General features: G+C 37.3%; 12 protein-coding genes and 1 non-coding gene across 16 annotated transcripts; 5 read left to right on the forward strand and 8 right to left on the reverse strand.

The window, feature by feature from the left end:
• The first annotated feature begins 1,310 nt into the window (after nucleotides 1-1,310).
• LOC117788995 (uncharacterized oxidoreductase SSP0419) lies at nucleotides 1,311-22,634 on the forward strand. Of its 3 annotated transcripts, none has more exons than XM_034627971.1 (4): nucleotides 1,311-1,495; nucleotides 1,907-2,013; nucleotides 20,608-21,380; nucleotides 22,045-22,634. In XM_034627971.1, exons 3-4 carry the CDS (start codon nucleotides 20,618-20,620, stop codon nucleotides 22,251-22,253), a joined length of 972 nt encoding a protein of 323 aa, XP_034483862.1. In that variant the 5' UTR covers nucleotides 1,311-1,495; nucleotides 1,907-2,013; nucleotides 20,608-20,617; the 3' UTR covers nucleotides 22,254-22,634. The 3 variants fall into 3 exon arrangements, with proteins under 3 accessions (XP_034483862.1, XP_034483879.1, XP_034483870.1); XM_034627988.1 differs by having other exon boundaries at nucleotides 1,311-1,482; nucleotides 1,896-2,013; XM_034627979.1 differs by having other exon boundaries at nucleotides 1,311-1,482.
• On the reverse strand, nucleotides 22,518-25,996 carry LOC117788985 (molybdenum cofactor synthesis protein cinnamon). The gene is made up of 8 exons (XM_034627960.1): nucleotides 25,872-25,996; nucleotides 25,004-25,800; nucleotides 24,766-24,944; nucleotides 24,435-24,704; nucleotides 24,219-24,377; nucleotides 23,988-24,150; nucleotides 22,981-23,082; nucleotides 22,518-22,913 (listed from the first exon to the last, which is right to left on the reverse strand). The coding sequence occupies exons 1-8, from the start codon at nucleotides 25,900-25,902 to the stop codon at nucleotides 22,770-22,772; spliced, it is 1,845 nt and encodes a 614-aa protein (XP_034483851.1). The 5' UTR covers nucleotides 25,903-25,996; the 3' UTR covers nucleotides 22,518-22,769.
• Nucleotides 25,997-26,173: 177 nt separating this feature from the next.
• LOC117793851 (cytochrome c oxidase assembly factor 6 homolog) lies at nucleotides 26,174-26,843 on the reverse strand. The gene is made up of 2 exons (XM_034634277.1): nucleotides 26,768-26,843; nucleotides 26,174-26,693 (listed from the first exon to the last, which is right to left on the reverse strand). The coding sequence occupies exon 2, from the start codon at nucleotides 26,556-26,558 to the stop codon at nucleotides 26,280-26,282; it is 279 nt and encodes a 92-aa protein (XP_034490168.1). The 5' UTR covers nucleotides 26,559-26,693; nucleotides 26,768-26,843; the 3' UTR covers nucleotides 26,174-26,279.
• A 2,233-nt stretch (nucleotides 26,844-29,076) lies between these two features.
• Nucleotides 29,077-43,067, reverse strand: LOC117786215 (platelet binding protein GspB). Its single transcript, XM_034624327.1, has 11 exons — nucleotides 42,949-43,067; nucleotides 40,022-41,696; nucleotides 34,716-36,881; nucleotides 33,721-33,980; nucleotides 32,960-33,345; nucleotides 31,867-32,108; nucleotides 31,611-31,801; nucleotides 30,904-31,065; nucleotides 30,291-30,828; nucleotides 29,526-29,899; nucleotides 29,077-29,453 (listed from the first exon to the last, which is right to left on the reverse strand). The coding sequence occupies exons 2-11, from the start codon at nucleotides 41,426-41,428 to the stop codon at nucleotides 29,243-29,245; spliced, it is 5,937 nt and encodes a 1,978-aa protein (XP_034480218.1). The 5' UTR covers nucleotides 41,429-41,696; nucleotides 42,949-43,067; the 3' UTR covers nucleotides 29,077-29,242.
• Nucleotides 43,068-44,081: 1,014 nt separating this feature from the next.
• LOC117793559 (pre-mRNA-splicing factor 38B) lies at nucleotides 44,082-46,818 on the forward strand. The gene is made up of 6 exons (XM_034633909.1): nucleotides 44,082-44,223; nucleotides 44,379-44,540; nucleotides 44,605-44,729; nucleotides 44,837-44,972; nucleotides 45,479-45,585; nucleotides 45,698-46,818. Exons 1-6 carry the CDS (start codon nucleotides 44,214-44,216, stop codon nucleotides 46,466-46,468), a joined length of 1,311 nt encoding a protein of 436 aa, XP_034489800.1. The 5' UTR covers nucleotides 44,082-44,213; the 3' UTR covers nucleotides 46,469-46,818.
• Nucleotides 46,819-47,462: 644 nt separating this feature from the next.
• LOC117782042 (putative vitellogenin receptor) lies at nucleotides 47,463-55,960 on the reverse strand. Of its 2 annotated transcripts, XM_034618969.1 has the most exons (7): nucleotides 55,772-55,960; nucleotides 55,408-55,685; nucleotides 54,252-54,641; nucleotides 51,486-54,065; nucleotides 48,564-50,667; nucleotides 48,260-48,505; nucleotides 47,463-47,808 (listed from the first exon to the last, which is right to left on the reverse strand). In XM_034618969.1, exons 1-7 carry the CDS (start codon nucleotides 55,828-55,830, stop codon nucleotides 47,652-47,654), a joined length of 5,814 nt encoding a protein of 1,937 aa, XP_034474860.1. In that variant the 5' UTR covers nucleotides 55,831-55,960; the 3' UTR covers nucleotides 47,463-47,651. The 2 variants fall into 2 exon arrangements, with proteins under 2 accessions (XP_034474860.1, XP_034474850.1); XM_034618959.1 differs by having other exon boundaries at nucleotides 48,260-50,667.
• A 207-nt stretch (nucleotides 55,961-56,167) lies between these two features.
• LOC117793464 (moonshiner-like) lies at nucleotides 56,168-56,802 on the reverse strand. The gene is made up of 2 exons (XM_034633776.1): nucleotides 56,313-56,802; nucleotides 56,168-56,255 (listed from the first exon to the last, which is right to left on the reverse strand). The coding sequence occupies exons 1-2, from the start codon at nucleotides 56,759-56,761 to the stop codon at nucleotides 56,180-56,182; spliced, it is 525 nt and encodes a 174-aa protein (XP_034489667.1). The 5' UTR covers nucleotides 56,762-56,802; the 3' UTR covers nucleotides 56,168-56,179.
• A 992-nt stretch (nucleotides 56,803-57,794) lies between these two features.
• Nucleotides 57,795-58,834, forward strand: LOC117792171 (prisilkin-39). The gene is made up of 2 exons (XM_034632197.1): nucleotides 57,795-57,897; nucleotides 58,306-58,834. The coding sequence occupies exons 1-2, from the start codon at nucleotides 57,895-57,897 to the stop codon at nucleotides 58,669-58,671; spliced, it is 369 nt and encodes a 122-aa protein (XP_034488088.1). The 5' UTR covers nucleotides 57,795-57,894; the 3' UTR covers nucleotides 58,672-58,834.
• A 555-nt stretch (nucleotides 58,835-59,389) lies between these two features.
• Nucleotides 59,390-78,739, reverse strand: LOC117788679 (nascent polypeptide-associated complex subunit alpha, muscle-specific form). Its single transcript, XM_034627516.1, has 7 exons — nucleotides 78,697-78,739; nucleotides 77,758-78,513; nucleotides 74,823-75,908; nucleotides 70,264-70,713; nucleotides 68,713-70,176; nucleotides 65,387-66,358; nucleotides 59,390-60,614 (listed from the first exon to the last, which is right to left on the reverse strand). Exons 1-7 carry the CDS (start codon nucleotides 78,697-78,699, stop codon nucleotides 59,511-59,513), a joined length of 5,835 nt encoding a protein of 1,944 aa, XP_034483407.1. The 5' UTR covers nucleotides 78,700-78,739; the 3' UTR covers nucleotides 59,390-59,510.
• On the forward strand, nucleotides 63,786-64,515 carry LOC117790490. The gene has a single exon (XM_034629953.1). The coding sequence runs from the start codon at nucleotides 63,830-63,832 to the stop codon at nucleotides 64,193-64,195; it is 366 nt and encodes a 121-aa protein (XP_034485844.1). The 5' UTR covers nucleotides 63,786-63,829; the 3' UTR covers nucleotides 64,196-64,515.
• Nucleotides 78,740-80,821: 2,082 nt separating the features above from the next.
• Nucleotides 80,822-82,236, reverse strand: LOC117790481 (putative testis-expressed protein 13C). Its single transcript, XM_034629941.1, has 2 exons — nucleotides 82,219-82,236; nucleotides 80,822-82,154 (listed from the first exon to the last, which is right to left on the reverse strand). The coding sequence occupies exons 1-2, from the start codon at nucleotides 82,219-82,221 to the stop codon at nucleotides 80,931-80,933; spliced, it is 1,227 nt and encodes a 408-aa protein (XP_034485832.1). The 5' UTR covers nucleotides 82,222-82,236; the 3' UTR covers nucleotides 80,822-80,930.
• A 16,550-nt stretch (nucleotides 82,237-98,786) lies between these two features.
• LOC117783825 (MICOS complex subunit Mic10) lies at nucleotides 98,787-99,768 on the forward strand. Its single transcript, XM_034621376.1, has one exon. The coding sequence runs from the start codon at nucleotides 98,978-98,980 to the stop codon at nucleotides 99,197-99,199; it is 222 nt and encodes a 73-aa protein (XP_034477267.1). The 5' UTR covers nucleotides 98,787-98,977; the 3' UTR covers nucleotides 99,200-99,768.
• Nucleotides 99,769-131,020: 31,252 nt separating this feature from the next.
• On the reverse strand, nucleotides 131,021-131,102 carry Trnas-cga. Its single transcript has one exon. It is a non-coding gene; the product is annotated as a tRNA-Ser (tRNA).
• Between the last annotated feature and the right edge of the window lie 13,077 nt (nucleotides 131,103-144,179).

Below are 144,179 nucleotides of genomic sequence, written 5' to 3' on the forward strand. Positions count from 1 at the left end.
TTTGGTACTATTTTTAAAAAAAAATTCCTATTTTCTGTAAGTATATATTTTTTTCTTTTTACTTAAAAAAACAAAAACAAAACAAATAGACTGACTTGTGAAGTAGCTTGGTCATAAGTTGGACCATCTTGAAACTTAAAATAACTTTAATAAAACTCAACCGATTTTCAAGCGTAATGCTTTAACAAATAACATTGATCAATGATATTTGGCTTCTTAATTAATTTTGCATTATAATTTAATTAGTTTCGGTAAAAAAAAATGTTTCCCTCTAGATCTTCGATTTTGATGCAAGGAGTCCCCCCTTGGGAATTTCGAAAATTGAAAATTTTAAATCTCATGTTTACACTTTTAATCGATCATAATTAGTACTAAACAAACCCTTTAAAATTGATTGGGAGATGTTTGATGAGAAGTTGCTAGATTAAGGGCTTAAACAACTTTAAACACTGATAACTTTTTCAAAACTGTACCGATTTTTTAACGGAATATCATTGTGCTCATTGTTTGGTCTCTAAAATCATTCTGCACTCAAATTTAATTAATTTCGGAAAAAACGTTTGTTTTTTTTTTGGATCTAAGTTTGGATTTTAATGCTTAAATGATTTTAATGATTTCGAAACTATTAACTTTAACTTTAATACATACAGATATTTATATGTATTATGCTTTTCAGATTCTTTAACCTAATGCTACAGATACAACATAGGAATACAAAAAAAAAGAAAAAAAAAATTGACACAAAAACAACTAACAAGATGTTTCCTCATTAATTGCAAAGCGACCTCCAATTAAATCAGCATGTAAATCATTTGAATTTTTTTTTTTTTTTGCTACTCTTGTTTTTCCACATTTTCACACACTTGTAGTGAGTCGCATTCATTGAAAACATTTATAAAGTGCCAAAGCTGTGAGTCGTTGTCAGTTGCATATTTCAAATACACTTTGTAGTTACATTTGGCAAATGATTTCGTTATGGCCAAAAAACTGGCACAACGGGACGAACGGCAAAAAAAAGCAAATGTAAAACCAGTTAATAAAACTAAGAAATCCAAAAGGAAAACAACAACCACAACGAATATTGGCAAAAACACGAAACTAAAGCTGAGGAGGATCACATAGCGATGTGGATGGCGATCGTGTTGATTTGACATTTTGTCGCCTGCAGCAGATTGCCGAATGCCGCAGCGAAAGACGAAGCTCGCCTTCGTTGAAACTTAACGAAGCGGCTGCGCAGCAGCAGAGCTTGCGCCGCACAGTTGGCGTAGTTTGAGCTCAGTTTCTGTTTTCAGCTGCCTTTCAGACAGTCTTCGGTTCGAACTCAACGCGCCAAGTCGAAAAGTTTTAAGTCGCGGCAATTGCGTGACGCGAGCGAATAAATTCGAAGTCAAAAGCCGACGAAGCCGAAATTGCAGTCGCTGTCGCTGTCGCTGTCGTCGTCGTTCGCAGTCGAAACACGAATCGTCAAGTTGCGGTCAAACTGTGCGTGAAATTGGTAAACAGAAAAACAAAAACAAAACGAAGAAACAAAAACAGAAACCGAAACCGAAACCGAACCAAACTTGTACGGTTACATTCCACATACCGAAGCTACTCAAGACCATTTAAATGTGATTTGTTGTTATTTTTATTCCTTTTTTTTTTTTAAATAACACTTTGTTTTTGTTTTCGTACGCGTCGTAGCGTGTTTTAAAAAGCAAACAAAAATTTGCCAGCATTTATTTGTTTTTTTTTTTTAATTTTTTTTTTTTTGCATTTATCAACGATTTATTTATTAATTTTTTATGGTTGCCTCTTCTGTTTCGCCCTCCACGTCTTGAGCTGAAGATGCGGCTATAAAAACTCGCTCAGTGTTTGAATTATTGTTGTATTTTGATTTTGTTTACATTATAAAGTTTTTTTTTAGAGATTTTAGCAAGAGACAGCAAGTTAGCGAAAGAGAGAAAGAGAGAGACACATTATAAACAAGGAGTTTAACTTGATCTTCTTTTGCCGCACGCGTTTCTATCAAGGGTAAGTCCACACACACATACACACACTCTCATGTTAGATATATAAATTATTTTAATTGACTGAAAAACGGAACAGTAAGCCGTCCCCAGTTCGCCTCGTACCCCCTCTTAACCCTGCACCTTGTCAAGTCAATGTCAATGAAGTTTTAACTTTCAAAGCAACTCAATGGAACAATCGGCATTCAATCAAATCGATAGCCGTCTGCCTGCCCAGCGATGCATAACCTATCGATAAGTTCGATAACAATGGCTGTCCTCTGGATTAACCTTTGTTGCATTTCGAAATGCGTCTCGTATCAGCTTCGATTCGATGAGATAACCAAACCAACAACATGTCACATAAGCATTTCCACAGCGGGGGGCTTCCACTTCGTATTCACCCTCCCTCTACTCACCCCCTCCACCTGATTCACCTGCTTACGCATACATTTTGAAAAGAATGGAGGGGAAAGATGAGGTCGGACCCAACAAAAAAAATCGTGTGTCTCGCTCGTGCCAAAACGCTGGAATTATCATCAATCTTAAGTTAAATAAACAGCAGCAACAATACCTGTATGCAAATGAATGTGGTATAAAAACATTGTATTGGACAGTTCTTGTTTTAAATACTTGGACAACAAGCAAAAGCTATGCAAATTCTGAACTGATGCCCAGAGATACCCTCTATTAATACAGATTACAGACTCAGTTATAATGCACAGTTTACAGTAGCACAATGAATAGATAAAAAATATTTTTAAATTTTGGTAATTTAACTTATATTTTTTTATATTTAAAGTAAATCTAGTACTTGACCCCTATTTTTAACTTTAAAAATTATAATTAAATCTTATTACTTTTTATTAAAAATTAAAATATAAGTGTTATTTCGTAACTTTTAAATTAATATTTTGAAATAATTGCTAATTGTTGCTACGGTCCCTGATTTACATACATTAAAATAAAATTGTTAAATAATAAAAACTATATAATACATTAACTTGTTTTTAATTTACCTACTTTATTGATCATACACTTAGAAAAATATGTCATTCTAAAACTATGTAAGTTCGTACTTGAATTTATACCGTTTTGCTCTTAAAATTTTAAGATTGCTTTATTTTAAAATTCTGTTTCGACTTTCAAAAACTTGAATTCATCCGAAAACTTATTAAAAATTTGTTTGCTTTAGTCTCAATATACAATTACCAAACTTACAATTTCTATGGTAAAATTGTACTAAAACCTGGTAATTTTAAAAGATTCAATTCCATTTATTACGTATTGTGTGTTGTAAATTTGTTGACCTGTTTCTTTGTCTCAAAAAAGCAAGCAAAATATTATTCACATTTGAATGAAAATACACATTTTCAAAATTAAAACATTTGAATAACAAACAAAGAGTGAAATTCGCATGTGAAATAATTGACTTCGACTGCTAAAAACTTCCCGCTTTGATTGAGTTGTCTGTCAAAACAGCTATGCCCTATAATTCAATCGACTGCAGGGTATAGACAAACAAATGAGTTTCTCGAAAGGTCAGCAAGAAATCAAAGCACTTGACCAACATTTTGTGAGCTCCTGCTAAATGAATAGACAGACTAAAGAGTCTTTCTTGAGCTGTCAGCGGGAACACTCGATCATGATTAGATGCTTTACCTGGAAATGTAAATGGAAATAGAGTTGATCTTATGCTGAACTTTGATCTCTATTACGACTGTTTCACAGCCACAGTTGAGCATTGTTCAAAGCATTTCTCAAAATGGTCAGCTTCACATTTGGAGACTAAACAGCTCAAAAAAATTCCAAGCACGCATAAGACACAAATAAAATATAAGAAAAAAAGAAAACATAAATTAAATAAAGCAAAAGAAAAAAGTAAACAAACAGTTGAGGTCATTGCTCAAACAAACAAATAGACAACGTGAAGATACAGCTTGTCTTGACTCCAAGTATCTTTATCTCAAAGATTGTGTCTGTATCTCTGTCTTTGTGTTTGTATCTGCATAAAATCTACATGCGTGTCTCAACTTCATTCTGGCGAATTGACAGCTTTATTTAATTTTCTGTTTAGTTGTTTTACTACTGCGTGTCTCTGTAGTTTTAGTGCTGACTTGGGCAAGTGGAATAGAGGGCAGGGGCTTGACCCACAGCCGTGACCACCCAGTGGGTTGGCCCCACCCAGACAGCAGCCATTATTAGCAGTGCAAACAGCGTAGACATCAAATATGCTGGCTTTTAAGTGTTGTAAAACTGCTTATTGATTCTTAGCCAGTGATTGTCAGTATCGAAAGTTAAAAAAAACTATATTAAATTAAACAATGCAAGTTAGTACATCTAATATTTTCTTGAATGCAGACTGCCTATCAAATAATATTTAATTTAGTTTCTACAAATTTCCGTCTTTTTTCGCAATTCATAAAAAACGATTTACAATCGCATTTTAAAAGCTAGAAGCTTGATTTTTTGCCCAATTGCATTTTATTATTTTAGCTTGTTAATTTGCAAAGTTTTCTAAGATCCGACAATAAACACTGCACTTAACACTGATAAACACTAAACGAATTGTATCAAGATATAGTTGCAACTGTGTGTTAGTTTAGTACAGACATACAAAGTAAGATCAAGTCATGCATGCTCAACTAATGCATTCTAAGTGAATATTGTTGTTGTTTTTGTTTTTACAGTAGTTTCGGGACAGTAAGTACTCCTAAGTATTCGACAATTCGTCGAGGTGAAAGCGAAGCTTTAATTATAACTTTGGTCTGCTTGGCTGGCTCACATGATGTTGCTGTTGTTGCTGTTGCATTTGTTGTTGTTGCTGGAGCGGATCTAGCTATTAGCCATATTGCAATTCATCCTATTCCCATGCACTTGCCACATGCTGCAGCCTGACTGCCCCAGCTAGTTGCAGTACGCTCCAAAAGCCAACTAACTAACTAAAAAAGTTCAAACGCAGCAAATACAAAAATAAAAAATAAAACTAAAGAGGGGGGAAAAAAGTGAAATTTCAAATCGAACAACGTCTTCGACTGTGTCCATAATTGGCAGCAACAACAACAACGCCATGTAGGACGCCTGGGTGGATGCCCCCAAGCAGCTCCCCATTTCTCAGTCCCCCTCTCCCCCTTGCACACCACTCCGTTCCACCTCAGTTTCAGTTTCAGCTTCAGTCGTAGCGCCCGGAATTGAAATTGAATTCGCATAGATATCTATTTATAGACAGCTTGCAATCCATAAACGAAATCATTTTTGTTTTCTATCAAATTGAAATGGAAATTCAAATTGCCAGCAACAAAAAATTAATAATAAGCAACAATTAATTAATCAATAAATGAATTTAAAAAAAAAGAAAAAGAAAAACAATAGTAAAATAAAGACAGAAAACAAGTGATTATAATTCTTGAGGCGTACGCGCAGCCTACGACTTTGGCAGTTAATAACAACATTAAAAATTGCAACAAAAACAAATACAACAATTAAAGCAAAAACAATAGGCAAAGCTAAGCAACTAATTTTGATTGTTAATAAATATTTGCAATGCTTTTGAAAGTGTTTATTTTATGATATTAATTTTTTTCTTTTTTTTTTTAATTTAAAATTTTAATTTTTTTGACGCGTTTGCAATTTGCGTGTGTGCGTGGGCTGAAGGGAGGGGTATAGGCGATTGTGTGACTAAATTGATGACTCCCAGTTATAACTGCCTCAACACTCAGCATTGAAACTTAACGCACTCCCATTAAAAATTAATTTAAAAAAACCAATTCAATGTAAAATTTTAAAAGTCATAAATCTTTGAATTTTTCAGAGATCAAACATGTTTAATATTATAGTCAGGCGTTATTTAAATATGTTTTGTGAAATTCTAATTTTTTGTTCAAATATTTCTTTCTTAAATCAATGCACTAAAAAGTTGGCAAGTATATTGAATTGTATTGCGGTTATCAATGAAGAAAAAGAGAGGAATGAGGGTGATTCACGTTAGTGGAACGTGACTGTCGTGACATTCTAAGAAATGGCTGCACATCCGTAGCAATCATATCGCACCCACTTAACTACGTACCAGATATTCGTAATACCCATCAAAGGGAGTTCTCAAACTCCCCACCTGCTGCAAATGCAACTTGGCCGCTCGTTTGAACTCATTGTTAAATGCAATTGACGATTTAGAAATACAAAATGCAAAAAAATGTATAAAAAAAAAAAAAATAGAAAAAACTCAGTTAAAACAATAGCACAGTCTAGCTAGAAGAGAAGCAAAAGAAATAGAAGGTAAATAAAATACAAAAAAAGAAGAAAAAAATAACTTGAAAGTAGCACAAAGCAATTTTAAAGCTGAATGGAGCGTTAAGTTTTTCAACTGCAATTGCAATGGCTTTTCAAGAAACAACAAAACAAATAAACAAAAGAATAACAAAAAATGAAAAATGAGAATGAAAATGTACGTTAACAACAGCTAAATGCAAACTGCAATTAAAATTGGTACACACTTCCAATTGGCGATTCTACATACAGACGGAAAATGACTGAAAGCGCAATTTCGAATCTATCAACTTTAAGGAGTGCTTCTTTTAACTTAAGAAAACTGTAAAAAACATACAAATGTATTTTAACATTGTGGCTAACCAAACTGTAATATCTTAATTATGAATTTTAAAAACTTCAGCACGATTGCATAATAAACGCAGAAGTTGTTCAAAAGCTCACTGAAGCCACTTGTTTTAGTATCTATGTCTACCCTAGAATTATATATCTACAGAGTATCATCTAGCCGAACTGTTTTCTGTTATTCTTTTTGTTTTAAATGGGAACTACAGCAGTAATCATGCAATTATCAGAATCCGACAATTAAGAATTGGGTTTCCGCTCCGCAAAAACATGTCTGTGCGTGTTTCTGCATGTGTATACGTGTCTGTATGCGTATTTGTGTGTGTATAGAGTCTATAGAAAAGACCACACTTAAACAGAAAGCATGTCTAGTCGATAGTTTGCATAATTGATCAAATATTATATCGTAAAAGAGATCATAAAAAGCAGCGCCGAACGAGGGCTGTTCATTAACATGAGAAAGCGCTGGAGGCGCACAAAATGCGGTAATATCTGGTAATAGGCGATTAAGCGTCCAGTCAAAACGATCAAATTCAGCCACAACAGTTAAAATAACAACAACAGCAACAACAACAACAATAATAGTAGTAATAATAATAATATTGACAACAGTCAAGTTGAACAATAAAACGGCTCTAAATCATACACTATACATGTGTACACTGTACAGCCAAAAGCCGGTATCATCGCTAGAGAGCAACTCGAATGGGATAAAAAGAAAAACAACTTAATTTCAAGTGTTGAAAAAGGCGACAACAAACAGCAAAGAAATGCGGTGCGAGGAGCGTGTGAAAATGTGATTTAGTACGAGTACTCGTGGTATTGGTATTCCAGCCGCATGAGGGTAAACCTTCATACTAACTAAATATTACCTCATCAAATTCCATATATGCGATAATGATAATGCGATTCGCTGTGACGTATGCGAGACATGCGATTTGTGAGAAATAACCAAGAGAGCTTGTGAAGTTATAGCATAGTTTAAGCTGATTAAATACGAAATGCACATGCCAATCATACATATATATGTATATTTGTATGTATAGTATACATCATGCATCAACCCATTCAAAACTATACTCAATAGCTTTATTAACCACTTAATTTCTTTCAGTCTTATGAATTCTTAAGATTCTTTAAATGCTTTCTTCTCTTTGCGTAAATCAACATTATACTGTCTGTTTTTGTTAGCATTTATTGTTTTTGCCATTTTACATCGTTTTGTTCGGCTGAATTTAATTTTATTGTTCTTCATGGTCACATTCTTCTGTTAAATATTTCCGCTGTAAATGTAGATTTCTTTTCGAAAATTTTTCTATAACCCACATACATAGTTTGCTCAAATGGTTTTGTGTTCATTTTAATACATATTCTCAAATTTCTAACTTATTTAGTACAAATTTCTTTATAACCCAACTTTATTTGGGCCTACTGTACTTATTGGTTAGATCTTAGACAGTAAGAATTTGCAATTGGAATAAACATTAAAAAAATAATAAACCTGAAATTTGCAATACATATAGTAACCTTACACTTTTAACATTTAGGTGGTTTTTTTTTTAGAAACTTTTCACAAATACTGTACTTAAACATCAACTTTTCTAACCTTTTACTTACATAAAGTCAAATTTTCTCTCAATTTATTTAATGCTTTGTCAGTAAAGTATTTATTAGTAACGTTTTACAGCTACTTTTTTCCATTAATTATTTTTTTATTAAAATACTGACATTTCTTTCGTTTAGTGACTTTATTTAGCACAAACTGCACTAAATAACCGCAAATTTTTAAGAATCAGCTCTATAGTTAAGTAGTTGCTTGGCCATTTTAATAACTAGCTGCTGTAAAAGAGTCACTTAGCTCAAAGCCCATTTAGACGTCATTCTAAATAGATCTTGAGATAGGCGAGTCTACAAATAAATCCGATTCTTAAGTAGCGCTCTCACTCACACTGACATCTGACATCTGTCTACTGTCATGTGCCGAGTGTCATCTCAAAGCTGTAATTTGTCATCCGCTGGGCGATGTTGGAATCGTGTTGTCATCGTCAACGCCCGCGCTTAGCTCACCTCGTCGACGATGATCTAATCTCAAGACCCCGATTGTTGACAAAGGAAAGCGTTGAAAATGCTCACATTTATTATTGTTTATATCACTTTTATTCACAGCAGTTGAACTTGAAAATGCGACAGACAAGGGACAAGGACAGCATTAGGGTTGTCTTTGACTTCGTTAAAAGAGACAGAAGGGGGTGAGGGGGATAGTCTTGGGAGGCGGGCCTAATACAATCAGTGTTTAGTTCCCCCCACCATCATCATTATGATCAGCAGCTACAAAGAAGACAATGCGAAGACAGCGAAGACAACTAAACGCTTTAAAGAGTTCAGCGAACTTCAGTGAAAATTGCCAAGTGTTTATTTGTTGTTATTGTTGCTCACAATGTTGTTATTTTCGTTGTGGTTGTTGTTGTGGTTGCTTTTGTACAGTCAACTGAGGAGAGTAGCGTCGTCATCATGCACATTATTAATATTCGTACCTTAAAATGCGCTATGAAGTGTAAAAATATTTCAGCTGTATCCAAAGTTGCTAAAAATTTATATATATATGTATAATACTATAAAATACTATCATATCTTGTTTCAAAAACCCTAAATCCAACCTTATTCTATAACTTCAACTCAGTCGACGCCTGTTTAAAACTTAACTCATTTCTATTATACTCAGCTTAACTTTATGTATTATTATCTTATAAATTACCATAATTTGGTTTTAGAATTTTACTACTTTACTTAATTTAATTTAATTTAAACACTTCGCCTAGATTTCAAAGCAACAATGTCAGCGATTTCATAGTGTTTCTTTTATAAAAAGTTTTTAAAGTTTAGCTGTCATTTAAAGATTATTTTAAATTAAACGAAGAATAGTATACTCTTAATAATAATTTTCAAGTATACAAATTATTCGCATTTTAGTTGAAGAATCAAGTTTCAAATTGTGTATTTTGCTTAAACTGAAAGATCGTTCACATTGCAATTGCAGAGATCATTGAGTTGAGCTGGTCACGTTTGTTAATGATCGTCAGGGACGAGTGTAGGGAACGTACTCGAACAAGTAGGTGAACCCTGAAACGACGCGAAGCGACGTCTCGACGTGACGCCTGAAGCGTCAACGGAATGCATTTCAAGTTAAAAGAGAAAAAAACAAAAGCCGAAAACTTAACGTCAAGCCAAAAATAAAAACCAAAGCCAAAGCATTATAACTATATTGAATTTCATAACAACAACCTGCGCCTACACTAAAAAAAATAGAGGGCGAGCCGCAGAGAGAGAGACAGAGAGAGAGCACAGATACTGAAAGATATCTGCATATTTTCACCTTTTGTTTGGTCTGGAAACATCTTTAGATACGCGTATTTAGGTCACACACATAGGTGGGCCAGGGATGACTGACGCCAAAAGCTGAGGAGTGGTAAAAGGGAGGAAAGTGGACAGCAGGGAAGTGGAGACTGTCAGCTAAATTAGCGCTCTCACAAGTCACAAGTCTCCACTTGTGTCGATGCGTGTCTAAAATGTGTTAAACCGAAAGAAATCGCCAAGCGAATGAGCCAAAAACACAAACCACACATAAAATACCAAAAAAAAAAAAAAGTCTATATATAAAAGTAAAGAAAAAACAACAACAACAACAACAAATTGCTGAGTTATGCGAGTGTCCATATACGAAAGATACTTGTACTACTTAAAGACATGCTCGGCATATGTAAATTCGTTGAATGCAAAACTGGCTTCGACCTATTGGCACCTGTTGCCATATCTTAACTAAATAGTATTATTTGCATACCCTGTAATTGTTATGGGTGTGCAATAAAAGAGCATTATTACTGTGTATGTAAGAAAGATATAACTTTTGTTTTATCGAGTCGAGAGCAAATAATACTTTAAATAAATAAATCAATTTAAATTTAAAAAAAAATATATAAGAATTAAATATTATATTTTTGGTTACTTTTCCTTTCAGCTGCAGTGCTCGACTTAAGCATATAATTTATATTCTTAAGATAAGCTTAAAATTTTATAATGATCGGATTAGAAGTTTTACATTCTTAACTTTGCTTAAAAGTTTATCGAGAAATAAAAATTCTAAAAAATTAAATAAACACATTGGCGAATATATTTGTTCTAAAATCAGTTTTTTTTTTATTAATTTACAAGTATTGATAAACATAATATTCTTGAATAAATGTGAATATAAATATATAGTATATATAGAACTATAGAAGAGATTTTTACAGGGTATCGTAGACTCGAGATCTGAATGTTTGCTGCATTCCTGCCTGTAATTATTACAATTGTTGTTGTTGCTGCATGAGGTGCAAATTAATTGGGCTACTCGAGTTTCATATTTCATTTCGTTTCGTTTCGCTTGCCACGATCATAATAAGTTTTTTATTTCTCTTTTTATTTTTTGCTTTTATTTCAATCTCTTCTTTGCATCGATTCTTTAATTATGGCAATTAGCCAATTTCGTGCGCGGCAAAACGCCAAAACCAAAACGAAGTCAAGACAATACAATACTATCCAATTGCAATGCGATCCAAAAAAAAAAAGAATAATAATAATAATAATAATAATAATAGCATTTGCAATTGCGGTTTGTCTATGGCGAGTGTTGAGTTTTTCACTTTCCACATTTGTTTTGCACACTTAATAAACAATTTTCGCTATTTACACCATACCATCCATTTTTTAATGGAATTCCAGTGCTGTAAAACCAATTACAATTGCAATTTATGTTGCAAAGTAAACGAAATATATCGGAAGATATAATCAGTTTTTTTTTTTTTATTTTGGTACAGTTTCTACTCGTATTATACAACTCGAAGATAGCCCAATACGCTCTATGTATACATAGGTCGATTATAACTCTGTAATTCATACCAGAAATTGCATTAATTTTATATAGACGCATAATTTTGATAGTCTATTGCAATTTTCAGGAAATGTTTATAGACTACAAGTGGTATATAATAATCAAAATATTTCAAATTTTTTTTTACTTTTTTTGGGGATTTACTTTATTGGACAATTTTATGAGTTCATGATGATATAGAAGCAAGCTTGTGAGTAATAAGTTAGTATAATATATGAAATTATTAATATTAAAATTAAAGACGGGAAAAATGTTGATTACAATGAAATAATAATAATAAAACTTAAAATGAAAATGATGATGGTATTAGAAATAATAATGAAAATAACAAAAGTAATAGGACATTAAAAAATAATTATCAGGAAAATAACAATGCTAACGAAAACAAATATAATTATTATAAAAACAAATATTGATGTCAAAATTTATTGTAATAAATTACATATAAAATTTAAAGTTGATGAATTAAAAGGTAGAAAGACAAGCTCTCTTCCCGTTTCTCACTTTCGAGTTAGAAAAAGCAAAGGAAATTGAAGCGAAGGCTTTAGTTAAATTATTTTATTTTCAAGAATAATTAAGCGATTTAAATTTTAACAAACTGGCAGATTTATGTCATTTACAAGTGTCTCTTTTTCTCACTCTCTCTTGGTCACACTCTGCTGCTGATTTAAGGGGTGGGGGGGAGGAGTTGTGAGCTTGTAACTTGGTATCTCTAATCATTAAAACAAACGTTTATTTTTGAAGTTTTGTTTAATTTTTGTTTCTTTTGCGTCGTGTCAAAATTGTGTATTACTCACATATCTGCCAAAGTCGTGTTGTATATGTATTTGTTGTTGTTGTTGTTTGTTTGTTTTATGGTTTCATGGCAGCCATGTTGTGCAGGGTGTGTTAGCAACATACACACACACTCACGCACACATACATACATCGCACATACCTATAAAATATGTTAATTGCGACATTTGCCGATTTGTTGCGGCGATTTCAGCAGCAATTGTTGTTGCTGTTATTTCTGTTGTTGTTGTTTTTGTTGTTGTTGTTAGCGTTCAACCCAAATATGTCAGCCTTGTCTCACAGCATACACAACTGGCATCCATAATCATATCCACATCCATATTTATCCCAATGGCAAAAGATGCTTATTATTAATCATATGTACAAGTATTATAATCAAAATATTGCGTATACGCAGTGGGTTGCAATTCATCATCTCTTGTTGTTGCTGTCGTTTGTTTTTGTTGTTGTTGCCTTGTCAGACAGCCCGTTTAATTAACATTATTGCTTTTCATTATTATTTCATTGATGATAGATTAAAGTCTCATTATGCGGACAGCTTGAAGTCTTCAAGAAAGTTGATGTTCAAGTGCTTTCCAAGTGATTGCCAAATGAATGATTTGTCAGTCAAGTGAAGCAAGCAAAACAGCAACTATAATATACCCTGTATTTTTGGTATACATATAAATAAATTTAAAATTTTTGAAGTGTAAGTTCTGCTTAAGTTTTGGGTAAGTTGATAAAGTCAAGTTTTTTTTTTCTTCCTTAAAATATACATACTCTGTAATTTGAGTAGATACTTAGTATATTTAATGCAGCTCAATTTTTGCAACAGAGTTGATATTAGTTGAAGTAAAATTTAGGTTAGCTTAGAAATAAGAAGAAAAAAACATTACTTAATTGATATTTTTGTATATCTTTGCTTTTGACAAAATCCAAAAGATATGTGATTGATGTCTGCCATATATGATCCATAATATACATTCTGACACACATACACACGCACACATACATTGGCAGCTGCGCATTGGCCCGCAGATACATTTGTATCTTTTTAATGAGCCGCACTTTGTGTGTCTCGGCATGTGCAGAAAATTAGTTGGCTTGAAATGACTAAAAGGTACATACACTTGAACTCAGCTGGCATAGCTAAAGAGTCAAGTCTCTTTGTATCTGTGTAACTCTAATTGTACATATATCTCTATCTGTATCTGTGCCTCTAACTTAAGTTGTATCTTTAGTTCTATGCAAAAGTTGCTAATTTGTGGCTGACTTTGACTTGATGACTATGTCAAATATGCGATATATATGTGGTTGTATTTGTGCTAGACATGAATGGATCTGTATCTGCAAATGTATCTTTATCTGTCTTTTTGTTTTGTATACCTCTCGTTTCCCTTGCCGCAGGCATTAACAGCTTCCAAATTTTTCTCTCTTCCCTCTCTCTTTAACTTTTCTACCTGCTATTCCATTTCCTTTCCCCTGACCAGACAATGGCTTATCTTAACTTTATTTAGCTGTACTCAAAAACATTTCAATTAGCGTTGATTTTTTTTTTAAGTTGGCCCGCTTTGAGATTATCATTAAAGGAAATAAACAGTACAACAATTGTTTGTGTTATGTGAATGGATTCACATATGTACATATTTATGAATATGTATGAATACGAAAACTCGAATACTTGGCAAGCAAACAAACTCTGGGAAACAAACAATGAACCATCATTTACTCAACAGGTAGATGACCAAACATAACCTCAAAGTTATAATAGAGCGGGATTATTATTTAAAGAGTCTAGCTGAATCCAACAATTTATTTCATAAATGGACTTTCAGAAGGAATTTGATATGGAAATTATAGGATTACTAAACATCTTAAACTTAATTTAACTAAAATTAGTGAAGCTTTAAGCTCAGCTAGAGGTGTAGTTAAGCTACTTAACAGTGAAAACAATCAAAATCACATCACCACATTATTTAAAAAATAACGTAAAATGAACTTTTTTAAAATGCTAAAAAATCATTAGAGCTTAAAGTCTATTTAGGTTTACAATGGATCTGATTATATGCAAATTAAATTTTGAACAGCCCAGAAAGTGTTCAAAAATATGACTTATAAGAATGATATACGATCGTTAAGTACATTTTACATATTGTCTTAAAATAGAAGAGCTTTAAGCACAGTTAGGATTTATTTGGTAATTGGATTGTAGCTCATTAAAATTGTTACAGAAAATGTTAAGACATACTGAAAACCCTTTTATTTAAGTATCAACTCGAATTTAATTTAAGCTGTAAGCTCTTTAGAACGTGTCGAGCAGAGCTTAAAGCTTATACTAAAACTTATCTCATTGTGATGAGAAGCAATGTCACGTATTGCATTAAATATCTTTAACTATATCAGCATCTGTATCTTTGGCTCTGGCTGTACATGTATCTGCATCCTTAACTCTAGATGTATCTGTATCTTTAAGTCTGTCATGGCGCTTAGCTTGTCTGCAAAGTTGTCCATCATTTGTTGGCATTCCATTCACCGATGAGATTTGCAATCAGCGACAAGCAAATTAAATAAGATTGAGATAGAGATTGTGATTGAGATTGGGATTGAGATTGCTCATTACTGACACAGTCACCGCTTGCAACTGGCAACTTGTCACATGTCACAAGTTCAATGCATTGTTAATTGTCAATTTTCAATTATCAATTATCAATGGCAACGGCAATTCAATTAACTTGGTCAACTTGAAAGTCAACTGAGTCGTTGCTGTGCCTTCAAACTATTGAAGAGCTAAACAAGACATGACACGACACGTAACGACACGATTCAACACGACACGACATGCATAAGCCTGCGCATTTTACCGATTTTCTTGTTAGAACCGCATTAGAACCGCTTTCAACTCTTGCCGTTGACATAACCAACAACTGACAACAAACATGCAACAGCGTTGATGCAACACGACGCATACTATGTGTCTGTCGGTTATGCAATGCACCGCATTATGCTAATGGCCAATCTGCAACTTAAAGCTGCCTATTCCAATTGACATTCCAATTGGCATCGACGATTCCAATTGGTTCAATTGAACGAGTCCAGTTGCCACAGAACTGGGTCAACATTGCAGTTGCAACTGCCACATAACTGGTTGCACTTAACGACGCCACTTGTGGCAGCCGCTAAGCGATTGCCACTTAAATACATGATATTACCAAACTTAAAAAATAAGAACAAGTTAGAAAATAATTCGATTCGCTTAAATTTGGTTAATTGCTTAAAAAGTTTGAGCTTAAGCAGCCAAGAGCTTTGCTACTGTATGAATTTATATATTTATCTATCCATCAATCTACCCAACTATATTTCCTTTTATTTATTTTTATCATCTAAAAATTTTATCGATATATCTATCTATTTAATCTTCTAAATATATACACTAACATATGAATTCATTTCTATCAATCTATAATTTTTATTTTCATCTAGCTATCTATAACTCTAACTATCCATCCTTGTATGGCATTTGTATATTGATTTATGTATCTATGTTATCAGACCATGTATCCATCTGTTAGGCTCTTCTTTTATTATCTATTTATGTTTCAGTCTTTCTATTTATTTATCTACCCATCTATTAAAAAATCTAACGCTGACTATATCTATTTAATATTTACATATCAATTGTTTTCTCTATAATTGTATCTCTCTATTTATATATTAATCGATATATTGTCCATCTAACTATATGCTCATCTCTTAATCTATCTTTCTGTCTATCTATTTGCAACTTTATTTATCTTAATATATATCTCTATATTACACTATATTTCAATCAAGCTATTTATGTATCTATCTAAGTATCCATATATTTCTTTAGCTATCTACCAAATCTTCAATGCAGTCTTTCCATCTATCTATTCAACTGTTTATCTATCAATCCTTTGACGATCTCATAGATTGGAAATCACATCGATCTATTTATATTTATTTTCTGTAACTTAAATTTTATATGAAAGTAGTTTCAAGAGTTTTTTATATGAATTTTATACATGTAGCTCTATCATATAAAACCATACTAATAAATTTTTTTTTTTTTTGAAAATATATCTTTTGGAGCTGAGATATCTTTTAGGAAACAATGTTAGTTTGCTTTATTTTAGTATTTTTAAGAGGGTGACAGCAGAAACCGTCTTAAATCTAATTATTTAATGACAAGCGACTGAGCTTGTAACTCGAGAGGCTTTACAAGAGTATATTGATGTTTGGAGATACATATAAAAATGTATCTAATGTTTATTTTCACTTCAATTATGAGTGCAGTGTTATGTGTGCAACAACGACAGCTTAAGTTACAAAAAATTCGATGCGATGCGACGTGAGCATTACTTTAACCAAGTAAATTACTATATAATTTATTATATTTTTAGTTAGTCTTAGTTTAAGTCTTGCTTTTTGTCTCGCATTTGATTCGTTTAATTATTGCGTTTTTTTTTCACTTCAAAATTTTACAATTTACGAGGCAGTTAGTAACGTCAGACTGTCTGTGTGTCTATCCGTCTGTTTGGTCATAGTTGGCGTCACCCCCCATACCAAAACTTCCCTCCCCCCGCTCTCTCTCCCTCTCTCTCTTTCGCTTTTGCTGCAGAAATCGAAAGAGACTTCACTTTTCAAGCGGATTGCAGACCGTATACGAGTATACGACTTGCCTCTGACTTTGGCTCTCTGCACGTGGCCAACAGTGCGTGTCCAGCCCCAAGTTTCGTGCATTTGGCAATAAATTATGTCTACGTGCTTCACAAGTTTTCACTGCACGCGCCAAAAAGACGAAGACAAAGACGAAGACGAAGACGATGACGACGATGACGTTCAAAGTAAAAGTTGTTGTAACCCCAAACCAAAATTTTAAGTCCGTAAACCCAACCCAAAAACCATCCTGTGCTGAAGATTCATTTTATAGTGGCCTGTATCTGTCTGCCTATCTTTACATCATGCCCCACGTTGCAGTTGCATGTGCATGGATGGCACTCACCTATCTTTTTCTCCTTCTTCTTCTTCTTTTTCTTCTTGCCACTGTTTCGACCATATTCCGGTGGCATTTTCATTGAGTTGCACAGCGGGTGCAACGCATGACGACGTTTCTTCTGTTGTTGACATACGGAAATGGGAAATGCTTTTGCCATATTTGTTGTGACCGCCCACACTGCCACACCCCCTCCCCCTGCCCCAGCTCATATAATATCAGCGTTACATCCGCCTTTGGCACCGTTACGCAATTAAACGACGATAATATATATATTGTTCCACGAAGCGTTGCATTTACGCACTTTCTTCTGCAGAATAAGTATTTTAAATTGCTTTCAAGTCTCTGTAATCAACTTCGTAAGTCTTTAAACTCTTTAGAATTTTCATAAGATTTTTGCAATGATTTAACAACTTGAATTTATTTGTATTACAAATTTAATTGAAATACGCCCTTCAATTAATAACCAGTTATGTTTACATATAAGAAATTTTACGATTTATTAGCTGATTCCAGGGACAGTAGATAATGATTATTTTGTTTTTTTTTTTCCAAATGAAAAAATCATTCACTTCTAGTAACTGTAAATAATCGTGAAATATATATATATATATATGGGTAATTTATGCAATTTCACTATGATCTTTAAATTTAGATAATCAATATATTTTATATAAAAAATAAAACTCAAGAAATAATCATTATTTTTGAGCGATAAACATAAAGCTCATAGCATAATGATTATTTCATGAGTTTTATTTTTTTTAAACAAAAATAAAACTCAAGTTGTTTGGTCAAACTAACACCGTGAGTTTTACTTTTAATTTGAAAAAAATAAATCTCAAGAAATTATCATAATGCTATGAGTTTTATTTGTTTGCTCAAAAATAATGATTATTCCTGAGTTTTAGTTGCAGCTTTTGAGTATATTTCAGAAAGATATACATATTCTAAAATAAAAAACCTATAATTATTGTTATTAAACCTAACAAGATATTTAATAAATTTAATTCTTTTAGAAATATTAACATAATACAATCTTAACTTTGACTGCCTGAAATTATATTTTTTCTGCCAAAAATAAACGCATTACGTTAATGTAGATACTTTTTTTTATAAGTATTGCCTTAAACTACATTTTTCATCGCATATTAATTTAACAAACGAGATACTTTTGGCAACTTTATTGCTTAATAAGACTATGATTTAAAATTAAAAATATTTTATTATTGTGCATAAATTCAATATTTAAATTAAGCAACTTTTGTGACCTTGATAAAGGTTTTTCCATTCAATATTTAAACCAAATTCAAGAGTGTAAATCATATTTCGCCTACAAATGGTATTTTGGGTCACAAATAAGTGGCATATGGATGTAAAGCTGTCTTTTCATCCTAAAACTAGCTTCTTTTCTATAACAATAAAATTAAATATTAATATTACACAATATTGCCTATTTTATATAGGTTAAAAAATACTTTGTACAATGCAAATAAAGTGCCCGAAATAAGTAAATGGGACAAACATTTGGCACCCTGTATTAACCGTAAGATGCAATTCTTGGGTTTCTCTCTTCCCACTATATTTCGATTATAGTGTGCTTATGCGGTAGGCAAAAAATTTCGAAAAAGTACCGCAAGACTTTTCCGTTATGTTTATTTATAGATGACAATGTTGAGTTTTCGAAAGAAATAAGTAAATGGGACAGATTAGTTTGTTTTAATTTGCGACTGGTTAACCACGTGGAGTTTGAACTTTTCATATTGAATTCTGTTGAAAATATTAAAATAAACAAAAATAAGTAAGTTTTAAGTAAATTCATTACTTATAACAGCTCCTAATGGCTTTTTTTGTTAAGAAATGTAAAGTTTTGGTCGTTTAACGGATATCGAGCGTGGAAGAATCTTGGAACTGCGTGATTCGGGGATGTCAATACGCAAAACTGCAGACAAGGTTGGCAGAAATAAGAATACGGTGGAAAAATTAATAAAGAACCCTGAAAATCATGGGAAACAACTCCGTTCTGGGCGCCCACCCTTGGTTGACAACCGGGACAAAAGGCGAATAAAAAATCTAGCGGTCAAGGAAAATATCAGCGCATCCCAAATACGGAGCAATTTGTCTCTACCGATATCTACGATACGTGTACAACAAATTTTAAAGTGTTCCGAGAATGTTTCGTATGAAAAAAAACTGTTAAAACCGGAACTACTGCCAAGGCACAAAGCTGCTCGATTGCAGTTTGCAAACAAATATAAATTTTGGGATACTGAATGGGAAAATATAATTTTTAGCGACGAGAAAAAGTTTAATTTAGACGGCCCTGATGGCTACTGCTATTATTACCGCGATTTACGGTGCCCAAAAAAAGTTCACGTGTCCAGAAATTTCCACGGAGGATCACTTATGATATGGGCTGCGTTCGGCTTCAATGGAAAGACACCCATGTGCTTTATAACGCATAAAATGACTGCACAAAATTATGTGGAGCTCTTGGAGTGTGTTAGTGCAATTTGGAGAGGATAAATTTGGTGATACCTGGATTTTTCAGCAGGATAATGCACCCATCCATACCGCAAGGCTCACTAAGGCTTTTTTTAAGGAGTCCCAAATTCCTGTTTTAGAGTGGCCAGCACGCAGCCCGGACCTAAATCCGATTGAAAATCTTTGGGGTATCTTGTCTCAACGGGTTTATGCCAACGGGAAGCAATTTTCAACTCTAAAAGAGTTAAAAGAAGCCATTATGCGAGAATGGGAGAAATTGGACATACAAATGCTCCAAAACTTGGTCAATTCAATGCCAGGACGGATAGTGAAGGTGTTAAACAACAAAGGGTGTTCTATTTAAGATATTGGTATAGTTTAAAAATTTTTGTTTTTGTTTTTTTTAAGTTTTGACATACAAATAATGAATTTGTCCCAGTTACTTATTTCGCTTCAGAATATTTTGTCTTAATTTTTTTCTTAATTTTCCCAATTTTTTTTTTATTTAAATATGTTAAAATCTATTCATAATATTATTAAGTTTATATAATAATTTGTTTTTTGAAAATATATTAAAAGGTTAAGTTGTTATTCCTTACAACGTAGTGTCCCATTTACTTCTTTCGCGCACTTTAGTACAAAATGAATATATATTGTTTGTATTTATTTATTAATTAAAATCTTAATTCGAATTTTAAAAAATGTAATTAAAAAAAGTATTCATATTGATATCTATAGAATATAAAAAGCTGTATTCAAAAGTGAAAATCCAACAGGTTATAATTGACTTTTTTTTCTGTTTGTTGCAGAGATGCCATAATGGAGCCAATGACCATGTTGGTGTTGGCCTTCCAGCTGCTGGCGCTCTTCTCGATCGCCGGTGCGCTGTTGATCTATCTGATATGCAAGGTGCGGGAGGAGAGTCAGGCGTGCAATGCGGAGCAGCAGCCGAGCCGTGTGGTGTTGGTCACCAGTGCGGATACAGCGCTGGGATTGCAACTGTGCACGTATCTGGCGAATAAGGGATGTCGGGTGTTTGCCGGAATGAAGGAGGCGAGAGATTCGTTGCCGGCGAAATTGCTTTGTGGCTGGATGAAGATACGGGAATATAGCGAGGAGCCGATTAGTGGCACCATCATTCCAATGCGACTAGATGTCACACGCGAAGATGTGTTGCGTGAGGCAACCATCGCCATGGGCGCCCATCTGAATGCCAATGAACGTGGCATTGCCGCCGTCATCAACACGAGCGGAAGTGTCTATCGCGGTCGTGTCGAGTCACAGGATGTCCAACAATGGGAGCACATGCTCAAGACCAACATTCTGGGTACACTGCGTGTGGCAAAAGCATTTGTCGGTTTCCTTCGTCCCACACGCGGTCGTCTTCTTTATCTGGGCGGCAGCACAGCAGGTGCAAGTATGGGAGGCGATGGTTTGGTCGCCTTCAATGCATCCCGTGTGGCCGTCGAGAAGTGTGCCGAGGAGTTGCGCAAGGAGCTGCAACCCTATGGTGTCAACATTGTGGCACTTGACACATGTGGCATGACCGTCGAGTCGCTTTACAAGGCGCCAGTTGCTCAGAGTAAGTGTCCAGTGTCAAAGTCCATGGTACCTCAAGCGAATTTCCCATATTTTTCCAAAACACAAACATAATAACAAAAAAAAAAAAAAATTCCAAAAAAAGGGTGAATAATTTTAAACTAGAACACACACTCCATTTTTTTAATTTAGAAAAATCTAATACTTCTATTTTTCCTAGTTCTGTTTGATTTTGCAGATTTTGCTAACCAAGTAATACAAACATTTAAAAAAAAACAATTTCAAGAAACCTACACAAGCTAAAACTGAGAAATGTGAACAAAAAAAAACATTTAGAGCTCAAAAATATCGAAATCTATTAATTCATAAATATTAAGAAGAGTCGCTTTGATTTTTCTAACCCTTGTTTTTACTATTTTTCAAAGAATTTGTATATTTTACATATTACATTTTTCCTTATTTGCCATTCCTAATTACAATTTTTTTTTACTTAAGCCCATTTTTTATTGTTGAAATCTCAAATAACTGACAGACAAAAAATATATATAAATAAATGTCAAGATTACAATTAACTCTCAGTTTATACTGAAAGTTGAAAATTCAACCCATTGGATAATGTGTAAATATGCTTATAGAGAATCACTGCCCATTATTGTGTTTAACGAAACTAATCAAAGTATCTTTTTTTTTCAATTCCCGTTTTGTAGCCATCTCACAGTGTCCCGGTGCTCCCACCCAGTATACGGCGGATGTGCTTAGTGCCAGTGCCCTGCAGGTGATCGAGCGGGCGCTCTGGGATTATACGCCGCAGCAGCGCTACACGTTGCTCTCCCACAACAAGTATCAATTCACGTTGCCATGCCGCTCCTCGTTGCGCCTCCATCGACCCAGCGAGGCTGCCACGCAGTCCGTCTAAAGTGGAAGCCGGAACTGGAGCTGGCAAACAATTGATTGAAGCTACTATTTGCGTGTCTTTTACAATAATTTCTGTACATATGTAACTCAAGCACAATCTACGTCTCTTTCTCTATCTTAACTGTATTTGTAACCGTATCCGAGTCTGGATCTATGTATTCGTATCTGTATCTTTAACTCTTCGATCTACTTACATTTTTTTATCAACATTTTTTTTGCTGATTATTATGATTATGATTACGTTTTTTTTATAAAGACAAGTTTACATTATGCTGCATTTTATTTGTAGACCTGTTGTAGACGCTGCCTGGTTCGGGATTTGGCGGCAACCATTGCGTATACATAATGTTACGATTTATACACAATAAATAATATACAAACATATCAAAAATATATATATATATATAACTGTATGTATATGTATATATACAAAATATAAAGACTGTTTTCTTTGCCATTTTATTCTTGTGATAATTTTTGTGATGCATTTAGGTTGAGACTCGCTGTGCTTCTTCAACTATTCGTACTTTGAAATAAAATCGAAGCGCAACACGGAGGCACTCAAGATGTCACCTGTTCGCACAAAGTGCTTCTCTGCCGAGCGTCCCGGCAAATGGATGAGCACATCGGCACCCACAATACTCTGCAGTCGACTGCTGATCTGTAAATGGTAACAAGACTTATTGAAACTGATATCAATGGGAGTATGAATCATTTGTCTGCATTACCTGGTCTCCATTGACGCTGGCATAGAGCTGGCCTTTAATGCTGGTCACGGAAGCGCGCACATATTCGGGACGTGCATCCAAATCGATGGTATCATTGAGCAGCTATTAGAATAGAAATAGAAAAGATAAATTAGAATAAATAGCCGTAGATATCAATGGGCAAATCTCAATCCACTACAAAGTTTATTTACTTATTTCTCTGTTTCCACACATTTTTTTCATTAGAAAAAAATATATAAATTTGATTCCTTTAAGAAAATAACAACGAAAACGTTAACTGAAACTATCCGTATAATTTTTAGTACCACAACCGAAACTCTAACCGAAATGAATTTTTTCGAAGAGCCGAAACCGAAACGTTTTTATTAAAATGTCTGTAAGTCCGAACCATTTAAAGCTTCCAAGACTTTATTATTATTAAGAATCCAAATTAAAATAATAAATTTAAATTTTTTGGTTCACTCAAGGAATGTTCGATTGTAAATACTACCTAAAATTTGATCAAGTCAGCAGTTGCTCAAGAATAACAACAAGCTTCTTCGCTGCCATAAACAAAATTTTTAAGTTTTTTACCAACATTTATCTAGCAACATAGTTTAGCTAATCTTAAGTATTAGTCAAACAATAATTGCAGCTGTATTTGTTCAGGTTCGTATGTGATAGCACACAAGTAAAAAAAGAAGCAAGTTGCAACATCAACAAGTTGAAGAAAGCCTTTAAGGCGGCGCTCTTATCGCTACTTGTGAAAGAAACTAGAAGAGATAAGGCAAAAGTCGTCATAGAATTGGCCGGTAAATTTGTTTGTAGGCTATTTACTGACGGACCTATGAATAGGAATGAGAATGGGAATTGAAATGGGAATGGAAATGGAAACTGATTGATCAAATCAAGCAAATGAATCTCAATTGTCTGTCACATTGCGAGTGTGTTGGCTAATCTACTCTCGCAAGGTCTTCAAATGTCGAGATAAGAGAGTAGAGTATTTCACAATTTATTTCGATTCTTACCGTCACATTGACCACGGGCAAGGAGCACTTGGCTCGCTCCCATCCCGCTGCCCAACGAATGGCGGGCAACGCAAACAGATGGAAGGTGACAAAAGCCGACACGGGATTACCGGGCAGTCCAAAGAAATACTTGTTCTCCCTGCTGGCAAAGGTCATTGGTTTGCTGTCAATTAAATTCAAATAACATGATACAACATTGTTATGTGATAGATATGATAGATATTATGTTACCCTGGTTTCATATTGACGCGTCCGAAATGTAACTGAAAATTGAGGGATTGCAGGACAGGCTTAATGTAATCCTTGTCGCCCATTGAGACGCCACCGCTGCAGATCACAAAGTCGACAGCCTCAAAGAGAGCAGACAACGTGTGTTCAATGCTGTCCAAACTAAGAAGCAGATTATATTTATGTTAGGGAATCAATTGAGCAATGCGATTGACTCACTCGTCACCCAGGACATGCTGTTGCATGCAATCGAAGCCAAAGTAGAGCAACAGCTCCTCCAGCATGGTTGTATTCGAGTCATAGATTTTACCAGCTGCTGTTGGCTGATTGGGAGCCAGCAGCTCGCTGCCAGTTGAGATTATGGCCACTTTGGGCTTGCGCAGTGGCATTTGGCAGCCAACGGAGGCCAGCAAGGATTTGGTGACAACCGGTGAGGCATCGAAGGCGGGAAACACTTTGTCGCCCTTCTGCAGATCATATCCAATGGATCTGGCAAGTGAATGAATATTTAGTATGTCGTTATATATAACTGATCAGTTGGTTAGCTCACCGCACATCTTGACCAGCCTTGGGTTCGACCAAAATGTCAACCAGGCTTTCCTCGCCATATTTGTCGCGCTGCAGCAACTTGGTGTCCTCCACTTGGACCACACAGTCGGCATGCTCGGGCAGCGGTGCTCCCGTATTGATCTTGAAGCACTCATCCTCCTGCAGCGGATGTGGATTGACCTTTGAGTGGATAGCAACTGATGAGCAAGAGGGAATAGAAAATAGAAAATAGACATTACCTTGTCGCCGGCTGCTATGCAGTCAAGCACACGCTTGGTGCCCGAAAACCCAGTGGACTTCATGGCATAACCATCCTTAATGGATGCCCGAAACGGGGGTATATTCACTGGCGATAGCAGTGATTCCAGTTGCTGACAGATGCTGTTGTTCCGCTGCACCACGCTCATGATGGTGCTGAGCGCCTGATCCACTGGTAGCATGGGAAATGGCGAATTGCGGTCCACATCGTTGCCAGCGCCTGTTTTGTGTGGACAGACATGATCCCGATGGAGTCGTTGCTGTGTCGTAGTTGTCGTACTTGTTGTGATTGCGCCCTGCACCTCGGCATGTGTGCGCTGCACGAGCTGAACATCCTCACTAATCAGATGGACGGCATGTGGCAACAGTTCCCGCACCGCCTCGAAGCATTCGCCGACAGCCTTCTCGCTGCCTGGGAAATTCATGAGCAACGTGTTGCCGGCAATGCCACAAATGCCGCGAGACAATGCCGCGAATTTGGTCTTTTGGAGCGAGGCCAGGGCAATGGCCAGGGTCAGTTGAGTGCAGTCCTTGTCGATCAGCGGCTTGGTTGCTTCCGGCGTGACGTCACGCGGCGCAAAGCCGGTGCCGCCGGTGGTTATGATGATCCTCACATCCGTTCGATCGATCCACTTGCGCAGTTCCCGCTGTATGAGATCCCGCTCATCGGGCAGCACACTGGCAATCACTTGGGCATTGTCAAAGGAGTCGCGTATCAGCGTCACCAGACGCGGACCGCTGCGATCCTTCGCCGGCTCCTGGTAACAGGTGTCACTAACTATGAAAGACAGGCAGCAGCCAATCGTTAAAATAAACTTAAACTTTCTGCCAGTTTGAATTGTCGCTTACTTGTCAATACGCCAAACGTAATTGCATCCATGGCGGCATTTATATAAGCTCTGTTGATTCCAGCACTTGCTACTACCAATTAAATTGTTTAATAAAGCGTTTAGCACTCAAACAAAAAGTTTTCGATTGCTTTGACCGTTTGAGGGTAACGCGTTTTGAGCATTTTTAGCACATTTCATAAGTTCGATTTCTTGCATGTGTACACACTGTCATTGTCATTTGAAAATTTCAATTACCATTAAGCAATTTGTAATAAAACGAAATATATATATAAATTGTTAACTTGCTAAAGATTAGAGTAGTTATAATGTAAATATATATTTTATTTACACTACACTACAACAATACAAAAAAAAATATATATAGCGTAACAATTAACCGAACGTCTCTTTTGCACTTCCAGGCCATTCATTTGCTTGGATTTCCAGCCTTGGTGCGTTCCTCCAGCGGATCATAGCCGGATGCCATTTTCTCCTTGAATTGTTCATAGGTGCGCTTGCGATCAAAGTGCTTTACCCACTGGCCAGGGCAGGATTGTTCGAATGTCTTTCGCAGTGTCTGGCAGGCGCTCGGCACCTTCTCGCCGCTTGTGGAGCTGTGCTTGGGTGCATTGTCATCCAGACACTTCCAGTAGTCATCACGCTTGGACCAGCACTTAGCGCGTTCCGATTTGTCGGGAAAACTCATTCTGGCAGTTTTTTTTTGGTTTGTTTTGATGTTTGATTCGGTGTCGATTTTGCTTAGCCCGCTTTCGTCTCTTCTGATTGCATTAATGCTGCATTCCTCGCTCACCAATCGACTCTGTCACGGCAGTTGCGGTATCTGCATTGTAAGATATTTATTTTACATAGATATTAACACAACATTTAATATAAAATAAATTTACCAGAACCAACCTCAAAATTACAAAACATACAATTGCCGAAACTGTGTGCCCAGCTGTTTACCAATGTTGTTCCAACAGCTGTGTGAAAAAATTAAAAAATTTAAGCAGCATTGGTAGCAGTGTTGCACTGTAAATTATGGGCGCCATTTAATTAAACGGTTACACTTAAAAGTAAAGTTTAAAATTACATTTCTCTATAATAAAACACTTGAGCTTCACGTTGTATTAAAATTTATTTGATTTAATATCTCTGTGACCTATAATTTACATTATAAGGTTTAAATTTCAACTAATCCGTATTGTGAACTAGTCAAACAATAAAAATCTAAGTATTTTAAAATGTACTTGTTTATTATATTAAAAAATTAAAAAAAAAGAAAAATAGAACAAAACAAATTGTTGACGGATAACAATAAAAAATATGAGGGTGACTACTTAATTTCTAGATATCGTGAGTCGAAACCGTTATACTACATTCATATTTAAGTAAATATCGTTTATACAGTACATAAATTACGTATAGAAATGCTGCTCTCGGCCAAGTGCAAATGGGAGCGCAATAACTGCCCCTTTACATACATATACAAATGGCCTCGAGCTCTAGACATAGTACATACATATGAATACATTTAATGTGAACTCTAGGAACACTGCAAATCTCAATGCGGTGATTTTCGTGCCAGACATATTCAAATTACATCGTTAGATCCGTATACACATATCTTTTATGAATATTGGTATAATTATATTTCAATAACAGCTTAATGTGTGTGTTTGTATTGGGGTGTGTTTGTGTGTTTATTTCAGCATTGGTTACTTATCATTAACATATATTTATATATATTCATATTTTACATATAAACATTTACACAAATACATACATATTAAGTTAGAGAGGCCCCGCCGCGTTACAGCGTTTAGCTGTAAATAGACCTATATACATCTAGGATAATACATATATAACTATTATATTTCTTACTATATCAATGATGTAATTCGTTAGACGCAAGGATATGGTTGGAACTCAAAGATTAAGTAAGATGATGCTGCTTTAAGTGGTCACATCTCAAAATGCATTGCAGTCAATGTATTAAATTATGTTGTATTTCCTGTAGTACCTTGTCCTTGTCCTTGCCCCACCCCACCACCCCTTTCAGCAGGAGTGCACAAAGTGGGGCGAGGGTTCTTTGAAAGCTTTTGAGGCACTTGTGGCTTTCGAGCGCAAAGCAAAAATGCAGACGTTGCAGTTGCTTTGCTCTTTAAACTACAAAACAAATTAATAAAAAAAAAAGTATAAAGAACCGGAAAATTAAAATCAAAAACAATTCTCAATGGGCGACAACGGACACTTCTCCACATATGCTCTCAAAACCAGTTACTTTTTTCTATGTATGAAGTATGTGTGTGTATCTGTGTGTGAGATAGTATCTATAAATGGCTAAAATACATGTTATATTAATGACTATCAGTACTTTGCCCAGCACACACATTCATTTGATGTATAAATCTATATAATTTGCATTTAATTTGTTCTAAACAATTGTGGCTAGACATGCCAAAGACACATGCATATACACATACACATACAATTTCATTTAAAAAGGATACGTTAAATTAAAAAAAAAAAAACAAATTAAAATTTATTGTAAATTCACGTTATGAGTGCGATTGTTGTTTGTTTTTGCTGGCTCTGTGTCGCTACTTGTTGCATTTGTTAAAGCTCCTTTAACAATTCCAAATGACATACTTATGTATGTATTGTTGTATAATAATATGTTATCATATAATAATTATGTATTGTCTGCTATGACTAGATACAAAATCGTCCCACCCTTCTTTACTCTCTCTCTCTCTCTCTCTCTTTTCTCGGCATTCCATTGAACAAACATTTATGTGTATGCAGCTTAAGCTTAACAACACATACAAAAAAGTTTGACATTTATGTATATATATTTATATATATTGTTTTATATATAAAATTTTAAAACATTTTCCTTTTTTGTATTGCACAATGCGACATGCAGCGTTTGTTTTAGTTTTTCGGTTTTTTTTTTTTGTTGCTTTGTAATAATATTTATAAGTATATAAAAAGTTATTAAAGAAAACATAATTAATTAGCTCATAAAAACAAATGCATAATAAAAAATGAATATAAACATATACATCTACGTATGTATGTAGAAACAAATAACTAAATAAAATATGTAAAAACCCTCAAATGTTTTAGCAGTCGGATGCCAACAACAAAAGTATTGCTTAACAAGTTGTTTGTTGTTGTGGCATTACATGTTGTTGTTGGCTCTGATTTTTTGTTTTTTAAATTTGTTTATAGTTAATATGGCGCTCTTATTTGTTTGTTTTTTGTTTAATTTTGTATGTGATGCTTGGCAACTTGGCCTGGCCAAGAGAGTCAATGTCGATTTGCTGTCTCTTTTACTCCTCTCCATCTCTTTCTCCTCTGCTGTCTCACGCTCTCTCTCTTTCCCTATGACATTGGCGTTATGCATAGCTCGTTCCGCGCTGCGGAAGTTGCTGCTGCCTCGATAGTTGGCGCCTCCTCATCGCCGCCTGTCACCGTTGGCGATGTGTTTGAGCTGGTTGCATGCAACGAGTACTTGCAACCAGTTGTTAGACAACGACAGCCGCCACCGGTGGCACGTTGCTCGGCGCGCCAGAATTTTTCACCATAATCGTAGCTGGAAAATGCAATAAATGATATCAAGAATATTAGTAGTGTAAGTCTTTAGGAATTGTAGATTTGAACTTACCAGATTTCTTCACCAGCATCGATGTCGCGACAGGCGAAGAATGCAATTTTGGGAAACCGATAATCCTGATGCTCGTAAAAGACGCGCACGGGAAGAATGTTGGCCTCACACGAATGATTAAAGAAACGACTGACATTTCCATAATAATTGGCATCGATACAATGCCCATTATCCAGATCAAAGTAGTAGCTATCGTCGGTGCGTCGATCTGCCTCCGGTGCGGTAAGAATCTCACCCGTATAGCTAGCCACATAGGTGCCCTTGGGCACGTTGGCCAATGCACGGACGCCCCATCCCTTGGCGGGCTCCTCGCACTCCACAATCTGCAGTGGAGTCCTTGTGCCGTTCTGTACCACCCGATTCTTGCAGGACAACTGAGGAAAGAAGAATGATTATCATTATTTGTTTCGTAAATATTAAATAGAAAATCAAATTTAAATGAATAAATAATGTCAATTTTAAATAATATTAAACATTTACAATTTTATGGTACTCAAGGGTATTCAAATGTACAGATTGGGAAAATCCAATATAAACTAAAATTTAATATATCATAAATTTGAATTTAAATTGAAATTGTCAATGTAAATGATTTTATAAGAAAATAAAATTGTTTCATTATAATATAATCAATTTTTGTAAGAATCTTAGATAAGAATATGATTCAAATATTGTTTATTAATTTATGATTTGGTTGTTAAAGTCTCAAACATATTGTAAACAGCTAAAATTCCTAACCGGTTTACTGTCTTGATTTAAACTGACCTGATTGCAGCCGCAAACATCGTTGCATTCGAATATCACCGCCGGATCGTCGTAGTTGAAGTCACAATTGAGTCGACTTTCGGCCGTGTACCAGTTCTGGGAGGAGGCGCCATTGCATTGGCAGAGATCACTGCTGCAGCTGTCAAGGCACGAACAGATGCGCATCTGTGAGACACGTCGATCGATTTGCACCGGATTCTGTAGTATAATGCAATTGGTAATGTATTTGAAGTCCGGCCACATTAATGCATCCGCTTCATCCTCATGCTCCGACATGGTCAGCTCATTGCGCACCGCTTGAATGGGACGCAATTCCCGTCCATTCGACGCATCCGCACAAACGACACGTGTCCGCAATCCCAATGGACGAAAGCTGCGCATTTGCATATTGAATCCAACAGTGCGTCCGCATTCCGACTCCTCGTTGGGTATGCAATCGAAGGGCAACTGCTCCGCCTTATTCTTGATCATCAAATCGGCGCCATTCGCAATCAAAGCGATGCACATCCGTGTCACCGAGTGACGACAAGCAATGTGACTGCAAAAAGAGTATCAAGATTAAATATTGTGGATCTAGCTCGGAACAGTATTATGTTTGAAGACATCTACTTACAGCGGCGTGTCGCCTTCCACATTCTGCACGTTGCAATCAGCGCCAGCTTGCAACAGCACCGTTATGGTCTCCAACCCATCGTTGTGCAACGTCGACCAATGCAACACCGTGTTGTTGTCGTTGTCACAGATGTTCGCATCTGCACCGTGATTGATCAACAAGCTAAAAAAAAAATATAAATATATAGAGTAATCAAGTATTTAACTATGTTATCTTTTATAAGTTGTAGTTAACACCACCATATAACCTCACATAATCTGCAAATGTACGTGCTTACAGTTCAGTTACAGCTATTAAACTTAACAAAAATCTGCAAATGTTATGAAATATAATAACGGTTTTATTTACCACTAATATAAAATATTAAAAAAAAAGCTTTGTAATTTACACAGCTGTTAATAGCTCTGTAGCTAATTAACAATATATGTATAAAACCTTTCTGGTTGATAACATTAAAGAAGCAGCTGTTAAAATACATATTAACAGCTCTTTCTTTTGGCATAGCTACTTAACATAATATATATCTTTCATATAGAACATTAACAGTTAGCATATTGTTGACAAAGTGAAGCTTTAAAATTTATAAAAGTAGTATAATCAAATGACAGATTATAAATTCTGTCAACAGCTGCATAAACAACGCTATCTGTTGGTAACAGCATGCTTAAACTTGGTTACAATTGGGAAATGCATCGAATAAGCCGCACCTGACAATATCCGTGTGTCCCAGCTCAGCTGCCCAGACCATAGCTGTCCACCCTCCCTCGTCCTGGGCGTCAATGAAGCTCAGAAAGTTGGAAATGTTGCGAGAGGCGCGATAACTGTCCACAATGAGTTGGGCCGCATCCAAGTTGCCCAGCTTAGCTGCAATATGTAGACTGGTCATGCCATCGGGACCCTGTAAAGAAGTAAATCAAATAAGTTGAGAATGGAGAAGAATAAGAGATGGAATAGAAGACTTACTTTGATGGCAACATCGGCACCACATTGCAGGAACAGATTGAGCATATCGCATTTATCATTCGTTACGGCGCACATTAATGCAGTGCGCAATTCACTGTCCACGATATTGACAAAGTCCTCCGAGCTGGCGCCCTTGCAGAGCAACAAATAGGCCATCTGTAGGGTGCCCGAGTGGGCAACCAGATGCAGGCAGGTACCATTAAGGAATTCACGCATTCTCGTCAGCACATTGTAGTCGGCAGCTGTGCCATCAAGAGACAGAGAAAGGACAGAAAAAGTGACTGAATTAGAGGGAGATATCAATGTAGACAGCGAGAGTTGATTGTTGAGTTTTGGAGCGATGAAACGGATGCGATTTTTTTCAAAATCAAATCTGTAAGTCTTACAGCGTAAAGCAATTCAAGGGATGCAAACTAAATCATCAGCGAACCTGAGAAAGCCAAACCAAACCAATTTTTTAAAGGTTTCACTTTATAATTAGGAAGATTGTTGTATCATTTTACGATCCGTTCATTGAGTTCACATCAAAGTTATATGATTTAGCTAAAATTAACTTTTCCATACCTTTGAAAATTACTACGATGATTTTTTAGTTTTATATTAACTTAACTGTGTTTAAACTGAACGAATACACGCACAAAATATATCTTTAATAATGGTACCGCTTTCACTACAAAATTGTTAAAATTTGGAAATTTATGTGTCTTATTTTAATTTTTTTTATTTTTTTTTTAAATTTTTAGAATATTCGTTTGAACACGACATGTTTAAGTGCTCCAAAGAAAAATCAGGACTGTATTTTAGTAGTTGAGTTAAATTTTATCCAAAAGATATTTTAAAATTCTGCATTTATTTCTTCAAAAAAGCCTCTTAACTAAGAAATTCTATGTTAAATTCGCTCAAGGATTAACTAAACAATATTGATTCAGATCGTCTTCTTGATCAAGAATGTTATAAATACTTTATAAGGTCTGTCCAGCCTCGTTTAATGTGTCCACGCTAGTGACGATAACATATACCACAAGTTTTCGTCATTACATAAGTACTCCTATTATTAAAATCACACCAATCAGTGATCACCCTTAACACTCACCTAGAATCTCGGCAACTCGTTCCAGATCATCGTTCTGGACGGCGTAGTACATGTCGCGAGTGTTGAATTCGGTGGTGACACGTCCGCTGGATGAGACCATGCGACCACGTTGCACCACATTCATGACGGACTCGGGAATCAATTGCTCAAAGTTGATGATGTTGAGGGCAAGTCCCGAGCTGGTTGTTGTTGTTGTGGAGACTTTGCCGTTGCTGCCACGTGTGCCATTCGATTTGCCAGCTGCGGTTGCAGCAGCAGCCGCCTTGCCCCGCGTCCCACCACTTGCTCCTTTGGCGGTTGAGCTGGTGCTGCCTGGTGGTTTATTGCTGCCTGAGGCAGTTCCAAATTGCGTCAGATGGGATGAGGTTGTCAGCTTGGCAGGTTTGCTGTGAAAATGGATTAGGAAATGAATTCAGTGTTTGCAAAGAAATTGTCAATTGGTTGTTTACATAAAAAAAAAAAAAAAAAAGCTCTTGAAGAGATAACCTGCTCGTAGTCCTTAGATCAAACACATGTGCTCACAAAAATATAATAATAAGATAAAAAACGAATAAACGTAAGAAAACTAAATTCACAAAACTTATTATACAGATTTTTGTTAATTTAATTGGCAAACTAATTTAAGAATATTTTAACTTGAGAATCTGGTGTGCTCTATTTTATGTAATTTAAAGAAAAGAAAAATATTAATAATTAAATGAAATATGTTACATACAAGCACAAGATAATAACACCCAAATTAAAAAAAAAAAAATGCTTACATCTTTGTCTTCTGAGCGGGCAGAAAGACCGGCAACGTTTGGCACTTCATGGTGACGGTTGAGGTGCGCTCCGGCGTGTCCAAGCCACAGTGCGGACACTTGAGGACGAGCAGGGGGCTGGCATAGTTGTTGTTTATGTTGTTGCTGCTGCCGGACGAATGTTGTTGTTGTTGTTGTGCATCGTAGGGACTGTTCAAAATGAAGCGTTGTGCGCAATCCGGATGAAAAAAATGCTGTTGCTTGCACAGCACAAACTTGCCCTGAAACAAATCGATTGATTGATTGAACGATTTATCTTTATGATTGATGATTCATCGAAAATCAAATTATTATATCGAAATAATTTAACGCTATATATCTTAAAATACAAATATTAAAGTGACATGATTTTTTCAGTTGTATCTATGAATAAAGTCTTAGCTTTTGATCGAATAAAAAATAAATACAATATTGAAATTTCAAATCTAAGTTAACAAAAAAAAAAAAATGAACTCTTGTTTTCTATTATTATAAAACAATACAAAAAATTAACTTTTAGTTTAATATTTTGTATTAAAAACAAAATGAAAAAAATAAAATTGAATTATAATTTATAATAAAATTGAAATTTAATTATTAAAAATTCAAAATGTTTTAATAAGTAAATTATATTGGAGACTACTTATTTTGCTGTGATTTTAAAAGAGAATTTAATGAGTAAATAATAATGGAAAATACGATTTTTACTATGATTTTAAAATAAAATTGAATTTCAAAAAATTCATTTTTATTTTTAATGTTTAAATAAAATAAAAAATAATACATATGATTTTAAAATATATATAAATATTTTTTTAATTTGTTTACATTTCTTTCTAAAGCAATACAAATTAAATGAAATCCATTTAACAAACAATATGCATGTCATTGATTTTCTCATTTATACATATAATTTGATCGAATTTGATTATTTTTCAACTCAAAACTGTTATTTGCGATTTGTGGATGTGACTTACTTGGGTGCAGAAGATGCCACAGCCGGCACAGCAGTTGTGGGATTGCAAGCGTTTCTTGTGCTCATCGCAGAGGATCATGTATCCGACCCTTTGGCTGGGACGCAATAGATTGTGAACGCCGGCGGAGAGTTCATTGCAGCAGCCAATCTTCTGCTCATCGATGTTGTCGATGGCACAGCAGTAGGAGGCATCTGGTGCATTTGGCGCATAGTACGGTGAACTCTTCTGGCACAGACAGATGAACTTAACGGCAACGGCGGCGGCGGCGGCAGCAGCTGAAGTGCTGGCAATGGCATCGCTAGCATCATGGGCAGCAGAGAGAATGGCGCTGTTCAAGGCCTGCAACTGGGCGTGATCCAATGTGGTAGTTGCGGATCCACTTGCTCCTGCTCCTGTTGCTCCCGCTCCACTTGCATTGTTGCGAACCCCAATGCGACGGCTGAGCTTGCCACTGGGAGTTGGTGTAGGAGCTGGAATCGGAGGAGGCAGTGCAACAGCAGCTGCGTTTGTTGTTGTCCTGCCTGTTGTTGTTACTGTTGCTGTTGTTGTTGCTGCTGCTGTTGCTGTATCCTTTGTGGCATTGCGCAGACGCAGCGTCACACTGGGTTTGCCAACCTGGACACGTGTCGTGGGCACAAACTCCTCGTTGTCCGTGTTGGAGCTATCGTTGTCGCTTGCCTCCTCGCTGTTGTTGCGCCTCAATCCCAAATGTTTGAGATGCTTCTCCTTCTGTTTGGCCAACTTGCGTTGTTGCTTCTTGTTCAATTTACGCTCCTCCGGCGACCGGTTCGCATTCAATTTGGCCGCCTTAATGTCACTGATGAACTGCTCGAGATCGGGACATGGTGGCAGCAGACTCTTCGCCAACAATGCAGCACCCGAATTGTCAATGTCACGCTGTGATTTTGAGAATAGACGCTTCTTAATTGCACTCGTTCCCGCCGGATGATCCCCTGCCCCCGCTCCCGCACCCGCGCCCGCTCCACTTGTTCCGCCATCGGATTTGTCGCTCTTTTGACGCGATGTTGAGGAATTTGAACCTGCAGCGCTGCCAAACTGCAGCGGCGTCTCAAAGTGTACGGTATCCGCCCCCTCCCCGCCGGCAGCCTCCCAGTGCGAGATGCGTTCGATGAACTTGGTCTCGAATTCGCTGCGCAATGCATCGTTCTCCAGGATCTTTGGCGTGGGCTTAATCCGGCGCTTCGAGCGCTTTGGCAACTGCACATCGTTGCTGGATGTTGTTGATGTGGTTGTCACTGACATGGATGCGGCACGTTTGTTGCCATTCGATAATGATGATGATGATGCCCCAACTCCGCTGTTGTTGCTGCCACTTGTTGTTGATATTGCTGTTGCTGTTGTTGTTGTCGTTGTGGCACCTAAAGCTGGCGAAGCGGCTCTTGTGACAGCCGGAATCTTTGCCTTGCGTCCACGTTTCTTTGGCGGCGTCTTCTCGTCCAGCACACCCGCAACTCCTGACACACCGGACGCACCAGAGATGCCTGGCAGCGTGTCCATAGTCGGCGTCAGCTCTTGACTCGCCATTGGTTCCGTCTTGACCTCCTCGCTGCTCCAGGAGGCATGTGTGGCATGATCGTGACGATTCCCTAGACGCACACTGCGTCGCATTGGCGCTGCGGCAGCGGCGGCAGAGGATGTTGAAGCATCTTCCTCCTGCTCCGTCTTGACCACCACCGAAGACATCTCTGTCAACTGCTGCTGCTGCTGCTGATGTTGTTGTTGTTGGTCCTCCTCGGGCAGCTTACGCTTGCGTCCAACTTTACGCTCCACAGTTGTCTCCTCAACAGCTGGCAACTCTGACGACGCTTGTGCCAAGTCTGTGGCCTCCACTTCGGGTTTAATCTTTTTGGCACGTCCACGTCCACGTTTTGGCGCTGGCGGCACATTTAATGCTGCCGCTGATGTTGTTGTTGTTGTTGTTGCTGTAGATGTTGTTGCTGTAGATGTTGCTGTTGTTAATGTTGTTGCTGCTGCCATTTGTTCCTCGTTAGCTGCAGGTGACTTCTCCACCTCCTCCTTTTTAACATTGTTGGACAAGGCTTCGTTGCATTCCTCCCTCTGTTGTGGCGCCTCCTCCAGCTGCTGCTCATCTGTGGGACGCGGAGTGCGACGCAAGCGACGCGTGCTGCCAGCAGCAATTTGTTCCTGTCAAAGGGAAAGACATAATAGAAGTATATTAAACATGTGACTAGTGACTTAAATTATAACAATGTATAATCATACTTAAAGCGCTAAAAATAATTAATAAAAACCTTAAGATGGGCGCTACCCTAAGATATTCTATAATTGCACAGTTAGTCAAATAATTGTGTTTTAAAATTAGAAATTCACACATTTTCCTTTGCGAAAATAATTCAACTCTTTTTATTTATATATATTAATAGGAACATTTCGGTTTAAATTATTTTTAACAATGAAAAACCAATTAAAAAATATACACACTTTGTTATGCAAATAAATTAACCTCTTCCGTTATTATTATTGTAAGAACATAACCATTTTTATCAACAAATGTGTTTAAAAACAAATTTGTAAATTCTTTTTCCAAAATAAAAAAAAATTCACACATTTTATAATGCACGAAAAAAAAACAACTATTTCTTAATATATTATTATTTTTTCTTATATTATTGTAGTTGTTCAAGGTTTTTAGAAAAAAAAATTCGGTTCAATTGCATTTTTTACTGTGTCAAAATAATTACTTGTCTAACTGAAAACACATTCAAACACTTTCACACATAAGCAAACAAACTCAATATATTTTTTTAAATCTCTTTGACGTTTATTATACGATGTAATTTTTTGAGTAGATCCGAATATACTTATATATCATACGTACGAAAAAATACAAGACTTATAGCATTAAAATTACTTTCGAAACAAATATTTTTATTTGCGAAGGAGGGGATCTTTAAAATTTGAAATAAAACTTGATATGACCTATAACATATAAGAAATCTGCACAACCAATTTGATGCTTCTAGCTCTTACCATCTTTTAAATTTGTTTATACACAAAAAAAAAAACACTGCTATATATATCGACTTAGTTGTTGATGGTTATCAGGAATATATATAATTTAAGCCTTCTGCTGCCTGTTGCAAATTCTGCACACTTTTATAAAATGAAAGACAACACTTGCAACTTGTTTAAGAAATTCTCAATCTTATCCTCAGACACAACACTTGTAATTAAAATGAAGAGAGACAAACCGTTAGCCAATTTTCCAACTTGCGTCGTTTCATTTGCTCGGAATACTATTCAATAAAGCAACGAACAGATGATGTTGCAAGTTGAGAGTTGCAGTTGCAGCTCCAGCTCTGAGGCAGCTGCTCCTTCACCTGTCTACTCAACGAAGCGAGTGCAAATCTAAGCTCACCACTTCCGATAACCACGTTACCCTGGCAACAGTTCCTACAAAACACATGCATGCCACACGCTGTGGCACGGCCAGGACAGAGACAGTGGCAGAGACAGAGGCAGAGGCATGAATTGAGTTGGGAGTGAAGAATGAGACATATTTGTCCTCTGGCTTGTCAGCAAATTGAAAATGGAACATTCTCTGCTAAGCATAAAGGATGCTTACATTTCCAAAATTCAAACAGAAAACTCATAAGCACAGTGGACATTTGCTACGATGCACAATCAATCAAGAAATCAAATGCACGACTAACTGAAATTTGTTTACTTTGTTTGCTTCTTGATGCTGATTAAGATTTATGCTTTCAAATAAGCATGTTTTAAGCCTTAGATTTGGACAATTACCTTGATCGTGCAATTAGGTATTAGTGTAATTAAGCAAGTTATACTGTATTTAATTTAATACTATTATGTCATATTTATAAATTACTAAACTCGAACAAATTTGCACATAATTACCAAAACCGTATTGACCTAATATTTTTAAAATGGTTCAGAATGTTACAATATATTTTTTTAACTTGTATTGCAAAGTATTTTATACTTTATAAATATTGTACATGTATTGCAAAATAAAATAAAATAGAAAGCACACTAAAACATTACACTTCAATAAAAGGAAAGTATCTTCGCACTTTGGAATCTATTTTGTATATATTTACTATTTTTTCGGATTCAATGTGTTATTTATTTTAGCTGAACACTGAACTCTAAGAAATATAATCTTTTCAGTATATCATTGGTTTTCCACATTTACATTTATATTTGTAATTTGATTTTTATTTTTAATATTTCAGTTTCATTTTAAATTTTTCACAATTTTATTATAATTTTAGTCAACTGTGCCTAGTTTACACTAAATTAACCAAATTTTGCAAAAATAATTGCTGAGAGATTACAAAAATTATTTGTACACCTAATTTCGACCAACACATTATGAATTTTTTTTGTTTCTAAAATATGTATGAGAAATATTCCTAAATCATGTTGAAAAAACATTGTTGTTTTATAAGTCAACTGTTCTTTGTATATGAAGGCAAATATTTCAAAAATAAGTGTGTACGAAAAAATGTGAGTTTAAATTTATTATTTATCTGCATAAATAATGGTATGTGCATTCAATTTGTACTATAAAATTTGATAAATAACTAACTAACTTTTATCATACAAAATAAGAAGAAATACGTTATTCTCTGCTCCATTCCAATTTAAACAAGTTTCAACAGAAACTGACCTAACTTAATCCTTAATTTACTTAAATATTTCTATATTTAGAAATTTGTTTAGAAGAGTTTTTAAATCATATTTATGCATGTCTTATGGTTAGTTATTTATACAGAGTACATAAGACTGTGGTACTCCCTTTTGTTATCTCGCTGTTTTCGCTATTTTTTTTATTTTTGTTTATTCTAGGGTATTTTTTTCATCTTCCCAAATGTTTCCAATAAATTCCTAAAGTATACATACAAAAAATAGTACATATACATACATGCAATAAACATACCTGCATCTAACATGAATCATAAACTATAAGTATGTATGTAAATATAAAAAATTGCAAGGAATTTCATTAATTTAATTTAATTTAAACACACACACATATATACATATTACTTATACGGGGAAGTCCCGATATATGCAAATCTATCAAACCCTCTCTCTCTCTCTCTCTCTAAATCTCAGTCCGCTGTTGTTGTAGGGCGCTGCCCACTTGCTGCTCAAATCGCCCCCTAATGGAGGCGCATCGTCAAAAGTAAAACAGAAAGTGAAACAAACTGTAAAAATTCGAGAATTACACTAACACACACACACAATTGCACATTGAAACATGCACACATACATATGTACAAACGTTATACACTTACGTTTTTATCAGCAGCCAACGTTGCTGCTTCTGCTGTCGTTGGTGCTGCTGCTGCGACGTCGCTGCTGCTGCTGCCAGCGGCATTCATCGCTGTTGAATCTGTTGCGTCAGCGGCGCCGTCAGCGACGTCGGCAGCGTTGACAACAAGTGGAGCGACGGCAGCCAAACTCAACGTTGGGGATGCCGATGATGATGTCGTGACTGGAGACGACGCAGTGACCTCGGCTGTTACGACTGCAGCGACTGTTGCAGCGTCTGCGCTTGGTTCGGGCTGCGCAGTCAACGTTTGCTCCTTGGACGGCTGCTGTTGTTGTTGTTCTTGCTGCTGCTGCTGTTGTTGTTGCTGCTGCTCATCCAAAAGCTCCTCTTTGGGTTTCGCATTTGCGGTTTCCATCTCATTTTCAGTCTTTATACCTTCGGATGTTGTGTTTGTTGTAACAATATTTGTTGTTGTTGTAGTTGTTGTAACTGTAGCAGCTGCTACACTTGTTGTTGTCTGCTCCACCGCAGCGATTGTCGTTGCTGTTGTTGTTGCTGCTGCACTTTTAAACGCTTCCTGCTCCAGTTTGACTGCTGTTGTTGTTGTTGTTATTGCTGCTTCTGCTTCTTCTTCTTCTTCGATAACGTTCGCTGCTTTTGTTGTGACAGCAGCGTTGTCATCACTGCCAGCGACGCCATCGCCATCGCCTTTTACTTCGGCAGCGTGCTCGGCAACCTCATCGTCATCGTCAACGCCATTGTCGACTGCTGCCGCTGCGGTCGCTTCGTTAGGCGTCGTCGTTGTCTCTGCTGCTGCTGGTGTTGCTGCGGTCGACGCTGCTGCTTCTGCTAGCTTTGTTCCGTCTGTTGCTGTCGATGTTTCTGTTTCTGCATTTGCATCTGCTTCGGCGGCTGCTGCTGCTGTCGACTCATCTGCTGCTGCCTCTGCTGCTGCTGCAATTTGTGTTATTTCTGCACTGGCTGCATTGGCGCCATCGCTGCACTGACTTTGGCTTTGGCTGTGACTCTGGCCTTGAGGCAGCGACTGCGACTGCGACGGCGACTGCAATTCCAACTGCGACGGCGACTGCTGTTTATCTGCTTCAGCTGCAGCGACTGTTGCTTCCGTCTCCATTTTGACATTCGCAGCATCGGGCAGCTTTTGCTCTTCATTTTCTGTCGCTGCTGCTGCCTCTGCCTCAGTCGCTGCCTCTGCTGTCGGCAACTCCTGTTGCTTCTCGACGTTGCCTGCTTGCTTTTTATCCTTATCCTTGCAGGCAAACTGATTGTTGGCCAAATTGCGCCATTTGAGCGTCTTATCCTCGGCCAAATCCGAGTTGAGCAGCATTCCGCCCTCGGCGGTGCTTGTGGCGCAGTCGCTGTTAAATGTGCTCGACATTCGGTTCATCAGCTCCACAATGTCCGTCATCTTTGCTCAAATTGAAGTTTCCCAATTAAAGGGAATACTTATTGAATATTTTATTTATTTATCTTTATCACTATAGCAGCAAATTTTGTTATTGTCCTTTCTCTTTATATTGTTTTCTTTTTCTTATTCTCGTTCTCGTTGTTTTTGTTATATTTGATTTGTTCACTGTTTTTCTTTTGTTTTGATTTCGTTTATTTATGCAGTTCATTTAAGCTTCGCTTCGAGTTCTGCTTCTTCTCTGTCTTCTGCTGCGTCGCGCTGAGCTGCGCTGCTCTTGCGAATAAGTGTGCATAAAAAATATGGAATCAATATTCGGTATTCACCACGATGAACACACGGCATCGATACTGCTAAGGGGTAGGAGGAGTGAGGGGGGGTCAGAGGTAGTTGCTAGTGCAGAGAGTGGAGCGGGGGGGCGGTGCTTAAGCGATAAGATTTGGATTTATCTATTTGGGCTGCCCGCGATTTTTCAGCTGGTTTTTCAAGAATTTTCATAATAAAAACGAAATGAAAAAGGGCAAAAAGGAAGAGTGACAATACGAAAACAAACCAAACACCAGGAGGCAAGCAGACAACAATAATAACAACAAAAATCTGGGTCTGGGCAAACCCACTTGTATATATATATGTGATATGTGTGTGTGTCTGGGGCGACAGGAGGCGCCTTTTTATGAGCTGCCCACCTTTGCAGGCAAAAGGGGCCACGCACGCACACACAAGTAAATACGCTACACACACACACACACACTCACACATTCAATTGTGCAGCACACGAGCGCCAGCGACGCGGTTGGAGTTGACGTTGACACCACGAGACGAAGTCGACTGCGACTGCGACACCGACAGCGGCAGCAACGACTGCGTCGCTTTAGCTCTGCTTATTTTTATAAATATAACATGTAATTTCAATAGCAATATTTTACACATTTATAATTCTATTTCATTATTAATTCCCAAAGGAAATGAACAAAAAAACAACAACAAAATACACCTATGCCTCCCTTCACTGATTCTGATTAGCTCACAACATGCTGTTTTTTTTCCTCTTTTTCTTCTTTTTTTTTTTGTGTTGTATGAATATGGCCAGCTTTATTGTTGTTTTACTTTTCGTCTTGCTCTTCGTCTTCTTCTTGGTGCTAGCTGCTTGCTAAACGACCGTGGTGGCTGCTCTGCTGCTGCGCTGCTGTTGTCGCTGCCGCTGCTGCTGCTATATTAGTTATACATAGTTGTAATTACTTATAATTGTTAATTTGGATTTTTCAGCTGAAATTTTCAACGCTTCCCCCTCTCACGAATGGATATCGAGGTATTTGGATGCACAAATTTCGTGCTGTTTGCTGTTGATTTTGCTTGCTTTGCTCATATTTAAGTTCGTCATCTTCACACCTAATCACAGTAAAATCAATTTGCACTCACACTAAATACGATTCAATGCTGCAGTTTCGATTTTGATAATATAATTATGATTTAACTAATATTTGTTGTTACAAAAGAAAATAAAGAAAAACACACACACGCACACTTTTGTTTTAGGTCCGTCCGCCGTTATCCGCCGCCAGCACATACTCAGTGCGTAAACTCTTGACGAGCCGTCTTCGTCGTCTCCTCGCTCACTCACTCTCATTGCTGCTGCTGATTAAATGACGCTATCGATATATCGATTAATCTGTTTTGTTTCTCACTTTCGATGCAGACATTACATTATCGATAGTGTAACTCAATTTTGCCATCGAAATATCAAAACACACATTTAGTATATTTCATGAACAAAAGATGGCGCTTAATAGTGGAATATTACATTTCGATAATAAATTATAATATAATTGATATTATAATCCGACATTATAATCCGAATTAAAAAAATTTATTAGAGTGTACATTTTTCGTCAAATTATTGCTAAAAAAAAAAAATAAAAATTAAATATCGCGAGTATGCAGATTGTGATACTGTTACTTGGGGAGAAATTGCTAATGAGTAACGTGGTAGCGAATGTGACACAAGATGGCGCTGCAATAAAAATTTATATTTAGGTAATGAAAATTGAAAAATGCTATAACTTTGCAATAAAATGAATAAATTTGATTACAAATTTAAAATTTGACAAAATTAAGGTTAACATTTCAATGAAGATTTGACGTTCGTCAGCTTTCGGCTGAGAAGTTAGAAAAATTAATTTTAAAAAATATAAATATATCTAAAAATCGAGAAAACTCTAACAAAAATTCTGCAAAAATTTAAAAAATTCCAGATAAAAAAAAAATTTAAAAAAGGGTTCTAAAATTCAGAAAACCTCTTTTTGGAAATGTACTTATTTTTAAAGGCCCCTAACGAGTAGACTAAAAAACGTTCTGGTAGGTGAAAATTCCATATAAAAATTTCTATTCCATAGAAAACTTTCCACCGGTGGAAATTTCTGGTCTACTCAAAACTGGCCTTTAAGTAAAAAGAATCAAACCAGATGGGAAATTTGTACTGGATGGGCAACCCTCGCTTTAAGGACGCCGCGCCGAAAAGCAACGGCACTTTTCGTTCACTGAACGAACTATCTTGGTATCTATTGAACGAACTAAATTAGAACTAAATGACCTACAATCAGGGATTTAGTTCATTCCTTCACTTTAGGGACTAGTTCAATAGAACTTAGTCCGAACGATTCGATACAACTCTAACACATTGGCATTTTCACTGTACGTAAACGTTTGCAAATTGCGTTTGCTTGCGCTCAAAGTAACTTAGAACTGTTATTGAATGCACAACACAAATACCGGCATTTGAAGTGGAGCCATGGACGAAGGTAAGGTAGTGTGCGCCCCCACCACGGGCATTCCAGATTGCAATAAATGTGTGTGCTAAATTAAATCCACTATTTGTGCTTTCTCGCTTTCGTTCTCTCGCTCTCGCCATCCCACTCTATCTCTGTTAATCGCGGCATTTTTGGCGTTGACACAGAATATTCGGCAGCGTCTTCGGGTGGCGGCGGCGGCGGCGTCGGCGCTAAAAAGTCCGGCGTTGGCAAGCAGCATAATACGCTGCCATTTTGGGGCAATGAGACGTCTATGAATCTGAATCCCCTTATCCTGGCCAACATACAGAGTTCCAGCTATTTCAAAGGTAACGATTGAGAAGAAACACACTTAATAATTGTCCCGCCAATTTGACATGTCTCGTGTTTTAGTACACCTATTCAAGCTGAAAACCTACCATGAGGTGGTCGACGAGATCTACTACCAGGTGAAGCACATGGAACCATGGGAGCGAGGATCACGCAAAACCTCCGGCCAGACGGGCATGTGCGGCGGTGTGAGTTTATGAAATGTAGCGCTTATCGTTGGCGATTATCTTTATTTGTTGTTCGAGTGTAATTAATTGATGCTAACCCCATTTATGAATTTTCTTAAAATTTCTAGGTACGTGGCGTTGGCGCCGGCGGCATTGTATCCACCGCCTACTGTTTGCTTTACAAGCTCTACACGCTCCGATTGACACGGAAACAGATCAACGGGCTGCTCAATCACACAGACTCGGCCTACATACGGGCACTAGGTAGGTGTTGGTAAGTCGCATGAGTTCAGCCGTGTCACTCGTCACTCGTTGCTTGCTCCTGCTCTCCTCCCGCGTATCTTCTCTTATCACTCTCACACAGAATCTCTCTTTCTCTCTCTCTCTCTCCTTGTCTGTCTCTCTATCTTTGTCTCTGTCTTAAGGCTAGCACGCAGCTCGAGATAAACGTTATAGTTTTAAAAAACGTAATGATTTTCATACACAATATGTATTTACCACTAAGCGATCTTATGACAGCTATCTATATTTATAAAGCTCTTTGTCCTGACTCACTCACACACTGACTGAGCATTGAACAGCCCAAACCATAAGATATAGGAGACTGATATTTTTACACAATATAGCAAACTATGATCTCGACACTGTTTAATTGATAAACTTTGTTTCTTTGATCCTCGTTTTATCTCGCTGCGCTGCGTACTGGCCTTAACTGATTGTCAACCAATAATGCTAATTTGTATTTCTCTGTTTGCTTGCCATATTTGTAGGATTTATGTACTTACGCTATACACAACCGCCAGGAGATTTATACGACTGGTATGAGGATTATCTGCAGGACGAGGAGGAGATTGACGTAAAGGCGGGCGGCGGCCAGGTGAGTCAACTGTATGAGCCACCAATCAATAAACCAATAGCCATAGCACACATAATCCTTGAAGATCCCTTCAACTAACTGGGAGTTATCCTATTGATTATTCCCTGTTCAGGTATTGACGATTGGCCAAATGGTGTATCAGTTTATGACAAAGCTGGATTGGTTCTCCACACTGTTTCCTCGCATTCCTGTGCCCATCCAGAAGCAGATCGAGAAGAAGATTGAACAATATTGCCGGGAGCAGGGCATCACAATTAATCAGCTGAGCACGGGTCGTGGCCAGACAGCGGCAACGGTTACGCCTGGCAACGCCACGGCAGCTGTTGCCACTGGATGCGATGACTACGAGGGAGGAGGAGGAGGTGGTGGTGGTGGTGGTAGACGTGCTCCTGGCGCTGGAGGCGGAGGAGGAGCAGGTGGAGGAGGAGGAGGAGGAGCCGGCGGTTATCCGCCAGCAAACTATCGCAATGATCACGATGATCGCGACTATTATGCAAGTCAAGCCTCGGGGTCAGCCTATGGACGCAGTCGCGGCTACGAGGATTACCCACCGCCACCGCCCATGTCTTCGATGCTGCCCTATGGCAGCTCCGATCGCGACAAGGACTATGGCGAACGTGGTGAGAGCAGTCGTCGTCGCAGCAGCAAGCACAAGAAGAAGCACAAGCATAGACAATACTCACGGAGTCGCAGTCGCAGTCACAGCAAATCTCGCAGCAGTCGCAGTGACAGTCGTGGTCGTCATCGTCATGAGCGGGATCGGGAACGGAAACGGGACGAACGGAGCAGCAGACATCATCACGACGACAGGGAACGGGAGAGAGAGCGGGACAGGGACAAGGACAAGGACAATGACAGAGAGAGGGAGCGACGCTATCGATGAACTGATTATCATTTATCATATTTTTTTCCCCCTGTTTATCTTTCCCTCTCTCTCTCTCTCTCTCTCTCTCTTTTATTTAACCCACTTCATTGTCGTCCTCTTGCATATGCGACTACAGAGCATTGCCGACCTGGCTAAGCTCCTACTCAGGTTATAACAAATACACACACACACACAAACACACAGAAAGACAGACAAAGTTAAACACAACACATACATACAGACAAACAGACAAACAGACAAACAACAGCAAGTATGGCTATATTTTGTAATTCATAACTCTTTATGCTGATTGTACATTTTTCAAGTTGTGTTTTATGCAAAATAAAAGTGACATTTGTTTAAATCAATATGTTTTATGATTACGATAAAACTGAGACAACGCATGATAATTATCATTATAATTGATTACTTCTGTTTGTTCATTATTCAAACTCATTTTCAAAAGATACCGATTTCCAAAAAATTAATTTCCCAGATTGAAAATTTAACTGTGTATTAAATGGATATTGATTCGAAATTTATAAAATATCTTAATATAAGATAGAGTAATACTCTCTTAGAAAGTCTATTAACATTCTGCTACGTTTTTACTCATTCTTTTTCAATAAAATGATGTACAGCTGCTGCCTCTTCAATTTTCCACAAATGTACAAAAAAAGCTAAAAACTTTTTACTAAAAACTCAGAAACTTAGACACAATCTGACTCCATAAGAATAGAAATCTTAGAATTAAAGTACTTTTGTTATTTCAATGAAAAACGAGCTATTAATTTTCATATTTTGAGTTAATTTTAATTTAAAAAAAAAGCCCTGGATAATGTAAAAATATTTGATCATTTAGCAAATGAATATAATTTTTAAGTCAGTTCTACAGTTTTGCGGTCACTGTAACTTTGCCAACAGTACACAACAATTTGGTGAGATTCCTTTAGCTGAAACAATGCTGAAATATTTAAAATAAGAAGAAAGATAAAAAAAACTAATGTTGATTGTTGAATTTATGTTTTGACCATTACGAGTATAATTATTCATAATAATATCAATATATTGAACAGCAATTGCCCCCACCATGAAAATACATACGGAAAAACATACATATATAAGCCTAACAATAAATATGTAAATATATATAAACTAGATACGAATGAACATGTAATAGTTGTATGAGAATATTGCTCTGCTATCTATGGCACAAGTCGTTCAAGCACATCATCGCTTCCGTAATTTCCGCCGTAGTATCCGGGCGAGGTGGCATCATCGCCAGGAGGTGCCACCACGATGTTTGGGACTCTGCTGCTGTCTCTCCGTTCATTGTCCATCGACTGTAATTCGCTCGCCTATTGCAATTACAAAGGAAACACAAAAGTTAAATCAAGAGTTATAATTTTTAAATAAGAACTGACAAAAACTATTATTTTATATTTTCTTACTAAATATTTAGCTAAAAAATATAACTTTAAATGGATTTATTAAAAAAAAACGAATAAAAATTTATGATTTTCAAGCGCATTAAGTTCAAAAATTGTTTTTTTTTTGAATTAGTATTTTTAAACTTATAAGTTATAATTCTTATTTGCAATATCTGTCTTATAGTTTTTATGAAATATTTATCGATTTGTGCAATTAAAATGAAATTCGATTATTTGTAAATTTACAAAATAAGTTGTTGGTGCAATGAAGCAAATTATGCTGTAGATTATAAATTGTCTGTCACAAAGATAAAGTTGCCACTAAGTTATAATACTCTTATAGCCGTTATAAATCGGGTGAATCGGGTTATTCACTTACTCTTGCGTTTTCGAACGACATCTCCGTAGCCAGTTCGTTGTTTTGCGTGTGCTTCTGTCGCAATAATTTCTGTAGAATTGTGGGGACACCAAATTGAAGTGTTTCCCGCTCCGTGGTGTATGAGGCAGCTGTGGTGACCGTGCTGCATCGTCTGGTTGTTGACCCGCTGCTGCTACTGATGCCATCCAGTTCGTTGGCACTGTTGGATTCCGTGATCGATTTGCCGCCATGTGTTGCCAGAGGATTCTGGAAATGCAGGTTAATGTTGAGATCGCGATGACCCCGTTGCCGATACTGATAGTACCCAATGCCTAATGCTGCCACAATAGCTGCCACAACAAGCAGCAGGATGAAGAGCCACCAATGGAATCCACTGCTGCCCTCATCATCGTTGTCCGAGCTCAGTTCACTGAAGTGCAGCTCATTGGTGGTGCCATGGGGACACTGCTGCAGCTCGGCGACAATCTCATTGCCACACATGCACTCATAGCCATAGTTGGCCAGGACACACATCCCCGAGCAGTGGGCATGCAGGCAGGGATTCGTTGAAGCCGGCGGTTGACGTGATTGCCCCGCGACAACAATATCCTGGGCATTCATCACACTCAGATGGATGGCGGTGCAACTGAGCTGATTGTAGAGGCGACAACGCACCAGATCTTTTTCACCCATATTGACAATATACGCATGATTCTCATAGATGCTCAGGCCCGTCGGTTGCATCAACGAGGTGCTCTTCTGGAGCAGCACACGGATTCGACTATCGCGCACCCTGTAGCTGATCATGGCCAGCGAATGACTGTGCAGATCGACAAAGTAGAGCAGCTGCTGGTGCGGATCAACGGCAATTGCCGTCACATAGCTGCTCTCCATGCGCACCAACAGCTCCCGTCGACTGCCATCCAGCCGGGCCATGTGCAGCTCCGTCAGCGGTTGGCCAAAGCTTTCGGTGCGCACAGCCGCATAGAAGATCCTCGCCAGATGTGCGTCCACGGCAATTGATTTGAGTGTGAAGTGACTCTGCAACTGCAGGATGCGTCCGCACATCTTGGCCCCAAAATCGCAGACACTTATCTGCTGCGGAGCATTGCCATTGATCACATACACATTGCCCGTTGTCCACTCCACCGAGAGCTTGCTGGGCGCTGGCAATGAGAGTGCTGCAATGCGACTGCGATCCTGCATATCCATTTGATAGATGACATGCTCCTCCTCGCTGCTGAAATAGCCCAGATGACGCTGCATATCCACATCCAATCCGCTGATGCGTGTATCATTCGCTGACCAAGCCACCGATAGCATTGTTGGGTTCTCACTGAGATTACGCACCTCGTTGTAGCTGGTAAAGAGGTAGGTGGCAGCACCATGGATGCTCTTGCAACTGCTGCGATCCTGACGCAACATAAAGTCCGCATGACATTGGCACTGATAGCTGCCCGGCGTATTCTCACAGATCTGGGCACACGGCTGCTCCAAGCACTCGTCAATGTCGACGCAACTGCGCTGATCCGTGTCCAAGCGATAGCCATCATGGCAGTGACAAACGGCACCCGCCGGAGTCGCTCGGCATTTGTGCTGACAGATGGACTTGGTGCAGGCGGTGTCACACTGCGGTCCCTCGTCGTTGCCATTGTTGCAGTCGGGGAAGTGGTTGCACACCCGCGACATGTCCACGCACTCGCCATCGTGACAGTCAAACAGATGCGGCTTGCAGGCGCGTCTGCCACCTGACCAGGCCGTCTGGGAGTCATGCGTTGCATTCTTCTGGAAATGCTCACAGTTCAGCTCATCGCTGCCATCGCTGCAGTCGCGTTCGCTGTCGCAACGGAAGTCGAGACGGATGCACTCCTTGCTCTCGCGGCACTGGAACTCATTGAGGCTGCACATGTCACCGCAGTTGGTCTCATCCTCGCCACGTGGACACTCGGCGGTGCCGTTGCAACGCACGCTCGGATCGAGGCAAAGTTGCAGATTGCTGGCACATTGGTACATTGGTTTTGTCAAGCTGCCACATGTGATGTTGACCCCATTGACCCCACGTTGCTCACAGTTGAGCTCATCGGTGAGATCACCGCAATCATTGTGGCCATCACACACCAAACTCCTGTCCACACACTGGCCCAAGAGGCAGCGATGCATGTGCTCCGGACACTGCCGTTGTCCGCACTTCTCATGCTCATCGGAGGCATCACTGCAATCGATTCGTCCATCGCATTCCCAGCCACTGGCAATGCACGATCCGCTGCTGCACTGGAACATTCCTGCTCCACATTTCGCTGCTGTTTCGCTGCATTCCAGCTCATCCGAGTTGTCGCCACAATCATTGGTGCCATCGCACACCAGACTGTAGTCCACACACGCCCCATTGTCGCAGGCGTGCTGGTGGGCGTGGCACAGTTTTGTTCTGTCTGCAATGGAATTCAAAAATCATCAATTAAAATAATCTAGATAAAAGAGAATATTGAAAAAAGTAAGCTGAAATTGAATCTGTTTCTACATACTATATGCAATTACTTGACTTTAAATAAATTAATTTAAACTCTTATTTTATATCTAAACGAAATAATTGAATTTTAGCTTTTATCTAAAAACCATATTTAAACTCTAATTAATACATAATTTTTTATTATTGAATCTTTTTTAAATAAATTTGAGCATAAAAATGAATTTTAATTATATTCCGGATATTATCATTATTTTGTTCAATTTATTGTTAATAATCATGAAATAGGTTTTATTTAAAATTTTTTTTATAATATATCTAAGTAAAATAATAGATTTAAATATATAAAAAAAATAATTTAATTTCCATATATTATCATTAATTAGGTCAATTTATCAATATAATTCAAATGAGTCAAAATGAAATTGATAATTGAAATGTTGATAGTATAAATAATTATGAGTATAAAAATAATGAGAATTTACAGAATCGAAATTAATAATACTAAGGTAGTATAAAAAACATTTATTTAGAATTATTAAAATGTTGTTAATTAAAATAAGAAGGAATTAGAAAAAAATTGATAGTTTATTGATAGTGATTTATTAAAATGTTGATAATTATGAGCATTAAAATAGTGAGGATTAACCGAAACGAAAATAATAATAATAAGGTAGTATTAAGACCACTTATTGATAATTATTAAAATGTTGATAATTTTAATAATTACGAGAATAATTAAAATGAGAATTAAGTGGAATTTCCAACGTTCTTTTGACATACCGAAATGAGCGCAATGTTGCTCGTCGGAGCTATCATTGCAATCGTTGTGTCCGTCGCACCGCTTGCTCTTGTCCAGACAGAGTTCTCCGTCGTGGCAGGTGAACTCGGAGAGTCCGCACTTGACTTTGGTGCGTTTAATGCCTTTGGAGGGATCGCAATTGGATTCGTCGGAGGCATCGGCGCAGTCCTTGTGGCCATTGCAACGATGAGCCAGGGTGAGGCATTCACCGGAGGAGCGACAACGAAACTCACAGTCCAAGGCTTCAGTGCAGGTGCGATTGTTGGCATCCCGATACACAAAACCGGCGGGACACAAACATGCGCTGCCATATTGTCCGGCACTGACACAGACATGGGAACAGCCGCCATTCGATTGCAGGCAAGGATGTGTTCCTGTTGCGGGATTCATGCGACTGCTGGCCGCTAAAGGAATGCGACTTGGAGGTGTCAGGTACGTGGTGGGTCCAAGTCGGTGATTAGTATCGATTTCGATACGTTTATGTGGCCCCATGTTGTTCTTGTGCGTCCAGAAGATAGCCGGGGCACCCAGCTCGGTCCAGAACAGATCCTGCTCGACCAGAGCCAGGGAGTAGGGTCGTCGGAATCGACCACTGAATGTCTGCTCATGCGTCTGCCGATAGTCGGTGTAACTGATGCGATTAACATCGCTGTCTGACCAATACAAGGTATGCGTTTCATAATCGCTCACAAACTTAATATCATCATCCCCCAGATCATCTTCAAAGACGTGCGTTTGGGGGCCAATTCCGCTGAGCGACAGTCGATCAATGTGCGTGTGTCGACGCGCCTTGAGAGCGACAAACATGAAACCCTCCGCTGGCATCACACTGATCCCAATGGGCATCTCCTCGCCGGCAAAGAAACGCACCAGAGCACGTTGACCCGTGCGCAGGGAGAGCAGCTCAATCACATGTCGCTCTGTGTCCGCCCAGTACAGATTGTTGGCCAAATGATCAAAGGCCAAGGAGCTAACGTTGCCAATATTGCCATAGGTGAGTCGAGTGAGACGCTGCGAGGACTCATGGGGATCGTATTGATAGATCGCCCGCTGTATGTTGTCCGCAATGAGAAGTGTTCCATTCACCTGGTTGTAGACCATCTCACTGATGTGACACGACAGACTGTGCGACGAGCTGACCACGTGGCGACCAAACGACGTATGCTCAATCTCCAGCAGTATCTGACGCAGTCCAATGTAGAGACGTTGCCTCTTCTCCGTCTGGCGGCACTGTCGCTGATCCGGCGACAATTGCATGCCATCCGGACAGGCGCAATTGAATCCGCCGGCATCTGGTTCGGCCAGCAGACAGAGATGGGTGCAACGTGCCGTTTCACAGGCATGTGGCACCTTTGGCTGCTTCGATGGATGATAGACATGGACGGCATAGATGCTGCGATCCCGCACCAATACACGATGCTGTTTCCCCGAGAACTTGTGGCACGCATGAACACTCTTGGTGCCCCAATCTGACCAATACAACTGATCCTCAAAGACGGCCAAGCCATACGGATGCTTAAGCATCCCGTCGAGCACTGTGCGACGTGCGGTGCCATCTGGACGTGCCGTCTCCACGGTGCCCAGCTTGGCATCGACCCAATAGATGCGCTCCTGGTGCATATCCAATGCAATGCCATTGGGCCAATGGATATTGTCGCTGACAATTGGTCGAGATCGTGTACCGTCCATTGAGGCACGTGCTATCATTGGCTTATTGCCCCAATCTGTCCAGAACATTTGACCGCGCTGTGGCCACAGTGCCAAGCCACGCGGCTGATGGACATCCTGGGTGACGAGGACGACACAGGTCAAGGCATCACTGGAGCAGACGGCAATGTGACGCATTATGTTGTCCGAAAAGTAAATGTTGTGCGTCAGCCAATCCACAGCCAGATCCTCGGGTGCATCCAGGCCGGAGGTGAGCAGAATTTCCGCATTGGAACCATCTCCATGAGCACGCACAATGCTCTCCCCTTCGTTCTGTATGTTTGTCCAATAGATGTAGTCCCCATCGTAGGCAACACCAATCACTTTGCTCAAATTGCTGGCCACGGTGAAGATGTGATTACGTTGATGGGATTGGGGATGGGATTGCAGATGTGATTGCAGATGCATGCCCACCACAGCCACTTGGGTGGTGTACAACAACAACGCTCGCTGCTTTGTCCCACTGTCTATGGCATGACATGTCCGATTGTTGATCGTGTCCAGCTCGTAGCCCGCATCGCAGGCACAGCGAAATCCGCCCGAAGTGTTTTCACACAGCTGACTGCATAGATCGTCCCGCTCCTGGCACTCGTTAATGTCCTCGCACTTGTTCTGATAGTTGACCAAACGAAATCCGGACGGACAATAGCATTCGGGTCCACTTGTTGGCATCATGTGGCAAGTGGCACCCGGTGGACACTGTTTAGCGCTGCAATCGGGCTTCGAATGGCAACTCTCGCTCTCATCGCTGCCATCGGAGCAGTCGGAGGTGCCATCGCACACCTTGGACAAATCCAGGCAGTTGACATGATTGCGACACATGAATTTTCCCAACGACGGTTGGCAGAGGTTCGCTATTGGAATAATTATATATAAATACAAATTAAATATGAGAAAAAAATATATATAAATAAATATATGAAATCTAAATAAACACAAAACATAATAATAGTAATAGTAATAATAGTTGTAAATATGACTCATACTGATTTATTTTTATTAAAATAATATTTCAACATAATATTATTCTCTTTTCTCACCGCAGTCACGTTCATCGCTGTTATCGCCACAGTCATCGACGCCATCACAAAGCCATTGTTTCCGCTGCAGGCAGCGTCCATTGGCGCAGAGGTGACCGGAAGTGCAGCTGGCGGATGACTGCTTGCATCCGGCCAGTTCATCCGAGTTGTCATCACAGTGTGGTTTGCCGTCGCACATAAAGTCGAGCGGTATGCAGCTGTGATCCTGACACATGTACTCAAACTGGCTGCAGTTGCGCTGTCCGAAGCTGCTTATGCGTCCCGGACAGTGGTGTTCATCCTCTCCACCGGGACAATTCTCGATGCCGTTGCACATTAGTTCCGCTGCCAGGCAGGCACCGTGTGGCTGAGCACACGGGAACCAATGCGGCTGCCGGCACAGCTTGTAGTCTGCGTAATAATATTTATTTAATTATTTACATAATTAGATAAAATATGTAATACGAGTATTAAACCTAAGACAATAGGGGGGTGCCTCGAGTGCTAGAAACTGGACCTTCGACTTGCTTAATAATAATAACTTGCGTTAAGTAACAAGTTATTAAAGGCGTTATCCGTAACCCGCAACCTACAACCGGTATTACTGATTCAAATTGGTAACCGGAACTGAAACCCTGATCGATATAACATTTTTTTTTATACCGAAACCGAAACTATTTAATCCGAAATAACGGATAAGTAAACGATTCAGGCGCAACGGTTTATTAATTAAATAAATTTAAAAAAATTAATTCATTAAGTTCAAAGGAAGTTCAATTAAGATTTTTACTTCCGATAAATGTTGCCGAAAGTGAAAACCGGAACAGGTCCGATAGTTATTTAAGGTTAAAATAAACAAGATCCATTGGAATTTAAAAATATTGTAAATGATTTATAGATTCGATTTACCAAGCTTAAAAGGCAAGTTTTGACTTACAGCACACTTATTTTTTGTGTTTATAGCTGTCACTTAATTTTGTTCTTATTGGATGATTTTTTAATGAATTTCTACTACAATTTAAATTCTTCAATTAGTTTTTATACCAACTTCAAAAAATTACGTAAGATTCGCTAAATCGTTTGGCGCCTTAAAGTCTAACTCTAAAACGTTCTTAAGCTGTCGTATAAACTTGTCATTTATAATTCGAGTTAAGGTTAGGTTTTCTGTTCGACTTGCCGCATTCCAATTCATCCGAGTTGTCTGTGCAGTCGCTACGTCCGTCGCACATCTTCGCCTGTAAGATGCAGCCTCCGTTTCTGCACTGGAATTGGTCTGCATGGCACCGCGTGTCCGCTGATCCCGTCGCGGCGGCAGAAGACGCACCGCAAATGAGCAGCAGCATTGCAGCGCACAGGCACAGAGGCCACTGCCACCTCCAGCTCCACCTGCACCGCTCCCCCCATCCATGCGCATTGCACTGAATTCGCACATTATTCGTCCGCAAGATTGCGGCCCTACCAACAAAAAAAATAGCCACGTGTACAATTGAGGTTATGTTGCAAGTTTCTGTTAATAGTTTTTCAGTCTTCGAGATACTCACATTTGAGTTGTAATCGGTGGGCAGGCGTTTGTGATTTCAATCACTTTGTATTCTTTCATAAATTAAACATTAAATAAACAAAAAAAACAAAACGTTCAACACTATTAACAAAATACAAAGAGCACAGGCAAATTCAACGTAAACGTTGAAATGCAAAAAGCAAACTGAACGATGTTCAATTGCATTCCATTCGAATTGGCCATTTGCCGCCCACGCTCGCACACCTATACATATGCACGCATATTCGAAATTCGTGCAAATGCCGTTACATAAAATGTGACCACCCACAGTAAACATTAAAATACCAAAACACTACAAAAAAAAAAAAAAAAACAAAAAACATTTGCAAATGCGCGGAATCGTAACGTTTTACAGGATTTTTACATATATTATTTATATAAAGTACATTTAGGCCGCCTGCAGCATTTGGTCGACATGGCTCTGGAATAAGGTAGTGGCCTCTTCCGTCGGCAATTCCATAATGCTATCAAGTAGTTCCCAATTGATGAGCGGCTCTATTAAATTCTGTTTGCACACATACGCCTTTATCTTGAGATCCATGCTTCTGTGGCGCCAATGAGGCCGTAAGCGCGGTATATTAATGCGATACACAATATCCAAGTTGTCATCCAGCGTGCTAGCGTCCACATACTTTTCATCTTCCGTCTCGCTTCTCGCGAAGGTTGTTCTTGTAATTGTTGTTGCTGCTGTTATTGTTGAGCTTGTCGTAATTGTTGTGCTTATTTGAGATTTTTGTGGCGCTCGTTTGGGCTTTGGCGGCAATGGACAAGGATTCGACTCGGGCAGATGCTCTAAGGGCTTATAATTGATCAGCCACAACTTCTCTAATTTTTCAAGCTGCATTCCCTCAGTGCGGCTTAATTCAAACATTTCATTGCCGCTCATATTTGCAAAAACGTCTTTCATCACGTCCGTAAAAAAGTTGCGTGACTCTGGAATCCAGCTCTCATTTTTCTTCATGCGCGCCATTATTATGCAGTTCTTTCTTTAATCGGTTCACCAACTGAACATTTGAAAACTACTTATTTTACTGATTTCACACTTTGGGCTCTCAAATTAAAACCATGCAATGTGCGCAATCAAGGTGACCAGATAGTCAGAAAGAAGTGGAAGCGTAAGTTCTTAGGTGGCAACGCTACACTAACGCTGTCATTGTGCGGTTATAGTTTGAAATTGACCTGCTTAGTGACTCATTATATGATTTATTTAACATAAAAAAAACGTGCAATTTTTCGGGTCAGGCTGAGAACGGGATCCTAAACTCTAAGCTAAGGTTACAAAAAAAAACTAACTTTTTTTTGGACTGCAGTTTGTTTAAGCAACAATTAATAACGGGGAGATTTATGGGCAGCAACTTGTATGAGACCAAAGCGTTAGACCGGCAACCGCGAAATGTCATAAAAACAAAATACAAACACGAATTATCCAAAGAGAACAACAACAAGGGCACTTAAAAACAAAATAACAATAACCAGAGTTAGATTTAACAAAAATATATAAATTGTATAATTAAAGAAAAAGAGCGCGCGACGATGTTTACCCCAAAAATAAACTTGACGACACATGACTTGACAATGGAAGAGGGAAGGGAAGTTGGGCGTGGTATGGTCATAAAAAAAAAACATCAACCACAAAAAATATATAAACTACCAAAATGCATTTGTTCGAGAGTTTGTCTCACACAAAAGTGGATTTTCCAAGTCCAATGAAATTGGGTGTTGAGCTGCTGATGAGTCGTGGGATCGTGGGATCCGTCTAAACAACAGCAACAACATCAAGAGCAACATCAACTGAACATGCCGCTGAACATTTCTAAGCGATTCAGGTTCAGTTATTGTCGGTTTGAGTAATGAGTATTGTCCGTCGTCTACATGTTCGTTGTGGAATAAAGTCGTTTCAAATTAGTTTTAAAATCTGTGTGCACAATATATTTCATTTAATAACAGTTTAGGTTTTTTCAAGAAGAGTATAAAATGTCGACTCGTTGCTGCAATGAGCAACAGTCATCAGGCAGCATTCTTCCAGAGTATAACTTCACTCCAAGCACTCTCGTATACATCCATTCTAAGGACTACAAATCTAGATAAAATAAATCAGAAAATATGGCAAGTATATATAACTGAAACTAAACTACTTAGACTGTCTGGTTATGACCGACTTAACTCTATTACAATAGTTGACATTTTTTTTTTTAATTTATAAAATAAAATAGAAAAGAAAATTAAATTATATTTGGAAAAATGTACCGAAACCGTTACGTTTGTACCGTTCGTTTTTAGTTCTTAAAAAAAGAATTAATTTCGATACCGGCTCCGGTACTTAACATGCAACGGTTAATTTCCGTTTACGGTTTCGGCATTTTCTTGCAGAAAAATATCTTAAGATATCTTATAAAACAAGATTTAAATTTTGCCCAGTTGTTCCAATGATATAATATAATGTAATTTTCTTAAGGTTTATCCATCGATCTTATTTAAATATTTGTTTAATGGTGTGTCTTAACTTTACTTTAGACCTCCACTGCCGTTATCGTTTTGATTGCATCCCTGGCTGCCTGTGCCGCAGATGTCTCTCATTTGTCCCGCAGCTATTTGCCGCCCCTGAGCGGTGCTGCTGGATATTCGTATTCACCGTATTCCTCGTACTCGGGTAACTCGGCCTATTCCAGCGGTGGCTACTACTCTGGTTCTGGATCTGGCCTGGGTCTGGGACTTGGCTCTGGTTACGGTTCCCCATTGGTCACTTCCGGTTATAACAGCTATGCTTCTGTGCCGCAGTATAACAACTATGCCACGCCCTCTCGCGCCTATCTGCCAGCTGCGACAAACTATGGAGGTCTTGACACCAAATACGCTGCCAATGGTGGTTATATCTATTAGATAACTTCACCATTCCTTGGGACACTTTGATTCAATTAAATATGCATATGCAACAAGTGCCACAAATTCTATTCTAATACCTTTTTTTTTTATATAACTATAGAAATTACATCTTTGCATTATCATTTGCTTTAAAGCTCGAAATATATATATATTCTCCTAAATATAACAAGTACTTTTAATTAATTTTGAGTTTTGTGACAAAAGTGTTGAAAGCAACAAAAACATGAACCACTTTACTTTCCTGCAGGGTTTTTTTTCGGTAAATCTGTATAGTTTTCAAATGTTTTTCTTTCTCTCTGATATCGTCATCAGACAATTCAACGTTTCTCTGCGAATTTTAAATGGGTAAGCTTGAAGGATTTGCGGAGTCTTTCTGGAATTTTTGTTAATACATATATCGTTAAAGATGTCACACTATTTTTGTTTTTTGAATAACATCTGTAAATATTACCATATTCTTATGAAATTATTGAAAAACAAAAAGAACACACAAAATTATAGGAGCCCTTTTAAAAATGTAATTAAATGAACTATAAAATATAAAATGGCTTAATTGTAATTCCAATTTGAAAACGAAACCAATTAATCATAATCACTATAAGTAAAACGATCGGGAAAATCACTTAAAAAGTCAATGTTCATAATTAATGAATCCCAAATTTTAATAATGGAAAAATGGTATTGAACTTATTTTTCAGAGTATTTTGCATCAAAAGCACACTTTTATTTTATTATTTAAATACAAAAAAAAAAGGTTAATTTATTTATAAAAAAAAAAAATTGAAAAATTAATACCATGTTAAGTCCTCAGCCCAAAGATCGAGATCACATTAATCCTAATAACGGTACTGGTATCCACCGTTGGAAGCATAACGGGTGCCTCCGACTGCAGCTGGTGCAGAATATCCATAGCCCAGTCCCTGGCTACGAGCCGAAGCTGAGGAAGCCGCTGCATATCCACCGTATCCTTGTCCATGCGAGGATGCATAACGAGCTGGAGTGGAGTAGCCTCTGTTGTGGGAGACAGCTGGAGCGGAGTAGCTGCTGTGGGAGACGGCTGGAGCGGAGTAGCTGTTGTGGGAGACGGCTGGAGCGGAGTAGCTGCCGTGGGAGACGGCTGGAGCGGAGTAGCTGTTGTGGGAGACAGCTGGAGCGGAGTAGCTGCTGTGGGAGACGGCTGGAGCGGAGTAGCTGCTGTGAGCGGGAGCTGAAGCGGAGTAACTGCTGTGAGAGACAGCTGGAGAAGAATAGCTGGAGCGTGATGAAGCTGGCGCCAGGTATTGACGAGAAGGAGCTGTCACGGGTAAGTGCGATGACGCCGCGGATGAGAAGCTGCTGTGAGCGGGAGCTGGAGCGGAATAACTGCTGTGGGAAACGGCAGGTGCGGAGTAGCTTCTGTGAGCGGTAGCTGGAGCGGAGTAGCTTCTGTGGGCGGTAGCTGGAGCGGAGTAGCTTCTGTGGGCGGTACCTGGAGCGGAGTAGCTGCTGTGGGAAGCGGCAGGAGCCAAATACTGACGGGAAGGAGCTGCCACCGGCGCGTGAGATGAGGCCGAGGAGGCGTAGTTGCTGTGAGAGATCCTTGGAGCCGAGTAGCTATTATGGGTAGCACCCGATGTTGAGTAGCTGCTCAAAGAAGTCGCCGGCGACAGATACTGACGAGAGGGAGCTGCCACAGGTGCCGAGGCGTATCCCGAGCTGCTGCTTCCCTGATTATACTGATGAGATGGTGTCGATGATGAAGCATATCCATGTGAACGCCTTGCTGCATAATTGCCGCCAGTTGCCGCTGGAGCGGAGGCATAGGAGGAGGAACTGCCCGAGGCGGCGGTGTTATAGCCACTGTAAGCGTTGGCCTGGGGTGGCAGGTAGGTGCTACCCAAAGGAGTGGACACGCCCAGGGCAACGAGGGACAGCAGAGCAGTGCAAATCACAAAGGAACGCTAAGAGGATAAGCAATAGATCAATAATTGGGATCTAAAGATTATCAATTGCTGTCATTACTTACCATGTCTAGGAGATGGAGTTGAAATTTGGATGCTTAGATGCTTACCGAGACTGATCGGTTACTGATGCCACTGGAGTAGCGAGGCAACACTTTTATAGCATCCACAAGCAAAAGATTTGCGAGTACAACATATCTTGCCCCTCAATCGTACTATGAGTACAAGCAGTAGAAGAACAAAACGGAACCCAAGATTACCTCGGCTCTGACATTCTGGTTTCAATTAAACTATCCAACAGCATTTTTGAATCATAGATAAATATGATACCATCGTAGATACCAGCTCGTAGTTAAATAACATCTTGAAAGACTAGATTTGTAAATTATTCAAATTAGCTTTTAAAGAATACTGAAAATTCCTTTCAATATATGTTTATTTATTTATATTTACAGTATATATTTTTTTTTTATATTTATTAATATATAATTGCATTATTTCATAGGCATTCAATATAATAGTGAGATCGGCTTTTAAAATTTTTTCCTTATGAACTTTCAATATTTTTAAGAAAGATATAAATCTTTTATAGTTTTTGTCAATTTCATAATTTACAAGTTCTCATATTTGTTTTTTTAACATATAAAATAAAAGTTTGAATATAAGAGATTGAATTTTGATTGATATATAAGATTGAAAATTTCTTTGAAATAGTCACAATTTAATAACTACTGAAATCACGTCTTAAGGTTTTTAAGTACACTTTTGTAGCACAGTGTTGGCGAAGAATTGTGTGTGATTGGAGGATGCCGTGAAATCTATTTATTTGATCGTTTATTTTTAGCCATGTCCATTTCGGAAGTCACAGAGCCAAACGCAAACTCAAACGCAAAATACCTCGAAAGTTTAATTAATGATGCGTTTTTTTGGTGCTTTTTTTTGTGACCCGCCTGCCCAGAAGTTCATATAGACAGCATGAAACGAACGTGAGATAAGTAATCCAATATTGGATTGGATCGGATTGAATTGGAATCCGACGAGAAGCAATAGCTGCGGGCCGTGCACTTGGAACTTGGAACTTGAAACTTGGAACTTGGCACTTAATCTTGGCCAATGTGTTGGTTTTAATGTTTGTGTTAGACCCGCGTGTCGTTTTCTAAAAGCGACGATTACTCACATACGGACATTAATTATAATACGTATACTTAAGTACCTAATGGTCTGACAGTGTTTATTTCTTTGCGTGCAAAACAAATGAGCAAAAGACAAAAGATAGAAAGAAACAAAAAAAAAAGCGGAAAAACAGAAAACAACCAAATGAAAACAAAGTGGATAATTTGTTTATGGGTGCGTACTTGAATTATGCGCTCAACTTTGCAGATCGTTATCTCATCTGACTGCGATCTGTAGCCTTTTAAACAGCAATCTCAGCTCAACGGACGTCAGTTTCTCTATTCAGTTTGTCAAGTCAGTTTGAACGATACACACAAAACTATTAGCTATAAAAACTCAACATCCTAAAGTTGGATTTAGTTATATTCTAATAGTCGCTTCGAGTTTTTATGCTAATAATATTTTTTTGTAAAGTTTTCACATTAACTGCAACAATGTAATGATTGTTGTAAAGTTGTTGTTAAAATCCTTTGTAATATTATAGATTAATAAATTTAAAAAAACAATTATAGTTTAAATTCGCAAGTTTACTGCGAGTTTTTTACTTAAATATATTAAACCATCAATTGTTGAAAAAAAAACAGATTCTAAGTTGTTTTTATTTAAATATATTGAAAATAATTCGCTTTATATAAAAAAAATACTTCAATCTACTAATAAATATTCGTGATTATCTAAAACTAATTAAATTAACAGGATTCGATGAGCTAATCATTTTATGAATTTATCAAGAATTGCATAATTTATCAGCATAGCTTTATACCGGTATTTTTGGATAATTATTTTCGAGCACATCTGGAGTGGTTTTCAAATGGAATCAAATTACTATAAATTCGCCTTCATCTTAATATTTATAAAATAGTCAAAATTAATTAACAACTTTTTCATTGTGCTAATAAATTATTTTTCAAACATTTTCAGTCAATTTGTTGGCTTAATGGCCACATTAATTGCTAAAAAATGTTTGATAAATTAATTAATTGACGCAACTAACACACGCAAGACACTAAGAAATCTGATTATGTATTATTATTTATTTATTCCACTATTTTCGCTACTCACTTCATTTCTACACTGTCATCGGGCCAATAAGACAACAATCTTCTCTGCCAACTGGCAGACATTTATTTATAAATCGCAAAGCGACAAACGAAATTTGCAAACATTATTTATTTATTGTGTTGCGTGAGTTTGTTTTGTGATATTTACACCCTGTACAGTTTACGGGAATAGGGCATACTCTAATTATTTTTATCACAAGCATTAAAACGTTTCTATGTACATAAACTATACAGCAGAAGAATGTGAAAGCAACAGCGAGACACCCTGTAAACTAGCACACAGTGATTTTTATACCCTGTTCTGCATGCGTAATCGGGATATACTGCAATTACAACAAATTGAAGCTGTTGTTAGGGAGAGTAAAAATTCTTGACTTTGATAGTTGGAGTATAAAAGTGATTCGACTTTAAAATACCCTGGAAGTTATCAAAAAGCTTACCGGGTACTTAGTTGTCGATCACAGTCGACCAATATTTTTGGTACTTGTGCTTTCTTCCTTTTAATTGTTGAATCCGAGAGCGGTGCATAAATAATTAGGTATAATTACTTCTGCATATATAAATTGGATCGCATCTTTTATATGTATGTATTTACATATATGAGAACACACATACACATACAATCACACAAATACATTAATAAGTATATGCATTTATATATTGTGTGCATCTTTGAGTGCGAAATTGAAATCGGGTTAATGGTAATGAGCCTTACAGAAACTTGTTTTGCCCGAAAAGGCAGGCAGGTCGGCGCGGGGGGAGTAAGGGCGTAAGCGTTGAGAAGCGCATAGAAGGGCTGAAGCCAGAGAACGGTACTCATGGTGCGTTGCCCTGGTCTGGTCTGGTCAATGGTCAGCTGATCAGGACATAAGTATAAATATAAAAGAATGATGCCGTCAGTCAGAGGCAGCATTCGATTTTCTTCGTTACATCGTTTTGTATCTTGTGTCTCGTATCTTGTATCTACACATTACATAAGTTATGGAGTTATCTTGGAACTTGTCTCTGCTGGTCGCCTCTTTGTTGCTCTTAGCTCAAGTAATGGCAATGCCAACAACTACGACTCCAACCACAACATCGAAACCGATATTGATTGTCAGCAGCGAAGAGGAGCCGCTGCCCATGATGTATCATTTCATTGTGGATCATCGTCCCACATCTCTGGGCCAGAACTACTACATCAAGCCAGGGCAAATGGTGGGCATGTTTAATGTGGATTCGGACATGTTGCAGGTGCGACACGAGGACAGCAAGCGCAACATCAGCAGCAAGCTGAACATTCTATTTGTCGCCAGTGCCAAGGAAGATGAAGCTACCACTAGTCCTTCATTGAGTTGGCAATATTGATCTAAAAGGTGCCAGATTGCCAGATTGCTAACCACGGCTGTCATATCATACATTTATCATGCAAGGTGTATTCATATAAGGTGACGTCTTTGACATTGTTGCTTTCGTTGAGGTACCTATTTTGACAGTTACTCTAAGAATTGAGGGAGCAATTTTAAAAGCTTAACTACCTCAGCTGTCAACGAAGACGTCACCTTATATAAATACAGCTTGATATCATGTACCTCATTTTAGATAAGAATGTTTCAATGTCGAATTAAGTGTATTAAATATTTTATATGGTACAGAATAAAATTTTCTTTAGTTTGGTCTTAAACAAATATAAATATAGTTTCTGCTCTTAAATTTAGGAAATCCAAATTAAATAAATAGCTTTATTTATTAAATTTGCACTCATTTACTTATCCACCACATTTATCTGCCTTAATCAACTTTAATACATCTTTCAATACTCTCAAGTTATATTACAAATCATTACTTGCATATATATGTATGCATATAAAGTTCATATTTATACTTACCAGAAATTTTGCATAAAATTTTAACTTTCTTAGCCTACAAAGCATTTACCACTGTACAAAATTAATCAGTGTTGCCAGAATATTGTGAGCTAAATTTGCTAAATTGAAAAAATTAAATTGCTAAAAATAGCTAAAAAAAAAATTATATTGTCTTATAAAAAAATGCATAATTTTTTTTAACAGATTTAGGACTAAGAATAAATTACGTAAAATAAGCATAAAATGTTTTTTTAAAATTATTTTATTACAACAGCAACGATATTTTAACAATGTCGATGACATCCTCGTTGGAAGTAGCTTAATCATTTTCTAAAATTGCTAGATTTATAGCTTATAGCAATTCAACAATTTTTCTAGCTTTTGCAATTAGTAAAGTGCCAAATCTAGCAATAAAATAGCTAAAATGGCAATACTGAAATTAATACTGATTTATGTACCAACGAAAAAAAACTGTACCTATATACTACAAATGTACCAATTGGACCGCTGCTCAGTTAGAATTTTGTATAAGTGCAAAGGGTGGCAACGTTGCAATATCAAATTCAAATCAAATAGACAGTTTGTATTTACATTTTTGTTTTTTTTATTTTTTTGTTAGCATTATCAAAAAAAAAAGATGGAGTTAAATTGAGAGACTTGTTAGTAATGCTTAATGACGTTTGGCATAGACGTATCCACCGTTGGAGCCGTAGACGGTGTCAATGCCGGAGTGGGAGTGTGAGGGAGCCGAATGGCTGACAACTGGAGCACGGTAACTGGCTGCTGCGACGGGTTGGGCAACAGCTGGAGCAGTATAGGTGGCAGCGGCAACTGGAGCTGGAGCGGCATAGGATGCGCTGGTGAAGGTTGCGGCAGCAGCGGGTGCTTCGAATGTGGCGCTGTTGTAGGTGGCAGCGGCGGCAGGGGCGGGGGCAGCAAAGGAAACGGTCTGCTCGGAGGCAGCTGGAGCCACATACGAGAAATCACTCACTGCAGCAGGAGCTGGGGCAGCAAAGGAGACCGACTGCTGAGCGGCAGCTGGAGCGGCATAGGACACGGTCTGCTGGGAGGCAGCTGGAGCCACATAGGAGGACTCAAAGCTGGCAGCAGGAGCGGCATAAGACTTGGCAGCAAAGTTGGTAGCTGGAGCAGTGTATGACACGGTCTGGGTGGCAGCTGGAGCCACATAGGAGGACTCGCTGACGAAGGAGGCAGCAGCAGGAGCGGCATAAGACTTGGCGGCGAAGTTAGTAGCTGGAGCAGTGTATGACACGGTCTGGGTGGCAGCTGGAGCTACATAGGAGGACTCGAAGCTGGTAGCAGGAGCGGCATAAGACTTGGCAGCGAAGTTGGTAGCTGGAGCAGTGTATGACACTGTCTGGGTGGCAGCTGGAGCCACATAGGAGGACTCGCTGGCGAAGGAGGCAGCAGCAGGAGCGGCAAAAGATTGGCTGGAATAAGTCTCAGATGGAGCAGCAAAGGATGCGCTCTGATAGCTGGCAGCGGGAGCAACATACGACTGGCCACTATAGGTGGCGCTCACCACGGGAGCGGAGTAGCTGGCGGCGGCAACATGACGAGGTGGCAAATACGTGTTGCTCAAGTGGCTGACATCTCCGGCAACCAGGGCCACAAGGGCAAGGGAAACGATGGCGAAGAATTGCTAAAAAAAAAGAGGAAGCAAACAAATATGTCGATCATTTTTTAGCTAGATTCAATGATGCACTTGTCCACTTATTGTACTAACCATGTTGAAGCTGTTCAGTTGACAAAGCTGGCTATTGAACTAATTTGATGCTGCAGCATCCAAACTTATTTATAGCCAAAAAAGTGATCGTACATACAAATGTCAAAATGAAACAACGAGAAGAACAAGAAAGTGATAACTTGAAGCTGTTTTAACAATCATCATAAAATATCGCTCATTATAAGCTTTCTATGCAAACAAAGAATAGATGAAAAAGTGCAAAAAATACAATCTGATCAACAATAAGTAATAAATTCAGAGTTCATAACAGAACGGAGAACAGAACAAGCTTTATGTTAGTATATAGTCTGTGTCTGATTCGGGATGGATATTGATGACGTCCATGCCTTTGATGACTGGCCATTCATTAGCGTCCGCAGAACTCCGAATTCTGTCTAAAACATGTTTCTTTTTTTAACTTTTTTAATTTATTTTAATTTTTTTTTTCCCATTTAAATGGCGAATCATGAAGCACCTTATTATTCGAAACTCCATTCATAACGCGATGCGTATTGAGACAAGGTTGTTGGTTCCGGTAATATTCCAAATTCTCGTATCAAGTCCCAAGTCGGCAACGAGTTCTATGCCCTGCAATCAGTCAAGGCGGACCAATCAATCAAAATGAAAGCATCGAGAGAAGTTGTCTCCCCAATATTGCAAATCATTTTGGGATTTTCAGACTGCTTCAGAGACACTGGCGATAATTAATCAACAGCAGGTAGCTTTGTACGAATATACGTGTAGATTCGTAATTTCTTATTTATTATATGGCCCGTATACCCTATTGGGGGATGGCCTGATGCACAATTTGCCTAAACCCGTAATACTTTCGTACATACATACCTATTTGTGGCCAATTCATTTTTCTACAATAGCTATAGAACTATGCAAATAACCTATAGAGAACTCATTTCTTGCAACGAAAGTGTCCACAAAAAACGGCAGACATTGCGTTCACCCGTTATAGTTAGGAAAGAATAATGGAACTGGAGCCGGAACCGGACCCGAAATAAATTCACATTCAAAAACCGAATACCGAAACGTACGCTTTTGGTAAATTTTTCCAAAAACATGCTTGACCAACTTCAAACTTTTATAACTTTGGCAAAACTGGACCGATTTTCAAGAGATGGGCATGGACCTTCTTTTTAAGGCCCGGTCCAAACTTATTATATAATACAAAAATATTAAAATTTTTTATTTCTATATTCTTAACTTTTTTTTCAATATCAAGAAATATTATTGTAACAAGTTGATTATCACACAAAAAAAACCTCTTCAGGAGGTAAAAGTCTAGTGACGAAAGCATATTCTAGGCCCGAAATTTATATACAAATTTTAAATAAAAATATAAATTAATAGAAAAAAAAACACGAAAATTGGAATTCGGCTTTGTGCGCAATAAGGGGGAGCTTCTTTGTACATAAAAATTACTTTTTGCGCTGTATGCCAATTTAAGTGTTTTATTTTTACTAATTTATATTTTTATTTAAAATTTTTATATTTAACTTAATTTAGTTATATTAAGCTTAATTTTCGCGGGATTTATCGTTTTCCCGCTAAAATAGCGTTTTTTTTTCAAAAAATCGTAGAACAAGCATTTCTAGATTTTCGAAAAGAAATAAACCATTAAATCTAAGAGTCTTTAGCGATTTGATGCAAACAGACACACTCACTTACACCCCTTTATCACATGAACCAGGTAAGTAAGTTTCAGTATGCCATTTTGTTAGCTAGGACCAAACCTTTCGATCGGTATATAACTCGATTTGATCGGGCAGTCGTAGAAAATTTTCCATATTAACTGTATATATTGCTAGTCTCCTTTCGCACCCTTCGTGCTGCTTTCGTCACTAGCGCGCACTGCCGTCCGCTGTGATATTATACGGGAATTCTTGCAGTTTAAATTGTTATGAAGTAAAACTTAAGCTACATCAAATTAACAGTTTCTGTTCAGCTTTAATGTTATATTCGTCTGTATGCATTCTTCTGTTAGCAATTCTAGCATGAGTTTTAAACCTAAAATTCGAATCTCAAACTGTAATGACAACTAAAATTCAAAGACATATGGTAAAAAGTTGTTTATTGTGTATTTAAAAAAAAATGACTGTACTGGACAGGACTAGGGCTACAATTTGGCTAATTAAATGAAAGAATTAACGATAACGATAACGAGCAACGTTGTTGGCGATAACAAGCTGGATGCGAGTTCGGGCCTCTCTGGGGAGGATAACCCGTTCAAACGCATCTATTTAATGCTTCTCGTAGACGTAGCCACCGTTGGCGCCATAGCTAGTGTCGATCTGCGATTGGACATTGGACACTCCGTTGGTGCTGACCGAGCTGCTGATCAGTGAGGTGGTTGCTGGTGCCGAAACCACAGTTGGAACTGAAAATGGAGCAGGCTGGGAATAGGTCAACTGTTGTTGGACAGCGGGTGGAGTGTAGCTGTAAGTGGGTGTGAACTGCTGGGAGATCTGCTGAGGTACAGGCGCTGGGCTATGGTATTGAACCACTTGCTGGGCAGGTGGTGCAGGCACAAATGATTGCTGCAGCTGTACGGGAGCAGGAGCAGGAGCTGTTGTTTGAACCTGAGTGTAAGTCTGCTGATGGGTCTGAATTTCTACGGGTGCGGGAGCAGCGACAATCTCGGGTGCTCTGTAGTTAGTGGTGGTCTGCTGAACAATTGGAGCTGGTGCCTGGTAATTGTAGCCACTGTATTGCACGGCTGGAGCAATCTGTTGGATGGGTGCAGAAATGACGGTGGTCTCTTGGACAACTGGTGCTGGAGCGGAGTAGGTCTGCTGAGCCACTGGTGCGGGAGCTGGAGCCGGAGCAGAGTAGGTTTCTTGAACCACTGGAGCGGGAGCTGACACAGTAAAGGTCTCTTGGACTGGAGCTGGAGCGGAGTATGTCTGCTGAACCACTGGTGCAGGAGCAGCAACCGAATGGCTTTCTTGGATCACGGGAGCAGTATAAGTTTGTTGGACAACTGGAGCAGGTGCCGATACCACATGACTTTCCTGAACCACTGGAGCGGGTGCAGAGACTACATGACTCTCCTGAATTACTGGAGCCGGTGCCGAGTAAGTTTGCTGAGCTACTTGAGCGGGAGCGGAATAAGTGTAGCTCTCCTGGACTGGAGCGGAGTATGTCTGCTGAACTACTGGAGCGGGTGCTGAAACAGTATAGCTTTCTTGGACTGGAGCTGGAGCAGAGTAAGTCTGTTGAACCACTGGAGCGGGTGCTGGAACGGAGTATGTCTGCTGAACCACTGGAGCGGAGTATGTCTGCTGAACGACTGGAGCAGGCGCTGAAATTGTATGGCTCTCTTGAACTGGAGCTGGAGCGGAGTAAGTCTGTTGAACCACTGGAGCGGAGTATGTCTGCTGAACGACTGGAGCAGGCGCTGAAATTGTATGGCTCTCTTGAACTGAAGCTGGAGCGGAGTAAGTCTGTTGAACCACTGGTGCTGGAGCTGAGAAGGTCTGCTGAACCACTGGAGCTGGAGCGGAGTAGGTCTGTTGAACCACTGGAGCGGGAGCTGACACAGTATAGCTCTCCTGAACCACTGGAGCAGGAGCAGAGTAAGTATGCTGAACAACTGGAGCGGAAGCGGGAGCTGACACAGTATAGCTCTCTTGGACTGGAGCTGAAGCGGAGTAGGTCTGTTGAACCACTGGAGCGGGAGCGGCGTAGGTCTGCTGAACAACTGGAGCAGGGGCGGAATAGGTCTGTTGAACAACTGGAGCAGGGGCGGAGTAGGTCTGTTGAGCCACTGGTGCGGGAGCAGGAGCTGGAGCAGAGTAGGTTTCCTGAACGACTGGAGCGGGAGCTGGTGCGGAGTAAGTTTGCTCAACCACTGGTGCGGACTCCTGGACAGTGGTCACTGGTGCAGGTGGAATGTACGTGGTCTTCACTGGCGTCTGGGTAGCCACAATCGGAGTGGGTGCCTCATAGCTGATGGGAGCTGGAGCTGGAGCCAGACCTGTTGTCTGTTGAATGGTCGAGATCGACTGACCACCCGATTGGATCGAGAAGCTGCCCAACGATATCGATGGCCTGATGGATTCAACTTGTGGAATCGAATGCTGTTGCTGCGGCTGCTGGAAGATCTGTTGGATTTGCTGCACGGGCAGCGACTGGCCGGACACATCCTTGACGGGCAGCGGGGGCAGGTAACGATTGCCCGATGAGAAATGACCTCCCTCCGGACGAGATTGGACCAAGCCCACAATGGCAAAGGCGACAACAGCAACGACAAACGTTTTCTGGTACAAAACAAACACATAAAAAGAACCAAAATTAAAAAAAACTGGTCACAACAAACAAATGGTGCACATAATTTTCTCTTTGTAAACACCTAAATCTCATAGGCAATAAAAGCTACAGACATTAAACTAGGTATTTGTGTTCCAAAAAATGTTATTAGAAGAGGTATTTTAAAGATATATCCTTGAGTTTCGCCGCATAGAATATGTACCATATTCTGGATCTATCCTGAAAATTTTATCACAATCGGATAATAAACTCGGATGTTATTTAAGAAATAATTTTGCACACTGCTTTTGTCAATCTCAATAGAGCCTTTGTATTTTTAAAGTACAGGGTCTAAAAACCGAAACGAAACAACTTGTCACAATAAACAAATGGTGTAAAAAAAAAAATTAAAAAAAAGGTGATGTCACTTGGGCGCCTTGCTTACCATCTTGAGTGGAGTTACAGATGCGCGTGGTACACCAAACGAACGAAACCGTAAAACTGATAATTGTCCAAGAGATTCGACGAGCATTTATAGTTGAAATGCCATCGCAGTCGCTGGACATTGTCATCGACATCTCGAACTTGGTTTGTGGCCTGTCTTTTGCGATTCCATAATTGGTTCAGCTCCTCATTTATGGCATACATACAAGCATACATTTGTATGTATGTGAATATGTTAATGCAAACTGCTAACAACAAAAGCGTGCAACATGACTATAAACACTGTGCTGATTAATAAATGCCCAAAAAAAAAAACTAAACATAAAATAAAAGAAATAAAATGAAACAATGTCCATAATGTGATATGTGATAACTGATATGCTGATAAGCAATCTCCACAAGACACAAATTGTGGGCGTTACCCAAAATCTTTCTTTTACATGCAAATGTCCCACTGCTTTCAAAGTGGCGAATATCTCTTATGCGTTGAGTACAATTATTAGCCGTTTTCGTCAACTGCACATTGTTTGTTGCATGCACAACTGTTGTTTGTCTTGCCGCATTTGTTTAAAGTGCGTTGACACCCGTCGATTATGCAAGTTCCATGGCATACTGAACTGTAGCCATCTCTGGTATTTGACATTGATCGTTGATCGGCATCAGCATCGTTGATTGGCAGTTTGATAACCAAACAAGCTGAAGCAAAACTTAGTGGCAACACTGGTAATGCAAGCGAAGCAATTACCAAAAAATCAAATTAGATGCGAACACAAAAATACGCAGATTTTAAAAATTGTCTAACAACAAACAATAAACTGTTTTATTTTATATTGTTTATTCCATGCAAAATATTTAAAAATTTAGAGATAAACAAAAATGTTTAAATAATTGTAGTTGTAAAATTAATTAAGTATCTATTCACTGGATCAATAAGTTAATAGATCTATATAAAAATAAAATTATAATTATATAATTAATTACTTTAAAATTAAGCTAAACATTTTCATTTCATCTCAGAAATTATTGTTTTTTAGCTTAAAGTTACAAGTAAATTTTATTCTAAAAATTCAAATTTAATTTGAAATTATCTTTTTTCCAGGATACCCTATCAAAAACAAGTATATCTGGGATTTTCTCATTTATTCATTTTGTGCTTGATTTCTTTAAAGTGATAACTACTATATTATTATCAGGCCTGTTCCGGTTTTCACTTCCACTTTTAGAGGATTTCTAAAAATGTATTTTCTGACTTTGCATTTTTTTTAAGTACTTTAAAAATATATTTTTTCACTTTATCAGACTTAAATTCATCAACTCAAGGGGAATTCAATACGCAAAATATTTCCAAAATGAAATTAGAACAGGTTAAAGATTTTCACTACCGATAAATCTTGCCGAAAGTAGAAACCAAAACAGGCCCGTATATATATTACAATAAATAAAGAATCACAAAACATTACTTTTACAAAGTACCAGTGATATTTCGATTTACGGAATGGCAAGAGGAATTATGTCAATAAAATATATAAATTTGTGGTACAAAGTACTTCTTTGCTTGTTTTGGTTGTTTTTCCACCCAGCCTTCAAATTGGTACAATTGGCCATAACTTTTTGTTCGATAAGGTTAAATTTGTTATGCACACGTTTTGTGGGTGCGACAGCATTTGTTAAGAAAAATTATGTATATTATAATGGAAATTAAGGCCTGTCTGCCAGATCTCGATAGATAATGCGCTCACAGCTACAACAATCAATAAAGAAACGTGTGTCAAAAGGCACAGTGACAAAAAATGTTCGCACCCGAGGCTTTGCATGCGCCAAGAAACGAAGTTAAATCAATGCAGTAAAGTAAAATCAAAGAAAAATGTAAAATCAAAATCAAGTTGAGGGCCTTTTACGACCCGAGGCACAGTTGTCTTAATTATGACTAATAGCCGAATCAAACAACCTTAAGAGGGTTGAGTTTTGGATGAAAAGGTGGATGTACGGTACGATTACATATGTACATCATAATAATGCACACTCATCAATTGACAAAATCGTTGAATTAACTTGTTTTACAAACTTGATTAAAATTAATCATTGACAAGAGCACGAAAAATCAACAAATAAAGCAATCCTCAAAACAGACAACTTTAAACATGCAAACAAAAGTCACGAATTGAATAACAATTAACAATAGAGTTGAGAAAAAGAAAAAAAAAATAAATAGAAATTAACAACAATGCAACCGAAAAACAATAAAAAAAGGTTATCATCGATCGCAGCCAAAATACACAAAAATTTGCATAGAAATAGAAAAAACGAGCTGGAAACTGGTGGAAATATCGAGTCATGTGGGCGATCCAATGTGTGTGTGTGTTTGCAATTTTGCGAAATTGAGAGCAAGTTTCTTCTTCTTAATCCTTCCATAAGAAAACAATAGCCCATCTGGGCAAGGGCGTCCATTAAAAAGTTTGACGTTAAAGCTGTATTTGAATACATACTATATGTACATCTATTTTCTTGATCTACACAACTGACTTAGATGCTTGCCTGTTTTCCAAAATATTTATTTAGTTAGTTCAATTCGTGTATTTTTCTCTTTTAAATTTGGAACTATTGCCGGATTACAAATTTAGTATTTTTTTTTATTCATTGCTATTTAAATTGTTTTTCTTTCTTTTTACTAATTTTAAGTTTTTTTTAAAGTATATTAAGGAGGCACTGTATTTAAACAGAAGAGATCTAGTTTCAACTGCAAATTTCGAGCATACATAAAAAGCCCAGTGTTTTCTCATTTTACGGAATAATTTTGACAAGTTCCATTTTTATAACTTGTACGTATCTGACGCATTTGCATTTCCACAATACTCGTATTATATATTCCTGGTTAATATATTGCCAATGCAAAAATTAATATAAAGTGTTATTGTGAAAATGCATGTTAAAAACAAAAACTTTTTAATAGTAAAGTTTTCAAATGGCTTTCACATATCCCATTAATATTGTAGGTTAACATTTAAATACACCTGCCCCTATTAACGGCCGCAAAATTCGAAATTCATAGCGAATAGACAGTATTTTTTCAATTTGCTTCAGCTGTGCGCAGCCGAATTCTGCAAGTGAGCGTTACGACAAACAATACTTTTGGAGTCATAAATAATGGGAATATAAAGAAGAAAAAGAACGGTCCGTTTTCTTCAGTTTAATAGTAAATTTCTCCAGTGGACTCAATATTTGGCGTTTTGTGCGGACACTATCAGTAGTATGGGATGGGTTCTCTATAGGTTATTCCGAACTTGCGAATTATGGCAAATGTAAGCGATAATTATCGATAAATAGAAATTGTTATTCATCTAATAAGACAAATAACGCTTCTTAGGATTATAGATGATACATAAACATTTGACAATGTTTTATTGAGCCCATAACTCATATGGCTATGATATTTTTGATTGGACTTGTTTCTACACATTTGAAATCAGCCAAGAGATTTGCATAGAGATGAACAGACATTTCGTGTGTGTTCATCATTTATGGTCACACATTCATAAAAGAAACACGAGTATACAAATGAAATAAATACAAGGTGATGACGATGAATACATATACAAAAAAAAAAAGTGTTTAATAATTTATTAGTCTCTCGACTGGGCTATATAATCGCTGTAACTTATTTGCCGCGCTGATAAACGTAGCCGCCGTTGGACGCATAGACCGTTTCCCTGTTGTGGCTCTTGGGCGCCACCGTTGTGGTTGTTGTCGGACTGTTCCTTAGTTTCGCATTATCCTCTGACTTTTGCATTGGTTCTGGCTCGTCGGCGAACGGTTGGGGCTGATAATGTTGGCCCGGTATACCGAAGCTGGGCGAGAAGGGTTGACCCACATTTACCAGATGCTGATAGGGATTTGTATGATCTGGGCCACCAAAGCCGGGTGGCATACCAAAGGCCAACTGCATGCTCGCCGAGGGTAAACCCTGGGTGGTTAGATAATCGGGCGGGAATGGAAATGGTCCACCTTGTGGGTTTTGTGGAATTGGACCAACTGGAAAGGGAACACCTTGAGGGCCAGCTGGGAAAGGTCCGCCCTGTGGTCCAGCTGGGAAAGCAGCGCCCTGTGGTCCAGTTGGGAAAGGTCCGCCCTGTGGTCCAGTTGGGAAAGCACCGCCCTGTGGTCCAGCTGGGAAAGCTCCGCCCTGAGGTCCCCCGGGGAAAGGAGCGCCCTGTGGTCCAGTTGGGAAAGCACCGCCCAGTGGTCCCCCGGGGAAAGCGCCATCCTGTGGACCAGCTGAAAACTGTCCAGGCTGTGGCCCAACTGGGAACTGACCACCTTGAGGTCCACCTGAGAAACCCCCACCCTGTGGTCCAACCGGAAACTGTCCGCCAGTGAACTGCGCCTCATTCGGAAAGCCCTGTGGAAATTGACCACCGGCAAATCCCTCTGGGCCACCGCCAAATCCAAAAAATGGCGGATAAATGGGCAACGGAAAGTTGGGCGGCGACATGGGTGGTGCAACATTAGCACCAGTAGGTATCGCATAGCCCGACGGCAGCATCAGACCCGCCATTGGAAAGTAGGCGCCATCGTTGGCTTGCATGTGATCCATAGGAGTTGGTGGCTCATCTGCCAGCGGTTGAGTGACAGTGGGTTGTCCGACATCTGGCGGTATATACTCCTTGGCCACATGACTAACATCAGCGATGACCAGTGTGAGGAGAAGGAACTGCAGCCGCAATGGCCATATGACCGATGACTTGGTTATCATCTTTGTGGATCTCTTCGGTTAGCGATCAGCTTCAGCCTCGAGTTGACGGTGTGGAGTGTGGACTGTGGACTGTGCGACGTTGGCGTTGAAAGTGGCCACTTATAAGACGACATCATCTGACTAAAACCTTACGTAAATACTCGAAAATATATTTCACTTTCGATCACTTTGCATCATAATACCGATATACATGCACGCATCTGGAATTCCGTTCCGTTCCAAAACTGAACTATAAAAATTAATTAGGCAGGCAAATTTTTTAAACTGTCACACAAATCGATTGCCCATCGATTTTGCATATAAAAACTATTCACAATCATTTCTTTCTCCCTCTCTCTCTCTCTCTTTGTCTCTCCCTCTCCCAACTGGTTTGCTCCAATAACAAACAATGCAGACTAAAGCGGGGGAAATTAACCTATCGTCGGAGCTTTCTTTTGTCTGCCTTTAATGTTCATCGGAAATGATTTTATTAATAGGAATATTATCAGCGTTTGTTCTAGAATTTACATCTTCACAAATACACGAATTTTCACTTAAGATAATACGAGTACCCGACTGCGGGATGCCCTAACTACATCACATCTATTTATAGGAATGAAATAAAATAACACGAAATTTCAATAAAATATTATTTTATGACATTAAGTTGATTTAAGAATAAAGGAAAAGACTTAAAGACGTTTCAAAATCTATATTATTTTTATACGTTTTATTAATGTTATGAGCACGCGACATGCTACTTAAAGCATTTTCTGTACATTTTCAAGAATTAACAGAAGAGGTAACTTACAGATTGTTTAACATGGCAGGGTTCGAACCCAGTTATTCTCCAAACTGTATGTGTTATGTTATGTGATAGGGACGACTCTAACAGCTGAGCCAAGGACCACACCCATATTATTTTAATGAAATTTTGAGGTTATGCTAAGAGCGGGTTAAGATTTTAACATCTTTACGTATTTTATGAAATGAGATTAAAGAAAAGGCAGTTACTGAAAATATTGAATATTTTGTACTATGCGAACGTGTAAAAATGTTCATGCTAAGTACTAGTAACTAGTTCTTATCATTATCTTATCGAAGGTACGTTATAAGAATCACATTTTTGATTATGCGCTTATGCATAAAAGTCTCACCACCATTAAAGTGAATTTGTTTCGAAGTAAATCGGAAAATTGGTAAAAAATATTTTATAGGATCGGAAAGCGTTCTTTGCCTTACTTATGCTTACTAATGATCCTTTTTTTCAGATATATTAAAATTATATTTGTGTGTATAACATGGTCACAAAAGAAATCTTTCTTTATACAAACTACAAGGGAAGCTCTTATCAGTAATTACAACCACTTTTTGTTTTTTGAGGTTATGTATTCATTTAAAATAAGCTATCCTAGCAATGAATTCATGCTCAATAGCTTTGTAGCAAAGCTAAACATTAAAGCTGATGCTAAGCTAACATGCAAAGCTTTTGAGCAAGCTCACCATAAGCACATTAAATTTTTACACCATTCGTAAAGCTTTTTGATAGCTTTCGTTATGCTTTGAAGACCTATGACTTGCCCATAATAATGATATAAATTTATGCATGTACATATAACAACATTTAAACTTGAATTCATAGCTTAAGTGATTCAAAGAAGACATAAAACTGTTAATTTAAAAAAACCAGTTGCAGCTTTTGATGTAATAAAATCATTTAAATTTCTTGTTTGTTTTTTTTTTTTTTTTTTTTAATTATGGAATACACAAAAACAAAAAAAAAATGTTATATTATAGAATATGTGTGATGCAAAAAACAATGTAATATATAAATTGCGTTTATGCTGATTAGAATTGTGTGTGAACAGTTAGCAGCGTCTTACTTCTTTCTGTAGACATAGCCGCCATTGGAGGCGTACTGGGTGCCCACATCACCAGACGTATAGCTGCCCGAGGAGGCCGAGGATGTGGTATAGCTCTGCTGGACAGCTGGTGCCGAATAGCTCACCGATGGAGCCGCGTATGTCTGGCGGACAGCTGGTGCGGAATATGTGGCAGCTGGGGCGGAGTACGACTGATGGACAGCTGGGGCGGAGTAGCTAACCGAGGGAGCCGAGTAGCTCTGGACAGCTGGTGCGGAGTATGTCTGCTGCACAGCCGGAGCGGAGTATGACTGCTGGACAGCCGGAGCGGAGTATGTCTGCTGGACAGGAGGCAGATACTCATTGCTGGGTGCCACGGGAGCGCTGTAGCTAACCGACGGAGCGGAGTAGCTTACAGAGGGAGCGGAGTATGTCTGCTGAACAGCTGGAGCGGAGTAGGTCTGCACAGCAGGAGCGGAGTAAGTGGCAGCGGGAGCGGAGTAAGTGGCAGCGGGAGCGGAGTAGGTGGCAGCTGGAGCAGAGTATGTCTGTACAGCAGGAGCGGAGTAGGTCTGTACAGCTGGTGCGCCATAGGTCTGCTGAACAGCTGGGGCAGAGTAGGTGTGTTGGACAGCTGGGGCCGAGTAGGACTGCTGCACGGGGGGCAGGTACTCGTTGCTGGGCTGCCTGTAGCTCTGAGCCGGGGGCAGGTACTTGCTCAGATGGCTGACATCGGCGGCCGCGCAGGCGAACAGAGCGAACACAATGAGGAATTTCTGCAATGATGGAAACACGTTGAAACAGATTAGACACGGCACTAAACACTACACACTGCACACTAAACACTTGCACAATTGCACAAAAAAAAAATAGCAAAAAAAAATATTATTATTATTTAATATTTGTAAGCAAATGTAAATAGCTGATCAATGTAAGTTTGATCCAACTGGATAACTAACCATGTTGGAATTGATAGCTACAACGACGACTGTGCTGGATGAGCTAGACACTGAAACTGATGCTGATCCCTAAAGCAAGCCGGCAATTTATAGCGGCGAAAAAATCACTCAACTTGCAGCACATTTTCGAGAAGAAGAAGAAGCACCTCAGCTCAGCTCGGTCAGCTCGGTCAGGTACGGCTACGTCTGCATCTTCCACTTAAAATACATACATCAAGCAAAAAATACAAAAAACAAAATAAATAAATAAATAAATAAAGCCGTCAGAAAAGAAGAAAAAAAAAAACTAAAGATAAAATACACGCACGCTCTTAAACAAGTTTTACTCAAATTTACAAATTTTTCCGCAACCGATTTTAGTGGACAACATTTTGTGGGCAGAGCATCATGATGATCATCATCCCAAATCCAAGGCGGCTAATAGATATTTTACTGCGAGTCTTTCAGCTCATTTTCATAAAGCTCATTAGCGCCAACGATTCAACAGTGAGACAGAAGGAGAGAGAGAAAGAGAGAGAGAGCTTGAAAGATGGACTAAAAAGGGGCACACCCGCAATTTGCATTGAAGGTCATGGATTTCGGGCTTTACTTTGGATTTGGGATTGCGTTTGTCGATTAGCTTCAAATTGAACTGTAAAATGTTTTTTCAATTTAATAAATTAATTGCATTCATGGTTTTAAATTTTTTTTTTTTTTTCTTAAAAAAAGGGGTCAACAGTTACAGAGCCGGCTAAACAGTGGGGAAGGTCAACACATCCCATTCGAGCCAAGAATACAAAAATCTGATTCACATTCGCCGCACTTTACGAATCACTTTCTAAAAAAAGAGAAACAAGAAGACAATCGGCCTTGAGAACTCAACTCATAGGTTTACGAGCGTTACGTACACCTTTACATAATAATCGCCGACTGTACTGACAAGGCACTCGGGGAAGGGAGCGTAGGGACAGCGGGGGAGTTACAGATCAACTTTTACTTTGGATAAAATGTTCATGAACTTGAAAATGAATTCAACTCAATTCCTGTTATTTTTTGATTTTCTATGCAACATATCGGGTGATGAAAAGCTCATTAAGGGAATACTTGATTGATGCTCGATTGATGACAATAAAAAGTTATTTGAATTTAATGCTAATCAAGCTAGAGAAATAATATTTAGCTTTTGCGGAAATGCAGTTGCCTTTAAATGTAAAAGCAATTGTCACACTGCTAATTTAGCATTTATTTATTGTTTTTTTTACAATACTATATTCTTTAAGATTTACATTTAAATTAATTGCCTTTTTCATATTATTGTTTGAATTTGAATTCGAAAACGTTATGCACTCAGCTTTCAGCAACTCAACAGAGCTGTAACAGGCCATGCCGCTGTTAACTAACATATTTTTGAGAAATATGTTTAAATATCATATTTTTAATCAGAGGGCACAAATCGTTGCTCAAAATTTAATGGTTGTCTGTCAAATAACTGTTATTTTCGGAAACCTAGAATATGAACGAAAATAAACATTCAATTCTGTTATATGTTTTCTGCTGTTATCGTTCTTTTTCGATTTTTTTTTCACATGTTTTATATATTCTGAAGTGTTTTTGTGTATTTGCGTATTTAGTTTAGTTTAGTTTTGCTAACTATAAATATCCAGTTTTGACAAATACTTACAATAAACATGTTAACAAGTAAATTATAATTTCGGCGAATTGCGAAACCGAGCCTATTCAAATATCATGTTGTCTGTTATTTGCGTCCTATGTTTTTAGCCAGTGTGAAATGCAACAGTCCATCTACCTCGACTGTGAGAGACCCTGTACTTACTTACTTATAATAATATATACAAATAATAAATTTGTGTATTTATTTTAAGTTTTATAAATTTTTTCCTATTTTATAGGTAAAATTCTGCTCATAATTCTGTAAAAAAAATTTTAATTTGTATGAAAATACCTTTCTCTTTAATATTTCGACTACAAATACATGCATATTAATATGCACAATAAATTTGAAAGTGTATTTATAATTCATCTTAAACTTATATGGGAAAAATTTATAAATCAACGTTTATGATCTTTTGCTGTACCATGACCAATGTTTTGAAATTTTATCACATACTAAGAATATTAATCGACATTTAAAGCTTTTAATACCCTGTAATTGAGTGTAGCAGTAATTGGCATGAAACAATTGTTTTTTAAAGGTCAGAATTCATATATTTATCTCTATTAAATATGCAACTAAATTAGTAAACATAACCGCCATTGGATCCGTACTGAGTATCGTGTCCGGAGGAGACAATGGAGGAGGAGGCGCTGGAGGTGGCACCGACTGAGTATTTGGGCAATAGGTGAGCTGGGGTCACCGTATCGCGTCCAATGACAACGGGCACATGAGTCTCTGGATTGAATTCCTCGATGCCGTTGGAAACCTGCTCCTGGTACAGATGAGCTGGCGTTATGGTATTGGCACCAATAACCACAGGTGACTGTGACTGATGCTGTTCCTGCTCCTGGACATAGTTGGCGTGAGCAATGCGATCAGCCTCTGGAATGAACTGCTCAGGTGTCTGAGTATCAGCTCCAAGGTTAAACGACTCGGAAGCTGAAGCGGACTGCAAATGCTGTGGGATCAAATGCTCGGGCTGATAGCTGCTGGAATCGCCTCCGGGAATAATCTGAGCTGAAGCCTGAGTCTGGGCTTGAACGTAGTTGTAGTGGGCAATGCGATCAGCTTCAGGAATAAATTGCTCCGGAGTCTGAGTATCAGCTCCAAGATTGATCGACTGCGTTGTGGAGACATAGGATGCCTTCAAGTGTTGGGGAATCAGATGAGCTGGTTGATAACTGCTTGAATCGCCGCCAGGAACTAACTGAGCTGATGCTGATTCCACATGAGCTGCCTGCAGATGCTGTGGGATCAAGTGCTCTGGTTGATAGCTGCTTGAATCTCCGCCAGGAACAACCACTTGTGCCTGTGCCTGTTCCTGCACATATTGGGTATGAGCAATGCGATCAGCTTCAGGAATAAATTGCTCTGGAGTCTGAGTATCAGCTCCAAGATTGATCGACTGCGTTGTGGAGACATGGGATGCCTTCAAGTGTTGGGGAATCAGATGAGCTGGTTGATAGCTGCTTGAATCTCCGCCAGGAACAACCACTTGTGCCTGTGCCTGTTCCTGCACATATTGAGTATGAGCAATGCGATCAGCCTCGGGAATAAATTGCTCTGGAGTCTGAGTATCAGCTCCAAGATTAAACGACTGCGAAGCTGAAGCGGACTTCAGATGCTGTGGGATCAAATGCTCGGGCTGATAACTGCTGGAATCTCCGCCAGGAATTGCAAATTGAGCAGACGACGAGGGGGATGAGGGGGAGCTATAGCTATAGCCAGCAGCTGATCCAAGTTGAAGATGACTGACATCGGCAGCGACGACGCCGATCACGGCCAATGCGATCACATAGAATTGCTGAATTAAACATATAGATTATAAGCTTTTAACGGGCGGATTATAGAATTATCGTCGAACTTACCATGTTTAGGGTCGGGGCTTTCAGTTGATCTGTTGTTGCTGTCACAAAAGTATCAAGTTTTTATACGAAAAATACCGAAACAAATACTAGACAGAGTCTGTCTGTCAGACTGTCTATGCTAATTGGTTGAGTTTATTTTGATTTTGAAATCTATTGTTTTAATGAACATCAACGAAATGCCTAAAAGCAATAACAAAATCCCATATAGATTGTCTCATCGTCAAACACAAACATATATATATATATATATATAAATCGACATCTACGAGTATCAAAAAAAAAAATCTTTGATTAGAACTTCTCTGGACTGAACGGCCTTCATTAATTATGATCTCTCTTTTTCTATTTCTCTCTCTGTGTCTGCGCATTCATTAATTTAATAAGTAGCTAAACAACAAAAATTAGCGCATTTTATTTTTATTTTTTAATATTTTTTTTATAATTTTTTATTATTTTTTAGCATAGTTTTTGTAATGTCATAATCGGCTTGAATGAAACCAGTTTAAAGTAGTTGGAAGTCATTGCAAAGCCTGAATCTGTCATCTCAAAAAGCAATAACCCTGTTTAAAAACACATTATTATAGCTTATCAACTCATATTCAATCAATAATTTTGCACAAATCAATGCTTTGAGCCAACTTGTTTACTTTTTGTACCCTGCAAGCCAAATAATCGGACAATGAAGGTATAAAGATGCGCATGACAGATCGTTCTTTTCAATATAAATTGTTAATCATTATAGTAAATTTAAGTATTTTCTATCTGTTATAAAAATTTTATTTAAATCGTTTACTTGACTTTGAATTTTTATTCAGATCTCGTTTATATTATTTATGAAATAAAATGAAGTCGCTTTTGTGTAAATTTACAGGGAATATTAAATTCAAGCAGACGCGTCTAGAGCATATAAACTAGTTTCTGATATTTGTTTTGATCAAATTAGCATTATAGCTTTGTTATTTCTTTTTATTCGTATTTTTTTTTATCTTTTTCTGATAGACTTCAAAAACTGTATTTTGAAAGTGGGAACTTAAATTTAAATAAATTTTGTCATTTTCCAGAAATAAATCTTGAAAGTTCCTCTACATATTTTAATGAAATATAACTAATATAATTTTCAACAAATTTCTTAAGCTTTCGTCCCAAGATTGCGAGTCCTTTCCGTTGTGAAATTCACTTAATTTTCTGATTGTAAAAAAACCAGTTAAAAAGTTATATGAATGTTAATAATATCATGTTTTTTGCTTTCATATATTTTAATCTGTGGCCAAAGACTTAATTTTGCAAAGAGTCAATCGATAATGTTGATTATCAAATGATTATATGGCTGTCATTAGTTTCTTTCTTATGGGAAACATATAATATTTTGCTTAAATTAGACGTTAGCTTTTTTTATCCATACATTTTTTTAAAAATTTTTATTTTTTTTCATTCGACTGGTTTTGGCCCAATGATTTAAAAGCCGCGTTACATAAATATGTTAATATATGCGCTTTTTATATTTATAGATGGCTTAACAAAGAGTTTTATTCAATTTGTTCAAAGTGAAGAACCTTTTGGGTAAAAAAGAACGTTGACGGACTCATAGAATGCCTGTGATTTTGAAAATATGTAAGGCAGGAGGATTTTATCGATTCAAAAAAATTAATTATTTAATCTTTATCCGAAAAAAATTGTCACAGCATAAAATTAAAAAAGTCTTTTCCTTTTTTGCAAACATACATATTTTACTTATCACGGCCAAGTAAAATTATCAACTAGCCTCTAAAGAATTTCAAAAAGCGCATCTTATCAGTCGGAAAATACTTATATTCATTATTTTCTTGTTACCTACGACTCAATTTTCTTAAGCATAAAAGTTCATTATTGTTTTTGAAAATCTCTAACACAGTTAATTTTTATTTAAGTATAAGACTACTCTTGGCAAGGGTATTGTACCAATGGCTCCTCTATCAGATTATAATTTTATTTATATTTTTTAAATTGTTTGAAGCTTCTTATGAAACTCGATTTTAATGTAGCATCCAGGAACATAAACGGGTTTATTATAAGTATATATTTTTATTTATTTTTTTTTTTGCATCTATTATGCATATTAATTTCACTGTTTTCGGTTTTTTCGGTTTTCGTAAATTTACATGTGTAAGGAACCCCAACTAGTTCTTGTTTTTCTGTCATGTTTTTGCTCTTATTTGCATAAATTATGCAATTCTATAAATTTCTAGATTTGCTTCATTGTTTTCGACAAACGCTTTTAGGATTGTGTGAACAAGAAAGGGAAGACCAGTTTTAAGCAGATCAATCGATTTTCTTAGTTTCAGCCACAAACTAATCGGCTGGTTCTAATAAATCTACTATTTAAATCAAGCTGATAAAAAAGACGAGGCGTGATTCAAGTTATTTGAAAGATTTATTGACATATACTCTCAATTAAGTTCCGTAATAAAGCTTAAACTTATGCTAGCACAATATAAAATAAAATACTTGTTTAGTTAACACGATGTTGCTCGTGGTTTTATGAACATAATCTAAAATTACCTCAATTAATAGAGTTGAATTTTTTAGATCTTAAAAAATGTATTTCAAGCAGATGTAACTAATAGTAAGATATGCATTTAACTCTGTTTACCAAAACTTCGACTTACTATTTTATTTTAATCATTGTGTGTTGATTGCCAATCGATCAGTCAGTCGATCAATCAGCTAGTCGTTATATAATTTAAGGCAAGCTCTAGCAATATTGATTATTAGTATTAAAAGTACTGATTTGCCAGACTAATATTTACACACCTAACAAAAATCAAGTAGCATTGCTTTTAATATTGTTGTCTTTTAGTGTACATAATAACCAACCAATTGAATTAAAACAAAAAAATTTTTATTTGTTTTTAATAAAATGATGACAAACCCGTTGCAAAGTCTTTCAGAAGACACGATAGGTGTAAAATATGACCAATAGATTAAAACCGCAGTCATATATCAAACATCAAAACAATTTCAACAGCTAAAAACAAGTGTTCCCTAAGTTGTTTTTTCAACTCTTATTATACACTCATAATATATCGGGTAGTAGAAACAAAGTGGTTAGGAATGATGATAGCGAATAGATGATGATACCCTTTTCAAAAAATATATAAAGATACGAGGTCTCACATTTAAGGAAAAGTTTTCAACTAAAGTTGTGATCCAGTAAAGCAATTTTTTTTACCCTGTGTTACGTAACTTTGTCATATTGCGGCCTATCAATTTTTTTCCATCACTGTCCATTTTTTTTTTTCATATTTTTATTTTTCGTGACACTATTTTCAAAATTCAATTTCTTTCCATCCTTGTAATTTTTTTTATATATTTTTTTTTAATTCAATTTTTTCCCATCAAAGGGTATCAATTGATCGATATATTTTATTTTAAAAGAGTCGTCAAAGAGATTGCATTGATTATTGTCTGTTTGAGGGCGAGGCGAAGAAATCAGACAAGAGTCAACTGACAACTGGTAGCCGGCTTTTGAATGCGGTTTGTGTGTCTGTTGGCCAAATTTGCCCATTGGCCTGTATTGTTTGTGTTTGGCAAACGCTGCCAAAACACGCTGAGGTCAAAGCAAAGCGACGCTAAACGCTAAAACAATTGCGGAACAACCTCACATTATTTAAGTATGCCTCGAGTAAGTACATATTTATGTACAGTACATCAAGTAATTGATTTGACAAAACAAAAAATGTCTCATTTATGTATTCAATTTTAAATTTATAAACAAATTAATAAGCCAAATTTCTTTATTTGATAATAAATACATTAAAAAAAAAATAAATATGAAAGAATTTTTTTTCAGAATAAAACCAAATATGTTAATCTTTTTATTTTGTCAAATCAATTACTACGCATACTGTAGCATGTGCAAGTGTTTTTGGAGACTGTTAACATATTACATATGAGCTTATGTAGATATACCTTTAATATGTGAGAAACGTATATAAAGAGAGACGATCGAAGACGAAGTGTCATTCGTATTTTTGCTGCGATTTGTTGCACTATCTCGAACCGGGAACACATAAATGTTGTTAGGCCAATGCGTGTCTTATTGTTTTTTACCGTTTGTTGATGTCTCTTGTTGCTTTGCAACATTGCAACTGCAACAGCAGCAACCAACAACAGAGAAGACACAACACAACAGACAAAGCATCGACAACCATTTAAATAACTTGCGCTGAATTGCAAACATTTGTGTGTACAGCTCTAAGTGTGTACTTATTACCAAATGTCAGTATGTGCATTTAACGTGCATCTATTTATTTCTCAAAAAAAGCTTACTCCAGTCCCACGCCCTTTTTCTCCTACTCTCTTGTTGTCCCACACAACAGACTATTGCTTGGGATATCGGCAATCATCTAATAAATTGACCTTAATTAAGGAGCATTTGTGTAAGCCGAATATTTCTCTAATTTTTTGATATTTTTCAACTCTTTACTGACTAAAAAGTAAACATTAAAAGCCCATGTAAATTTTGCATTTTTTAAATTTAATTTGAATATCATGAATATCAAAGCTATGACTTATGCGTTTTAGCTGTAATTTCTTGAATTTCCTGATATTTCTAAAAATAGAATTTATATCTGAGTGTCATTGAAACCAATTTGGTCTTCTTCTTGTTCTACAATTCATGTTTTACAGCTAGTGCGTTATTGAGAGACAAAACTATAGAGTCAAATATTGCATATTCAGGCCTGCAGTTAACCAAAGAGTGCCTCTCCCTTTGCCCCTCCCCGTGCCAAGCCTTTTAGCGAATGGAATGCAAATGCTTAACTGAAAAGTGGCGAGGCTACAGATACAGCTAAACAAATTAAAGCCAGTTAGTTTCTGGTATTCATCGCTTAATTCAATGGGCAAACATTTAAACCGAAAGTTGGTCGATGATACGTAATTTGATTTACCTAATGAACGCCGAAAGCAGCTATAGAATCGTCAATCTATCTTCATTTCTTTATGTATCTCTTTGTTAAAGACGCTAAATATTTACACCAATTGACGCCTGTCCAAAGTTGGTTCCAAGGCTTAACACATTTTGATCTAAATATACATTAAAATATATATATATATATATATGAATATGCCTTCATAATTTATGTGATATAATTAAAAACTCTTTGGCAAAGTTAATTATATTACCACCTTGTGAAACAATAAAGCTATTAAATTAACATGATCATATTTAATTAAGGTCTGAGTTCAGAGAAACAACTTTGAGGAGATTTTAAAATATCTTTTTTTAGCCTCTTAAATTACGCTGCATTTTTTTTGTTTAATAACAATTGAAATACAATTTAGTCTGAAATAGGTTTTTTAGTTGCGAATTAAAGACGTCAATGCAAAAGAGTTTTGCAGTTTGTTTCTGATAATGGAATTGACGACCTTGGCTAAATCTAACTTTTTTTTTGTTGGGTCACGGCCGATATTAGTCAAAGGATAGATCTAATAAACGTGCTGATGTAGATAACATAAAAATAATCAAATAAAAAGGAATTCAATTGAAAAGGTTAAATTTCAATTTTTGTAATTGTTGCAGCTTCATAATGATGAAGGGCAACACAGCTTGGGAAAAATTAATAGATTAAAAATAAAATTATTTTTAGGTCACGATAAACTAAAACGCACAGATCTTAAGATCGGTAAAGAGTTTTGCAGAGTTAATTAATTGAAAAATTACTTTACAAGCTATAATAATAGTTAGGTAACTGAGAAATTTGAAAAGTTTTTTTTATAAGAAATGGAAATAGATATATTTTTTTCGGCTAATTAATACAGATATAGATATTATTTAGCTTTTAACATTTCCCACAAATATCAATTATATAACTTCTAAATTATTTTTAGATCAATGAATTCACATGGGAGTTCTTCTTAAGCCTTAATCCCGCATTTTGAAGATTTAGTTCCGAACACTCGAATATAATGTGATGGGAATTTGCATAGTATTGTCATAGAATATACAATTGTTTAATTTCGCTGACATCTTCGATAAATTAAGACTCGGTAGCAGCTCCCCTCGGATGGTTCGTCGGTCGGTCGGTCGGCAAACCAGTTTCGATGCCAATGAATGGACTCGACTTCTGCCCAACCTAGCAACTTTTTGCCCGCGTAATTTGCTAGCAATTACAGAATCAAGTTCCAGTTCAGGTTTCAGATAGTTTCGATTACTCAGGTGCTGTGTCTGTCCGTCCGTCTGTCTGTCTGTCTGCGTGTAAATAACACTTGTTTCCCGCAGTGGCATTCAGATAAATTAATTGACAAACTGTGATTGGCATAATTAGCAGCATTTTGAGATCTGCCAACGGCATGCCATCAATTTGTCAAATAATTTTATGATCATCATCAGGAGAACTGCATTTAATTGTCAACAACATTATCGAATACTTTAATCAATTGCAGTCTTAAATTGTCAATTTAGTTTTTATGTCTATCATTTATTTAAATGTAATCATATACAATCATATTCCGGTTAGTGAAAACTTCGAATATTTTAAATTACGAATTTCTAAATATATTTGGAGGTGTCTCAAAAAATACTCATGTTCCATACAAAATAAACAACTTCCCCAAATACTTAAAACAAATTGATATATTCGATTTACGGCAATCTTCACACTTTAATCGTAGGCCTATGTTCCTGTAGGTGCATGTTCATACATATCAAATATCCCATAATAGTCACATGTATTATAAGTATATTCATTTTTTAACTATTATTCTTCTTCGGGGGATTCCTATGAATAAGCAATTCAAATCTTCTGCTCATTTGCATTTGATTCTTGAATACATCGAATATTTTTAGAACATACTTTTTTTTATTTATTTATTAAATATTTTAAGCTCATTAGTACAATATTTGAGAACCTTTATTAGGTAATCAATATGGGTTTTGCCGTTTTTCTTTTTAATACTAAAATCAACGAATTATGAACGAATTGTGCGGTAACTGTTAATTAAAGCTTGTGCTAAGACATGTTTTTTCTGTTTTGTTTTTAGTAAGAACAAAATAACAATAATAAGATGCACAATTTTAAGTAAGTGTCTACGTTTGTTGCTGCGCAGCAAAAATACATATGCTGTATAAATATAATTAAAATCAAACTAAAAAAATTTCGGTAGAAAAAAACAATTTCGAAAAAATTTAAAAATGTCAATGTGTTGTTTTACACAATAATTATTCCGGTGAAACCAAATTACTTGAACGAAAAAAATAATAATAATGCAGAATGAATTTAGAAGCAAAACCGTGATCAAAATTACATTCTGCTTAAAAATCTTTTCAGTTTTCACAAAGCTCTGAAAGTTTGAAGTTGGTCAGACTATTATTTTGAAACAAACATACCAAATGAGGAAAAACTATCGATAATATCGTTTATATGTATGCGTTGAACTACTATTTAGCATTCTGTAAGCTTTGACTTGTATTTATCACACGCACGTAAGTATGCAATGCCTTTTTAAGTCTGCAAATGACAGAGTTCTAAGTTACGAAGAAGTAATGAATTTGCTGTTTGGACTGCCAAAATAATTAGGCTAATAAGTCTAATAGGCATGGTCTGCTCAGATTGTTGTTGTTGCTACTGCTGTTGTATCTCTGTGTCTTTTAGTTTGTTCGTCTTTTGCCCACTTTAATTAGCACAAGTGGCTGGTAGTCGTAAAAGAAAAAACGTTGCCTACTTTTAGGCGACCATTAAAAATTAAATGCATATCAAAGAAATAACTGGCGGGCAGGCAAAAGCAAAAGCAAAGGCGAAGCCAACAACAAGAAATTGTCTAAGTAAAAGGCACTAAAATATTACGTGCACATATGCAGAGACCTCGATGAATCTAAAGACGATGATGAGCAGTTGTATAGCCCGAAGCCACAAGCCCAAACCAAGTCCCAATCCCAAGTGAGAGCAATCAAGCAAAATGAGGTGCATTTTTCGAGGCAGGATAAAATAATGCCCAAAAATAATCAGAAGGCGACAGAATGTTGCATACAATGTGGCGTCGCACAGTGGGACAAACCGCTAGAAGAGCGTGTATCATTGAAAGTAGAAAAATCTCTGTCTGTTATTTCTATGTGTTTTATGTAAATCATATATTTTTTTTTAATATATTATAAAATTTGTTTTTTTTTTTTAAGTTTATTTAGTTTATGTAAAATATAAAAAATTTAATTAAAGAAATAATATTCAAAAATAAGTTGCATATGACTTTTGTCGTCATAGAAGCTGAAACATTTATTGCTCTGGATAGCACACAGATTTTTAAATTTTAATACTACAATAAAAAATAACAATTAATGGATTAGGAAAACTATACCATATTCGAGATTCGAAAATGATAATTTATATAATCTAATCTAGCATTTTTTCCAACTGTACTTCAACCCGACAGCTCAAGGCAACAGACCCAAACCGAGACCAAGACCGAGACTGGATAGGATGGATAGGTCTGTGCCTTGTCGGTCTCGTGTTAATTATTTTGCTAAAATATCAACAGCGTCAGCGACAAAAGCCAAATTTGACAAAATTTGATGTGCGGCCCGAAAACTGAAATGAAAAATCGCAATTTCCGGCGCTCCGATAACCGGCGGCTACACTTATATATATATAGATATATATAAATATATATTTATCTATATATGTAAATGCATAAACATGTATATATTGTGTATATTTCTATACTTATAACAATGAGAACGGACGACAAGCTGAGGCGGCTTAATGAGTGACGTCTGGTCATATTAGATCCGATGCATGACATTCTCTAGCTTCTTCTTCTTCTTGGTATGTCCCCCTGTGTGTATGTGTGTGTGTGTGTGTGTGTGTGTGTGTGTGTGTGAGTTATGGCGCATTAAGCTTAGCTGCAGCAAAAGGGTGAGCATTTTTGTTGTTTTTGTTTATTATTATATATTTTTTTTTTGGGTTTGAGTATTTTGGGGGGATGCTTGGTTGGGGTTTGGTTCCGTCTTCTACTTGCCATTTGCATTATTCATGTGCTGCCTCTGACGCTGTAGTTTTATTTTAAAGCCCAAGCGTTCATAAAAACTCAACTGACAAGTGCATTGCATGGGCGATGGGTGTGGGCAGCTTACAGATACCCTATGCTAAAGTCCAAATCCAATTACATTAAACAAGTAATTGGAATTATATGAATTAAATTGTTGAAATTAATGAATAAATTTTATTTATAGCAAGAACAAAACTAGCTTGAAAATGATATTGATAATTATTAAATTTTTGGCTGTTGCCTAGTGTAATTGGCTTTGTTTTTAAACAGATTATAGATAATTTAACCATTTGGTAATACAACTTATGGGAGAACTAGCATTAGTACTGTCAATACTAATTTAGAAGGAAAACTCAAATTTGTAATCTTATGATAAAGCAAATAAGGTAAAAGTTATACAATAAAATTAAACTAAATTAATTGTTGACATTTTTTTTAATTGACTCTAAAAAATAAATAAATGTATTTTAAAGACAATCTACAAAATTGTTTATTTAAACAAAAAGTAAAAATTAAATTAAATGTTTTTGCATTAACCAAGTGCTGTTAATTGTCATGTGCAGAGTATTTCAAGTTCGTTGTGCGTATGTCAAGTAGTTACTCCACTTCTTGTTGCATTTTACGTTCCACCAACGCTTTTGATGGCTTTTTTGGGGCGTCGTGTGTTGATGTTGATGTTGATGACAGCGCGGCTGCCATGATGAAGTTGTCGTTGATGATAATGACGGTGGCAACCAATGATCATGATGATGATGATGGGGATGATGAGGATGATGATGAGGCGGGCAGCCAACGCTCGTTAACTTGCCTTTAAGTCAAGTAGTTTGACAATCTGGCCAACAAAATGAACAAGACCAACTGCAAAACGAAAGACAACAACAGTAACAACAACAACAACAACAACAACAACAACAAAAAAGTGTTATAAATTGCATTTAGTGTCGAGCCAAGTCATTGGTGATTTGTTATAGCTGCCAGGCCATAAAAGAGTGAAGAGGCAAAGGTCATTCCAAAGACAGAGAGAGAGAGAGACAACACACATTGATGAAATGCCAGTGGCAACAATACAAATATTCCATTGGGCTTTAGTGCCACATATGTAAATTGGGGGTGAATGCGTTTCAAGTGCCAACTGGCCTGGTCAACTGTAGAATTGTTTACAAATTTAATACAAAATGCACACAGAGAAGGAGGCCTAGATGTGCATATACATATGCTAAAATAACGCGCCAGTCATAAACTAAAGACTTTGTTTACAAATTAAATGCAGCATGCCACAAGCAACAAGCGACAGCAACACAGCAAAACAGCAACACAACAACAACAAAAGAACGACATCGACGTCGACGTCGACATCTTCATCCATTGGAGACTAAAGTCCCCGTAAACAGAAAGCTCCAAGCTCCAAAGATATGCACACAGATACACATACACTCAGCACAACATGTATTCGCACACTCATTTTTCAAAAATTCAATGGATATTGTAAGTGATAGTAGAGTAAATTTTTTTTTAATTAAATAAAATCCTCCCATAATTATAAACATTATTTTAATTACATGAAAACCGTAAAAAATTAATGTGAAAATCACACCAAATTTTTTGACCACCAACTTCAAACATTTTAAACACTAAGTTGACGTATTAAAATTTGTTTTATTTTTAAAAAAATGTAGTAAAAACATTCCAGAATCATGTTGAACTCAAGTCCGCAATTCGGGTGTACGAATAAATGTTGTGCTGAGTGTAGATAAACTAGAGACTAACAGATCCTACATACTTATGAATGCGAGCTGACCAGATGGACAGTCGAAGCTTGGATATGCATCCGGACCAAGGTTAGGCTCGCTCCTGGCGCTTGGGTGTGATGTCTATGTGAATACTGTTGTTCTTGCTTCGACTCTGAGCCTGAGCCTGAACCTGTGTCTGAGTTTGAGTCTGAGTCTGAGCCTGAACCTTAGTCCAAGTCTGAGTCTGACTGTGGCTCATGCCCCAATGTACTTTATGCCCACGGTATGCAAAGCAGGGCGGCCGCTCTACAGCTACATGTGTTTTACATGAATTTTAAATGATATGTTAAATAAAATGCGCAGCTAAACAGCCGACGGGCCCAACGACGAAGACGACGACGAGGACGAGGACGACGACGAATGCGTGGACAACACGCAGCAAACGGCCAAAGCTGAGCTGAGGAAGCGCCAGAGCAAGCGAGAGAGCAACAGCCTACAGTGTGTCAAAAACAGCTTAAATTAGTTTACAATAATCTTTTTCTATCAAAAAGAAAAAAATATAATAAATAAAGTTAAACAATTTATTGTTATTTTTTACTCTCTTAAATATGTTGATCCTTTAACTCAATTTTAAGCAGTTTGTAATATATGGGCTAAGAGTTCCATTTAAATTCCATGTCAATTGTATTAAAAATGTTTTTGTGTGATTAAAATCAATTCTTATAGATATTGGCTTACTTTTCTGCGAATCTTCTCTTTTTCCTTTATTTTTTTTTTTTTTTTGATACGTTTTATTAATATTATAAGCACGCTTAATGCTAAAAGCTTAAAGCATTTTCAGTGAAATTTTAAGAATTAAGAGAACAGGTAAGTAACAGATTTTTAAAAATGGCAGGGTTCGAACCCAGCTATTTTTCAAAACTGTAGTTCTAGTTATGTGACAGGTCGGCGACTCTAACAGCTGAGCCACGGGAAAAGCACTTCAAAACTCTTTAAGTCAGTTAAGGAATTAATTACATTCATTTGTCAATTTATATTATTGTAGCTTAAAACTGATTTTAAATGTATTTCTAATATTCTTAGTTAAATGTAAAATACTTGCAAAACTTTGAAAATCTTTTAACAAGTGATTCAAATAATATCCCAATGTGTTTGAGTGTAATGCAGATTACACTGCTTAGAAATAAATCAATATTTAAATGAATTAAATAATATATTAAATTTTATTGATTAATATTTAATATTTGACTTGATGTTTGCATGGGTTGCAACCAGTGTGCGGCACATCTAAAAACTATGCAAAATTTATGCGAATCTAAAATATCTGCGCTGCACATGCGCATGAACTCAAGGCTCAATTGTTCAGATACATTTATATCTTAAATACAGGCAAAACTGGGCGCTGCTGCCGCTGTTGCTGCATGCGGCGGCTTGTGGCATGTGGCATGCTGCACCCGCTGGCTGATACAGTCGCATTTGTAGTAGTTGTTGCAGCTGAAGCTGAAGCTTATGCTGATGCTGAAGTTGAAGTTGCAGTTAGCGAGTCGAGAGTCAGAATCGAGAGTCGAAAGTCGAAGCTGGCCTAAACCGTTTGCCGGCTGCTCTGCCTGATGCTATCAATTCAAAGTCAAATGGGGGGACAACAAAACAAATCGGCGCTGCATCTATAATGAGCCAAGGCCTGGCCCCAGAACCCAAAACTCAGGCATCAGGCATCAGTCCCCAATCTTCAGTCCTCAACTCTCGGTATCTAAAACGTTTGCCATATGGCTTTTGGGTTCCGGGCCATGTTTCTTTATTCTTTTCTCTCTCTCTCTCTTTTTTTTTCTATTTTGACTTGCATGCCCGCTCATTGAGTTGTTGCTGTTGTTGCACGATGTCTGACTAGGGACACCCACACACACACATACACACACACACACACACACGGACACACGCAACGTTGTGCGTTGCCTTAAGGAAAATTCTGTGTCCATGTCCAAGTCCAAGTCGCATTATTTTCAACAACTGATCAAGTGACTCTCTACACCTTCTCCTCCTCCTCCTCCTCCTCCTACCCCGTTAACCCCTCTCCCCAACCAGTGATCACTCCTTCTCTGATTGGAAAATTGTTGAATGCCGCACAATTGAATCGGCCAGGCCCATAAATGTCTTTATTATGAGCCAAGTGCTTTGGCCAATTTGCTCAAGTTACTGCCGAGAACTGTTGATTGAAACTGTCCGAATTGATCTCAATTTTCTTCCTCTTCTACATTTGCAATCTTAACTCTAAGTTGAAGATCTTACGTTTTTAGGCAATGCACAATTTCTGGGGACAAATAGAAAGATTGTGATGTGAATATTTCAATGAATTCGCAAAAAAATATTTAAGTTAGAGGGTTTGAGTTAGAAAAATTTGGGTTAGTATATCTTAAGCATAAGTTGGTCTATATTTCTATTTATTTATTTTTAAATATGTATATGAAAACAAATATAAGTTGTATTAGATATTTATTTGAACTATATCTAAGAAATCTCACCAGAATATAAATTCAGTTCATTTATTGGACAGATAGAAGAGAAATTGCGATATTACAAATTTTGTAAAATCACGGGACTTTTATGATAATAATGTAAAATTACAAGATAGTTTAGTAACTAAAAAAATATTTGTTGAACAAAATAATAAAAATTTCTAATATTTGATTTTAATAAAAAAAAAATATATATAACTATTGTTCAATTTCTATTTAGAATTCAAATCATAATGTTTACTTTTAATTTTTTTATTTTCTAGAATACATTATTACAAAATTATATATCTGGAAATATCTTGTTGTTTCAAATTTTTTTTTTTTGGCTATTTTTGTAAGATATTTCACGCGATTGCTGCTTTTCCGTTAAGAATATATATGCTGAAATAGATGTATAGAAGATAAATCAATATAAGACAGACAGAGAGAGACAGAGAGAAACTTGACTATATACAACACCGTGGTAGTCTCAAGTTGACCTTAATTCAATTTTGGAACGGGGAATACATTTAATTTACAAGTTTACCGCAAGCTGTGATCATTGCCGTGTTGCATTCAATAACTGTGCCAAAGTGCAAAATGCGCAACACCCACAAGAAACACCCAATTTTAGGCACCTTCAACAACAACAGCAACAACAATAACAAGACTACACAATGTTGGCCATTAAATTGCTGATGCAGCAAATGCAGGCAACAATTTCTTTAAACACAGAGCTCGGTTATCCAACTTCCATTGCAACTGGCAGAAGTAATAGAAAAATAGAAAAGGATCTGAGACTCCATTGAACACCCGAATTTGCAATTTTCGAGTTAGGCTTCGTTTTGGCCAGGCCCAGAAATGGTAGGCGAGTAAATTATAGCATTGACTTCACAACTTACACTGAAAGAAAAAAAGTGAGGCAACGGAAAAGTCGTGAATTAAGTTTTAATAAATGAAAGATACGATGATGTATGCAGATGATAAGTTTACTTTAGTTTGATAACAAAAAATTGGTTATATGAAGTATAGATTATTTTTGCGAGTGTACGAACTTCGACTGTTTAAGGCCAAAGTGTTTTCTTTTTTGTGTTTTTGGGACAACGGCATCTCTTTAACGCTTAACACGTCGACACACGGTTCGTCAACTCTTTTGGCTAAGTTCCCATGGAGCGAAAACGAGAATCGCGAAAATCGAAATGAATAACAAGTGAGAAAGTTTATCTTTGGCACTCCAATTATTTGATACTCTTTTGTTTAATGTATCTGTGACCTTCTATGACTGCTATAATATGTAGCAGTTTGTTCGGGACCAAATAAAATCGGGATGCACAAGAGATTAACAAAAATGTTTCTTAAAGATATGGTTGATTTTCGAGCGATCCATCTTATCACAGTTATATGATATAGTGGCTCGAACTTAACCAAATCTAATCAGGATGTGTAAAACAATACCAAATACATAGATTATGCAATTAGTTGCAATATTTCTAAAAACAATAATGTTTTTCATGTTTTTCATAGATTTGGTTGATTTTCAAGCGATCCATGTTATGACAGCTATACGATATAGTAGGTCGAACTTAACCAAATCTAATCAGGATATGTTAAACAATACCAAATACATAGATTATGGAATTAGTTGCAATACTTTCGAAAACAATAATTTTTTTTCATAGAAATGGTTGATTTTCGAGCAATCAATCCTATGACATCTATATGATATAGTAGTTCGAGCTTAACCAAATTTAATCAGGATGTGTAAAACAATACCAAATACATAGATTATGGAATTAGTTGCAATATTTCTAAAAACAATAATTTTTTTTCATAGAAATGGTTGATTTTCGAGCAATCAATCCTATGACATCTATATAATATAGTAGTTCGAACTTAACCAAATCTAAACAGGATGTGTAAAACAATACCAAATACATAGATTATGGAATTAGTTGCAATATTTCTAAAAACAATAATTTTTTTTCGTAGAAATGGTTGATTTTCGAGCAATCAATCCTATGACAGCTATATTTTATAAACAGATCCATCCGATATTGCGTGCAGGAAAAATACAGACCTTTTTCTTTAAGCATTACATTTATTTTTTGCATTTCCACTATTACTTAAGAGACTAACAAAAATGATAGAATTTTGTTATATTTGCAAAAATCATTGCGATAGATTGAATACTGATAAACTAGTGATATAGAATATAAAGAAAATGTATATTTTATGGAGTTTCGAAAGGCTGTTTTAATACGTTTCGAATGCGTGGTCAAAATAGAAATACCCGCTGCAAGGGTATACAAATATTGCCGTGTTTTCCTTTTACTGACATGATTACCTCTGTGTGTGAGTGTGTGTGTGTGTGTGTGTGTGTGTGTGTGTGTGTGTGTGTGTGTGTGTGTGTGTGTGTGTGTGTGTGTGTGTGTGTGTGTCTATGACCATATCATAGATGGTTAGATACGATTGGCCAGATATAAGATTACACATGATTGTGGCCGTTGCAGGAGGCACTTGCTCGGCGTGCAACGTCTATCGATTATTATCTATCTATTTTGGCAGAAATCGATCGTGATCGATTTAGGGCTGCTGCTGCTGCTGATGTTGCTGCAACACAGCCACGACGACGCACACGCTGTTGTACTGTTGCTTGCCACAAAGGTTAAGTGGCAAAATGCCTCAAAAATCTTGTCCAGTTGGTGTTGCAACTTGCAACTTGCAACATTGCCGGCAGCATGCGTGTTCCCCACTCGCACTCCCCCATCACCGAACTGTATGCCACATTCATTCACATCCACCAAGTTGTTAATGTGGCAACAACAACAACTCCAGCTTGGGGGCATGCCACAACTTCTACACGAATTTTCCACAAATATTTTTTGTCTTTCTATTTCTATTTTTTTTTTTTGGGCGCGGCAAGTGGCAAAAGTCGAAGAAAACCAAAGATACATAGGTAAATAGTTCATATGCTAACCCAAAATATAATTTTTTCCACATAAAATTCATCAATATCAAATCATGAAACATGAATACTGAAAATACCAAAAGAAAGTGTGAAAAATATTTTTCTGAGCCTCTTAAAAAATTATGTGGTTTGCATAATTTGGGCTATTTTTTATGGTTTAGCTCAGTTGCTTTGTCATTTTTTCTTTTAAATGAAACTTTAGCTAGTAAATATATTTGTTATCTAATTTTGTTTTAAAGGAAGTATTACTAAGTGTTAAACAAAAGTATATTTGTCGATAATGAAAGCACATGAATTGGGTGAATCAAAGTTGGCATTGGGTCAAAATGTTGGATTTGAACAAGTTCAATAATTTCGTAGCCCTAGTTTTAAAATCACAATCGGTATGTGCACACATACATTTGTACTTTCATACAAAGTAGAATAAAAATTTTTGTTTTTATGTCAAAGTTGCCGTGCAACTATAACAGAATTACACGTATTTTGTTTCGGCTTGTGTGGACGTGAAAGAATTGCGAAAAGTGGAAGAAAACCCGAAAGCAATAAAAATGCCAGTGGATGAGAAAGCATATTTTGAGGATCAACCCGGAAGGAAATTCGATCGCTGTTTGGCCAATGGCATTGTTAAGGGGGGCGGGGGCTTCGTCGTTGGAGCTGTGATATCATTATTATTTTTACGCAGACGCATGTGGCCAATATTGTTGGGAACAGGATTTGGGATTGGTGTTGCCTATAAGACATGTGAGAAGGACTTGGAGACATTCAAATAAAGCAAAAATTATGAAGATGATGAAGATGAAGTTAAAGAATTAGAATGGACACAAACACAGATAAACACACACACACACACACGCACATACAGGTTAAACTGATACAAAATGATATTTGAAAAATGAAGCAATGCCTGAAGAACTCTCAATTCGTCTAGGTTTTATGTTGTAGTTGTTGCTTGTTGGACTGCCAATTAAAATTCAATAAAAAATACATGCAATTCCAATGAAAATGATGCACTACGCGCTTATCACAAAATGGAAAATCTTCAAATCGGGGCATGACTAGAAGCAATCAGTACGAGTTCCATGTAAAACAGTATCTCAGCAAGATCCTCAACAGAGAGAGAGAGAGAAGGAGAGAGAGAGAGAGAAACGAAGAGAGAATGAAGGCAAGTTTAAAATCTTTGTTGCCGGGTCAGCAACAAAGTCAAGTGCAACAACAACAACAACAAACTAGCGAGAAAGCTTTACACGGGAGTGCTCGACTACGAAATACCCTGGTCCAGTACCTTAAGTAATACGTATTTGCACTCACTTACATACCTATAAAAGTCGAAAGCTTCGTACGTTCCTGTCTCCGTGTTGTCTTTTTCTTTCCTTGGCTTAAAACTGCTTCAAATTGTTTCTTGCATAACTTTCAAATTTTTTATCTAAAAGTAATGAAATTTTTTGATCAGATTGAACCCAAGATACTTGTTGCTTGTAAAAAATTTCAGTTCGATGGATTTAAAATTACTCTTGTTATTAGCATTTTTTCGATTTGTATAAGAAATGGGCGTGGCAGTCAAACTTTCAAATAAACTCAACATGTCTGCTTGTCTAAGGAGTCTGCATACCAAATTTGATGCTTCTAGCTCTTACCATCTCTGAGATCCTTTGGTTCAAACACTTTACATTCATTTGTTTCCTTAATACGATCGACAGTTTACTTGAATCTTGAAATACTTTGCAGAAACCTAAAATACTCTCTCCACCAGGGTATAAAAACAACCACTGCAGCAGCAGCAGCAGTCGAGGAGTTTGTGGCAAGGTGAAGCCTTCTTCTTCCTTCTTCTGTGCCTGGCTCACGTTTCTGTTTTGGGCCGCAGTAGCCAAACTCATGTTGCATGCAACCTGGTGCGCTGCCTCGTTTGCCCGTCACATAATCTGCTCCAAATCAAAATTGCTTATTAAACGTGGAGTTGCGAGCTGTGGATGGAGTTGGAGTTGTAGCAGGAGTTGTGCCTCTCTCTCTCTCTCTCTCTCTGTGTGTGTGTGTGTTGCATGTATTGGTTGTGGGCGCCCGCAGCTGGTGTCCAGCATTGGAGAGTTGCCCTGGACTGCGTAGCATCCCAAAACCAAAGGAAACGAAACGAATCTGTCGCCGCATCGGAAAATTGCTGCCGAATTCTGCTTGGTTGCTGTGTGTTGCCAGTGTTGCCACAGTTGCCACAGTTGCCGGAGTTGATCACGATTGCCTCGTTCGGGAGGCTCAATAAGTCTAACATCTTGATATGCGATGCGGCGCTACAGGCTGCACATTGATCGACGATCGACGACGACGATCGACGATGACGACGACGATGATGACGACGTGCAAAGCTGCCAATGAACCGATACCAGCCTCTGGCTCACAGCTCAACATCTTTAACATAAGCTCTCTCTCTCTCTCTCTCTCTCTCTTACTCTCACTCACTGATTGTTTTCTACGCCTCTCCTTCTCTTTGTATCTGTATCTTTAACTGGCAATTTCTACGTTTGCCCTCTGAACCCGATTGCAGTTTTGTATACATATATTATAATTGCTGGCCATGGTCATGGCTGTGTCAGTTTCGAGCCTGGTCGGTCAGTTAGTCAGTTAGTTGATGGCCAATTCTAGATTGTCATGCTCTGCTTTGCTCTGCTCTGCGCTTCCATTCGACGCGCTGCCTTCCAATTCTATCGCCAACTGTGCATCAACATTTGGCTGGACTTGACTTGGATTTCGGCTTGGTTACGATATGATGATAATGATGATGCCTTTCCACTTTCCGGGAAGCCGACATGGCCTGAAAACTGCAAGCTGAACTTGTCGCATTAGCACCACGTTGTGTATCTGTATCTTAAATTAATGCGATTGCCGATTACCGATTGCATTTATGCTCTAAATAGCGAACAAAAATAAAATCCAATTTGTTTGCCCTTTTTCCTTTTGGACCTGAATGTGTGAAGGATTGGCAACTTTACAGATTTATGAATCATTAATTACAATACAGTACAATGTGCTTAATGCTTTCTTACATTAATTGCTGCAACTATCACAAATATGCATTTATTTTTTAAATCTATTTCATATCATTAAAGTCTTTGATTAACATTTAAATGTTATTTCTATGACAATTAAGAAAAAAATTCTTCTATTTTTTTTAAACATATTTCTTGATTTATTGCTGTAGTTTATCTACAGTTTTGTGACTAAATTCATTTTGTAAATACAAAAACAAAAAAATTGCAGTTATAAGTATTGTTATTAATTTAATCCCCATAAAACTAGAATTTTTGTATGTTCAATTAAGTAAGTGATATAGCATTGTTCACAATACTAAATAATATAACTATTGCTCTTATTCTTTTTAAATAAAATTTTAATATAAATATATAATATACTATAGAAATAATTGCTATATAATTGCGGAGATAATTTAGAACTAATTTTAATTTTAGTTGTTTGTAAAATAAAGAAGTTGGCATTTATGTGAATAACAATTTGTTTAATTGGACGAAAATAAGCTAAAGTTTGTCAGAAATTTATTTAAGGTTGAAATATATGTTAAAGATAAAGCAGAAAAGTAGTTCAAAGTATATGATGGATAATTTTATTTTATATCGCAAACGATTGCATTTGAATCTGAAAGTACGCGTACCGACGTATCGATTCTGATTGGAGCTTTGTACTTTTATTAGATTTATTTATTGGACTCAATTGCAATGTACTAGTGTATGTGTGTGTTTTTAATTCTTTATTTTTTTTTTTTACTAGCAGTTAAACAACATGTGTTTGATTTTGATGGGCGCTCGTTGTTGCCCCATGCCACATGCCACATGCCCCATGTCCAAGCTGCAAACGATCTTGACAAAAAAGCGCAAGCAGCGACAAGATGAAGAAGAAGAAGTTGAGGCACAGCAACAACAGTAACAACAACCACAAAAAATGGAAAGGTTCCCAAGAAAATTTAGATCAATTTTCCTAATTTACTTGAGTACAGCGATTGCGTGTCGTGGCGTGAAAAACGGCACTTGAAAATTCCTACAGCGCTCTGAAGGAATCACACTCAGTTTTGGCAAAAAAAAAAAAAAAAAAATCTAGAGAAGTGAAGGAAGAAGAAGAAAAAAGTGGAAAAAAAATAAATCACGACTCAAGTTTCGAAAGCGCGAAACTGTTACCAAAGCACTTAAACTTAAATTGGCCAGCTACGAAGACGACGAAGACTTAGGTAAGGTAACATAGTAAACTGAGCCACAACAGAGATCCACAGAGTCCAGAACAGGGACTACGAAGTGAACTGAGTAGAAGCTAAATTAGAAATAGTGTAGATAGATACGGCAATAGAATTTATAGCGGCTGCGCGTAGCCTGCGTCGTCATGATCATGCAGCAAGAAGAAGCACCACCACCACCACCACCACCATCACCACCGCTATAACCATCAGCAGTCGCCTCAACCGCACCCGCACCACCTTCGCACTATGGCTTGAGTTTTGAAAACAAGTGGCAAAAATCCGAATTCGCGTTGATCCGCTGAACAAAATTTTTTTTTTTAATTTAGAATTGGATAAAGTAGTTTATGGATATGGTTTAATATTTTAAGGATATTTTTTATAGATTTAGGAAAAACGTTTAAAAAAATCCTTAGAGAGATAATAAATTCAAGTATAGATCTGCATATCTTGAAACCGATTTAGCGTTTGGTATTCAACTAAAACTAAATTAAAAAAAAAAAAATTGCTATCCTAAGAATCTATTATTTTGGGTACACGCTTATAAACCTAGTAAGTGAAAAGAAAATACATTTTCTTTTTGCCTAATATTTTATGTTTAAATATTATAACTTTCTACTAAGACAAAAGATAGTAAAATCAAATTTTATTATATATGTTTAGGCTTTTTTTACTGGTGAGAATGACAAAAGTATTAGCTGTTTATTTGTCTAAAATTTCTTTGAAGTATTGCAAATATATACTTTAAATTTAAGATTGAGATCTCACTTACGTAGTTCAATTGTTTGAGATATTTGCCATTAATTTTAGCCATCGAAGCCATTGTGCTTCGTCGCTGTCGTTTCTTTCAGGCCTGGTCAGGTTAATTTTGGGCACGACGCTCAGCCCCAAATGATGACGATGATGATGGCAACGCACGAAGCGTTGCAACGTGCACCGTGCAACGTGCAACTTGCAAGCTTAAGTTTAATGGAACCAATTGAAGATATTTTGTGGGCAAGTGATAAAGTTGTTGTTGCCCCGTTGGTGGGTGCTCCTCTACAGTGGGTGCAAGCAGGAAGCGGTCTGCATTTTCCATCAACAGCTGAGTCGAGAGTCTCCGATTCTTTCACGAACCCATTAAATGATGCGTAAGCTTAAACGTGATCATGCGTTCATCATTCGAGTGGAAAGTGGGGAGGAGGGAGGCAGGGGGTCAGGGTGCGATCACAGATCACACGATCTTGATACGCAGCACAGCAAAGAATAAAGAGAACCACAAAAGGTTCGTGAAAATTACACAAAGTCTAACATAAATTTCAACTCAGTTATGTGCAGCAAAAATTGTGGTTGAATTTCGTGAGGCGGCTTGTTAGCAAAAATCCAATGGAATTTCAAATAGACAACTCAAATAAGTGCTTAAAGATGGGAATCGCAATTGAACTGAATTTACAAAAATCAAACTAAAAACAAATTATATTTTCAAAATTTAAATACATTCTTGATCTAGAAATGTAAATTATATTGTACAAAGTTTTGTATACCGCAAATTACAAATATCAAGAATAAAAAATGCAGTTTGACTTAAGTTAAAGCTAAATTTTTTTGAATGAGTTTCTTGCATAGTTTAACTGATCCGACAACGGATCAGAGATCTGCAATAATTGCAGATCCAATAACAGTTTGGTTTGTTTTCTGAAGCTATAGAAATTAGTAATTTATTGTATTTCCAAGACATGAATTTTAATTGGAATTTCTAATTTTCCTTTTTATTAAATATTTTTTGTAGTATTTTAAAGAAGACAAAAAATTAAACAAAATAAATTCACTTCTCTTTTATAACACTATACAAAAATATACAGGGGTGTCACTGAAACCGAAACCAACGGAAAATCTCCCAAAAATGTATGGAGATTTGGGAGATTTTTAGTTGGTTTCGTTTTCTGTGGCAGCCCTGTTGGACTTCTTTCTTTTAAAATACTTACGGGATCCAAGATGTCAAAGAAAAAATTATAAAATTTGTCTTTGATTGAACTTTGTTTTAAAAATTTTGAAAATTCGATTTTTTTTTTTGTATTTTTGTGCTTACATTTGTCAATTTTAATTAGGAATGCCACTGGCGATTTTAAAATATATATATATATAGATATCAAATTCATTCATATATATTTATTATTATTATATTATTATTTTTATTTTTTGAGCTATGAAATTTTGGAGTTTTTGTCGGGACTTTTTGATTATTTAAATTTTTTAAAGTCCTGGGAAAATTCCAAAAAAAAAAGATGTAACCTTTGTTTTGAAACTGTAATTACATTGCTTCATTAATTAGGCGGCATTTAATATTATAGTTATAGTTAATGCAGCTTGCAACAATATGGCAACGCTGTAAGCTTGAATGTTTTTAATTGGTCTGCCACAGGGTGATTCGTTTGCCTGTTAACCGTTGCTTTTGGATTGGTTTTGCTCAGTTGAGCAAAATGCCTGACCTTACGCAAAAGCCATTTTGTGACGTTGTGACGTCGACGTCGACGTCGCTGCCGTTGTCGACGCTGCTGCTGCTGCTGCTGCCGCTTCCGCTGCTGTCGCCAATCAATCAAACGGACGTCGACGTTTTCGTTGCGGTTGTAGTTGTTGTTGTTGTTATTGTTGTTATTGTTGTTGCGGCTTTTATTTATTTTGGCTCATTTTTACGCTTTATGCACTGCGCCGCAATTTGCTGACCCCTCCCCCTCCCCCTACTACACCGTCACCGCCTCACCCTCCTGGCAAACGCTACACTTTAACTGTTGCTTGCTGTTGTCGTTGTTATTGTTGTCTTCTGGCATCGTCTTCGTCTTCGTTTTCGTCTTCGTCAGCGACTTCGTCTTGTTGTTGCCTTGGCTCTTCCTCCTACTTGAGGCCTTGTTGTTCGCCGTGTGCTGTCTGCTGGCCATTAAATTTGATACCCACTTATTTGGCCAATAAAATTAACCTACCTCAACTTGTTTGTGCCCAACTCCGAACCGAGGGCCAACTTGGGTTCAGTTCAGTTCGGTTTAATGTGTGCCGGCATTTAACTCTCCCTCATGTGTGCTCTCTGTCTCTCCCTCTTCTACTCTCTCTCTCTCTCTCTCTCCCTCTCTCTCTCCCACTCTCTCTCCGTCACCGTATGTGGGTAAGGCCCAAATAGTGGCTAATAGTTACCATTTATACTGAACTCTCTACTATAGCTATTTACATGATTTATTATTATATATATTATTATTATTTACATTGAGGGTATTTCTGAATCGGATTCCGATTTGATTTTGAAGTTAAGGAAACGACTTTTTTGCCATCTGCTTAGTTTTTTATTTCATGAATTAAAAAATAGCGCAAAATGATAAATTGCTTGCAGAATAGTAGACTTTGAATGTTATTCAAGAATTATCAGCTCCTTTTTTACCTCCGTCCTTTGAACATATTTTCTTGCCCGTTCCTATCACCCATATCCATATCTACCATATATCTGTGACATTTACATCGTAATATTTCTGCATTAAATAGATGGTTATTTAGTAATCCAATTTTAACTTTCTACGTTCTCTACTTTGAAATCACAAACACCACTTTAATTCAAATCATAATCTAATCGAGATCTGTCTCAGAGATCATGTCGTTAAAATCTTTAGTGTGACCAGATTTTCCTTATTTTTTCTGGCCACACTACATGTTTTGTATGGAGCAGCGCAATTCAACATTATTAAAAGACTAATCTGAATCCGTTCTAGGAATACCCGAAAAATGAACAGTGTTTCATAGCATGGAGTGTAGTTGACAAAAATTTAAATATAATATTCTGAAAGCATATGAAAGATATCAGATCAACAGTCAAAGTGATGCAAAAATGTGTCGGCTACTAAATTTATATCTTCTGACACGACTGATGATTAGCATCTGTCCTCTAGTAAGGTATGAAATGTTGTGCATAATAAGGATAGCAAATTTTAGTTTTTTTAGATCTCTATACAACTTGGTAACATCTTTTTATACCTGTTACTTAAAAAATTAGTAAAAGGGTATATTGGTTCGAGGCATCTCCGACCCTATAAAGTGCATATATTCTTGATCAGCATCAACAGCCGAGTCGATATAGCCATGTGTTTCTGTCCGTCTGTCTGTCCGTCTGTCCGTCCGTCCGTCCGTCTGTATGAACAAAAGCATCTCAGGGACTAAAAGAGGTAGAGTAGAGTAGATATTAGCCACGCAAAATTCAACCCCACAAATCGCGTAAAACCACCACACCCACTGTTTTTAAGATAATACGTTTTTTTTGTAGTAATAAACGTTATCTATAATTGTTATCTATTGTCCCACTGAAACGCAGCAAGATCGCAAAAGTACACGTAGAACGGCAGTAATAGCGAATTAATGTTTTCAAAGCAATACTATACAATTAATTTCTTTAAAGTACTTTTATATACATTGAAATAAGTACCGATAGCCTTTCCGACTTGTTTCTAAATCAGAATTAGTTTATTAGAGGGTATAGGATGCTGTGCATAACGAGGATAACTTAAGTTGATTTTCAACTATAATTGAGAGACGACAACTCTGATTCTGGATGCTCAGTTATCGTTGCACTGCGGTTCAAAGTCTTTTGTGGTTTGTAAATGTTCAGTTGTAGCTTTTGGTAGCATGTAGGCATTGTCACCTCTCGTGGTCAGATAACATAACATGATGATGACCGGTAGCTCCTCGGGGTGCAGACGCATTGTGGACCTTGAAGTAGGTGCGGTAACATCATATTGGACCTTAGTCTTGGGTCTCTGGGTGCTGAGTCTTCGGTTGCGGCTACCTCCAATCGAGCCTCTATAAAAGGTGCGACAATTTAGACGTCGTCGGTGTCGTGGCTGCGCCTTGTCGACGTCACTCCAGTTGCAAGGAGTCAGGGGCAGAGACAGGGACAGGGACAGAGGCAGTGGCATGAACTGGGGGCAGGCAACGCAACCAATTAAAGAGTCGATCGAAGTTGCCGCTTGGACTTGAGCTTAGACTTGTCGCAATCTTCTTCTGACTGCGCCTGCCCCAATTTGGGGACAGATACGAGGGACAGCGATGCAACGCGACATTTGCCCATTCACAGTCACCATCACACTCACAATCACATTCACCATCACATTCACCATCACATTCACAATCACATTTACTCGTTTGTGCGATGTGTCCATTGTCACTTGCTGCAATAAATTGAAATTGACCAAAAAGCGTGCGAGACAACTTCCCCCACCCCCCTCCACCCTATCCGTGTTCCCTCATCCTCGCCCTTGTGTTGCACATTACACTCATGGTGCATCTTGTGTTGCAAGTGCCTTGACAATAAATGTCAACACTTTGCGGCTGCTAATTTATTTGCGCGCTTGATGCGTGCCCCATCGCTGGCGGCCAGCATTTCTTCCTCTTCTTCTTCTTCTTCTTTCTCCTCATCTTCTTCTTCATCTTGTGGCACCACTGTGGTTGCAATTGCGGTTGCCTCCTGCTTGTAAGTTGCAATGCAAATAAGGTGTTAGCTTAATATCGATTATTTTTTAGTAGGTTTTTTGGTAAACTATAGCAAAATGAAAATAGAACAGGATAAAGACATTGGGGGCATTCAGCAGAAAATTTTGATCATCATTCATGATACCTGATCACTACTTTTTTCATTCAGCAGGAAATTTTCGACAGTTAAAAATACCAAATTTTTGTATCGGTATCGCAAAAAAAAAAAAAAAAAAATATAAAGTACAAATAGTGTGCTACATGATACTGATTACAGATACTTAACGACAAACAACACTTATCGTGTTGCTATTCTGTGATTGTTTAAATAAATACTATGTCTTAAATAAATACTATACATATTTGCAAAATGAGTCCAAATGTTATTGATGCCGACTTTTTAAATAACGAAAATTAGATAAATGCATATGTATTACGCCATGGTGTTGCCACGCTTTTATAAAAAATTATCATGTAATTCAGCAGGTACTGCTTACTGATCGATCACATATATAGAAGCGATTAGTGACTGAATCACTGTCGAAACATGTCCGATGATAAAAAATTATGTCAATTTTTATAAATTAATTGTTTATTTCAGGGGACACTATTTTATAACCCAATTGGTTCATTATAAAAATTTAAAAATATTCTTATTCTTGGCCTCAGCAAAAAGCACCAAGTCCGGTTGGCACAAATAGAAAAACACTATTTTTAGATTTATTTAGTGCACCAATTGGTTAAAAAGACATTCAACTTAACTATTATTTTTTGATATTTATTTAAAAGTTATGGAATAACTCTTATTTGTGACATTTAAAATAAAAATCAAAAATAACACTTATTTTAAATTTGTATTAAAAATATCAAAAAGAAATAATACTTTTAAACTTTTTAATAAAAATTGTAATTTAATTATGATTTTGCACTTTTTTTTATAAAAGTCAAAAATAAGAATTAAAGATGATTTTTATCATTTCTTATCATTCAGGGCTGTCGCAAAGTGAACTCCGTATAAACAGAGTAAGGACTGGTTTTTCAATGTCTCCTTTAATACTATATGTTCAATTTCATTTTTTCGATATCTCAGTAGAGCAATGTGATTTTAAACACTATAGATTAATTCATCCAACATATAAGTCCAATGTGATTTATAAATACAGCAGTTGAGCAAGAAGTTAAGGAAGTAGTTGAGAAAGCAGTTATCTAACCGTTCTAGCCACTTATAATAAAAGAGTCTATCAAATCATACTAAATTTCTTTGATTTTTTAATATTACTGCAATTTTTAATTGCGAACATTAAAGAAAAAGTATTTGTTGATTTTTTGATTTTGTTAATTTGTAATTCAATTTCTTGCCGTCACACATTGAAGTTGCCACCTCTCATTAAAAATGAACTGCTTGAAAGCAGTTTTCAATTCAATGTAATATATAAGCTTATAAGTCGAATGAAAAACTAAACTAGCAAACAGATAACTTTTTACAATAAATAGCTGCGAAACACTTTTAGGAGACACTGGAAAACTGACCCTAAGTATCAAACATTAAGCTATAGAAACGATCGATGGAAATATTTAAAACAGGAAGTTGTCCTTTTTTTCTTGTTACTTTTCCCTTTCTTCTACATCTCTCTCTTTATCTGACATTCTCAGTTCTACTTTCTCTTCTCTGCCATAACTTCCTCTCTATCTCCGTGTCTTTTGATAATTGTACTTTATGCTGTTATGCTCTCACTTTTTGCACTTCTTTTTCTATTCATTATTTGTCGCACTCTTTATCTCTCTTCTCTCTCTCCTCATCTGTCATATGTTAGCACTCTATATAGTCTGCGTCTGCGGTCCAACCCATTTTTCTTGACCCCAAAATGATGTTGTATGCAACTTTGTTGTCTCAGCTCGGAAGTCAGCGAAGCGCAACCAAAGTGTTGGCCTCTACAGACATCATCGTCATCATCATCATGATTTTCATCATTATCATCATCGTCGTTTCGTCTTTTGGCTGACACGCGGCTAATGGTCAAAACCGAATGTGGCCCAGCGTCCAGTGGCCAGGCAATTAAAATTTTGCGCCGTCTAAAGGGCCGACGGCCCGACAGACCGGACACTGGAACAGCGTTCCTCCCGCCCCCTTCTACTTACCCCTTGCACCTTACTATATATATGTATTTTTTTACCTAAATAAGTCAAGTGTTACGACAGCGTTGCGGCCAAATGGGCGTATGAAATGCAATTAAATTAAATTTGCAGTTGCAAGTGTTCGTGGCGCAGGTAACAGAGGATGAACAGTTCAAGGGATGGGGGCAAGAACAGGAGGACCAAGACAGGGTAGGGCAAAATAGAGGGGGGAGAGCGAAAGTGTAAGAGGGAAAGTGAGGGGAACCACAAGCAACTTGTCATAATGGCCAGTGTCAATTTTGCATAATTAACATTTAATTGAAATGGTTATCTGCAGAGCAAGAGAGCTGAGAGGAACTAAAAGGGTAAAAAAGAGGATGTAGGGTTGCAAGGAGGAAAAGGAGGGTTGGTCTTGTCGTATGGGCGTTGACTCCATCGAAGAGGGGCAAGGACGAGGCGTCAGTGCGTGACAAAGAAGACAATTGAATGCGGATTGCGATTTGTGACTGCAAACTGATAGTTATTAAACTAGTCAAAATTAATATGTATTTAAATCTAAAGAAATATGTGTACTAGGGTGCGTCGATACCAATCTTGTCAGGATCGGACTAAAACTGTTTTTCATACTTAGACTTGATTTACGCCCGATCGGTCCTATAATAGCTATATGATATTGTAGTCCGATTTCAACCATTTTTGGACAGGACTAAGTTTTATGCATATTCAATCAGTTTGGTTACGATATCTCATCAAACAAAAAAGTTTTTCATACTAAAACTTGATATTCGACCGATTGTTCCTATGGGCGCCATATGATATAGTGGTCAGATTCAAAAAAGAAACAAACTTGTTCGGCCTGCAATATAGAGGAATCTATATACCAAATTTGGTGTCACTAGCTTTTAAATTGTTCTTATAATTTGGATATGAATTTCTTTTTTTCGATTTGTGGGCGATAAAGGGGGTGTGGCCGAATTTTTAAACAAACTTGATCTGCTTGCAATATAGAGGAACCTACATACCAATTTTGATGACTCTAGCTCTTATAGTCTCTGAGATCTAGGCGCCCATACAGACGGACAGACGGACATTGCTATATCGACTCGGCTATTGATGCTGATCAAGAATATATGTACTTTATAGGGTCTGCCACGCCTCCTTCTGCCTGTTACGCACATACAAACCCAATAGACCCCTGTACTTTTTTTAAGTACGGGGTCTAAAAAATTTTTCAACTCAAAAAGCGGGAACTAGGAATTGATTTTAGAACTATGATTTCTTGGTGAAAATATCTTAGAATTGACCGTAGATTTCGAATATGGGGTACCATTTGTGAATTTTTTTTGGCCCATACAAATCGATGCACTCTAGTGTGTATACTGCATTCAGAGAATTTATAATTATTATATTTTTTGACACTAACATTATCCTAATTAGCTTAGATATAAGACAAATTTGTTTAAGATAATAAACTCAAAAGATATTTTATAATAATAAATTTTACTCAAGAAAAAATGTGAATGTGTTCGAATATCGATAAGCCTCTCTCGACTAAAACTTTTTTTCTTGTTAGTTGTTTCACTATTCAATTTGCATTTCCTTCGAATTATTGATTGAATGAACTGAGGTCTAATTTCGTTATTTAAGTATTCAAATGTCAAGCGGTATTTGCTAATCTAGTTTGATCGAATAGTTGATACCCCGCATTGCTTAATTATTATTTTTATTTTATTTTTTCTTTAAGTTAGCAAGCATCTCTTTCTTATAAATTGAACATTTTTGCTATTTACATTATAAGTTACTGATCGGACAGTCAAAGCAAATTTTCCATATTAGCTGTATATATAGCTAATCGCCTTTGTCACTCTTCGTGCTGCTTTCGTCACTAGCGCAGAATACCGTCAGAAATGATTTACATATTCACTAGGAAACTTTCTTTGCTTCTAATTTATATTATTATATATAATATATTCTAATATATGGAGTTTTCTCTTCTGATTTAAGTATTTTTAAGGAATCCTGTTAGATAGAGTATTGACCACTCGTCTTGCATTTCTGTTGTTGTCAATTGAAATTGAGCTGTCATTGCTGACTCTCAGGTTGTGCCAATTATGTTTGTTTGCCTGACAAGCTGTCTAACTTTCTAAATTTGCAGCCTCCTGCTCTCTCTCTCTCTCTCTCTCTCTCTCTCTCTACATTTCTTCCTCTGTTGCTCTCTCTCTTTTCATGCAGTTGAATGCGCCTGCCAAGCAGCCTATCGATAACAGCTGATAAGTTGAGGGCCACCACCCACTGCAGTTGGGTTTTGTGTGTTGTTTAAAAGGTTTTCCGTGTAGCAGCGATAAAACGGCTCAAATTGAATAACTGCAACACTACACACATATGCATACACACACACACACACATTTATACACAAATTTAATAGATTTGGCAATCGATTGCCTTTACATTTGAGAGATGTTGACGTCGCTGCTGTTGTTTTTGTTGCACTTCCGCCTAAAGAGCATATGGAACCCCTCCAGGTGGAAAGTTGAGAATAGTTCCCCCCTTTTGCATGTACATCAAATCAGCGAAGCTTAAAGCCAGATTAAGGCCCATCGCTTAATCCGCACTTTGGCGCGTTTCTTCGCAGCTTTAACAACAGACCCCTCTTCCCCCCTTCCTCCCCTCGCCGTCCGTATGCCTCCTTGGGTTGGTCAACTGATAGCTGGCTTATTTGTTGTTGCCTGGGCCACCACTTTGTTTACAAAAATTATGCAAACTATGCAATTGTTTTAATTTGCCAGCTTCGTTTTATTCTCATTTCTTTTTCGGCCACTTTGTTGTAATAAATTTAACGCCAGGTCTCGAACTCAGTTCCAGACTCAGACTAAAATTGCCTCGAGGCAATGCTAGCTTGACTAACTGACTAACAGACTGACTGACTAACTGACTGACTGACCGACTGACTGAGCGAGTAAATGAATGAGGGGGAGAGCACTCGTCGTTTGTTTAAACTTATTCAGACCGTTTGTTCAATGCCCGTTAAATTTTATCGCTACATTATCTTCACATTCGAAACAAATACGTTTGTCCCTTTGCCCCTCCAGATACAAATTGTGTTCCTCAGGCAAAGTCGAAAGTATTTTCAAATTATTTATCTTATGATTAGCAGCAGCCATAAATAAATGTAATTAACATTCATCAAAGTGCTCAGAGCTCCAAGGTATTCGTATTTCCGGACACAAGAACGAAATGAAGATGAAGACGGAGCAGGACTTTCACAACCATTGGCAACTGCTTTATCTCTCTTTCTCTGCCTCTATATCTAATAACTCTCTCTCTCTATCTTCCTATTTTCCTTCTTTTCTTAAAAATAGCCTTAGCAGAGAAATTATTTAAACTACTTAGTTAAGTTATTCGTGCTAAAATTTATGTTGTTGTTAATTTTCGATTTTATAGCCTACTTGTTGGTATTTGTTTAAATCGATAAAAACAATTAAATTATTGTGTTGTTCATTATATTTAGGGTCGGTTTCCAATGTCTCCTTAAAGTGTTTTGTAGCTATTCATTGTAAAAAGTTATTTGTTTGCAAAAGTGTTAAATAAGCAAATTTAGTTTTTCATTCGACTTATAAGCTTATGTTATATATTAAAATTGAAATTGAACTACAAATTAACAATGTCAAAAAATCAAGCAACTACTTTTCCCTTAATGTTAAAATAATTAAAAATTGCAGAAATATAAAAAAATCAAAGAAATTTATTATGATCCTTAACTTTATTTATAATTTATAAATTACATTTGACATGTATGTCGAATGAACTAACCTATAGTGTTTAAAAATCACATTGCATTATTGTGATATTAAAAAATAAATTGAGTCTATATGACACATAGTATTCAAGAAGACATTGAAACCGGCTTTTAATCACTTAAAATTTAATTTAGCTCGAAACAAGGAAATGCTCAACAGTTTTCCGGATCCAGGTTTTTGTCGGATCCAGGTTGATAAGGAGTCAACAACAATTTTATAGTTAATTTCCGAGTTAAAGTCGCGTTAGAAGAAGAAGAAGAAGAAGAAGAAGAAGAAGAAAGACAACCCCAGGACCACCCATATTTTCTGCGGCTCCCAGTTCCCCGATGTATACATATACCAAACTCGTATATTGTATATGCAGATATCTTGATTATGGAAGCCGCTTTTGGTGTTGGTGTCGATTCGAATTTTGGTTTTGCTTTCTAGTGCTGTTTCTGGCTTGAGAGTCTTAGCTTGATTGAAAGCCTTAAACACAAATCGCGGCATATTTTAACGCGACTGTGCGCCACTTGACTCGATTGCACAAGAACAACAAAAGTTATGCTACAATTCATGCATGAAACATGACGCGCCCTCCTGATACTCGTATACAAACAGCCGCAAAAGCCGAACGGCCTGAATTCGTGTCAAGCTAAACCGATGCACTGCAAATAATAAATGGTAATATTTCCATAAAAAACAAACCACATATTTGTAGTCATTCAAATTTCAATTGCTTTTGAGCTGCTGTTCCTGAAAGTTCATAGATTTCATTTTTAAAAGTCAAAGCAGCATCAGAAATAAATATATAATTTGTTTCCTTAATGACTAATTTTAAATGACCATATTTTTAATATTAGTTTAAAAATTAAATCACATATTTGTAGTCAATATAAATACAACAAGTGGGAAAGGCTATAGTCGAGATTCCGACCATAGGATACCTGTTACTTATTTCAATGTATATAAAAGTACTTTAAAGAAATTACTACCTAACAAAAACTATTGCATACTTTTAGGTTATTGTATTAAAATTATAGCTTTATTAATAACTTTGGTTAGCTAATACTCCCGTTCTACTTGTCCGATCTGGCTGCGGTTAAGTAAGAGTATAGATAATATTAATAGAAAACGTTATTTACCATAAAAACTGTATTATCTTAAAAACCGTGGGTGTGGTGGTTTTTCGCGATTTTCGGGGGCGGAGGGGGACGTGGCTTAAAATTGAAACAAACTTGCTCTGCGTGGGCTATATAGAAATCTGTGTGCCAAATTTGGTTACTCTATCTCTTATAGTCTCTGAGATACTTTTGTTCATACAGACGAACGAACAGTTTTACGCGATTTACAGGGGTGGAGGGGGGCGTGGCTTATATTTGAAATAAACTTGATTTGCGTGGGGTATATAGAAATCTGTGTGCTAAATTTGGTTGCTCAACATCTTATAGTCTCTGAGATCCTTTTTTTCATACAGACAGACAGACGGACATGGCTATATCGACTCGGTTGTTGATGCTGATCAAGAATATATATAATTTATAGGGTCGGAGATGACTCCTTCACCCTATTACATACATTCCAACGAACACAATATACCCTTTTACTTATTTTTTAAGTAACGGGTATGACAATCAAAATTATTTGTCCATTTTTATTACAACATTAAGAAATAAATATTTTTGTTTGATTTTATTATAATATTTATTTTATTATTTCTTGAATAAAAATACTAGGAAATAAAAATACAATTTTTTACAGAAAATTTTTCTTAAAATATAATGATAAAAATATAACAATATAATAAAATAATATAATGGTAGTAAATTTTTTTATTAGCAATTTTAATTTATCAGTTACTGTACTAATTTGCTCAGTGTATTTGCTGACTTTGACGCTTAATCGTCGTTGACGTCTTCGTCTAGGTTTGCGTCTACTTCGAGACGTTTCGCAGTCGCCACCCCCACCCATCCGCCTTGCAACCCACTGCTATTGCTTGCGCATTCAACGTTTGTGGCCTGAAATCAGAGGCACGCAGGCGAAAGCCTTTCTAATGAGCACGTTTAGGCATTTGGCAAGCAGTCGACATCAACATCGACAGCGTCGTCAGGGTCTATGATGCTGTGATGCTGTGATGCCATGGGCGCAATTATTGCAACTTCAATAAATTTTCAAGTTGATTACGCACAGCAGTGAAATTAATCGTGGGCATACGTCATACGCCATGTGTGCCAGAACCAGAGACAGAGCCAATGCACATGGCAATTGCAATTAAGTTCGACTTGCACTTGGACTATTCTGAATCTGAATCTGAGTCGGAGTCTGAGACTGAGTCTGGGTCTGTTGAGTGTTGACTGTGCACAGGAAATTCTTGGAAATTATTCACACTCATTAACATATTTACACCTAAAAACGAACGTTGACAAATGACAAAGAGGCGTAACCACTCGTTGCGCCAGTTTTCCACGTTTTCCAGTTCCCAATTAGACAAACCATCCTCCAGGCTAGTCCATCCTGGAGCTCTTGCTCTCGCTCTCTCCCATTCTCTCTGTCTTAGTCTCTGTCTCAGTCTCAGTCTCAGTCTCAGTCTATGGCTTTTTGTCAACTTGCCCCGCAGGCTGCAGTTATCGTAATCGCAACCGAAGCTGCCTGCCGATTACGATTAATGAGCAGGCACTTAAAAAATGTTCATGGCACGCGCTAAACGCAATTGCGAAAAAAAGGCCAAATGCTTTTTCGGCCTGAAACTGCTGCTCCTTTTTCTACTCCTTGCACAGGGTATTCAAATTTTGCCATGAATTGTGTAACGCATTCAAGAAGATTAGACAGACATCGTTAAGAAACCATTTATATACAAACGTGTACATTAAAAATAAAATTCATATATATATAGATACATATATTAGACAATATATTTGTTGAAATCAGTCGAATTAGATTGCTATATTTTAGAGCTACCATAGAAATGATCGGTTGAAAATCCATCATCAAATACTTTGTTACTTCTTAAAATATTTCCTCAAAAGTTACAAGTTGCATATTTAATGTTTTTGTACAACTTCTGACCGAAATTTGTTAAACTCGAACAAAAAAGTATCGAAGCATCATATTTTTGCTATAGAGTTTTTCGGTTTAAAATCAAGGAGAACTTTGTAGTTTCTTAAAAAGAAATATAATGTAACTGTGTCGATTTTTTTACCCATTATTTTTCTGGACAAAAAAAACCAAAATTTTTGATAAAGGATTAATATTATAGTGAAAAGAAAATTTTACATTCTAGCAAAATTTGATTAGAATCTAGCTACTTTAACAACAGAAACAATCGTTTAAAATGACATTTTTTAACTTAACTTTATTAACTTAATTAAAGATGAACAAGTCTTTTACTTTTTAAATAGTTTAATTTTTACTCTATTTAAATAACATGCTTTTTATGTTTTCTGCTAGTAAATTTACTGTTTCAAATTTTATCGATGGGAAAAATTGAGACAAAAATAGGCCTTGTTAAAAGGGAATATTATATTTTTTGAAAGTTAACCTGATGCTTCTTTATGAATTTAACAATCTTTCTTTTTTATTTTATTTTGTTACTTAAATTTTTAGAACATTTGATCTTATAATAAGAACTTGGTCTTATTTGAAATGTTCTTAAAACAAAGATGTGTTTTCTTAATTTAAGAATTTTATGCTTTCGACTCATTTTTTAGATTAAAATTCTATGCATTGAGACTAAAATCTTAATTTTAGAAAAATTTTTCTAACTGTGTACAGTGTATTTAACTTCGGTGTGTCGAAGATAACTTAAAATTAATGTTTTTTATTTTTGCTTTTTGTTTCGTTTCTTTTCATTTCGTTATTAAGTTGTTACCACAGTTGGCCAACACCTGCCCCAGTGGCAAGCAACGCTCGCCGCACGCAGCTGATTGGCAATTTGCTGATGCAGCTCTCATTTGTCTTGCCACTGTAAATCCAAGTACAAGTACAAGTCCAAGTCCATGTCCAAGACCAAGACCAAGTTTGAGTCAATGCACTTGACCAGCAGCCTGCTGGCTGAGCCGTTGGACAATTAAGTTTACAGGTCGCGGCTAATACGCAGCTCTATGGCCCGAAAGACAAGGGTCTAAAACAGTAGCTACAGTACTCATCGCTTGTGACGTATTTGGCCATTGACAGCGCCTTAATGGATTAACATTTGTCAGTGTCGTGTTAGGCTGCAACAATGCCCCCTAGCTGTCTCACCAGTTGAAGTTGCAACATGAACCTCAGTCGAAGTCTCAGTCTCCATCTCAGTCTCCATCTCAGTCTCCATCTCAGTCTGAGCCTTATTTGCATGCAGTTGCAGTCTGTGGCAGTGGCAGTGGCAAGAATGCCGTAAGGGGTTATATGGATTGGTTTTGCATTTGCTTGGGGGGATCATATGTAAACATGATCATTATCACGGCAACTCAATTTCATGCACTTTCAAACTGCCAATGATACTATTAAAGTTTCAGCATTATTAATTAATGTTTATTCCGATAAACAAATGACTCCAGTGAACATTAAAATTCCAAAAAAACACTCTTGCACTTGCGCTTTAAATGTAAAAATCTTATCAACAATGTTTTTCAGTTTAACGTTTAAGAATGAGGTATAAAGCAAAAGAGAATGAAATCATGCTCTCTCGAGAGCATTAGCATGTTCGGAGAGGACAAAATCTAATCAAATATTTATAAAGTTTATAACTATGCTATGTAATGCTAGTAATGACAAAATTTGTTACAAATGAACGATAAGGAAGAAAATAATAATAATAGAAAACGATACGAATACGATTTCTGTTCTTGAGAGCTGCGATAGAAATTTCTTTCTTTGATATTGAACCAAATTAATAAGTTTAAAAGTCATTTATATTTGCAGTTCTTATTTCGCTCGATGTACATATTTGTTGCTATCTTGTTTCGATAAAATACGACTCTATCATATACTTTGCCCTGGAGATGGATAATTCCTTAGCGATGGGAGGTGAATGAAAGCAAAATCATCTGGTTAAATATTAAATCAATAACAACGCAATTGAAAAAGTCAGAAAATTCATGAAAGGTTAAGTATTTTAAAAACATCATTATGTTTTTCTTATCAATTTTGTTGTTGATTGTATGTAGAGAATCGTCAATCAATTTAATTATTTTCGATTTCCGACAATGATCATATCTTAAAAAACTTTATTGAAATCTGTCAATTGAAGCGTCAATTATGATTAAGCTTTAGGTTTATAGAATTTTTAGAATATTCGACACTATTGATAAAATCACAGTCTTAAATATGAATGCATGTGAATCCCCGCAACTCAACTCGTCTTATCTCTAACGGTAGCTGTTAGTTCTGGTTAATTTACGAGCTCATTGTCAACTGTGCGTATAAATAAATGAGTTTGAAATGCAACTGCGAATGGAGGTCTTCAATTTCACACCAAAGTGCCAAGATGATGAAATTGAGGGCCCATTATATAGTTGCAACAATGGCATACAGCAAATTGCTGCCAACATAATTGTTAAATATGTATGTGAGCAGCCGAGTGAATACCTAGACATAATCACACTTACATTCACACTCATTCTATAGTTTGACGAGTACAAGTACTCAGTGTTATTCGCAGTAAGCAGCGATAATTAATTTGTATAATGTACTGTTGACGCTGCAGCGACTACAACTGACAAATGGAGAGGAAGTGGAGGGAAATGAAGATGCAAAGACTTGAAGAGAAAGAGAGAGAGAGAGAGAGAGAGCGAGAGAGAGTGAGAGACAGGGTGGCAGCTGGAGGAGATTGAGACGATCTGGACGAGGCTGATAAATAGCAGTAAACATACAATGGGCTAGTAAATAATATGAACTAGGCATGCACAGGCGAGCCACCTAGCGTCCAATCAATTAAACGGCCACTGCACAGCCCCCGGCCACCTCCACCCCTTGCACAAAGTCAGGGTAGGAGGAGAGAAGCGTTTGTGGCGCGAAAAAAAGCGTTTATAGTGCGTGTAATCAGCTCTTAACTTATAATTTATAAAGCGGCCTATCAAGCTCTGTCTGTGTTTGTGTGTGTGTGTGTTTGTGTGTGTGTTTGTGTGTGTGTTAGTTCGCAGTTTAGCGCTCCTCAAGATGCAACGCATCGGCGGAAGCTATAAACATCTGTATAATTAAATAAAATAAAATTAAAAATGGTAATGAGAATCGAGAATCGAGAACTCGAGCCAGTTTCAATGTCTTAGCCAGGTCCAGAGACTGTTGCAGTTGGAAGCAAGTTGGCAGCACTGCCAACGCAGTTTTGCGAGTCCAGCCCGTGGCTTGTAAACAATTTAGCGTGTCTCTTCATATTATATCATTAAAATTAATATGAGTTTGGCGTGCTTCAAGTTATTGCCAGAGTCGCAGCCAGAGCCAAAGTGCGTTCAAGACGGAAACGTTGTTGGCCCAGACTGTAGCCTAGAGGTCCAGTCGACTGGCCAACTTTCAGTCTCTCTCACTCTCACTCTCTCTCTCTCTCTCTCTCTCTATCTCTCTGTCTGTCTGTCTTACTTTTTTTCGCTGAGGTCCTCTGGCTGTGGGGCGGCATCAGCTGCGTGTCGCTTAACTAATGAGACAGACTGTAACTGAATCGTTGCGTTTAAGGTAACACAGATAGGCCCAGATAGGCCGCCACTTGACTTTCAAATGATTGGCTTCCGTGCCTGAGCCATGCCTCAAACCAATCCATAAGATTTCAAAAATATTTATCTTTATACGAATTGATCTGTCACTACTAATTGCGATCAAATTAATTTTTAGCTGAACTTCATTATGATATGTCTAAAAGAAATTAATCTACTACTACTATTATGACCAGGATATCTACACAGAAAATCAACATCCAGGATTCCGGGAAAAAATCAATCCAAGGCTGTGTCCGAAACACGGCTATCACCGATTTTCTTAAAGCAATCAAAAAGTTTTTTATTCAAGCATGATAATTCAATTGGCTTTTAGGAAATAGTTTGATTTTTGGGTAGCTGTTGAGCCATTGCCAACTTACCCACTTAATATCTTAATTTAACAAAAAATAACTTGCTAAAATCAAAAATAAATTTAAAAGTATTTTTCATAATTTTTTGAAACTGGCTAAAAACTACCTTTTTTTTTTGTACATACATTTTCCTCCTTTTCATACAAAATATTTTTTAAAATATCATCCCATACAAAAAATTATAAAAAATATAAGCGAAGATATTTTTCAAAATTTTTTGCAATCACTATTGTTTGTAGATAGTTTTTGCATCAAAATATTTTTTGTTAAGCCCTAGGTTTTCCTAGTCAAAGTCAAAAAAGTAGATTTTTACATAAATTTAAAATTTTCAATGAGTACTTAATGGGTTAAGGAAAGTTCTATATCATTCAAACGGCATATTTGAGACCTATCCATTGATGCCAAAATGTAAATAAACTTACTTTAAATTGCGAGTAGATTTAACTTTAGTTTTGTATAAATTCTTTTGATCACCCCTGTATGTACATACTATATATAGAAGTCTGAGTCCTGACGGGGTCAAAGTGTGCACTAGAAAGTATTTCTCTTTATATGTGCCTGTTATCTGCTTATTTTACTCCCACATATATTTAGAAATTGAGACAACAACACACGACAAACATAGCACACACAAAACTTCAAATATTGCAGCTCTTTGCGTATATAGATAGAAATACAAAGAAACACTCGGGCAAGAAGCACAGTAAGCCCACGATATTGAGAACATTTGTCACGACCTACAACAATAAAATTTTAATAATTTGTACATGATTGTTTTAAATTAAAACAATATTCTTATATAATTTGTGTATTAGAAGAATGGCAAGAAATTTACCAAAAGGCTCTGTGTTAGCAACGAAATGAAAAAACAGTTACTATTGGGGCATTTAACAGTTAACTTTGAACACCAATCATGATACCTGATTACTATTGTACTTTTCACCTTCAGCAGGAAATTTTTAACAATAAAATATGTCGAATCTTGGTATCAGTATCACAAAAAATGTTTTGTACAAATGGTATAATACCTGATTATGATTGTTTATGACGAACGATGAAAGGAGATTCTTTACAAACATAGTAGGTTGATTTAATAAAATGGTATCATATCATTCAGCAGGTACTGATTACTGATCCATCACAAGTAACGGAGCGATAACTGATTTAAAAACCTGCTGAATGTTTTAAACAAGGTATTATATGCCAAAAGTTTTATTAACATAAATAGTATATGTTATACAAATTATATGATATAGTTGCCAATAATTTTTCGTGCTATTAAGATTGGATTTCTGTTTAAATTCTGGGAATCTTAAATGAAATTTCCAAGCACTTTAAATGGAAAATGTGTCAATTTGGTACGAGTACTTTAAACAACTGATGGAGCTGCAATCGGTGAATGAAAATGAAGTTTAGTAGCTTATGGCTATACAATATCCCCCATACAACACCTTTAAATATTGGTAAAGCTATAGATACATATACACATGGTATTTTCAATATATATATGTACATTGTACATATATCATCGTATGTACCCACATTACATATCTGGGAACGTTGCTGAGCAGTCAAAAGCTGACACACTTGACTGCCACAACGACAACGACACAAATATACAAATATGCGGAGTACAGTGCCTGTCATTTGTATAGTAACACTCTCCACCTAATTTCGTACTTTAAATATAACTTTTACAATTCGAAACACATTTGAAGGGACAAACAGTAATTGGATATATTGATACTTTACCAAGGCTGTACCTATTTATGTGTGCATTGGTGTATGTATACGTGCATTTATCTACATACAGTTTATAGGCAAGTGAGCATTGCGTATACGACACGTTGTACGAGAGTTTTGGTATCCTAGTGAATATCTATCAATGTGCTTTCGGTTATTCATCAACGAAAATGTCTAAATTATTCAAATGGAAATGTGAAACGTCGCCGTTGCCATCCTCATATATCCCATCTCCAAGCTTGTCGTTGTTGTTTTGTTTTTGGCCCCAAAACGTGGACATGGCTTTGGCTGAATTGATGAAGCGGCAGCAGACCGACAAACCGTTAGACATATTACCTACACTTGTACATTTATAGACGGCAAAGGAGTTTAGGGGGAGGCTTAACAATGGTCCTGGGCCTGCCAAGTCAAATGGGTTTTTGGTCATGAGTGTGTGCTTTGTTTGTATATAATGTTTTGTTGGATTTATGTCTAGCAAACGCTTTATATAAATATGTATGCAGACAGCTCTCGAGTAGCCAGCAAAGCTAGACAGGACCACATTTTAGCGAGGCAGGCTCAATCAGTAGTCAAAGCAACATTTAATACTTGATACATAATCAAAATAGCACTGAAAGCACATTAAAGCTTTCTTTACTTTTTAATTGATGCCCCTTTTAACTAACAAGTTTTTCTAAACTTATAAGGCTTTCGAAAGCACATTAAGCCTTAAGTGACTTTGAATTTTTAGTCGTAATAAAACCTATTGCTCTTGACTTTTATTTAAACACAATAATGAAACGCTTCTGAAATCACATGAAAGCTACTTTTGAAATTAGTTTAAAGCTTTCATCAAGTTCACCAGAAATAATTCGTTTTCTGTGAGACAAATTTTGTAGCTACTTGGCAAACGTTTTGTAAAGCTTTTCAAAACACATGAAAGCATTAAACTGAATCTACAGGAATTATCTATATGAGAATATATTTATCTAATTTTAATCCGAATTTTTTTAAGCTACTCTCGCATTTGAATACACTCATTTACCATAGAGATTCATAGACAAGCACATATAGTAGTACACAATTCTCATTTCAATGCGATTCGCACTCGCAATCTGAAAAGGTTTTTTGTAATTTTGGGTTGCAAGCCATTTGAAGCGAGAGAGAGGGAGAGGGAGAGAGGGGAAGAGAGAGATGGAGAGAGAGAGGGAGAGTGTAGTAGAGTTCCATTTAAAAATTCAATTTACTTGTCTGGTCGTCGTTCGTTCGTTGTGTGTTGCCATTTTCCTATTTCCCTGTTTTCCAATTTTCCTGTATTCCTGTGGTTACGTGCATTTTGGCCAAGTCGGTGTTAATTTACTGTTATGACGTCAGCACAAAACACCTTTCTGGGCAATTGTTGGCAACGGGCCGCCGTCTGGCATGTCAAAAGGTTGCAAGTAGCAAGTTGCAAGCTGCAAGTTGCAGAGTCAGAGCTAGGAGCCTGGGCAATTGTTTGTAATTGTTGTTCAGCGCCTGCTTAAATGTTTGTCAAACCAAATAGGCGTGTCAACTGGCGCCGGCGTTGTCTTCCTTGTCTTCGTTGTCGCCTCGTTTGTAGCCAAAGAAAAATGGTCCACGTTTACATCGCGTTCTTTCGCCCTGTGCCTTAAATAGTACAATGGGTATATTGAGCTTGTCAAAAAAAATTTAAGTAAATAACGATCACTTCAGATATATTTTAAACTTCTAGATCTCAGAGACTATAAGAGCTAAACTTGGAATGTAGGTTCCTATTTATGCTAAGTAGATGAAGCTATTTTCTGCGTGAGCAAATTTTTAATTTACGAATTCCGGAAAACTAAGTTTGCAATTGAAAGTCAGAAAATATTAGTTATTTGAGAGTCAGAAAACCAAGTTTGCCACTTGTGATAGTAAATGACGCTAGTCCAAATCTGTCTAGAAAATTTCATGGCAATCGCATAATAAACGAGAGAATTATTCAAGGAACAATTTTAGGGCCAAAGCAAGAAGAAGAGTACAGAGAAGAACATGACAATGACAATTGCATAATAAACGAGAAAGTTATTCAAGGAACAATTTTAGGGCCAAAGCAAGAAGAAGAGTAAACTGAAAAACACTGATTTTCATCATAACTTGATTTTTTTATAAAAGGTACGGGGTCTTTAGCAGTCGAGCAAGCTTTTTTCTGCTAGCTGTGCATGTGAACGATGTTATTGTTGCTTTTGTTGCAGAGGCAACGAGCAGGATAAAATGCGCTGTTTACATTCTCTAATTTCGCTTGTTCATTGTCCAGCGAAGCGTTCGGCGTGCATCCCCACACATGTTGCAACAAAAGCATTTGGTCAGTTGACCGCGACCCCCAACCCAGTCCCCTGACCCCTGCCCCATGCCCCTGTCTCCCCTGTTGCCTTTGGCCAACATCTATTGATGCGAGTCGGCTCGAAAATTAAGCCGAGTAGCTGAAGACCCTCACATCCCCTCTTCACTCTTTACTTTTCTACACTCTACTTCACCTTGCCTCATCTCTGTCAGCGCCGTCTTCTTTTAGCCTGAACATCTTCTCTTTGCTTTTCATTTGGATGCTGTGAGGCAAGAGATTTCAAAGTAATGTTACATCAAGTGGAAAGCACTTGCACACAGACTGTGCAAGAGAGACAGACAGAGAGGGACAGAGAGAGAGAGAGAGAGTTCCATAGAGGCATAGAAGCATCCGTGTACAATATACGAGTTAGCCCAACAAAGCAAACCCGCACCTTCAACTGCCAACCTCTTTGGCCATACTGCACCCAAGTTGCCACATCTGCAGCTTCTGCTGCTGCTGCTCCTGTTGCATGCTGGCAATTCGCTTTGTTCTTCTGCTCAGTCAGCAGTTTTGCAAGCAGGCGCAAAGCTTTTTCTTTTTTATTATTTTTGTTTTTTTTTTTCGTTTTTGCTTGCAACACCGAAGCGTAAATGCACTTGCCACATATTCGGCAAATAAAAAACAAAGAACGAGTATTGAAAAGTTATGAAAATATTGATGCATCGATTTATTGTTAAAATTGAGACAGCTTTAAACCTTTGGGAAAAGAGCTGAGAACTTCTAACATTGGGGTGCATCGGTTCGTTCAAGGAAAAAACAAAATTCAAATAAACAAATATACAATATAAAATAAATTACAAAATCTATTAATATGTATTCAAAATTATTTGCATTTATTTGTATTCAAATTTAAATTGAGCCATCCGATTAAATAAACCTAGTGATGAATCGAAAAGCATTTTAAAAATATATTATATAAACTCTTATTATGAGAAACTTTATAATATTATTGTATTCTTATTTATTTATTCACTCATTTACTGACAATCATCCCGGAGCCCAAACAGTAATTACCAGGAGTCTGAAATTTCACACAAAAACAGTAAAAGACTTTTTATTTATAATTTGATATACATTGGGTTATATTCGGGGTCAAAACTTGCACTAGGAAGGATGAAAAAATAAATAAATATATATAAATATATAAACATGATAACATTACACACTCAAATATACTATATTTGAATAAGAAGGATATTAGTTTAACGTATTTATCATGGCCATCATTTTTCAACCCTATCGCATAGCTTAGCTACCCCATCAACAAACCAAGTTCAAATAATAAGAAACTATAAGAAAAGAAAAAAAAAAAAAAAAAATAGGAAAAAGCTAAAAAAAAACTTAAAAACAAACACTATGAAACAAAAGCCGTTGAAATGTAGTAGAAAATTTCATTTCTGTCGACAAGCGAATTTTTCAATGTGTCGTCGTCGTTGTCGTTGTTGTTACTTTCCGTAATAAAACAGCAGTAGCAACAACAACAACAACAACAAACTAACACACTAACAGCAGCAACAACAATAACAACAACTTGGCCTGGTACAAAGAGCCTTGTCTAATTCGCACAAATGGCAAATGTAAACGAATTTCCTATGTTCATTAACCAATGCTGTTGCTGCTGACGTCAACGTCAACGCCAACGCTGACGTCGACGTCGACTGCGACTGCGACAGCACACGGCCAGCACTTGTCTTTGTGTCAGTAGAGTTGAACGTTTTGTTGCTGCATGTTGCAGGCATTCAATGCCTTGTTGCATGCAACATGATACTATTTTTAATAGCCTCACACTGCGAATCACTTGGGCTATGCTCACAGCTTGTTTCTGCTTTTAAGCTACAACAACCGTCCACATATCAGACTTGTCCTTCAAATTCAGCAAAAACAGAAAGAAAACTTAAAGCTCCATTCAAATTAATACAAATTTAAATCAATACTATTTAATTGTAAATTTTAATGATATAAATAAAAATGTTCAAATCAAGGCTGCAAATCTCCAAAATTTTGCTAAATGTTCGGTTCGGCGGTTCGAACCATAGAGCAAGACATCGGTTCGGTTAGCGAATTGGTTTATATACCCCCTGAACCCAAGGTTTGGGTTTGAACCTTGGTTCAATATCATAAAAAATAAATATTTTTATTGTTATTCATTTATCTCTACATTTTGAACTAATTAAATTTTTTTTAAAAGAAATCAAATTTTGCTGATAATTTAAATTTATTTGAAGATAAAAATATGACCTTTTTTAATCCGAAGTCTCAAATATTTGCGTAATATTAGAAAACCATAAAATTTATGCAATTATTTATTTTTTTTTTTTGAAAGTGGTTTGGTTTAGGTTCGGGTTCGCAAAGTAAATAATTTCAACGGTTCGGTTCATGATCCGGTTCAGGCTGCTTGAAAACCCTAACCGAACCGGTTCTACAAGGTTCGGTTCAGAACCGGTTTGCATTCTTGGTTAAAATATTTATTTATTTAAGGAAAAAACCGAAAACCGAAATGTTTGTTTCGGAACATTTTTCAATAAAATGTTTTTTATTTTTTTATTGTTGGTCGAAAGTATGACCAACTTCAAACATTCATAACTTTGTCAACACTGCACTGATTTTCAAGCAGATTATCATTTTGATCATGGTTTGGCCTTTAAATTCATTCTGCACTCAAATTAATGCAGAGGAATTTTTAAAAATTCAAGATTATAAATATTAAGTCCCTTTTTTTAAAGATTTGTTTAAAATATTTGATTAAAATGCTCTATGTGGATTTGAGGTTGTGTGTGTGTCTGTGTATGTGTGTGCTTGTGTGTAGACGCCACGCCCACTTGAAGTGAGTACGCAAATTGCTTGGGGTCAATTCGTTTGGTGTTGTCGTTGTCAGTGTGCTTTGCTATTGTTGTTGCTGTTGTAGTTGCAGTTGTAGTTGCTGCTGCTGCTATTGCTGTTGGCATGCTAATTGCCAGCGATAACCTTTGAAGCGTTCAAGTGTCAGCCAAAACACACAACATACAACACACACTCGACTGGCAGCAGACACAACAGCAACACTGTCACACAGTTTGAGTTCGTATTTTGCTACGTGAATTTAACATTTAAATTTAAATTAGTTTTTCGTGCTATGTTAAACTTGCAAACAGTTGCCACCTTCCAGCAGCAACAGCAACAATTGCAACAGCCGCAGCAGCAGCAGCAACAGCAACAACTCGACTGATCAACAGCAAATGCAATGGAATTTGTCAGAGCGTGTGATTTTGAGTTTTAAATGTTTTTTGTTTTTGTTGCTGTTGTTCTTGTTGTTGTTGCAGTTGCAGTTGCAGTTGCATCAATTGTCGTCGCGTCAATTGTGACGTGTGCCAATCAAATCACATTTTGCTGCTTGCGCTGGTCAGCGAGTGTTGCAGTTGCAACTGAAAAAAGTAAGCTGTCGAGAAAAAGTTTATTTTTCTCCTTTTGTTTATTTGGATATTGGGCCAATAAAAAGGCGATCGTCTTGAGCACAAGTACCCTTAGCAGCTGCAACATATACAACAACAACAGTGGGCCCAGGGCGGACCAGGTTGCCGCATCGCTGGTGCTATTGCTGTTGTTGTTGTTGTTGCATTTGCTGTTGCAGTTGCAGCTGATCATGCGCTCAGCTCACGCAAAATAGTCGTGCACGATTTGCTTCGTGATTTTGTGTAACGAAGCGCCCAAAAAATATCTAGTTGGATAGGCTCTGCTTAAAGATATTTGCGCGACCAGCCGCCTGACGCTGATGACGACAGCAACAACAGCAACAGCAACCGCAACAGCAACAGCAACAACAACGATCATGTTGACTATGAGGACGATCTCATGACCAAAATAACAACGCAATACGCTGGAAATTCATCTTGTGTCTCCCTCTCCCTCGCTCTCTCGCTCTCTCTCTCTGCGCTCCAGTTGCCACAATGCTTCAGCTGTGCAACAACTGGCGACACTTGCGCATCATTTTGGTGACTGTTGCTGCTTTTCAATCCGCACTTGTCACATGCAACTCAGAGCAACTTGAAATTATCAATGCACTTGCCACATTTGGCCACAAATTAGCTGCAAGTTGTCATAATTGAATACAAATTATTAATCACTAAATTGCATTTATTTTAGTTATTTTTAAATTACATTCATTTTTGTTTTAAATTTAATTAATTTATAATTTATATTAATAATAAATTATAGTTTTGAGAATTTTTATTTAAATAAAATTTTATAAATTATACTTAAAATTTATATTAATATAATATAAACATTCAGTCGCTCAGCTCTTTGGGTTTTGATTTAATTTCCGACTTTGACAATATCTATGTTGTTTCGAAATTACAGCCTTCTAGCTTTTACGGTTTGTGCTGCCTTTTAATTGTTATTGTCAGTCAGTCAGTCAGGACAATAAGATTTCGATTTTTTTAAGTGCATTAAAAGTTCGTTATGTCATCCGTTAGATACATTTACTACTTGCTGTTGTTTTTTATTTCTATGCTGTTGTTGTTGTTGTTGTTGAGTTTGTCTTACCTTGAAAATCACTGACAATTCCTGCGGCTGCTACGGTGGTCGGAGGTCGGTCTTCGGTCTTCGGTCTCTGGTCTCCGGTCTTCGGGCTTCAGTCTTGAGTCTTGACTCAGTTGAGAGTCTTGAGAGTTGAGACTTGAGTTTCGGTCCAAGAGTCAGTCTCCATCTTCGGCTCATGCCGAATGCCTGCCAGTTATTTGCTCCCATTGTTCGCAGTCGTGCTCAATATTGCGTTGCCCCTCCAACTGTCCAACTGTGCCCTTGTGCCCCTGTTCCCTTGTCCCAGTCTTCATCCCGTTGCCTGGTTACTCCATCGTATAGCATCTGGAACTTCTTTAGCTCCCCGCATGAACGCACGCCATCAGCTTTCGTTTTCGTGGTCCAAGAGACATGTCCTGGTCCTGGGCCCTGCGTTCGCCTCGAGTCTTTTGTCTTATTTGATTTATGAGTTTTATTGTGGCTCTCATTTCCCATTCTCCCTTCCCCGCTTAAACGGACAGGGAGGAGGAGAGTGTTCACTGAGTGCTTTTCGTTTGTGGGGCTTTCAATACCTTTTGGTCGCAAGTAGCGTGCATTGATTTCTGCTCCCCTTGTGGCTGCTGCTGCTGTGGCACTGCCAAATTTGGTGGCGCAACCCGCACCACAGCACCACAGCATGCTGTTCTGTGCCTTGGCCCATAGATCATTTCGATCAGTCCATGGCCCGGACACAGAGACACAGAGACACATGACCATAGAGCAGAGTCAGACAAGTGCGACTTCGTCTTCAACTTCGTGTTCGTCCTCCACTTGGAGTTGGAGCTGGATTTGGAGTTGCTCTTCAACTTGCGTGGGCGTGGGAAAAAGTCAGTCAACTAATTAGGCTAAATTCGCTGAGTTTTAAATCAGCACATGATTGGATGATGTTTGTTTTCGTTAGCTTAAATGTTTAACTTAACAATTATCATCGATAATAATTAATTGTTTTAAAAGGCTGCACCAAAATGTTTGTATTTTCAAAATATAAAATATTGATTTAAGATTCAACACAAATCAAGTATTTGATTTAATTGCAGATTTGTGATTATATTTTGTTGTATTTATTTTTGGATTTTTTCCTCCCTGCTTTTCATGTTTGTTGACAACCTGATAATTTGGCGAGCCTGATAATAATATAACAATATCAAAGCATTTCTGCAAATTATAGTTAATAATAGTCTCTTTAAAAAAAAATAATTTCAATTAGATTTACAGCACGCATTACTTTTTATAATTTTCAATCTAAAAAAGTTTTAAAGCTATGAAAATACCAAAGCTGATTATTAAATAATTTAATAAATAAAAAAAAGAAATAAAAATATTATTTTACTTCGCAGCCGGTAGGATTCGAACCTACGCTCCCAGAGGGAATCTGATTTCGAGTCAGACGCCTTAACCACTCGGCCACGACTGCTACGATCTGTGGCGTTGCCAATAGTCCGTTATCAATTCATGCGTTGGCAGCGACGTCTATGTTGTAAATTGTTCTATTTTTAGACACAGCTGAAGAATGAACCAAATGACGTCACACAAATGAATCCCAATAGCAGCCTTTGGAAATTTGTGAGAAAAAACCTACAGTTAGATAGTATGACCAGGGTTGCTAAGATTTGACAGCTGATATTCGTGTATTTCAAAAATGAATAACAAAATTGATCGAGCACCAAACTTCTTTACTATTCCTAACTTTCTATTAGAATTTCAATATTTTAATAACAACGGCTGTCGCTGTTCTTAATGCATTGGAGACAAATGTACTATATGTTTTTAAAATACTTTCCAGAAATATTTTTGTATGGTATTTAACCGTATTCGGAATATAATTGCATTATTTTAATGCTCTTCTGATTATACTTCTTTATCCTTGAGTAAAAAAATAATAACAGATTTATTTAGATTATTTTAATTTCTGTTATATTTCGTGATAAAGTTTTTGTAGTTTTCGCTTTACTGATGATAGCAGAGAAATTAAAAATTAGTTGAAATATTGTTTGTGTTTTTCCAATATATATTTATTTTAAAGTGTAGATAATATAATCTCAAAATGCTGCTACAACTATAATATAATTATTTGAAATCTAATTTAATTATTTGAAATCACGCAATTTATTTGTTTGTTGTTCATTAGGTTGGTTTCTTCGCTCTACTGGTTAAATGTCACCAAAAGCAACACCTTCGGGAGGGGAAAAAGAGTGTGCGACAGAGTTAGAAAGAAAGAGAGGGCAGTTGTGGCAGGTTGGCGTATTCAAATAATAAATAATTGAATGGCCAAAGTGCTGTGTGTAGAGTGCGTTTGTCTAGTTGCTGTTGTTGTTGGATTTGGGTTGACTTGGCTTAGATTGAAATCGGCGAACAGCGACAGTGACTGCAACAGCAATGGCAACGTTGTTGCCACATGCCACATGCCACATGCCCATAGTGCATGCAACGATTCTCAGCATTCGTACACTCTTATTTTCCCAGCCCTCTGTCCAAGTTGCCACTAGCAAGCGACGACTCGCGCTGCGAATTAAGCTGTTGACACATAACATCATGTCGCACTTGTCTCCTGGCACAAATCTCACCAGCTGAGTGAAAAGCGCGCACAACATGAGCCTCAGTTGGAATCAGAGTCCACGTCCCAGTCCCAGTCCCAGTCCGTGTCCAAGTCCAAGTCCAAATCCAACTTCGAGTCCGAGTTGATGTTGAAGTTGAGGTTGGAGTCTTGAGCGGAGCGAGGCCTCGAGCAGAATGGCACCATGTTGAGAGTGTACTGCCAACAACGGGACAACAACAGCAACTGCAACACAGACAACAATAACAACAGCAACAACAATAACAACAACAACAACAGCAACAATAGCTACAACCGCAAGGGGAACAACATGGAGAGCAAGTCCAAGTCCAGCTCAAGTCCAAGACGTTGCACAGTGGTAATAATCAAATTCCTAAAGCAAATTAATTAATAACCTATAAGAATGCGATTAATACTTGCGTTCACAACTTTTTTATATAGTTCAAAATAAATAACAAAAATTTGCTGTTGTTTTTCAACAATTTTTATAATATTTAAATAAAATATTGACGTCTTATATTTATATTACATATTAAATCAATTAAAAAAATATGTTGTTTGGAAAATTGCCATTATTAATTTAATATTGTATGACAGAGCGATTTGCATCAGGCTATCAACAAATTATATATATATTTTTTTTGAAAACACTTCCTGCCAAATGAATAGTGACAATTATTTAGGGGTAACTCATATTTATGGATGACACTAAAAATGTAAATTTTTGTAAATTTGAAATAGCCCAAAAAAGGAACTAAAACTTTCGTGGATAAAAAAAAATGAAGGCAATAAATTAAGTTTGTATGAAGAAAAATTAAACTTAAAAATGTTCTGATGTATTAATTATAATTAAATTATAATTTTGCTTAAAATTAAAAATAAATCAAAATTGTGTAAAAATAAAAGTTTTAAAATTTGATTTTATTAGTGCGGGGAAGTTTATTAGCGCCACTGTGCGTCTTGAACGCTGGTCAAAGCACAACAAATCTTGCGGCATGTTATCGCTGCCATGACCACGACAACAGCAACTCCAACAGCAACAACAACAACAGCAACAACAATAACAACAACAGACAGCGTTGACTTGAACGACGTTGGCAATTTGTGATTGGATTCTGCCGGTAAATGCATTCAAGATGTGCATAAACCCAGTTACTAATCTACTTCTTCTTCATCTTCATCATCACCTTCTTCTTCTTCTTTTTTTTATATTCATTTTCCACATTTTCTTCGTGTTGTGGCATTTGGGTGAAGGGCATAATAACTTAGTCTATCAATTGCGGCTCCCACAGCTTTACTTAGCCACAAATATGTATTTCAGGGTCAATATAAAATCAAACAATCTATACTAATATATGTATAATAAATACGCATTTTCTGTTAATTTTTGTAACGAATATTTCCATTAATTTAAATTTCTATGCTGCTTTTAATATTTATCGTTCAACATTTAATTATTTCAGAAGTTTGACAGTTCAAAAGTTGAGACCTTTAAAAGCGCGTTCCCCAACAGTCAGTCAAAAAATATGCAGCTTAAATGTGCTTTATTAAACTTTTAATCCAATTATTTAAGTGGATATATTATATGTAAATTTTGCTCAATATTGAAAGTATATTTTTATTTTTTCTTTATCTTCTTTGAAATAAGCTGCTTAGCTTTTAATCATAGAGCTAAATTAATAATACTATTTTATCTAATTATTGATTTGAATACATTGTAATTTAGATATGTGCATTTATTGATTAAATTAATCGAATTCTGTGCTGCGTATTAAAAGTATTTATATTTTGTAAAATTTGTGCTTCTCATTTTTGGTGACTCGATGTACAACTTTAGGTGGCAACCATTGGGTGTGTGTGTCCGGAAGGAAATGCGAATGATGCATGTGGCACGTTGCACATTGCACATCGCACGTTGCTGCGCATTGTACACGTTGCCGTCACTCATACGCCGTGTGGGCTGGCGCCGTTTGCAGTCGCCATTTTGCTAGCCGCCATTTGCTCGGCATCATCAATTCCAGCTGACACATCATCCATCTTGGCGGTTGCAAGAGCCGCACTCCAAATGGGCCACGTGGTTTGCCAGGGGTGCAAGGGTGGGGTGGAGGGTTTGGAGGGCTGGAGGGCGGAGGGGTTGGCTGGTGACCGAAACGCATAGCGAGGCCTGCGGCAAAAGTCCTTTAAACGACCTCTGGACGCTGTTGGCTGTTGGCGCCGAAAAGCTGCGGCTAGCATTAACAACAAGCTGCAGCAGGGGCATCATCAGAGGCAGGGCTGAAGAGAGAGAGAGCGAAAGAGCGAGAGGAAAAAGAGAGAGAGAGAGAGAGAGAGTAAGAGGGACAGGCAAGTCGGCAACTGGGGAGCCGTAGTCCGCACAAGATTAGAAAATTCGACGTTGTGCAGCAGGCGAAATTAAAATGGCGACGAGCAAAGGCAGCAGGCAACAGGAGGCGCCATCACGAATGCATGTTGCAAGGGATGTGGCAAGTCAGTAGCAGGAGCATGGAGTGGAGGAGGCTGTTGAGGCAGTGACTGAGGCAGTGACTGAGGCTCTGTGGCTGCAACACTGCTGGGACTCTCGACGTGCGACGCTGCAGCCATTAAAATCCACAGCTGCCGTTGCAGTTGTTGCTGCCACGGCACGGGGCACGTAAAATGGTCGGCAGTGTGCGGGCGAGCGGGCGGACAGTGGGACGAAAAAGTGGAAGGGTGGAAGGGTGGCGGCGTTGTAACGCACGCAAGGACATTTGAAGGATAAAGTCGCGTGAGAGAAAAGCAGCAGTTACTGCTGCTGTTGCACCAGCTGCAGCAACAACAACAGCAACAACAACTGCTGCTGCGCTGAGCTGCCGTTACTTGGCATACGAAATCAGCTTGCCCCCAACGAGGGAGAAGCGCGACTAAAGTAGTAGAAAAATTGAGTAGTAAATAAATGATAAACGAAAATAAAATGCAAGGACTCTCGCTCCTACGCGGCATACACACACACACACACACACACACACACACACACACACACACAGAGAGAGAGATAAACACACTCTCTGACAGGATTACAAGAATGCTCGAAGGACCAACAATGCCAGGCAACAGCCAACAGCCAGCGGCAACAAAAATGAATGTCCCCTAGCCTCGACTCGACTTGCCTCACCTACCAACCGCCGCCGCCCTTGTCCCACCTCTTCCCAGTTCCGCCAATCCTTAATCCACAACTTGCCCCTTCTGGTGGCATGCAGTTTTTTTTCGGTTACAACTAAATTCACATTTGTTGTATGTACAACACCTCAACTCAACCTCCTTCTGGCAACCTTAGCTGCCTTAGCCCTATGGCCCATGACTTTTGGTAGCAACTGTACACAGCTATACACAACGGTAGCGCTTACAGTGACTGTTGTAACAATACCAACGATTACCGTTCAATTGACATCAATTCAATGAACCGCAACGACGAGATAGATAGTCTATAGTATATAGAAAATTCAACTGTTTACAGTTTGAGAAATACTTTTCACTTTGTTATCAATTGTTTAATAAGAATATGAATAATATAAATCACAAATAAAATAATTACAATTCAGACATAAGCTTTTTAAATCTAACTTACTTTTAGGCATAAAAATTTCGATGAGTTTTATAATAATCCTAACTTTCTATTGCTTGAACAAACTAAATTTAAAGATATTTTGCTATTAATTCATTCTTTTGAGAAGGATTAAACTAATCCCAATATGTGTGTTGATGCTAATGCTAATGCTTGTACTTATATTTATATTATTGCTGTTGTCAATTCTTGTACATCAAATTGATAAAACTAATAATAAGGGCAGTAATAATACAAATGCTGAAGTTAATCCTAATGCTAATTTCTATAATAAAGAAAATAATTTAGGCAACATTAGTAAGAATGCTAATAATAATGGCCATGATAATGAAAATGCTGTAAGGATAATGCCATTAATAATAAAAAGGATAAATTAATGCTAACACTATTTTAATATTTTTAAATTTCCAAACTTTATGCGGATTACAAAATCTATTTTTGATTTACAGATCGCTTTAAAAAATCGACCTGGAAACGATAAGTCAATAATTTCTTTTATCTTTTATCATACGAAAAAATAGAATGGATTAGATTAGATTAGAATTAGATTAGTATAAGGAAAAATGTTTTTAGAAACTAAATTTTTAATTGTAAAACACGTGCTAAAAAGTTCGAGGGTTGAATTTTAGCTAGTTAGCTGCTTTTCTAATAATGTAGTAACAAATGACAATAAATTATAGCCATTTTAACTCTACCGATTAATTTAAATAAAACTTTTGGCCATCACTTAATATTAATTATAGCATTTGTCGAAAATTCTGTTTTGTGATGTCTTTGAAGTTGAACTCTCTGCATTAGCTAAAGTTTAGTTCAGTTTGTGGACACAGAGTCGGTTGTGGTTTCGAGTCAGTTTTGAGTGGTTTATGCTGGTCATTTGGCCCGATTCAGATACGAATACATTTCTTTATAGATGGAAACACAATTCAATTTCGTTGCAGGCGCCATAAACTTTCGAGTTGACCGAAAAGCGAGCAATGCGAATGACATTCGTTGCACTATTTTCTATCTCGCTTTGTAGTTGCAACAGTTTGTTGCAGTTGCTCCTCGTTGTCGTTATTGTTGTTGTTATGCATTCCAATGCAATGGCAATGGCAATGGCAATGGCCAAAACAGATTTTCTGCAGATTCTTTGGCCGAGACAAAAAGCGCAGGCGGGTGGGCGCCGTTGGCCCCAGCGCGAAGAACGTAAAGCATAATAAAAAGTCGTGCCTTACGTGCAGTCGAAAAACCGCCTTTCCCCTAACCCGCCCCCGCCCCACACACTCCCGCAGCAGAGGCCTAAACCGCTGCTGCCCCCGATCCGCCCCTGTCTTCACCTCTCACTCTCTCTTACTCTCTGTGTGCCTGCCGTTTAACCTCCCATTCTTACACTGATAAAAAAGTTGCAAAATATTTATATTCGTTTTTTAACTAATTCTTTAAAATACAGAAAACTTGTTGATTGTAAGTTCACTGGCAAGTCTTGTATATTTTTTTGTAATTTGTCTTATTTAAAAAATTAAATTGAAATCACAATAACTTGTTTTATTAAAAACATGAGCTTCTAAGGTCAAATAAACTTCATTTTTGTTTACTATTCACTAAAATCAAGTTTATTTGACCCTTGATTTCTTGATTTCTGTATATTATTCACTTAAATCAAGTTTATTTGACCCAATTATTATTTAATATTTTAATTAAGACAAATTATCAAATTTTTTTTATCCGTGTACTACTAATTTTATTTTATTTATTTTTTTTTGAGTATGTCCTTTTTCAAAAATAAAGTATTTAGGTCGAATACACTTGATTTAAGTGATCAGTATGTTATTTCTATCAGTGTAGCCAATCTCTTTAAGCCTGCACAAAGTTCTTGTTGCTGTTGTTGTTGTTGTTGTTGTTATTGCTGGAATTTTGGGCCCCGATAGAGTGGAAAACATTTTTGTGGCCGTGGACAGCGCCGTTTGCCTATTTTATGAGCGTCTTAAGGGCACGCACGATTTTTGCGTTGCGCGTTTTAGTTTGCGGCCTGTGCGTTATGTGGCACTGATTACCGTTGCAGTTGTTGTTGTTGCAACTATTGTTGCTGTTGTTGCTGTTGTTGTTGTTGTTGCTGACTGACAGAGGTCAACGCAGACTATGAACATTTCTGTGGCAGCGGCGCCCAATGGCTGCGCTTAAAATTGAATTTAATTTATTTAAGCGGCTGCAACGTTGCTTTCAGCTTGCCACAAAACGCTGTGCGGCATCGACGTCATCATCATCATCGTCATCATAATCATGAGCAAAGCTGACTTTAATTAGGCACTCGGCTGGGCATTTGACAATGCCCAGATTGGGGGCCAACTCAGCTGAGTTGCAAGTTGCAAGTTGCCTCTTCTGCCGTTGCACGAGCAGCCTTACGGATTTACAGTTGCCACACACAGCTGACTTAATCGACATATGCTCGCTATATTTTAAATATAAGGCGCCTTTTTTTAAGAGAGAGATATTTTGACGTAAAGTGCATTAAAATATTCTTTTGATATAAAGTTAAACTTTGAAAAAAAAAATGTCCTTAAATTCAAATGCAAAGCATACAATAACAGCAACTTTACAAATATCAGTTAATATTCATTTTTTTTAATATTTCATATTGTAGTATTTTTTATACCCTGAGCCCATTGAAAATGGGAAAAAAAGGGTATAATGTGTTTGGCAGAATGTATGTAACAGGCAGAAGGAGGGGTGGCAGACCCCATAAAGTATATATATTCTTGATCAGGATCAACAGCCGAGTCGATCTAGCCCTGTCCGTCTGTCTGTCCGTCTGTTTGAACGCGTCGATCTCAGAGACTGTAAGTGCTAGAGACTTCAAATTTGGAATGCAGGTTTGTGAATACCATACGCAGGTCAAGTTTGTTTCCAATTTTTGATGCCACGCCCCCTTCGCCCACAAATTGAAAAAAACGATTTACAGGCTCAATTTTGACATAGCACTCCCTAACTGAACAATCAGTTGAGAAGTATGCGTATTAAACGACCCTGAAAATTTCAAAGCGATTGACCCATAAATAAAGAAGTTATTTCGAATTTAGATTTAGTTGAATAATTACATTTGGATGGCAAATCAAACGTGCGAGCGAGACAGCATGTTCACGTTTGTATGCAAGGCGCACAAAGACAGAACGAATAAGTACCCATTTTTTTTTGGTACCAAATAAGAATTAAGCGATAAGCAAAAATATTATCGATATCATGTAATGAAAATGTTAATGTATAATTTATGTATATACAAATATACAATTTGATTAAAATATAATTGTGTTAATATATAAATATGTATTTTTGCATGGCAAAAATCAGCAGAAGCTGATAGCTATGTATGTATGAAATTGCATGAGAGAAATAGCGATCATTTTGCAGCACTACTCTTGCATCTTTGCCGAGCACTGAAAGCTGCAAAATAATAATTTTAATTATTAATATTTTCGATTCCTTACACATATATATAATAAGTATCTGCTTATTATCGTTGTAAAAAAAAACTTAGCATTTTCCGCTTTAAGAATCTCATAAAATTAGACATTGCCTTTTATTTCAAATTTCGCGCGCACTGCAGCAGCCTTTGGCAGGCTTGAATTTGTTGCGTAAGTGGGAGAGAGTGAGAGAGGAAAATGGGTGCTGCCAGATTGCAGGCTGAGCAAAGTTGTAGTTTGTGGCTACTCTTGACACACGCTACATCGATTGCAAGCGATTACGATTACGACTTGCGATTTACCAATTTATCAATTTCTAATTAAACAAGTTTATTATATTAAAGTTTATTATATTAAACTTATTTAAAATTAATTAGAAATTGATAAATTGGTAAATCGCAAGTCGTAATCGTAATCGAGTGATGTATTAGTTCAGTGAGGCATTAATAACGTAGTCTGCAGTGATAAGCACAGTGACTTCAGAAAACCGAAAGTTGTTCATAGTTTCGCGTGTGTAATTTTTGATACCCTGAGCCCATTGAAAATGGGCAACAATCAACTTTTATAAAAGAGTACATGGGCTCAGGGTATCCTACTGTCGAGCGTGCTCGACTGTAGCCGCACCTCACCGCGAGCGAAGCGAGCCGGGGGTAGGCGAGCAAAGCGAGCAGGGGGCGGAGCCCCCTTGTTTTCTTTTCATTTCAGTGTTAATTAAAATACAAATTTGACAAAGTTATGAAACAATTTTTTCAAACGACAACTCTAACTAATTTTTGAAGAGGTAGAAATAGTTTTGGAAATGCAAAATTATTTTTCTTATTTGATTTCTGTACAAGCTATTGACTTTATCTACCCAAAATTTTAGTAATGATATTGAAATGCGACAATAAAAGTTAACAGCGTTGTCAAAGGAGAGTCAAAAGTTGGTAAGGGATGCAGATATAAGGGAAAAAATAAATAGGCAGGCAGTGGGGAGTTGAGGAATGGGAATGACACTCAATCATTAGTGTCCTTACAGAGACTGTCCATACCTTATCCGACTTTATATGGCATATATACTCATGCGTTTCTCCCAAACTGAAGAGCTTATTGCCGCCCATGCCACGCCCCAATTGTGCGGGCCTCGGCTATTTGATTGGCCGACACAGATAACACATATAGAACACATATAGAGCGCAAAGAAAGAAAAAGAAAATCATACAGCAACTGAAATTTTTTGCATTGCGAAAAAAATGCAATTTCATATACCCTGTAATTCGAACAAAAGCCATACAGCGGGTATATACAAACGAGCTAAAAGAATATTAAATATGTCATATTAAAAATTTCATGCAACATTTTTTTATTCTGCTAATATGATTTTTAAATCATGATGTTAAAAAAAAGGAACAATTATTGGCATTTGCAATTTAGAATTCACTCTTGTCTTTAATATAACGTTTTTAGTTTTAAATGTGTTCATAAAAAGTTATGTAATTTCTAATATTTGTACTTTGCTTGTGTGAAGATATTTTTATTATAAGCTACTTTTTTGCTCGTCTTAAATTTTACGATGATTAAAATCAAGGTTTTATATGTTACCTTCTCTATAGCCCATTACTACAACTAAAATCTCTATGATCTGATCTCATATCCATCGCACTATATATGATATGAGATTTTAGACTTTTTCCAGTTCTGTTATGCAATTCTAGGGTATTTCTTTAGTGATTGGCTCGTTTTCCTTTACAGCTGAATTTGCATGTTCTTATACAGCTACACACACACACACACACACACATGCACACTTGAATAAAGATTTTTTAATTTTACTTTTTTTTGGGAGCTTCCTTTTGCTAATCAAGAAGCACAACAGGAACAAGAAGAGCAGCAACGATACAGTACAAATGGAAAACTAAGTAAAAGACTATGGAGGCGAAAAGCAAATGGGAAAAAGAGAAGAAAAGAGAAAAAGCAAAGCATCAAATGATGCAGATCCCAATGGCTGCTGGTTGCTGCACATGCCGGTTATGTTTGCAGTCGAATAAACAGCATCAATTCATCACACACGAGCCAAAAAAAAAAAGACCATAGAAGAATAGAGGAAAGAGAGGCAGGAACACAGGCAGTGGAAGATAAGAATTGAGGAGCGAGGCAAGAATGGAAGGGACAGCAGCAGAAAATGGCGCCACGAGGCTCAGGCGCCAGGATAGCCACCAAAATGCAGGCAATGCTTGCCACCCAACGGCTGCCCCACTTGCCACACTCTCTCTCTCTCACTCTCTCTCACTGTGCCACTTGCCGCACAGCGCACTAAATCAACATTTCACTTTGATGAATGATGACCAATGTCCAGGCGCGGTTGATGTCCTCGCTGCGCCACACAGCGCAGCATGCAACAAGGACAACGACAACGACAACGCCAACGCCAACGAAAACAACAAAATAAACAACAACTATACACTGATAAAAAATTGGTACAATATTCAGATTTTTGACTCGAATTTTAATTTTCTAGAAAATCTTTATTTCATATTTTTCTTTATTTATATTTAAGACCAATACTCTTCATATTAAAAATGAGTCATTTTTATAAGTGTAGAGTATAGTAGAAAATGCTAAAAGTGCAGAGGGGCGTGCCAGAAGCGGTAGGGAATGGGCGGTAAGGTCTGAGAGGGAGTGGGACAGAGTGGAGCTTATTTTGGATTGGGGCTTTGGATAGAACGCCTACACTCACGGGCCTGAAAATAGACACGGACACTAATCGAATTATTGCCACTGCAGAGGAGCAGCCGCTCTCCCGAGCACACGGCTCCTCTTCACTCCTCTCCACTCCTGTCCGCTCCTCTTCCTGCTCTTGTCCTCAGCCTCGTCCTTTTCATCGTTCTCGTCCTGCGCGCTGCCTACACAAAAATCGAATTTTTCTGCACTCGGGCAAAAACAAAACACAGCGGAACAAAAAATGTACAAAAAATACAACGAGAGTAATTAAAAAGAATTTCCCTTTGCCGTTTTTTGTAGTACCCATATGTGTGTGCAAGTGTATGTGTGTGTGTGTATGTGTGTGGGTGGGAGAGGGAGGCAAATGAAGAGTAAAAGAAAGCATAGCATACATATGAGGGCAGCTGACGTTGCGCATCTGCATGCGTGTGTATATATGCATACATGCATGTGTGTGTGTGTGTGTGTGTGTGTGTTTGTGTGCATGTCCATGTGTGTGTGTGTTGCATCGATGTCAGCCAACAGCCAACCAAAATCGAACAGCGTTGCCTTCGCAGTTTGCTGACCGCTCGCGATTGCCTGCCGCATTGAGGCAAGTTGCAAGGTGGAAAGGGGCGTGTGGCAGAGGGGCAGGTGCAGGTGGAGGCGGAGGCGGAGGCGGAGGCGGAGGGAGTTTGCAGAGCCATGTACTCTAAAATCGAAGGATAACGGGAGCCCAAAAAGGGTGATGGCTGTTGCACTGTGCGCTCTGTGCCGCAATAAACAAAAACGCGCGCATAAATTAGAAGCCACACCCGCAACAACAACAACAACAATAAAAGGAACTGGCAACAACAGCAGTGACAATGTTTTGCAATAAAACAAAAAACAAAAAAAAAAACGAAACGAAACGTAAAGACTGTAAAAGAAATATTCGAAGAGCTAAAAACAAAATGCAAAGGAAAAATTGGAAAAAATACTGTTGAATTTGCCGCACTTTGAATTGCTAATCAATGCAATGGAAGTTGTGGCATTAGAAGCTACGAGTACGTTGCAAAGTGGCAAGTAGGTGTACACTGTACACCAGGGGAGGGGTGACTGATAACTGCAGATGCTCGCCACAAAAAGAAGAAAGTCAAGGCGCCAAGTTAATTGCGATTTTACAGCAAATATAACTAGTATATGTTAAAGACAAACTGAAATCTATGACTTTAATGAATCTACATATATCGGGAATTAAGGATTCATATGTATATTTCTAGATATACTTACAATTAAATAAGCGTGATTTACATTCAATGCGAATATTTTTTTTGACAACTATTTATATACTCATCATCAAACGGATCATGATGACGAACTGGATCATAAACATAAGCTTTAAAACAAACCCCTCAAACTTTCAGATAATGATTGGGTGCCGAAAACAAAATGGTTACCTAAGCTTCATACTTTTTCATATATTACTTTATATAATTAAAGATTGGCGTGGATTGAAGACACTGGAAAAATAATAATCGTTATCTTAAGCTAGACTTTTTAAAAGGCTACAAATATTTTTTTTTAACGAATTGTATAATTTTAATTAACGAATTGTATATTTTTTATTTAAAATGATCACATTTGTTAAATGTGTCAACTATTTTTGTATATAATTTTATAAATATGTAATTTCAATTCAAAAACTTAGCAAAGTTGTAGTATCAAAATTGTATCTTACTTAAGAATAATTAATATGAGGTTTTTTAAATGTTAGCATTATAAAAAAAATACAATTTATATTAACCGAAGATTTTACTGTAATAAATTTAAGCTAGCAAAATAGAAAGATTTACAATATTTAATAATAGTATATTGTCTACAGAGTATGTTTGGAGCTTAGAGTACTCGTATTAATACATATATAAATCTCAAAATATTTATTAAATATCTCTCAAAGAATACAGCTCATAATGGGACTGAGATTGAGAAAGAGACTTAATGTAGAATTGCGTTGACTGCCAAATTTCCAACTCAATTGTTGGACTAGGAAAAGGCTAACAAAAGTTGGCCCAACAACAACAACAACAACAGCGACATAGAGGAGAAGGGGAAGAAGAAGAAGGAGAACAACAACAACAAATGGCAAATGCGAGGCGCACATGTGCACAAAATTGTTGCTGTTGCTGTTGCTGCAATTGCTGCACTGGTTGCTGTTGTTGTTGTTGTTGCAGCTGTTGC

Source organism: Drosophila innubila, chromosome X (genome assembly GCF_004354385.1).
Source record: "Drosophila innubila isolate TH190305 chromosome X, UK_Dinn_1.0, whole genome shotgun sequence".
NCBI lineage: Eukaryota > Metazoa > Arthropoda > Insecta > Diptera > Drosophilidae > Drosophila > Drosophila innubila.

Coding starts and splice junctions, on each gene's coding strand:
- LOC117788995 (XM_034627971.1), top strand. CDS start 20,618: ATGGAGCCAATGACCATGTTGGTGTTGGCCTTCCAGCTGCTGGCGCTC. Junction 21,381..22,044: donor CAAGGCGCCAGTTGCTCAGA/GTAAGTGTCCAG, acceptor CCCGTTTTGTAG/CCATCTCACAGTGTCCCGGT.
- LOC117793559 (XM_034633909.1), top strand. Junction 44,541..44,604: donor GAGTTCCAGCTATTTCAAAG/GTAACGATTGAG, acceptor CTCGTGTTTTAG/TACACCTATTCAAGCTGAAA. Junction 44,973..45,478: donor GGCCTACATACGGGCACTAG/GTAGGTGTTGGT, acceptor CCATATTTGTAG/GATTTATGTACTTACGCTAT.
- LOC117790490 (XM_034629953.1), top strand. CDS start 63,830: ATGGAGTTATCTTGGAACTTGTCTCTGCTGGTCGCCTCTTTGTTGCTC.
- LOC117793851 (XM_034634277.1), bottom strand. CDS start 26,558: ATGAGTTTTCCCGACAAATCGGAACGCGCTAAGTGCTGGTCCAAGCGT.
- LOC117786215 (XM_034624327.1), bottom strand. CDS start 41,428: ATGACGGACATTGTGGAGCTGATGAACCGAATGTCGAGCACATTTAAC. Junction 31,066..31,610: donor GGACACACGGATATTGTCAG/GTGCGGCTTATT, acceptor TTTTTTTTTTAG/CTTGTTGATCAATCACGGTG. Junction 29,900..30,290: donor ATGTTTGCGGCTGCAATCAG/GTCAGTTTAAAT, acceptor TTCTTTCCTCAG/TTGTCCTGCAAGAATCGGGT.
- LOC117788679 (XM_034627516.1), bottom strand. Junction 75,909..77,757: donor GCTATGTCTACAGAAAGAAG/TAAGACGCTGCT, acceptor CGCTAACCGAAG/AGATCCACAAAGATGATAAC. Junction 70,714..74,822: donor ATGCGTCCAACGGCGGCTAC/GTTTATCAGCGC, acceptor GTTTTGTACCAG/AAAACGTTTGTCGTTGCTGT.
- LOC117783825 (XM_034621376.1), top strand. CDS start 98,978: ATGCCAGTGGATGAGAAAGCATATTTTGAGGATCAACCCGGAAGGAAA.
- LOC117782042 (XM_034618959.1), bottom strand. CDS start 55,830: ATGAAAGAATACAAAGTGATTGAAATCACAAACGCCTGCCCACCGATT. Junction 54,066..54,251: donor CAGCGATGAACGTGACTGCG/GTGAGAAAAGAG, acceptor TTATTCCAATAG/CGAACCTCTGCCAACCGTCG. Junction 50,668..51,485: donor GCAACATTGCGCTCATTTCG/GTATGTCAAAAG, acceptor ATTCCATTGCAG/ACAGAACAAAACTGTGCCAC.
- LOC117793464 (XM_034633776.1), bottom strand. CDS start 56,761: ATGGCGCGCATGAAGAAAAATGAGAGCTGGATTCCAGAGTCACGCAAC. Junction 56,256..56,312: donor ATGGATCTCAAGATAAAGGC/GTATGTGTGCAA, acceptor ACTACTTGATAG/CATTATGGAATTGCCGACGG.
- LOC117788985 (XM_034627960.1), bottom strand. CDS start 25,902: ATGGATGCAATTACGTTTGGCGTATTGACAA. Junction 24,378..24,434: donor CAGCATGTCCTGGGTGACGA/GTGAGTCAATCG, acceptor TCTGCTTCTTAG/TTTGGACAGCATTGAACACA. Junction 22,914..22,980: donor CCAGCGTCAATGGAGACCAG/GTAATGCAGACA, acceptor TACCATTTACAG/ATCAGCAGTCGACTGCAGAG.